This window comes from Xenopus tropicalis, chromosome 3 (genome assembly GCF_000004195.4).
Source record: "Xenopus tropicalis strain Nigerian chromosome 3, UCB_Xtro_10.0, whole genome shotgun sequence".
NCBI classification, from domain to species: Eukaryota; Metazoa; Chordata; class Amphibia; order Anura; family Pipidae; genus Xenopus; species Xenopus tropicalis.
This window is the reverse complement of record NC_030679.2, coordinates 140,058,901-140,202,011: the sequence shown is the minus strand read 5'-3', so window position 1 is coordinate 140,202,011 and position 143,111 is coordinate 140,058,901. Positions and strand designations below refer to the sequence as shown.

The following is a 143,111-nucleotide window of genomic DNA, read 5'->3' as shown; positions in this document are numbered from 1 at the left end:
AATGATGACTGTGTGGGTGGGGTTGATATACCTGTGAGTATTACCCTGTAATTAACAAGAATGGTATGTTCTATTCCTTCAGCCCTATGAATTCCTCTCTGGCTGTCGGCAGTTCTGTTTTTCCCAAACACCAGTCGGCTGGTGGCGCCCAATACTGCGTTGGTCCTAGGACTGTGAGCGACTACTGATCCTCACCCAAATACCTGTTGGGGGCAAATAGGCAGCTTTGGTTTGGAGGTACTGGTGTGGAGCATTGCGTCCAACACAATCACAGTGCAGGCTATCTGGGCACCTACACATAAAGTATGGGTCTGTCTAGCCACAAAGCAAGCTCCTTCATACTGATTGGCCCCAGGAGCACACTGCTGCTCTGACTTACAGTCTAGTAAAGTCCAGCTAGGTAGACCATCATTCTAATTCGGCCCAACTAGGTAGCCCATCAGTCTAGAAAGGCCCAGCTAGGTAGACCATCAGTCTAGTATGGCTCAACTAGGTAGATCATCAGTCTAGTATGGCTCAACTAGGTAGATCACCAGTCTAGTAAGGCCCAACTAGGTAGACCATCATTCTAATTCGGCCCAACTAGGTAGCCCATCAGTCTAGAAAGGCCCAGCTAGCTAGAACATCAGTGTAGTAAGGCCCAACTAGGTAGACCATCAGCCTAGTAAGGCCCAACTAGGTAGACCATCAGTCTAGTATGGCTCAACTAGGTAGATCATCAGTCTAGTATGGCTCAACTAGGTAGATCATCAGTCTAGTAAGGCCCAACTAGGTAGATCATCAGTCTAGTATGGCCCAACTAGGTAGATCATCAGTCTAGTAAGGCCCAACTAGGTAGATCATCAGTCTAGTAAGGCCCAACTAGGTAGATCATCAGTCTAGTATGGCCCAACTAGGTAGATCATCAGTCTAGTAAGGCCCAACTAGGTAGAACATCAGTCTAGTATGGCTCAACTAGGTAGACCATCAGTCTAGTAAGGCCCAACTAGGTAGAACATCAGTCTAGTATGGCTCAACTAGGTAGACCATCAGTCTAGTAAGGCCCAACTAGGTAGAACATCAGTCTAGTATGGCTCAACTAGGTAGACCATCAGTCTAGTAAGGCCCAACTAGGTAGACCATCAGTCTAGTATGGCCCAACTAGGTAGAACATCAGTCTAGTAAGGCCCAACTAGGTAGAACATCAGTCTAGTATGGCCCAACTAGGTAGATCATCAGTCTAGTAAGGCCCAACTAGGTAGAACATCAGTCTAGTAAGGCCCAACTAGGTAGAACATCAGTCTAGTATGGCATGGCTCAACTAGGTAGACCATCAGTCTAGTAAGGCCCAACTAGGTAGAACATCAGTCTAGTAAGGCCCAACTAGGTAGAACATCAGTCTAGTATGGCATGGCTCAACTAGGTAGACCATCAGTCTAGTAAGGCCCAACTAGGTAGAACATCAGTCTAGTAAGGCCCAACTAGGTAGATCATCAGTCTAGTAAGGCCCAACTAGGTAGAACATCAGTCTAGTATGGACCAACTAGGTAGATCATCAGTCTAGTAAGGCCCAACTAGGTAGAACATCAGTCTAGTATGGACCAACTAGGTAGATCATCAGTCTAGTAAGGCCCAACTAGGTAGAACATCAGTCTAGTAAGGCCCAACTAGGTAGAACATCAGTCTAGTAAGGCCCAACTAGGTAGAACATCAGTCTAGTAAGGCCCAACTAGGTAGATCATCAGTCTAGTATGGACCAACTAGGTAGATCATCAGTCTAGTAAGGCCCAACTAGGTAGAACATCAGTCTAGTATGGCCCAACTAGGTAGATCATCAGTCTAGTAAGGCCCAACTAGGTAGAACATCAGTCTAGTAAGGCCCAACTAGGTAGATCATCAGTCTAGTAAGGCCCAACTAGGTAGAACATCAGTCTAGTAAGGCCCAACTAGGTAGATCATCAGTCTAGTATGGCCCAACTAGGTAGATTGGTAACTTGGCCATAGGAGAGTTACATTGTAGGGTGAAAGTGGATACAGGGACCTTATAGCAAATACATTACTCTATAATTGTGGAAGGTCACTGTTACCCCTTGTAGGAAACATCACAGAGAAAACAAGGCCTGCAGCCTCACAATGTAGCCCTATTGGAACAGCTTCTTGCTCACACCGGTAGCTCGGCGCCACCTTTTCCATCCACTGAATCGAGGGCCACGTTGTTCAATACTTTCATACAGAGGGGTCAGGGCTTAGCCAAGGGCAGCGCACAGGGCAAGGCTACCTCACACTACAATGGAGACAGTTTCAGCCTATGCTGTCCTACCGAGGTGCCAATGCAACACTGCGATGGCTTCTGGCTCAGACGAGTGTTGGTTTGTTTGCGTTACAAAGTACGAGCAGATCCCTTCAATAAATAACCTCCAGTGTGTTCAAGCTAGCGTTTCCCTCTCAGCACAATCAGTATGTACAAATGATTATGTATATACACCCCCTCCATCTCGCCAACATGGCGCCCATGTCCTGACAATATCACATTAGCACCTAAACGACAAACAGTTCTGCGAGGAGGCAGAGAGGTCACAGTGTGTGTGGCACGGGCGGCACTTTAGCCAGGAGCACAGCAGTCCCGCTGAAGGATTTTGGCAGCCGAACAGACAACGGGGTCACTGATGCCAAATGCCTCGGAGAAGCCGTATGAGCTCATCGCATTGCTACCTGTCTCTCATCCAGAAAGCGATGACACAACAGCGAATGGGATACGACAACACTAGGTCGTCGGTGCTGTAATGCTTGGCATGGAAAGTGTTCATGTGACCTGTCAAAATGGCATCCCTAGTGCCGCAGTATTAGGCATAGCTGCCAGCGCCTGGGTCGTTGCTCCATCTGCACAACGGCTTCATTCGTGGCCCCCGCGGGCCACTACCTGCTCCGAGAAAATTCTTTTTAAATGTGCCACCTCTGCGGAAAGTGAAGCAAGCTGGGATCGGAGCTCGGAGCTGTCAGAGGCGGCCGGGGGTACTCCATCTTGGCTGTGGGGCATCCATCGCCCGCGAGGGCAGGGTGGGGGCTGCTGTGGGAACCCTGTAGGTGTCTCAGGAGCAAAGCCACCCGTTTCCCTTGGCACTTGCATTATGCTATGTGTCCCCTCCTCACCGGGGACACCTCCCTTAAACCTCAGCTTATGTGGGAGGCTCTTATAACAATCCCCGAGGGTCTCCAGTCTCCCACGAGGGTTCTCCACAGTTTCTGCATTAATGGTACCGTAATACGTCAGAGCCGAGTGAGGCATTGGGGCAGGTTCATGCTCTGGAACTCGGTCTTCGAAGAAAACAGGGCTGCCCACACTTGGGGTAGAGAAACCAGAGTCTTCCGAATGGGGTAGAGGAGGCGGTGGGGGTGGGTTGGCCGGTGGAGGCTCGTGAAGGCCACACTGGGTTGAGTAGCCTCCTCGGGTTTCTTCACAAGGGTCACGTACCAGGCCAAAGCGGAAACGTAGGGCAAGGAGCTCGGCACGGAGTCGGGCATTCTCTTCAAGAAGGGCAATAACACGGCCCTCGAGGGCAAGATCCCCCGCCCGGCGCTTCTCTCTTGAGCGCTTTGCGGCCTCGTTGTTCTTGCGTCTCTTGTCCCAGTAGCAGTCGTCTTTCTTCTCATCTGGGGTGAATTCCCGCCGCCGCCGGATATTGCAGGGAGAAGAACACGAAGTAGGAGAGGAGTGAGAGTTCCGACAGCCAAGCAGGGAACGAGCAAGCAGCAAGCCCGAGCCTGAAATGAGAGATGTCGAGGGGGAAATCTCGTCGGCCCCCTGAGTCTGCGGAGGTGGAGCATAAGCCTCCAGTGTGGGAGGAGCCTGAGGAGGCGCAGGTGGATCCACGGGGGTCGGGCAAGGAACAGGGCCGTTCATTGCCGGTTGGGGGGAGAGGGCAGGAGGGGAGAGATCACCTAGGTGAGCCAGGGTGGTGCAGGGGTGCAAGTCAAAGGGCAGATGCCTGTGGAAAACAAATCTTGGAATTAGGAAGCACAAGGATGTAAGAGATCAGCAAGGGTTAAACAATCCAGACACAGAGACAGAATGTCACAATAATGTCACCTCAGTACCACACACCGCAAACTCCCAGTCTGAGGAACAGAGCACTCAGAGTCAGGGGAACATTGATATAAATGGATTCAATTCAGGCAGACTGACCCCCCCCACTGCTACTATAGGCACCATCTCTCCCTACTATACCTGCTATCCCACAGCCCCAGTCCCTTCCCAGAGGCTATTATCCCCCCACTGTTACTATAGGCACCATCTCTCCCTACTATACCTGCTATCCCACAGCCCCAGTCCCTTCCCAGAGGCTATTATCCCCCCACTGCTATTATAGGCACCATCTCTCCCTACTATACCTGCTATCCCACAGCCCCAGTCCCTTCCCAGAGGCTATTATCCCCCCACTGCTACTATAGGCACCATCTCTCCCTACTATACCTGCTATCCCACAGCCCCAGTCCCTTCCCAGAGGCTATTATCCCCCCACTGCTACTATAGGCACCATCTCTCCCTACTATACCTGCTATCCCACAGCCCCAGTCCCTTCCCAGAGGCTATTATCCCCCCACTGCTACTATAGGCACCATCTCTCCCTACTATACCTGCTATCCCACAGCCCCAGTCCCTTCCCAGAGGCTATTATCCCACTGCTACTATAGGCACCATCTCTCCCTACTATACCTGCTATCCCACAGCCCCAGTCCCTTCCCAGAGGCTATTATCCCACTGCTACTATAGGCACCATCTCTCCCTACTATACCTGCTATCCCACAGCCCCAGTCCCTTCCCAGAGGCTATTATCCCCCCACTGCTACTATAGGCACCATCTCTCCCTACTATACCTGCTATCCCACAGCCCCAGTCCCTTCCCAGAGGCTATTATCCCACTGCTACTATAGGCACCATCTCTCCCTACTATACCTGCTATCGCACAGCCAATAAAGCAGCACACAAAGGCACAAACACAGACTGTACACAAGCGCTGGGCTATAATTGTGCAATCTTTCTTGGAAAGCGAGGGCAGGAAAGCAGAAATACTATGAAAGGATCCAGACGGGAGTGTCGCACAAACAAACAGTCACATGGTTACGGTGTTAAAGCCCTTGTACAAGCGCACTCGCTCCGAAATTGCTGGCGGGTAATGAATTCATTTGGAGCCAACAATCTGTGTGAGTGCTGCAGTTGGGCACTAACGCACTAATACTGGGAGTTGACACAATTACACCCTAATTAAAGTAATACAGCGCCATTACTCTGTGGGAATGAACAGATAATAATTACTCTGAGTTTGTGTCGCTCATAGGGAATAACACTAATACGCTACTAATGGGTTACACACTCAGGGTCCGACGGGCTCACTGGGTTGTTCACCTTTTAGTTAACTTTTAGTATGATGTAGAGAGTAATATTCTGAGACAATTTGCAATTGGTCTTCATTTCATATTATTTGTAGTTTTTTAGTTATTTCACTTTCAGTTCAGGAGCTCTCCAGTTTGGAGTTTCAGCAGCTACTTGGTTGCTAGGGCGCAAGTTACCTTAGCAACCAGGGAGTAGTTTGGATGAGAGGCTGGTATATGAGTAGGAGAGGGGCTGAATAGAAAAGAAAGTTACACAAAGTAACAGTAGGGTGGGGCTGGAGTGGTGGGCGCTTTAGTTGATTGGATGTTCCGCTGGCCCCGCCCCCCACACACACTGGGAGTAATAGAGTGTAAGTGTTCCACGTGCTACTGGGGCACTAACGCACTATTACTGGGAGTGTATTGATTGGCTCCCCCAGACCCCGGGCAGTGAGTGGGGGCTCATAGGGTCAGACACAGAGCTTCCCTCTTACTAAATATTACCCAACCAAAGTGAAAGGCAGCCTGACACCAATAGGGGTGGGGGGACTGTATTACTGACGGACACACAAACAGCTACACATCCTGCCATATTCCCAGCGCTGGGTGCCAAACATATACTGGCACTCGTCTTATAGGCTTCCCTGTCTGGGACTCAGTGTTCTGCCAGCTTTATAGTAACGGCACACACACAGCTGCTGCGCCCCCCCCGACCCCCCCCGGCCCCTCTGTGTAGCCACTTCCACCGAGCATCCTCATTGGCTGCGGCCGCTAACTTGTCCCCCCCCAGTGCCCCCTGTAATGAATCAGTTTAGTGCATACCCACAATGCCACACATACCCACAATGCCACACATACCCACAATGCAACACATACCCACAATGCCACACGTACCCACAATGCCACACGTACCCACAATGCCACACGTGCCCACAATGCCACACATACCCACAATGCCACACATACTCACAATGCCACACGTGCCCACAATGCCACATGTGCCCACAATGCCACACGTACCCACAATGCAACACGTGCCCACAATGCCACACGTGCCCACAATGCCACACATACCCACAATGCCACACATACTCACAATGCCACACGTACCCACAATGCCACACGTACTAGCTGGGGGCACTGGAACTGCTCCCCCAGTGGGTGTAAATATATTGGGTGGTTTCTGGCCGCCTCCCACTCAAACAGAAATACAAATATGCTGAAAAGGAAAGGTCTGTGCTCTCTGTGACGTCAGGCTTAAAAAATCTACAGCCCCTTATACTGAATATACTGTAATACAAGGTTATATTATCTGCAAACATATACAAATTCATCATTCTTTCTCTGATTTGCTTCCATTCACTGTATTGTATCTGTGTCCCTCTGTATATTAGAGTGTAAGCTCTGCAGGGCAGGATTCCCTTCTCCCAATGGTTCCCTCTCCCTGTATTGTATCTGTGTCCCTCTGTATATTAGAGTGTAAGCTCTGCAGGGCAGGATTCCCTTCTCCCAATGGTTCCCTCTCCCTGTTTGTATCTGTGTCCCTCTGTATATTAGAGTGTAAGCTCTGCAGGCAGGATTCCCTTCTCCCAATGGTTCCCTCTCCCTGTATTGTATCTGTGTCCCTCTGTATATTAGAGTGTAAGCTCTGCAGGGCAGGATTCCCTTCTCCCAATGGTTCCCTCTCCCTGTATTGTATCTGTGTCCCCTCTGTATATTAGAGTGTAAGTTCTGCAGGGCAGGATTCCCTTTCTCCCAATGGTTCCCTCTCCCTGTATTGTATCTGTGTCCCTCTGTATATTAGAGTGTAAGCTCTTGCAGGGCAGGGATTCCCTTCTCCCAATGGTTCCCTCTCCCTGTATTGTATCTGTGTCCCTCTGTATATTAGAGTGTAAGCTCTGCAGGGCAGGATTGCCCTTCTCCCAATGGTTCCCTCTCTCTGTATTGTATCTGTGTCCCTCTGTATATTAGAGTGTAAGCTCTGCAGGGCAGGATTCCCTTCTCCCAATGGTTCCCTGTATTGTATCTGTGCCCCACTGTATATTAGAGTGTAAGCTCTGCAGGGCAGGATTCCCTTCTCCCAATGGTTCCCTCTCCCTGTATTGTATCTGTGTCCCTCTGTATATTAGAGTGTAAGCTCTGCAGGGCAGGATTCCCTTCTCCCAATGGTTCCCTCTCCCTGTATTGTATCTGTGTCCCTCTGTATATTAGAGTGTAAGCTCTGCAGGGCAGGATTCCCTTCTCCCAATGGTTCCCTCTCCCTGTATTGTATCTGTGCCCCTCTGTATATTAGAGTGTAAGCTCTGCAGGGCAGGATTCTCTTCTCCCAATGGTTCCCTCTCCCTGTATTGTATCTGTGTCCCTTCTGCATATTAGAGTGTAAGCTCTGCAGGGCAGGATTTCTCTTCTCCCAATGGTTCCCTCTCCCTGTATTGTATCTGTGTCCCTCTGTAATATTAGAGTGTAAGCTCTGCAGGGCAGGATTCCCTTCTCCCCAATGGTTCCCTCTCCCTGTATTGTATCTGTGCCCCTCTGTATATTAGAGTGTAAGCTCTGCAGGGCAGGATTCCCTTCTCCCAATGGTTCCCTCTCCCTGTATTGTATCTGTGTCCCTCTGTATATTAGAGTGTAAGCTCTGCAGGGCAGGATTCCCCTCTCCCAATGGTTCCCTCTCCCTGTATTGTATCTGTGTCCCTCTGTATATTAGAGTGTAAGCTCTGCAGGGCAGGATTCCCTTCTCCCAATGGTTCCCTCTCCCTGTATTGTATCTGTGCCCCTCTGTATATTAGAGTGCAAGCTCAGCAGGCTAGGGGGGCAGTAGGAGGGGCAGTTACATGCAGGTTATACTGTACCTGAATGGGCAGCAGAACTTCCTCGTGCTTCTCACTTGTTCCCAAGCTGATCCCTGTTGCTAAGTGTCTCTTTGTCCCTCTCCCTGCCTGTTTCTCCTGTGCTGAACTCTCCCCAGCTCCTGTCTCGCTGCCGGTCCCCTCTCTCTATCACTATGTATATACACAGCGTGTGTGTCTCTCCCAACCCTACAGAGTTCAAATGAGGCTGAGCATTCACCTTACTTAACCCTAGTGCGTCCTGTGAAAATGTGCCAGTCTTTCCCCTCCTCTCACTCACTCTGTCCCCTTCCCTTACTCACAGCTCCCCGAGCCTCCCGCTCCCCTCCCTCGGCTCCTAAAGGCACTCGCTACTGATATGTACTGACTGCACAGCCCATCCGCGTGTGCCTCTGCCTCTACATGGGTAGCCTAGCCTGGTATTAGCAACCATACATACTCAGCACCATTATACAGAGCAGCCTATAGATACTCAGTCTCATTATACAGAGCAGCCTATAGATACTCAGTCCCATTATACAGAGCAGCCCATAGATACTCAGCCCCATTATACAGAGCGGGGAGATCATTATCGGCCTATAGATACTCAGTCCCCGGTTAACAGAGGCGGGGGATCAGTTATCGGCCTAAGTAGATATACAGCCGCCATACTACAGAGCGGGAGATCATATCCGTCCTTATAGATACTCAGCCCCATTATACAGGTAGCGGGATCGATCATTATCGCCCTATTAGATATACTACACCCGTATAGACAAGAGAGGGGAGATCATTATCGGCCTATAGATACTCCAGCCCCATTATACAGGAGCGGGGAGAAGTCATTTATGCACCTATAGATTACTCATTCCCTCATTATACATAGCGGGGGAGATCATTATTCGGCCTTAGATACTGCAGCCCCATTATCATAGAGCGGGAGATCAATTAATCTGGCCTAGTAGATACTCAGCCCATTCCACAAAGGCGGCGGAGATCATTAATCAGCTCTATAGATCACTCACCCGTTATTCAGACGGTGGAGAGTTCATTATCGCCTATAGGATACCAGTCCCGCATTAATCATAGAGCGGGGAGATCTTATCGGCCTATACGATTACTTCAAGTTCCCATTTATACAGAGCGGTGGGGAGAAATTCAAAAAATTAAAAAATCGGGCCCCCCTAAATAATATGTTAGAACTCACCTCAATATTAGCAGTAGCGGTCGGAATCATTATCGGCCCTATTAGGTATTACTCAGCCCCATTAACAATGAGCTGGGAATCATTATCGCCCTATAGATAACTGGCAGTCCATTATAGCAAGCGGGAGATCATTATCGCCTATATAGATATCTCAGCCCCATATAGCAGAGCGGGGAGGATCATTATCTGCCTACTAAGATAGCTCCGCCCCCATTATACAGAGCGGTGAGGAATCATTAATCGGCTCTATAGATTACTCAGTCCATTATATCGAGCGTGGAGATCATTAGCGGTCCTAATAGATACTCGAGGCCCAATTATAACAGAGCGGGAATCATTATTGGCGCCTACTAGTATACTCCGCCCATATACACGAGAAAGGGAGATCATTATCGGCCTAGTAGATACTCAGCCCCATTATATTCAGGAGCGGGGAAGATCATTATCGCCTATATGATAGCCTGCAGCCACCATTATACAGAGCGGGTAGATCATTTATCGGTGCCTATAAGGATACTCCAGCGCCTTAGTACAGAGCGGGGAGATTCATTTATTCAGGGTGAGGGTAGCAAGGTATTTATGTAAGGGAGAGAAGGTGCCATATAGGTAGCAGTGGGATATAAGTCCTCTGGCAAGGGACTGGTGGCCTGTGGATAGCAGGTATAATTAGGGAGGAAGATTTGTGCCTAGTATTAGTCAGTGGGGGGATAGTATAGCTCCTGGGAACGGGGACTGGGCTGTGGGGATATGCAGGGTATAGTATGGAAGGAGATGGTGCCTATTTGTAGCAGTAGGATAAATAGCCCTGGGGAAGGGGCTGTGCTGTGGGATAGCAGTATAATAGGAAGATTGTGCTATAGTAGCTAGTGGGGATAAATACCTCTGGGAAGGGACTGGGTGTGGGATATGCAGGTATAGTAGGGAGATGTGCCCTATAGGTAGCAGTAGGAAAATAGCTCTACTGGCGACGCGGGCTGTGGCTGTGTGGGTAGCTAGTATAATAGGGAGGAGATTTGTGCCTTATACGTAAGCAGTGGGGGGATCATTAGCCTCTTGGTAAGTCGGACTGAGGCTGCTGGTAATAGCAGGTGAATATGTAGGGAGTAGATGGTGCCTATAGTAGCAGTGGGGGGATAATAGCCTCTGGGAAAGGGACTGGGGCTGTGGGATAGCAGGTTATAGTAGGAGATGATTGTGCCTATAGGTAGCAAGTGGGGGATAATAGCCTCTGGAAGGGACTGTGGCTTGTTGGAGTAGCGTATAGTAAGGGAGAGATGGTGCCTAATAGTAAGTGCAGTGGGGGGATAATGAGCCTGTGGGAAGGGACTGGGGCTGTGGGGATAGCAGGTATATGTAGGAGAGATGGGCTAGTAGTAGCTCAGTGGGGGATAAAGCGCTTCCTGGGAAGGACTTGGGGCTGTGGGAAGTAGCCAGGTATAGTAGCGGAGAGATGTGCCTATAGTATATGTGGGGGATAATATCGCCTCTGGGAAGGGACTGGGGCTGTTGATAGCATTGGAAGTAGCGGAGAAGATGGTGCCTATATTAGCAGGTGGGATGAATAGACTCTGGGAAGGACTGGGCGGCTGTGGGATAGTCAGGGTATAGTAGTGGAGAGATGGCGCCTTATAGTAGCATGGGGGGATAATAGCCTCCTGGGAGAGGGCTGGGCTGTGGGATAGGCAGGTAATAGTAGTGGAGAGATGGTGCCTATAGTAGCAGGTGGGGGATAATACCTCTGGTAAGGAGCCGGCACTGTGGATATCGCAGGTATATGTTAGGGAGAGATGGTGTATAGTAGTGCAGTGGGGGAACATCGATAGCGCTTGGAAATGGGACTGTGCCTGTGGGATATGGCAGTATAAGTTAGGAGAAGATGTCCTATAGTAGAGTGGGGGGAGTAAAGCCTCTGGGAAGGACTGGGGCTGTGGGTTAGCAGTATAGTATGAGAATATGGTCCTATAGTAGCAGTGGGATAATAGCCTTCTGGTATATATGTGGGCTGTGGGATAGGCAGGTTATAGGTAGGGAGATTATGGTGGCCATACGTAGTCAGTGGGATAATAGCTCTGGGAAGGGACTGTGCTGTGGGAAGGGCAGGGTATAATAGTAGGAGAGTGTGCTATATCATGCATCGGGGGGATGATATGAGCTCTGGGTAAGGGACTGGCTGTGGGATAGCAGTGATATATGAAGGAGATGGGTGCCTATATAGCAGTGGCGGGATAAAGCCTTCTGGAGAGGACTTTGGGCTGTGGTATAGCAGGTTATAGTAGGGTATGAATGGTGCGTCATATAGGCAGTGTGGGATAGGATAGCCTCTGGGAAGGGACTGGGCTGTGGATTAAGCAGTATTATTCGTAGGGAGAGAATGGCGCTATAGTAGCATGGGTGGGATATTAGTCAGCCTCTGGGAAGGGACGGGCTGTGGGATAGCAGGTATAGTAGGAGGATGTGCCCTCATAGAGCAGTGGGGGCTAATAGCTCTCTGGAAGGACTGGGGCTGTGGGATAGGCAGGGTAATAGTAGGGAGAGAGGTGCCTATGTAGCAAGTGGATAATAGTCCTCTGGTAAGGGACTGGGCTGTGGGATAGGCAGTGTATATGTAGGGCGAGAGATGGCTCGCCTAGTTAGAGCAGTGGGGGATAATAGCTCTGGGAAGGGACTGGGGCCTGTGGGATTAAGCAGGTATAGTAGGGAGAGATGGTGCCTATAGTCAGCGAGAGGGGGGATAATAGCCTGCTTGGGAAGACTGGGGCTGTGGGAATATGTGCAGTGTAAGGAGGTGAGAGATGGGCCTATACTAGCATGGGCGGCATAATACCTCTGTGAAGGGACTGTGGCTGTGGAATAGCAGGTGATATGTGGGGAGAGATGGTGCCTATAGTAGACCCATGGGGGAATAATAGCGCCTTGTGAGGGACTGGGGCTTGTGGGATAAGCAAGGTATAGGTAGTTGAGAGATTGGTGCCTATAGTAGATGGATAAACCTCTGGGAATGGACTGGGGCTGTGGATGGAGGCAAGGTATAGTAGGAGACATGGTGCTATACGTAGACATTGGGGGTATACTAAGCCTCTGGGAAGGGACGGGCTGTGGGATACGTCCAGGTAATGGTAGGGACGAGATTTGCCTATAGTAGCAGTGGGGATAGAGAGCCTCTGGAAGGACTGGCTGTTGGATAGCAGGCTTATAGTAAGGGAGAGATGGTGCCTAAAGTAAGCAGTGGGGGGATAATAGCCTTCTGAAGGACTAGGGGGGCTGGTGGGATAGTGCAGGTAAGTGTAGGATGAGATGTGGCGCTCTATAGTAGCAGTGGGCGGGGATAAATAGCCTTCTGGGAAGGACTGGGGCTGTGGTAAGCAAGGTATAGTAGGGTAAGATGGTTGCCTATTAGTAAGCAGTGGGGGGATAACTGAGCCTTGGAAGGGACGGCTGTGATAGCTAGGTATAGGTAGGTGATGAAGATGTGTCCTATCGTAGTAGACATGGATAATAGCGTCTGGAAGGGACTGCGGTGTGGATAGCAGGTTAAAGTAAGGGAGAGTGGGCGCTATAGTAGCAGTGGGGGACTAATAGCCTCTGGTCAAGGGGACTGGGGGCTGTGGACTAGCGTATAAATGAGGTGAAGAGATGGTGGCCTAATAGTAGCAGTGGGGGGGAATAATAGCCTCTGGAAGGACTGGGGCCTGTGGAAGCGCAGTATATGTAGGTGAAGATGGTCTCTATAATAGCAGTCGGGGGGAATAATAGCCTTGAAGGGCCTGTCGGCGGTGGGATCAGCAGGTTAGTAAGGGGAGAGATGGCTGCTCTATTAGTAGCAGTGGGGGATAAATAGCCCTCTGGAAGGGGATCTGGGCTGTGGCTGTCAGGTATATGTAGGTGAGAAGGATGTGCCTAATGTTAGCAGTGGGGGATTAATAAGCCTCTGGAAGGGACCTGGGGCTGTGGGATAGCAGTATAGTAGGGAGAGATGGTGCCTATAGTAGCAGTGGGGGGGATAATAGCCTCTGGAAGGGACTGGGGCTGTGGATAGCAGGTATAGTAGGGAGAGATGGTGCCTATAGTAGCAGTGGGGGGGGATAATAGCCTCTGGGAAGGGACTGGGGCTGTGGATAGCAGGTATAGTAGGGAGAGACTGGGATGGGGCCTATAGTAGCAGTGGGATAATAGCCTCTGGGAAGGGACTGGGGCTGTGGGATAGCAGGTATAGTAGGGAGAAGATTGGTGCTATAGTAGCAGTGGGGATAATAGCCTCTGGGAAGGGACTGGGGCTGTGGGATAGCAGGTATAGTAGGGAGGAGATGGTGCCTATATAGCAGTGTGGGGGATAATAGCCTCTGGAAGGGACTGGGGCTGTGGGATAGCAGGTATAGTAGGGGGAGATGGTGCCTATAGTAGCAGTGGGGGATAATAGCCTCTGGGAAGGGACTGGGGCTGTGGGATAGCAGTATAGTAGGGAGAGATGGTGCCTATAGTAGCAGTGGGGGGATAATAGCCTCTGGGAAGGGACTGGGGCTGTGGGATAGCAGGTATAGTGAGGGAGAGATGTGCCTATAGTAGCAGTGGGGATAATAGCATCTGGGAAGGGACTGGGGCTGTGGGATAGCAGGTATAGTAGGGAGAGATGGTGCCTATAGTAGCAGTGGGGGATAATAGCCTCTGGGAAGGGACTGGGGCTGTGGGATAGCAGGTATAGTAGGGAGAGATGGTGCCTAATAGTAGCAGTGGGGATAATAGCCTCTGGGAAGGGACTGGGGCTGTGGGATAGCAGGTATAGTAGGGAGAGATGGTGCCTAATAGTAGCAGTGGGGGGATAATAGCCTCTGGAAGGGACTGGGGCTTGTGGGATAGCAGTATAGTAGGGAGAGATGGTGCCTATAGTAGCAGTGGGGGGATAATAGCCTCTGGGAAGGGACTGGGGCTGTGGGATAGCAGGTATAGTAGGGAGAGGATTGTGCCTATAGTAGCAGTGGGGATAATAGCCTCTGGGAAGGGACTGGGGCTGTGGATAGCAGGTATAGTAGGGAGAGATGGTGCCTATAGTAGCAGTGGGGATAATAGCTCTGGGAAGGGACTGGGGCTGTGGGATAGCAGGTATAGTAGGGAGAGATGGTGCCTATAAGTAAGCAGTGGGGATAATAGCCTCTGGGAAGGGACTGGGGCTGTGGATAGCAGGTATAGTAGGGAGAGATGGTGCCTATAGTAGCAGTGGGGATAATAGCCTCTGGGAAGGGGACTGGGGCTGTGGGATAGCAGGTATAGTAGGGAGAGATGGGGTGCCTATAGTAGCAGTGGGGATAATAGCCTCTTGGGAAGGGACTGGGGGCTGTGGGATAGCAGGTATAGTAGGGAGAGATGGTGCCTATAGTAGCAGTGGGGGGATAATAGCCTCTGGGAAGGGGACTGGGGCTGTGGGATAGCAGGTATAGTAGGGAGAGATGGTGCCTATAGTAGCAGTGGGGGGGGGGGATAATAGCCTCTGGGAAGGGACTGGGGCTGTGGGATAGCAGGTATAGTAGGGAGAGATGGTGCCTATAGTAGCAGTGGGGGGATAATAGCCTCTGGGAAGGGACAGAGGGATGTATAGAGGAATGTATAGTCGGTAGGAGGTTACACAATGTTACATCACACAGACTGTGCCACAACGATACTGTACGTTACAGGGCTACACAGAGGAAGTTGCTTGTGGTTTTCCTGCTGAGTAAAGTGGGGCTACTCCATTGAGGGGTTATTGGGAGGAAAAACAAACAGATATCCTAACAAGGCGCTTACACTGTGTAACACTATGCAGCCACTAGGGGTGCTGTATCAGTAAAGGCAAATGCAATGAGAAGACTCATTAGGAATATGTTCTATAGAATACAGAGAATGTGTAGCTACAGGGCACCACAGGGCTATGAGGTAGTACATCACTGCCTGCTGGGAGTACATTCCAACACTTTCTCTCACTGTTGCATAAGTAAAATGTAACCATCCGCAGGGATGTCTCGCCAAGAGAATGATATCTTTCCTCTAAGTAGGGCAACTGCTTGCACTCGACTGAATCACATCATAAAACTTTATGTAACGAGTGATGTCACTGCTGACCTAGATTGTCATGTGACCTTTTCACTATGCTTTCTCTAGGAGTAAAGGAACTAAACGCTTGTAAAGGGGAAATAAAGCTTGATTGTTGCATTTTATATAGTGCATTATATACAGTTGCACAGCAGCCCTGTAACAGTATTGATCCAGCCCTATAAGACTTCCCCCAGCAGCCCCCCATCTTGGATTTAGTTCGGCCATTTTCAGTGTGCCAGGGGCACCGCACGCGCTCCGTGGGCTCTGAGCTGCTGCTGATCTAATGTAATGGGAACCTGGAGTTATCCCTGTATCATCAATAAGTATATCATATAGTAAGTAATGTGTACATTAGTATAATACCCAAGTTTCCGTGAATCACATGACAAAGATTACATCACTAAGCACTGATTATAACTGATGACATCACTCAGCACTCAGCACCCCCGTGACTGGCCTTTGGGTCGGCTTACTGTATAGTTACACCACTGGGGAGCAGTTACTATGCAGCACTGGTTTATTACACAGTTGTGTAGATTACTATATCACTTTATGTATTATATAAATCTGCTATTATATGGTGTTATCTAAGGTGCCACCCAGCCGGAATCTTACTGGCCTAACTGGTAGAATAGCGCCTAAGGCCGGGGCTGGTATTACAAATTTACCAGCAATTTATTTGCCTGTAATTTTGTAACAAGCTCTTGTTCTGCCCCTAATCCACCCCATTTGTAGCTGTAATATTGGTGTGTAGGCGCCATCTCAGTGCCTTGTGCCTGAGTCTGAGCTTTCAGCCAGCGCTACACATTAGAACTGCTTTCAGCTAACCTATTGTTTCTCCTACTCCCATGTAACTGGAGGAGTCCCAAGCCGGACTTGGATTTCTTACTATTGAGTGCTATTCTGATACCTACTGGGAGCTGCTATCTTGCTCCCTTCCCATTGTTCTGGCTCCTAACTGTGAAGCTGTTGCTTAGCAAAAGGTTATGTAAGTTATCCTACTAACCCAGTTAGTACTGTCTGGGCGTGTTATTAGTATTATTATTATTATTATGAGTTCTGTCGGCTACAGTGGGACACTGTGTAACCTGTGCTGGGTATAATAGGACACTGTGTGACACACGTTGCCTTGGATGTTCCCTACTGGTGTGGGTGTCGCAATAGGAAATTTGCTACTTATTGTGCAGGACATGAGTCCCTGGGTAATTACACGGCTGGGATTGTTATGGGACACTGTGTGATAATGTAGCACCATAGGCCTGCTGTGTATTAGCACAGGTTGGTTATTACATTACTATTGAGTGCTATTCTGATACCTACTGGGAGCTGCTATCTTGCTCCCTTCCCATTGTTCTGCTGATCGGCTGCTGGGGGAGGGGGGGATATCACTCCAACTTGCAGCGCAGCAGTAAAGTGTGCCTGAGTCTGAGCTTTCAGCCAGCGCTACACATTAGAACTGCTTTCAGCTAACCTATTGTTTCTCCTACTCCCATGTAACTGGAGGAGTCCCAAGCCGGACTTGGATTTCTTACTATTGAGTGCTATTCTGATACCTACTGGGAGCTGCTATCTTGCTCCCTTCCCATTGTTCTGCTGATCGGCTGCTGGGGTGGGGGGGTGGGGTGGGTGGGATATCACTCCAACTTGCAGCGCAGCAGTAAAGTGTGCCTGAGTCTGAGCTTTCAGAAGGAGCCAGCGCTACACATTAAAACTGCTTTCAGCTAACCTATTGTTTCTCCTACTCCCATGTAACTGGAGGAGTCCCAAGCCGGACTTGGATTTCTTACTATTGAGTGCTATTCTGATACCTACTGGGAGCTGCTATCTTGCTCCCTTCCCATTGTTCTGGCTCCTAACTGTGAAGCTGTTGCTTAGCAAAAGGTTATGTAAGTTATCCTACTAACCCAGTTAGTACTGTCTGGGCGTGTTATTAGTATTATTATTATTATTATGAGTTCTGTCGGCTACAGTGGGACACTGTGTAACCTGTGCTGGGTATAATAGGACACTGTGTGACATACGTTGCCTTGGATGTTCCCTACTGGTGTGGGTGTCGCAATAGGAAATTTGCTACTTATTGTGCGGGACATGAGTCCCTGGGTAATTACACGGCTGGGATTGTTATGGGACACTGTGTGATAATGTAGCACCATAGGCCTGCTGTGTATTAGCACAGGTTGGTTATTACATTACTATTGAGTGCTATTCTGATACCTACTGGGAGCTGCTATCTTCCTCCCTTCCCATTGTTCTGCTGATCGGCTGCTGGGGGTGAGGGGGGGATATCACTCCAACTTGCAGCGCAGCAGTAAAGTGTGCCTGAGTCTGAGCTTTCAGCCAGCGCTACACATTAGAACTGCTTTCAGCTAACCTATTGTTTCTCCTACTCCCATGTAACTGGAGGAGTCCCAAGCCGGACTTGGATTTCTTACTGTTGAGTGCTATTCTGATACCTACTGGGAGCTGCTATCTTGCTCCCTTCCCATTGTTCTGCTGATCAGCTGCTGGGAGGGGGGGGATATCACTCCAACTTGCAGCGCAGCAGTAAAGTGTGCCTGAGTCTGAGCTTTCAGCCAGCGCTACACATTAGAACTGCTTTCAGCTAACCTATTGTTTCTCCTACTCCCATGTAACTGGAGGAGTCCCAAGCCGGACTTGGATTTCTTACTATTGAGTGCTATTCTGATACCTACTGGGAGCTGCTATCTTGCTCCCTTCCCATTGTTCTGCTGATCGGCTGCTGGGGTGGGGGGGTGGGGTGGGTGGGATATCACTCCAACTTGCAGCGCAGCAGTAAAGTGTGCCTGAGTCTGAGCTTTCAGAAGGAGCCAGCGCTACACATTAAAACTGCTTTCAGCTAACCTATTGTTTCTCCTACTCCCATGTAACTGGAGGAGTCCCAAGCCGGACTTGGATTTCTTACTATTGAGTGCTATTCTGATACCTACTGGGAGCTGCTATCTTGCTCCCTTCCCATTGTTCTGGCTCCTAACTGTGAAGCTGTTGCTTAGCAAAAGGTTATGTAAGTTACCCTACTAACCCAGTTAGTACTATCTGGGCGTGTTATTATTATTATTATTATTATTATGAGTTCTGTCGGCTACAGTGGGACACTGTGTAACCTGTGCTGGGTATAATAGGACACTGTGTGACATACGTTGCCTTGGATGTTCCCTACTGGTGTGGGTGTCGCAATAGGAAATTTGCTACTTATTGTGCAGGACATGAGTCCCTGGGTAATTACACGGCTGGGATTGTTATGGGACACTGTGTGATAATGTAGCACCATAGGCCTGCTGTGTATTAGCACAGGTTGGTTATTACATTACCAGTTAATATATACGGAATGGTTATCTGAGTATGTGTACCCAGAGGCCCAAACAGCCCCCCCATAGGCCCAATAAATAGTGAGTGTCTATGGCACCTTACAGCAGCCCCTCTGGCATTTGCCAGAACCCACAGATTGCCAGTCTGGGCCTGATTTTCAGTACACAGAGGCCCAAACAGCCCCCCATAGGCCCAATAAATAGTGAGTGACTATGGCACCTTACAGCAGCCCCTCTGGCATTTGCCTGAACCCACAGATTGCCAGTCCGGGCCTGATTTTCAGTACACAGAGGCCCAAACAGCCCCCATAGGCCCAATAAATAGTGAGTGTCTATGGCACCTTACAGCAGCCCCTCTGGCATTTGCCTGAACCCACAGATTGCCAGTCCGGGCCTGATTTTCAGTACACAGAGGCCCAAACAGCCCCCATAGGCCCAATAAATAGTGAGTGTCTATGGGCACCTTACAGCCCCTCTGGCATTTGCCTGAACCCACAGATTGCCAGTCCGGGCCTGATTTTCAGTACACAGAGGCCCCAAACAGCCCCCCCCATAGGCCCAAATAAATAGTGAGTGACTATGGCACCTTTACAGCAGCCCCTGTGGCATTTGCCTGAACCCACAGATTGCCAGTCCGGGCCTGATTTTCAGTACCCAGAGGCCCAAAACAGCCCCCATAGGCCCAATAAATAGTGAGTGTCTATGGCACCTTACAGCAGCCCCTGTGGCATTTGCCTGAACCCACAGATTGCCAGTCCGGGCCTGATTTTCAGTACCCAGAGGCCCAAACAGCCCCCATAGGCCCAATAAATAGTGAGTGTCTATGGCACCTTACAGCAGCCCCTCTGGCATTTGCCTGAACCCACAGATTGCCAGTCCGGGCCTGATTTTCAGTACCCAGAGGCCCAAACAGCCCCCATAGGCCCAATAAATAGTGAGTGTCTATGGCACCTTACAGCAGCCCCTCTGGCATTTGCCTGAACCCACAGATTGCCAGTCCGGGCCTGGTTATTACACGTGAGGGTTATTGCCCTATGTCCTATCCTGCCCCATATAACATTACATTACTGCCCATGTCACTAATAACGCCGCTGGTGACATTCATCCCTCGGGAAATGGTGCCAAAGTGGCTTTTTATTTCTAATCAGGAAATGCTGGAGAATATTCCTGGAGGAAGGAAGGGGGTGTGAGCGTATCCGTATGTGCTTATTGCTAATGAGCCCCGCTGATTGGCTTCTGCCTGCTATTGAAGGGCCCCACAGTAGCCAACCCTGGGGGCATTTTTCCGGTCGCGCACGTACAATCAGTTTGGCTGAGATTCATGCAGAGCAAGGATACACTTCTGCCAGATAATAAGTACCTGCTGTGTCACTACTTTCTCAGTGTGACCCTGGGCAGTACTATATGGTAACGTGACCAGCGCCCAACAGCGAGCAAACACCCCGAAGGCTGATGTTGGGCCCCGGATAGGACAGTAGGGCGAAACGATAGCGATGGAGCGGCACAGATACGGTGCAGATAACAAACAGCCATAGTCTGGGAAAGAATAAAAATGACTCGTGTCATCAGAGCGTAAGGCGCTCTCTCCCACTCCCCGCGCATTACATAACAGTTACGCCACTCCCAGCAATTCAGCCAAGTTGGCAGCCGGAAAAGAAAGCGACTGAGAGAGAGAGAGAACGGATCCTGCATGCTTATCCCCGTGCCAAGGGCAGATATCGAACATGGAGTTAGGAACAGCACAGCCGGGATCCAGCGGGAGCAGCCAACGGGGCTACTCAGCACTTACTAACCGGGTTACTATATTAGTAAGGGGGTAAATAGGCAATAATATGCTCTCACTGGGGTACTGCAATAAGGCACTCAGGGGCGGGGTTACTGGAATAAGGAGTTACAGGGACAATAAGGCACTCAGGGGCAGGGTTACTGGAATAAGGAGTTACAGGGACAATAAGGCACTCAGGGGCGGGGTTACTGGAATAAGGCGTTACAGGGACAATAAGGCACTCAGGGGTGGGGTTACTGGAATAAGGAGTTACAGGGACAATAAGGCACTCAGGGGCGGGGTTACTGGAATAAGGAGTTACAGGGACAATAAGGCACTCAGGGGCGGGGTTACTGGAATAAGGAGTTACAGGGACAATAAGGCACTCAGGGGCGGGGTTACTGGAATAAGGAGTTACAGGGACAATAAGGCACTCAGGGGCGGGGTTACTGAATAAGGAGTTACGGGGACAATAAGGCGCTCAGGGGCGGGGTTACTGGAATAAGGAGTTACAGGGACAATAAGGCACTCAGGGGCGGGGTTACTGGAATAAGGAGTTACGGGGACAATAAGGCACTCAGGGGCGGGGTTACTGGAATAAGGAGTTACGGGGGCAATAAGGCACTCAGGGGCGGGGTTACTGGAATAAGGAGTTACGGGGGCAATAAGGCACTCAGGGCGGGGTTACTGGAATAAGGAGTTACGGGGCAATAAGGCACTCAGGGGCGGGGTTACTGGAATAAGGAGTTACGGGGACAATAAGGCACTCAGGGGCGGGGTTACTGGAATAAGGAGTTACGGGACAATAAGGCGCTCAGGGGCGGGGTTACTGGAATAAGGAGTTACAGGGGACAATAAGGCACTCAGGGGCGGGGTTACTGGAATAAGGAGTTACAGGGACAATAAGGCACTCAGGGGCGGGGTTACTGGAATAAGGAGTTACGGGGGCAATAAGGCACTCAGGGGCGGGGTTACTGGAATAAGGAGTTACGGGGGCAATAAGGCACTCAGGGGCGGGGTTACTGGAATAAGGAGTTACGGGGGCAATAAGGCACTCAGGGGCGGGGTTACTGGAATAAGGAGTTACGGGGGCAATAAGGCACTAAGGTCTGGGTTACAGTATAAAGGTTGTACAGGGACACAAGACAGTCAGGAACTAGGTTACTAATACAGTTACAGGGTCAATGGTGTGAGAGGGGATTTAAGGTCTGCTACATCCTTGTTCACCCCTCCCTCTCTTATGGATCATTCCAGGGGAGTAAACAGACTTGTGTAACAAGGAGGAGAACAGAATGTACTTTGACAAAGCTATTAATAGATTTCTCAGCGACAGGATTGGTGCTGGTGTGAGAGCAGGAGAGTGTAGAAAGGGAGGGAGAGGAGGATGAGAGAGAGCGTATAGAGACAGCACAGGGACTCAGAGAGGAAAGAAAAACTGGTGTATGTTTTAGGCTATAATTCTAACTAACATCATTCAGAAGCAGTAGATTGCCATGTAAGCGGAAATATAGGGTTGGGCTATATGGAGCAATAGGAGGAGTTATAGGGAGGGGTTATATTGAGCAATAGGAGGAGTTATAGGGAGGGGTTATATGGAGCAATAGGAGGAGTTATAGGGAGGGGTTATATTGAGCAATAGGAGGAGTTATAGAGAGGGGTTATATTGAGCAATAGGAGGAGTTATAGGGAGGGGTTATATGGAGCAATAGGAGGAGTTATAGGGAGGGGTTATATGGAGCAATAGGAGGAGTTATAGGGAGGGTTATATGGAGCAATAGGAGGAGTTATAGGGAGGGGTTATATGGAGCAATAGGAGGAGTTATAGGGAGGGGTATATGAAGCAATAGGAGGAGTTATAGGGAGGGGTTATATGGAGCAATAGGAGGAGTTATAGGGAGGGGTATATGGAGCAAAAGGTGGAGTTATAGGGAGGGGTTATATGGAGCAATAGGAGGAGTTATAGGGAGGGGTTATATGGAGCAATAGGAGGAGTTATAGGGAGGGGTATATGGAGCAATAGGAGCAGTTATAGGGAGGGGTTATATGGAGCAATAGGAGGAGTTATAGGGAGGGGCTATAAGGAGAAATAGGAGGAGTTATAGGGAGGGGTTATATGGAGCAATAGGAGGAGTTATAGGGAGGGGTTATATTGAGCAATAGGAGGAGTTATGGGGAGGGGATATATATAGTAATGGAGTTACATTATATGTAATAGTTATAGGGAGAGTAAACATTGGCCAATAGGATTATGGGAAGAGTTTATTTGGGGCAATAGAAAAAGATGATGCATTGTAGGGGGTAATGCGATTTCCCCAGGTCCCCCGGCATGTTTAACCCTGCCCTGGCCATGTGTGCTTATACAATAGGAGGCAGTTACCCGGAGGAGGGAGAGTACAGGGGAAAGCTGCTCCTTACCCAGACCCCTATACCCGAGCCCCTGCATTCATTGCTCCAACTCCCCTAATGGCCGCGCCACTGGATAGACCATGGGACAATGGGGTTTGAGCCCAACAGCCCTGCTGAACTGTGCGTTACAGTCAGACAATGGGGAGCAGTGTAACGCTGCGCCTCCCACACTCACTATCCTGTTCTTTTCCCCAATGAACTTTCGTTTTTTTTTTTCTTCTCCTGAACTGCTTCACCCCCAGTCGGCACCTTCCCCCCTTCTTTTTCATTAAACGTACACAACTGGCCATAATGTGCTGCTTTTCTTAGAAAAAAAACACATAGTGCCGGCTGCAGGGAGTGGGAAGGGGGCATTTAAGGACAGAGGCAACGCGCGGTGACAGCGATCCCTCTTACATTGCTATGAAATTCTGCTGCCAAAACTACTGAACATTTCCCTCGGCCCCTCCCCGACACCAGAATTAACTTTCTACTGTACTGCTCTGTATTACACAATGCCAATCCCTTTGCGCCCCCATACGCCCCGGGGTGCTGTGCTGAAACATGGCTGCCTGGCGTATACATAGCACTTAGTACTGACATCCTACATTGGGAAGGGACTATATAATTGGGGATCAATCATGTGTGGGGGGGGGGTAGAACGGAACTACCACTGGGGGGGGTCCCTTATGTATTTGAGACCCACTAAATGTCGACTAAAGTGCTAGCCAGGGGGTCGGTGACCTCAGTCGCCTTATTATATCTGACAGGGATCGGGTATCTGTATCTTTATATAGAGAGACATTGCATAAGGGGATTGTGGGTACGCTCTCGCTTACAGTACATCTATTTTGAGTCGAAAAAATGACAGTGGGGAGGGATTTGGATTACGCACTTGTCTTCATCGTACTCTACGATTCATTGACCTGAAACCGTGGGAGGGGCAAGGAGGGAGGCGGGCACGGTTCGGCGAGGGGGTATATAGCATGGCAGTAAAGGAGATATGACTGTACCATGCTGTATGGGGGGGTAAGCGCCTTAATGGGCATGTACCACTTCTGTTTTTGGGGGGGGGGAAGTCTTGGCGGCCCCACGAGTCAAGGGTGCACGCCGTTACAATGGTAACCCTTACAACATGAACACGGGAAATAAACGGGCGCTGGTGGAATCTATTAGAACATGTGGCTGTTCTATTTCCCAGCTGGAATTCCACAAAAGCATTCCGGCCATGGCTCATTCCTGTAGTGCCCATAAATACTTGGTATGGGATCCATCCACGCCGGAAGCGCGCGAGAGAGAACCGCGTTTCTTATAAAAACAATTCGCCTCAATATCCGCCAAGGTCATGTTGTAATATTTTGTTGAACATTCTTGGAACGTTGGTCTGTGTGTATTGTCTCCCGAACTTGCCTTAAAGGGCCCCGTGCAGTCGGCGATTCCCAGTCACGCTGCTTGCTGTACAGTCAAAGGGTTAAAAGCAATGGGTTGATGTACATGCTGTACAGTCAAAGGGTTAAAAGCAATGGGTTGATGTACATGCTGTACAGTCAAAGGGTTAAAAGCAATGGGTTAATGTACATGCTGTGGGGAGTGCAAGAGAAATGGTTAAAGCTATGTGTACAGCGCTGCGGAATATGTTGGCGCTTTATAAATAAATGTTAATAATAATAATAATGTGTGTTAGTGCCATAAGCTGTGCAGTGTGTGCTTTTGTGCGTCTTACGGTGGGAGTGGAAAGGGTTAAGCGCAGTTGGTGTGTATGCACAGCAAGGGGAGCAGTGAAGTGGTCGGAATCAGCGCGGCTGCCAATGAGTTGTAAGGGTTAAAAGCGGAAGTACCTGTATCTGCTGTGAGGTGGTCAGTGAAAGGGTTAAAAGCAGTTAAGCACATATCTGGGCTGTGTTGCACCTCTTAAAAAGGGTTAAAAGCAGCGACTACATATAGGGGCTTTCTTGCTCTCGCTGAAGGGTCAAAACAGTGTGTGTGGAATTGTGGTGAGCAGTGAAAGAGTTAAAGAGTGTCCATTTGCCTTGTGGCACTGAGCAGTGAAAGGGTGCCTGCCCGTGCCAAGTTAAAGCTGTGGGTCCGGGGTGTGCAAGTGAAACTACTCCCCCCACAGGCAGATCTGTGCAGCTCTCACTGCAGCCATGTTGTACATAGTGTGAGGGGAGGGACACACCGAAGGGTTAAAAGCAATGATGGTACACGTGGTGTAAAGTGCTACGAAATGGGTTAAAGGCAGGGACTACATGTATAAGGGTTGAAGGCGACAGTTTCACAGGGTTTAATGCCTTTCAGACAGGTAAAGGGTTAAACGCAGGGAGTGTGCGTATAAGTACTAACAGTTTCAGCCAAAGGCTTAAAGATAGTGGGGGGGGGGGGGGCTTTTAAAGCTTTATGGTGTGCAGTCAAAGGGTTAAAAGCAGAGAATACCCATTGGCACTGAAAAATTTTAACTTTGGCCACCCTGGAACCACTGCGCCATGTCCAGGAAGAGGTTCGGTAGCGTGTGTAATGCCCCGGGCAGCACTGAAAGTGTTAAATGTAGTGTGTTGTGCAGTGTGTACAGAAAGGGTTAAACACTGCTTATCTAAAGGTACCTACATGACATATAAGGCTTTTGTCTGCACTGCAGGACTAACTGTCAACTAGTGCCCCTCTGGCTAGGAGCGTATGGCGCGGCCGGGCATCTCTAACCTACACACATACGCACACACTCTATGGCCGACTCAGGGAGGGAACAGCGAATAGATGAGAGGGCAATGCAACAAAAAGAAAGAAAAGAAAAAATGTGCACAAAGGCGGCCAAGTAGAGCAGGATAGGAATGAATCTGCCACTTCCTTATCCTTGTGTCCTCAGACGCCCGTCTGGACAAGGGCCCAGTGCCTGTTAATATAAAACTGACAGTCTGCACGTAGCTGTCTGCAATTACACAAATACATATGGTCAGCGAGCCATCAGAGTATTACTTCCATTTAATCCCAGCACAGCAACTCACCTTAAAGCTACACCCTAACAGCTGATATTCTGGGTATCAATGATATTACTGAGCCCCCGCCCCTGAGGAGCTGCACGGGGTATAACTGTAATAGAAAGGGGCCGTATAAATGCGCAGATATTACTGGGATCCCTCCCCAGAGGGGCGGCGCCGCGTATAACTGTAATAGAAAGGGGCCGTATAAATGCGCAGATATTACTGGGATCCCTCACCAGAGGGGCGGCGCCGTGTATAACTGTAATAGAAAGGGGCCGTATAAATGTGCAGATATTACTGGGATCCCTCCCCAGAGGGGCGGCGCCGCGTATAACTGTAATAGAAAGGGGCCGTATAAATGCGCAGATATTACTGGGATCCCTCCCCAGAGGGGCGGCGCCTGTATAACTGTAATAGAAAGGGGCCGTATAAATGTGCAGATATTACTGGGATCCCTCCCCAGAGGGGCGGCGCCTGTATAACTGTAATAGAAAGGGGCCGTATAAATGCGCAGATATTACTGGGATCCCTCCCCAGAGGGGCGGCGCCGCGTATAACTGTAATAGAAAGGGGCCGTATAAATGCGCAGATATTACTGGGATCCCTCCCCAGAGGGGCGGCGCCTGTATAACTGTAATAGAAAGGGGTCGTATAAATGCGCAGATATTACTGGGATCCCTCCCCAGAGGGGCGGCGCCTGTATAACTGTAATAGAAAGGGGCCGTATAAATGCGCAGATATTACTGGGATCCCTCCCCAGAGGGGCGGCGCCGCGTATAACTGTAATAGAAAGGGGTCGTATAAATTTGCAGATATTACTGGGATCCCTCCCCAGAGGGGCGGCGCCTGTATAACTGTAATAGAAAGGGGCCGTATAAATGCGCAGATATTACTGGGATCCCTCCCCAGAGGGGCGGCGCCTGTATAACTGTAATAGAAAGGGGCCGTATAAATGCGCAGATATTACTGGGATCCCTCCCCAGAGGGGCGGCGCCTGTATAACTGTAATAGAAAGGGGCCGTATAAATGCGCAGATATTACTGGGATCCCTCCCCAGAGGGGCGGCGCCTGTATAACTGTAATAGAAAGGGGCCGTATAAATGTGCAGATATTACTGGGATCCCTCCCCAGAGGGGCGGCGCCGCGTATAACTGTAATAGAAAGGGGCCGTATAAATGCGCAGATATTACTGGGATCCCTCCCCAGAGGGGCGGCGCCTGTATAACTGTAATAGAAAGGGGCCGTATAAATGCGCAGATATTACTGGGATCCCTCCCCAGAGGGGCGGCGCCGCGTATAACTGTAATAGAAAGGGGTCGTATAAATTTGCAGATATTACTGGGATCCCTCCCCAGAGGGGCGGCGCCTGTATAACTGTAATAGAAAGGGGCCGTATAAATGCGCAGATATTACTGGGATCCCTCCCCAGAGGGGCGGCGCCTGTATAACTGTAATAGAAAGGGGCCGTATAAATGCGCAGATATTACTGGGATCCCTCCCCAGAGGGGCGCCGCGTATAACTGTAATAGAAAGGGGCCGTATAAATGCGCAGATATTACTGGGATCCCTCCCCAGAGGGGCGCCGCGTATAACTGTAATAGAAAGGGGCCGTATAAATGCGCAGATATTACTGGGATCCCTCCCCAGAGGGGCGGCGCCGGGTATAACTGTAATAGAAAGGGGCCGTATAAATGCGCAGATATTACTGGGATCCCTCCCCAGAGGGGGGCGCCGCGTATAACTGTAATAGAAAGGGGCCGTATAAATGCGCAGATATTACTGGGATCCCTCCCCAGAGGGGCGGCGCCGCGTATAACTGTAATAGAAAGGGGCCGTATAAATGCGCAGATATTACTGGGATCCCTCCCCAGAGGGGCGGCGCCGTGTATAACTGTAATAGAAAGGGGCCGTATAAATGCGCAGATATTACTGAGACCCCGCCCCTGAGGAGCTGCACCGGGTATAACTGTAATAGAAAGGGGCCGTATAAATGCGCAGATATTACTGGGATCCCTCCCCAGAGGGGCGGCGCCGTGTATAACTGTAATAGAAAGGGGCCGTATAAATGCGCAGATATTACTGGGATCCCTCCCCAGAGGGGCGCCGCCGTGTATAACTGTAATAGAAAGGGGCCGTATAAATGCGCAGATATTACTGGGATCCCTCCCCAGAGGGTGGCGCCGCGTATAACTGTAATAGAAAGGGGCCGTATAAATGCGCAGATATTACTGGGATCCCTCCCCAGAGGGGCGGCGCCTGTATAACTGTAATAGAAAGGGGCCGTATAAATGCGCAGATATTACCGGGATCCCTCCCCAGAGGGGTGGCGCCGCGTATAACTGTAATAGAAAGGGGCCGTATAAATGCGCAGATACTACTGGGATCCCTCCCCAGAGGGGCGGCGCCGTGTATAACTGTAATAGAAAGGGGCCGTATAAATGCGCAGATATTACTGGGATCCCTCCCCAGAGGGGCGGCGCCTGTATAACTGTAATAGAAAGGGGCCGTATAAATGCGCAGATATTACTGGGATCCCTCCCCAGAGGGGCGGCGCCTGTATAACTGTAATAGAAAGGGGCCGTATAAATGCGCAGATATTACTGAGACCCCGCCCCTGAGGAGCTGCACCGGGTATAACTGTAATAGAAAGGGCCCGTATAAATGCGCAGATATTACTGGGATCCCTCCCCAGAGGGGCGGCGCCGCGTATAACTGTAATAGAAAGGGGTCGTATAAATGCGCAGATATTACTGGGATCCCTCCCCAGAGGGGGGCGCCGCGTATAACTGTAATAGAAAGGGGCCGTATAAATGCGCAGATATTACTGGGATCCCTCCCCAGAGGGGGGCGCCGCGTATAACTGTAATAGAAAGGGGCCGTATAAATGCGCAGATATTACTGGGATCCCTCCCCAGAGGGGCGGCACCTGTATAACTGTAATAGAAAGGGGCCGTATAAATGCGCAGATATTACTGGGATCCCTCCCCAGAGGGGCGGCGCCGCGTATAACTGTAATAGAAAGGGGCCGTATAAATGCGCAGATATTACTGGGATCCCTCCCCAGAGGGGCGGCGCCTGTATAACTGAAATAGAAAGGGGCCGTATAAATGCGCAGATATTACTGGGATCCCTCCCCAGAGGGGCGGCGCCTGTATAACTGTAATAGAAAGGGGCCGTATAAATGCGCAGATATTACTGGGATCCCTCCCCAGAGGGGCGGCGCCTGTATAACTGTAATAGAAAGGGGCCGTATAAATGCGCAGATATTACTGAGACCCCGCCCCTGAGGAGCTGCACCGGGTATAACTGTAATAGAAAGGGCCCGTATAAATGCGCAGATATTACTGGGATCCCTCCCCAGAGGGGCGGCGCCGCGTATAACTGTAATAGAAAGGGGTCGTATAAATGCGCAGATATTACTGGGATCCCTCCCCAGAGGGGGGCGCCGCGTATAACTGTAATAGAAAGGGGCCGTATAAATGCGCAGATATTACTGGGATCCCTCCCCAGAGGGGGGCGCCGCGTATAACTGTAATAGAAAGGGGCCGTATAAATGCGCAGATATTACTGGGATCCCTCCCCAGAGGGGCGGCGCCGCGTATAACTGTAATAGAAAGGGGCCGTATAAATGCGCAGATATTACTGGGATCCCTCCCCAGAGGGGGGCGCCTGTATAACTGTAATAGAAAGGGGCCGTATAAATGCGCAGATATTACTGGGATCCCTCCCCAGAGGGGGGCGCCGCGTATAACTGTAATAGAAAGGGGCCGTATAAATGCGCAGATATTACTGGGATCCCTCCCCAGAGGGGGGCGCCGCGTATAACTGTAATAGAAAGGGGCCGTATAAATGCGCAGATATTACTGGGATCCCTCCCCAGAGGGGGGCGCCGCGTATAACTGTAATAGAAAGGGGCCGTATAAATGCGCAGATATTACTGGGATCCCTCCCCAGAGGGGCGGCGCCGCGTATAACTGTAATAGAAAGGGGCCGTATAAATGCGCAGATATTACTGGGATCCCTCCCCAGAGGGGCGGCGCCTGTATAACTGTAATAGAAAGGGGCCGTATAAATGCGCAGATATTACTGGGATCCCTCCCCAGAGGGGCGGCGCCGCGTATAACTGTAATAGAAAGGGGCCGTATAAATGCGCAGATATTACTGGGATCCCTCCCCAGAGTGGCGGCGCCGCGTATAACTGTAATAGAAAGGGGCCGTATAAATGCGCAGATATTACTGGGATCCCTCCCCAGAGGGGCGGCGCCTGTATAACTGTAATAGAAAGGGGCCGTATAAATGCGCAGATATTACTGGGATCCCTCCCCAGAGGGGCGGCGCCGCGTATAACTGTAATAGAAAGGGGCCGTATAAATGCGCAGATATTACCGGGATCCCTCCCCAGAGGGGCGGCGCCTGTATAACTGTAATAGAAAGGGGCCGTATAAATGCGCAGATATTACTGGGATCCCTCCCCAGAGGGGCGGCGCCGCGTATAACTGTAATAGAAAGGGGTCGTATAAATGCGCAGATATTACTGGGATCCCTCCCCAGAGGGGCGGCGCCGCGTATAACTGTAATAGAAAGGGGCCGTATAAATGCGCAGATATTACTGGGATCCCTCCCCAGAGGGGCGGCGCCGCGTATAACTGTAATAGAAAGGGCCGTATAAATGCGCAGATATTACTGGGATCCCTCCCCAGAGGGGCGCCGTGTATAACTGTAATAGAAAGGGGCCGTATAAATGCGCAGATATTACTGGGATCCCTCCCCAGAGGGGGGCGCCGCGTATAACTGTAATAGAAAGGGGCCGTATAAATGCGCAGATATTACTGGGATCCCTCCCCAGAGGGGCGGCGCCTGTATAACTGTAATAGAAAGGGGCCGTATAAATGTGCAGATATTACCGGGATCCCTCCCCAGAGGGGTGGCGCCGCGTATAACTGTAATAGAAAGGGGCCGTATAAATGCGCAGATACTACTGGGATCCCTCCCCAGAGGGGCGGCGCCGTGTATAACTGTAATAGAAAGGGGCCGTATAAATGCGCAGATATTACTGGGATCCCTCCCCAGAGGGGCGGCGCCTGTATAACTGAAATAGAAAGGGGCCGTATAAATGCGCAGATATTACTGGGATCCCTCCCCAGAGGGGCGGCGCCTGTATAACTGTAATAGAAAGGGGCCGTATAAATGCGCAGATATTACTGGGATCCCTCCCCAGAGGGGCGGCGCAGCGTATAACTGTAATAGAAAGGGGCCGTATAAATGCGCAGATATTACTGGGATCCCTCCCCAGAGGGGCGGCGCCGCGTATAACTGTAATAGAAAGGGGCCGTATAAATGCGCAGATATTACTGGGATCCCTCCCCAGAGGGGCGGCGCCGCGTATAACTGTAATAGAAAGGGGCCGTATAAATGCGCAGATATTACTGAGACCCCGCCCCTGAGGAGCTGCACCGGGTATAACTGTAATAGAAAGGGGCCATATAAATGCGCAGATATTACTGGGATCCCTCCCCAGAGGGGCGGCGCCGTGTATAACTGTAATAGAAAGGGGCCGTATAAATGCGCAGATATTACTGGGATCCCTCCCCAGAGGGGGGCGCCGCGTATAACTGTAATAGAAAGGGGCCGTATAAATGCGCAGATATTACTGGGATCCCTCCCCAGAGGGGGGCGCCGCGTATAACTGTAATAGAAAGGGGCCGTATAAATGCGCAGATATTACTGGGATCCCTCCCCAGAGGGGCGGCACCTGTATAACTGTAATAGAAAGGGGCCGTATAAATGCGCAGATATTACTGGGATCCCTCCCCAGAGGGGCGGCGCCGCGTATAACTGTAATAGAAAGGGGCCGTATAAATGCGCAGATATTACTGGGATCCCTCCCCAGAGGGGGCGCCTGTATAACTGTAATAGAAAGGGGCCGTATAAATGCGCAGATATTACTGGGATCCCTCCCCAGAGGGGGCGCCGCGTATAACTGTAATAGAAAGGGGCCGTATAAATGCGCAGATATTACTGGGATCCCTCCCCAGAGGGGGGCGCCGCGTATAACTGTAATAGAAAGGGGCCGTATAAATGCGCAGATATTACTGGGATCCCTCCCCAGAGGGGGGCGCCTGTATAACTGTAATAGAAAGGGGCCGTATAAATGCGCAGATATTACTGGGATCCTCCCCAGAGGGGCGGCGCCGCGTATAACTGTAATAGAAAGGGGCCGTATAAATGCGCAGATATTACTGGGATCCCTCCCCAGAGGGGCGGCGCCTGTATAACTGTAATAGAAAGGGGGCGTATAAATGCGCAGATATTACTGGGATCCCTCCCCAGAGTGGCGGCGCCGCGTATAACTGTAATAGAAAGGGGCCGTATAAATGCGCAGATATTACTGGGATCCCTCCCCAGAGGGGCGGCGCCTGTATAACTGTAATAGAAAGGGGCCGTATAAATGCGCAGATATTACTGGGATCCCTCCCCAGAGGGGCGCCGCGTATAACTGTAATAGAAAGGGGCCGTATAAATGCGCAGATATTACTGGGATCCCTCCCCAGAGGGGCGGCGCCGCGTATAACTGTAATAGAAAGGGGCCGTATAAATGCGCAGATATTACCGGGATCCCTCCCCAGAGGGCGGCGCCTGTATAACTGTAATAGAAAGGGGCCGTATAAATGCGCAGATATTACTGGGATCCCTCCCCAGAGGGGCGGCGCCGCGTATAACTGTAATAGAAAGGGGTCGTATAAATGCGCAGATATTACTGGGATCCCTCCCCAGAGGGGCGGCGCCGCGTATAACTGTAATAGAAAGGGGCCGTATAAATGCGCAGATATTACTGGGATCCCTCCCCAGAGGGGCGGCGCCGCGTATAACTGTAATAGAAAGGGCCCGTATAAATGCGCAGATATTACTGGGATCCCTCCCCAGAGGGGGGCGCCGCGTATAACTGTAATAGAAAGGGGCCGTATAAATGCGCAGATATTACTGGGATCCCTCCCCAGAGGGGCGGCGCTGCGTATAACTGTAATAGAAAGGGGCCGTATAAATGCGCAGATATTACTGGAATCCCTCCCCAGAGGGGCGGCGCCGTGTGTAACTGTAATAGAAAGGGGCCGTATAAATGCGCAGATATTACTGGGATCCCTCCCCAGAGGGGCGGCGCCGCGTATAACTGTAATAGAAAGGGGCCGTATAAATGCGCAGATATTACTGGGATCCCTCCCCAGAGGGGGGCGCCGCGTATAACTGTAATAGAAAGGGGCCGTATAAATGTGCAGATATTACTGGGATCCCTCCCCAGAGGGGCGGCGCCGCGTATAACTGTAATAGAAAGGGGCCGTATAAATGCGCAGATATTACTGGGATCCCTCCCCAGAGGGGTGGCGCCTGTATAACTGTAATAGAAAGGGGCCGTATAAATGCGCAGATATTACTGGGATCCCTCCCCAGAGGGGCGGCGCCGTGTATAACTGTAATAGAAAGGGGCCGTATAAATGCGCAGATATTACTGGGATCCCTCCCCAGAGGGGCGCCGCCGCCTATAACTGTAATAGAAAGGGGCCGTATAAATGCGCAGATATTACTGGGATCCCTCCCCAGAGGGGGGCGCCGCGTATAACTGTAATAGAAAGGGGCCGTATAAATGCGCAGATATTACTGGGATCCCTCCCCAGAGGGGCAGCGCCGTGTATAACTGTAATAGAAAGGGGCCGTATAAATGCGCAGATATTACTGGGATCCCTCCCCAGAGGGGCGGCGCCGCGTATAACTGTAATAGAAAGGGGCCGTATAAATGCGCAGATATTACTGAGACCCCGCCCCTGAGGAGCTGCACCGGGTATAACTGTAATAGAAAGGGGCCGTATAAATGCGCAGATATTACTGGGATCCCTCCCCAGAGGGGCGGCGCCTGTATAACTGTAATAGAAAGGGGCCGTATAAATGCGCAGATATTACTGGGATCCCTCCCCAGAGGGGGGCGCCGCGTATAACTGTAATAGAAAGGGGCCGTATAAATGCGCAGATATTACTGGGATCCCTCCCCAGAGGGGGGCGCCGCGTATAACTGTAATAGAAAGGGGCCGTATAAATGCGCAGATATTACTGGGATCCCTCCCCAGAGGGGGCGCCGCGTATAACTGTAATAGAAAGGGGCCGTATAAATGCGCAGATATTACTGGGATCCCTCCCCAGAGGGGCGGCGCCGCGTATAACTGTAATAGAAAGGGGCCGTATAAATGCGCAGATATTACTGGGATCCCTCCCCAGAGGGGCGGCGCCGTGTATAACTGTAATAGAAAGGGGCCGTATAAATGCGCAGATATTACTGGGATCCCTCCCCAGAGGGGCGGCGCCGCGTATAACTGTAATAGAAAGGGGCCGTATAAATGCGCAGATATTACTGGGATCCCTCCCCAGAGGGGCGGCGCCGCGTATAACTGTAATAGAAAGGGGCCGTATAAATGCGCAGATATTACTGGGATCCCTCCCCAGAGGGGCGGCGCCGTGTATAACTGTAATAGAAAGGGGCCGTATAAATGCGCAGATATTACTGGGATCCCTCCCCAGAGGGGCGGCGCCTGTATAACTGTAATAGAAAGGGGCCGTATAAATGCGCAGATATTACTGGGATCCCTCCCCAGATGGGCGGCGCCGCGTGTAACTGTAATAGAAAGGGGCCGTATAAATGCGCAGATATTACCGGGATCCCTCCCCAGAGGGGCGGCGCCGCGTATAACTGTAATAGAAAGGGGCCGTATAAATGCGCAGATATTACTGGGATCCCTCCCCAGAGGGGCGGCGCCGCGTGTAACTGTAATAGAAAGGGGCCGTATAAATGTGCAGATATTACTGGGATCCCTCCCCAGAGGGGGGCGCCTGTATAACTGTAATAGAAAGGGGCCGTATAAATGCGCAGATATTACTGGGATCCCTCCCCAGAGGGGGGCGCCTGTATAACTGTAATAGAAAGGGGCCGTATAAATGCGCAGATATTACTGGGATCCCTCCCCAGAGGGGCGGCGCCGCGTGTAACTGTAATAGAAAGGGGCCGTATAAATGTGCAGATATTACTGGGATCCCTCCCCAGAGGGGGGCGCCTGTATAACTGTAATAGAAAGGGGCCGTATAAATGCGCAGATATTACTGGGATCCCTCCCCAGAGGGGCGGCGCCGCGTATAACTGTAATAGAAAGGGGCCGTATAAATGCGCAGATATTACTGGGATCCCTCCCCAGAGGGGCGGCGCCGCGTGTAACTGTAATAGAAAGGGGCCGTATAAATGCGCAGATATTACCGGGATCCCTCCCCAGAGGGGCGGCGCCGCGTATAACTGTAATAGAAAGGGGCCGTATAAATGCGCAGATATTACTGGGATCCCTCCCCAGAGGGGCGGCGCCTGTATAACTGTAATAGAAAGGGGCCGTATAAATGCGCAGATATTACCGGGATCCCTCCCCAGAGGGGCGGCGCCGCGTATAACTGTAATAGAAAGGGGCCGTATAAATGCGCAGATATTACCGGGATCCCTCCCCAGAGGGGCGGCGCCGCGTATAACTGTAATAGAAAGGGGCCGTATAAATGCGCAGATATTACTGGGATCCCTCCCCAGTGCAACAAGTTGCAGAAACAGGGCACAAACTATTGCATTAAATAACATAGAAAGCAAATGTACCAAACAGAAATGCTGTCAGATACGATGTGGAGATTTCGCCCTCTTGTGATGATTAATTGGCACTGCAGGACTTTGTCAAGCTTGAGGAACAAACCTGAATAACTGCCCTAACATATAATAATTGTAAATAATACCTAGTAATAATGCCTTGTATGGAACTCAGGAGCTCAAGTGGTGACATTTACTACACGGGGCATTTGCTGCAGTTAAGTGATGGGAGCGAGGCTAACCGAACAGTCCTTAGGTATACTGTATATAGAGAGACCCCAATAATAAAACACTACCTGTACTTGATCCCAAATAAGATATAATTACCCCTTATTGGGGCAGAACAGCCCTATTGGGTTTATTTAACGGTTAAATGATTCCCTTTACTCTGTAATAATAAAACAGTACCTGTACTTGATCCCAACTAAGATATAATTACCCCTTATTGGGGCAGAACAGCCCTATTGGGTTTATTTAATGGTTAAATGATTCCCTTTTCTCTGTAATAATAAAACAGTACCTGTACTTGATCCCAACTAAGATATAATTACCCCTTATTGGGGGCAGAACAGCCCTATTGGGTTTATTTAATGGTTAAATGATTCCCTTTTCTCTGTAATAATAAAACAGTACCTGTACTTGATCCCAACTAAGATATAATTACCCCTTATTGGGGGCAGAACAGCCCTATTGGGTTTATTTAATGGTTAAATGATTCCCTTTTCTCTGTAATAATAAAACAGTACCTGTACTTGATCCCAACTAAGATATAAATACCCCTTATTGGGGGGAGAACAGCCCTATTGGGTTTATTTAATATGTCAATGACATTTCTGCAGACTTAAGGTATGGAGATCAAAATTATGGAAAGATCCCTTGAATGGAAAACCCCAGGTCCCGAGCATTCTGGATAACAGGTCCCATACCTGTAACACACAGTTCAATGATTCAGATTCAATAGCAGGGATACAAAATGAGCGAGGGCATCAGGCCATTATTGTTGCATCTCATAATACTCTCATGTCAACAAATGAAAAACATATCAAAGTGACCCAAAGCATGTTTATTACAAAAACCCCAGGATTAATAATATATAAAATACAATCCTGTGCCAAAATATGTAATTTCTATAGGCTTCGGCCATCCTGACAGTTCATTAAATCACAGACCCATATACAGGGGCCTGCCCAACTGATATCTGGGTGATCATTGGCCACATACCTATGAGGTAATTTAATAAAAACTCCATTGGCCGAACACCAGGTCGGCTGCTTAGTTGCCTGATATGATTTGATTGTTTGTCTTGTGGCCAAGCAGCAAGGATGACCAAAATGTCTATGGCCTGTTACTAGCACTGACTTGTCTAATAAGAAATGACTATAGATTATATATCTATCAGAGCTGCTACACAAAGCAACAAAAAAGGGCATGTTCCCCTTTGAGTTAACTTTGTATGATGTAGAGAGTAATATTGCAGTTGGTCTTCATTTTTTATTATTTGTCGTTTTTTAGTGATTTCAATTTTTGTTCAGCAGCTCTCCAGTTTGGTGTTTCAGCAGCTATCTGGTTGCTAGGGTCCAAATTACCTTAGTAACCAGGGAGTGGTTGGAATGAGAGACTGCTATATGAATAGGAGAGGGACTGAATAGAAAAATAAGTTATAAAAAGTAACAATAACAATAAAACCGTAGCCTCAAATTCTCCCCGTGCCTAAGCAGCTCTATGTTATACGGCACAGAGGAGAGATTTAATGCTTATTTACTCTGAGTATTTCTCTGTGCAAGGCCCTATACATACCCACAGTGAGAAGCACTCACACCCTACTATAACTAACAGGCCCGGTGCAGTTGTTGTAGGAAGACACAAGGCTTCTAAAGGACTTCCAGACATTAGGGTCATTCACACAAACTGTGCCCCCCCCGCGCCGCTCCTCCTTTACGTCCCGGTTCATGTCCCCTACGCAGGCCCAGCCGGCGCCGTCAGTTACGCACCACTTGGAGTGGTCATTGTGGGTAGAGAAGCTGTATGCACAGGAAATGTCGATTTCCATGATGTTATAGGTGTGAAATGGCAGCGAGCAATTGGATGGCAGGACTCCCCGAGAATTCTGCCAAAACTGGACAAAAAGGTGGGACTTTAGCACCTGGGACACCCACCCGGAGTACAGATCTAGGGGAAGAATAGAGATCGTTATTATAGTAACCCCGCCCCCGAGTGCCTTATTTTCCCCTGTAACTCCTTATTCCAGTAACCCCGCCCCTGAGTGCCTTATTGTCCCTGTAACTCCTTATTCCAGTAACCCCGCCCCTGAGTGCCTTATTGTCCCTGTAACTTCTTATTCCAGTAACCCCTCCCCTGAGTGCCTTATTGTCCCTGTAACTCCTTATTCCAGTAACCCCGCCCCTGAGTGCCTTATTGTCCCTGTAACTCCTTATTCCAGTAACCCCGCCCCATAGCACCTTATTGTCCCTGTAACTCCTTATTCCAGTAACCCCGCCCCTGAGTGCCTTATTGTCCCTGTAACTCCTTATTCCAGTAACCCTGCCCCTGAGTGCCTTATTGTCCCTGTAACTCCTTATTCCAGTAACCCCGCCCCTGAGTGCCTTATTGTCCCTGTAACTCCTTATTCCAGTAACCCTGCCCCTGAGTGCCTTATTGTCCCTGTAACTCCTTATTCCAGTAACCCCGCCCCTGAGTGCCTTATTGTCCCTGTAACTCCTTATTCCGGTAACCCCGCCCCTGAGTGCCTTATTGTCCCTGTAACTCCTTATTCCAGTAACCCCGCCCCTGAGTGCCTTATTGTCCCTGTAACTCCTTATTCCAGTAACCCCGCCCCTGAGTGCCTTATTGTCCCTGTAACTCCTTATTCCAGTAACCCCGCCCCTGAGTGCCTTATTGTCCCTGTAACTCCTTATTCCAGTAACCCCGCCCCTGAGTGCCTTATTGTCCCTGTAACTCCTTATTCCAGTAACCCCGCCCCTGAGTGCCTTATTGTCCCTGTAACTCCTTATTCTAGTAACCCCGCCCCTGAGTGCCTTATTGTCCCTGTAACTCCTTATTCCAGTAACCCCGCCCCCGAGTGCCTTATTGTCCCTGTAACTCAAATAACTTGGACCGTGAGTTCCTATAGCATGTTATTGCCCCCCATGACCCCCCCTTGGGTTTTCTGTACTTCCAGGGTTGGACTGGGGGGTGCAGGGCCCTGCAGGTGCCCCCGCCAACCGCGTCTCCTAACCCCACCCCCGCACGGGCCCCCACCAGGCATCCTCCCCATAGCGTGCGTAAATTTAACGTGTCAGGGGAGGAACGGTCGGGCAGGGGGAACGCTGCAAGGGTCGGATCTGGGCTGCTGGGGCCCACCGGGATTTTTCCTGGTGTCCCGGCGGCCCAGCCCGACCCTGTGTAATTAGGTTTCTCCCACACAGGTTAATGATCGTGATGGCACTGCCCATAGTGTGTGAATGTAATAAGGACATTATATTATAAGCTCCATTGGGGCAGGGGCTGATGCGGATGATGAATTTCTGGGGCCGGGTAGAATGTGTCCCGCTATATAAGCCAAGACGACTGTATGACATAATGCAGGTAGAAGAGTTCCCTTACCATCACTAAAGTGCGCATGTTTGGAAAAACTGGTGAATTGTTTGCCACCGACTGAGGTAAGTACCACCTGGCGGTTCCATGGTGGTTGGGTCACTGCCCCTTTCTCAGCTGCAGTCTTGAGTTCAGGAAAGTCCACAGAGAAGTCTTCGGGGATGGAGGAATCATACGGGAGGATGGTGTTATAGAGCAGCTGTTGGCCTGAGGATGGGATTGGGGGACAGCATTATCGATGCGCCCTGACAGTCCAGTATTCCCATCATGCCCCATCCCTCCTCCTTACCAATGTCTCCGAACTGTTTATACGGGTAGGTGACACAGAGAAAGGACTGGCCATTTCGATGGGCACTGAGAGGCCAGTCATATGACTGGTCAGCAGGTGGAGGGAAGCGGGGAGTGCTGTGTACCAACCAGAATCCTTGTTTCTTATCAAGGAGGAGCATGCCTACAGGGAAACCAATAGGTTAAATATCCAGTCCATGCAATGTAAAATAATGTGTGTATAAGGTCCTCAGTGTCTTTAACCTGATGTATTTGTGTAAAGGGGAAATAACTGGCAGTTTCATGCCATAAGACTCCATTGTTCCCTGACTGGTCCAGGAAAACTACACCCCCAGAATGAATACTTGACCAACAGATAGTTTATATTATGTTAAAGAATTTCCCCAAACTGGAATATATATATCAGTAAATATTGCCCTTTTACAGCCTTTCCCTTGAGCCGCCATTTAGTGATGGGCTGTGTGCTCCCTCAGAGATCAGCTGACAGGAAGTGATGCAGCTCTAACTGTAACAGGAAGTAGTGTGGGAGCAAAAGGCAGAACTCTGCCCATTCATTGGCTGATGGGGCCTAGCATGTATGTGTGCCTTGGCTTGTTTGTGTGCACTGTGAATCCTATGATCCCAGGGGGCGGCCCTTAGTACTTAAAATGGCAGTTTCCTATTTAGGTTTACCCAATGGCACATACTGCTATAAAGTATATTTATATGAAAATGGTTTATTTAGATGAAGCAGGGTTTTACATATGAGCTGTTTATATATTTTATATATGTTTATATATTTTATATATGTTTATATATTTTTATAAAGACCTACACTGTTTAGGGGTATAGTTTTCCTTTAAAATATATATGGGACAAGGCGTCAGGGAGAAGCATGGCCTGCCAGTGGGGATGGCATTGACCTTAAAGTAGTCCTCAGAGCTCACAGTCTTTACAGAAGGATTGGATGGAAACTTGACCTTAGCAACAAGGTAGCAGTTTACAGTCCAAGACTGACTGTTCAGATTTTAAAATACCCCAAAAAAAGACCAACTGCAAGTTGTCAGACTATCATTGCCTACATAACACTAAAACTTTGTACCTGATCTCTCTGTTTAGGGTGTTGCATATCAGATGCAGAGCGCGATGACCCCATACGTACCTTTGGTGTGGCCTCTATCGCTGCCGGACGAGGAGATATTGGCGGGCTCATCATTATACAGTATGTAAGCTACGTCCTATAAAAGAAACAGAGGGTGAGGCTGCAGCATCTGGTAAAGCTGTAAGGCATATGGCATTCTCTCTATGAGGAGTCCCTCTAGTGGCAAACAAGCAGAATGCACCATCTCGTTACACAAACTGTTTTTAATGGGTCTCAAGCTGTCAATAAGTTCAGTGTAAAAATGAAACTCGGTAAAATATACAGACTGCACAAAAGCAAAAATATTTGTAATATAGTTAATTAGGCAAAAATGTAATCTATAAAGGCTGAAGTGGGCACATGTCTAACATAATGGCCAGAACACTACTAGAAATATTGTTTATTTTGCGCAGTCTGTCTGTTTTACCCAGTTTCATTTTTACACTGAACTGCCCCTTTAAAGGGGCAGGTCAGTGTATTTTTGGTTACAGAAAGCCCTATTCCTAGCAACTTTGCAATTGGTTTTCATTATTTATTTTGTTAAAGTGTTATAGAATTATTTGCCATTCTCTTCTCTCTCCGTTTCCAGCTTTCAAATTGGGGTCACTGACCCCGGCAGCCAAAAACTATCGCTGTGTGAGGCTACAATTTTATTACTTATCTTTAACATGCAGGCCCCCTACTATTTATATTCCCAGCTTTTGTTCAAACCACTGCCTGGTTGCTAGGGTAAATAAGACCCCAGCAACCGGTTATCTACTAAAATATCAAATGGTGAGTTGCTGAACAGAAAGTTAAATGACTGAAAAACCATTACAGATTAAAAAATTAAGACCAGCTGCATATTGTCTTAGAATATCAATGTCTATATCATATTAAAAGTTAATTTAAAGAAGAACTACCCCTTGTGATTTGGACAGTATTGACTATTAATGGTTCACCTTCATCCCAAAGGCTTTGTACAGCTGGCTGACAGTCTGGCCCACTGCGGAGTCTGTACTGTTCATCAGTGTGGCCCCTGGCACCCAGCCGCCGCTGCTACTGTCTTGGTACACGTACGTCATGCCTGCTTCTTCTCCTTTGTTTCTCAGTTGCGGCAGCTTGTACACAATAAACCTGTACACAATGAACAGATTAAAAGAATATTCCTTATAATTATATATATATATATATATATATATATATCCAAAAAAGACCAGCAACACCGAGTTATATTCCAAAAACAATCAATTGTGTATTAAAAACGCATTGAAGATATTTGATGCTATTTTGATCATCCACTATCCTAAGTGATGTTTCTTGGTCTTTATGTAGGGACTTCCTTAAATGTTTTTAAGTGTGACTGCTTTTAACTTTATAAAGATTGTAAGAAATGTTTTTTATTAGTATTGGACAATTTTTGTCCGTTTATTTGTTCACATTTCCTAAATCTCACTATGAAAATGAAATAACTTTTTACAACACGCTAGTTTTTATCACATTATAACTTTGGGTGGGTAACTTATTTTCCCTATTAATATGTAATAGCTAATGTATATGAGTATTAAAGTTAATGGTGATATTTATAAATTCAATTTTTAGTCATGACATGTGACTTTGTCATGTGTCTTGATAGATTGACTCATATGTGTTTTAAAATTATATTTCACTATGAGCTTTGCCATGTGGCTTATCGTATTGATATATATGGGATATGTCCTAGTTTATGCACTATCATGAGTTTAGATGAGTATTGAAGTTAATGGTGATATTTATAAATTCAATTTTTAGTCATGACATGTGACTTTGTCATGTGTCTTGATAGATTGACTTATATGTGTTTTAAAATTATATTTCACTATGAGCTTTGCCATGTGGCTTACTACATTGATATATATGGGATATGTCCTAGTTTATGTATTAATATGTTTAGATGTTTGATAATAATTTTATTTTTGATCATATGGGGATTTTTTAAGTGCCTGATATTGATTAAACTTTTCACATGTTATTGAATGGGTTAATGTTGTATAAACATTGATTGGATACTGCGGGTTTTTTAACCTGACACTTCACTTCCTGTCTATCATCCTGATGACGATCCTGTGGTGATCGAAACGCGTAGATGGTATGCTGAAATAAATCACTGACCTGATTGATGCTGTAGCTGTGAGTGCTTTCTACTGTTGAGTTTGATGCATTATTTTTGTCAGCACTTATATATATATATATATATACACTATGCATGTTAATTACATTTGGGTGCTGCCATGACGCCTGAAGGTTACAGAACCGTGCCAAAGGCAGGTTGTATGTGCCACTGTGGTTCTAAGTGGGTGCCACAGGGTTCTGTATTGGGCCCACTTGGGGAGGGTATTGTAAGTTAATGTACATAATCACATACATTATTGGGTTCCTCCCCACTTAGGAGCAGGGACACCAGAGAAAACTTACCAATCCACTTGTTTCCCATGGTCTCCATAGCAAGAGGTAGCCGCAAAGCTACCGAGAGGTAGGATTAGGTGCATCAGCAACCTCAGGAGCATTTTGGCTCAGGCCTAGGAGAGAAAATGCAATAAATTATTCAATGTATATAAAAAATGCAGACCAACGGAAAAGTTGCTTAAAATAGGTCCATCTTAAACATATTACCTGGATTTGTTTCAGTCATGTCTGGAGAGCAAAACTGCCCAGCACTTATCAGCCCATTATAAAGGGGAAGTACTCCTCCCCAGAATCCCTTCTCTTTTCCTTTTAAGGTCAATATCTTACTCGCATCATTGCTACGGCCAAGTTTATTACCACAAATACCCCCAGGTCCTTCTACATCAAGGATTTGCCCAGTGCAGTCCCATTAAGGGTACAAGTGGCTGCATATTTGTACATTCCAGGTGCATGACCTTACATTTATCCACATTAAATCTCATCTGCCAGATTGCCAGTTTAATAGTAAAGCGGAGTAAATTGGACTATGCACATAGAGTATAGGAGGGAGTAAAGAGTAGGACTATGCACAAGGTATAACGGGGTTAGTAGGACTATGCACATAGAGTAATGGGGGAGAAGAGGATTACGCACAGAGTACCAGGGGGTGGGAAGGCTAGGCATATTTAGTAAAGGGGAGCAAATTGGACTATGCACAGTAACAGGGAGTCAGCAGCACAATGCACAAAGAGTAAAGGAGGGAGAGTAGCACTAAGTACAAAGTTTAACAGAGGGCGAGTAGGATTCTGCAAAGTGTAACGGGGGTAAGTAGTAATAGTGACTATGCACATAGAGTAATAAAGGGGAGAGTAGGACTATGCATACAGAGTATTGGAGGGAAGAGTAGGACTATGCACATATAGTAATATAGGAGAGAGAGCCGCACACACAGGGACTTAGCAATAAAGTGAAAAAATGTATGTCCCTGAGGAAGAGTACAGTCAGTACTCGAAACGTTGGATTTTTTTGAATACATTTTTTCACTTTATTGCTAAGTCCCTGTGTGTGCGGCTCTCTGTCCATATATTCCCTCACTTTAGCCAGCACTCAGGGCGTTTGTACCCTTATAGGGTGTGCTCCACTCTTCCTTGTGTAATATAGGAGAGAGTAGGACTATGCACACAGAGTAATAAAGGGGAGAGTAGGACTATGCACACAGAGTAATAAAGGGGAGAGTAGGACTATGCACACAGAGTAATAAAGGGGAGAGTAGGACTATGCACACAGAGTAATAAAGGGGAGAGTAGGACTATGCACACAGAGTAATAAAGGGGAGAGTAGGACTATGTACAATATAACAGAGAGTAGGGTAGGACATAGAGTAATAGAGGGGAAAGCAGGACTATGCACAATATAACAGAGGGTACGGTGGGACTATGCATATAGAGTATTGGAGGGGAGAGTAGGACTATGTCCATAGAGTACTGGAGGGGAGGGGAGAGTAGGACTATGCACAGAGTGTATATGGAGAAGAAACAGTGAAGAGTAATGGATGGAAGAGCCCTGCAATACTTAATACTGATAATACAGAAATTCCACTCCCCTCCCCTCAAAAAAATATGTCCAATACAGCACAATATACTTACCCGTGCTGCTATAGAGCGATGCAGAAGGCAGAGGGGTGTGGGTGCCCTCCTCACACAAACACATCCATATGATAAATAAAATCAGAGTTCTCACTGTAGATGAGACCCAGTCACTTCCGCTTTTCTCTCACATGACTCTCTTGCTTTCACTTCTCTGCAAGACAGAGGTATTTATGCCTTTAAGGGCCTGCCCACAAATATTTTTCTTTTCATAACAAAAGCAACTTTCCAGTAAGTTCTAATGACAGTGTACTATAATAGCAAATAAAACTGCTAATGAAAGCATTATAATATTATCTGTCTCTCTCTCTATTCTCTGCTCTGCCGATTCCGACTCTCCGACCAATGTAGCAGGACCAGCTGATTTACAGATCAGCTAGTATTATGCTTAAAGTATTTTTAAACGTGCAGTTTGCAAAAATGCCCCCCCCATTAATGACCACAGCCAGTATGGTTACTACCTGGCTGGTATCAAACTGTCCTGGCCAGTAAAAATGGTCCCTGCTACCAATGTTAATGGGGAAAAAAAATATATAGGAAGGCTGGCATTGGGGAGCGATGTTGGGTTTGGGGATCGAAGGTGGAGAAACGTCCAGGATCCCCAATCTATTGCTCCATTCCCAAGCACTGTTTGAAGTTGTATCGTAACGAGGGGGGGGGGGGCAAATAAAAGGGTACAGTTGTCACCTGGCCGATATTTGACCAGCCTAGCTGGGAAATCACCACTATTACAAATGTACCTGTAAATTTGTAACGCCCTATAAATCCCTCCCTTCCCTGGCCCCCTCCTAAGGTTGCCACATTTGCCGTAGCTATTCCCGGGGAGTGGGGTGGGATGCGACATCACATGGGCCGGGCTATGATGTCGCTGGGGCAGGGCGATCGCCACATCAATCTTAAAGAGTCCTGCCCGGGTTTTCTAAATGTGGGAAACCAGGCAGGTGGTTTTGACCCGGACAGCCCTTTTTTAAAACCGGACAGGTGGCAACCCTACCCTCTCCACTGTCAGTTGTCCTTTAATAACACAGGCCACCCACTGCTCCGCCCAGGGTCGGACTGGGGGGTGCAAGGCCCACCGGGACAACTGCCCCAGGCGCCCTGCAGTTGCCCCCACCGGCCGTGTCCACCACACCCCTAACCCCACACAGGGGGCCCCTGCTGAGCCTCCCTTACCCCCCCCCCAAAGTGCCCCCACCTGATGTCCTCCCCTGAGCATGCATAAGTTTAATGTGTCAGGGGAGGAATGGTCGGCAAGGTCGGGTCCAGGCTGCGGTGTCCCAGCGACCCAGTCCGACCCTGGCTCCGCCTATAACCCTGCCTGTTTCCTAGCCCCACCCACCTTCTCCTGCCCATTTCTTTGCCCCCTTACATCAAAGCCCCGCCTCAAAATGCTGTAACGACCCGCCCCCCACCCAAAAGCCGCTATTACCGCCAGAAAAAGGTGGCAACCATAGAAAGGGGGCAACTTTGGAATGGGAGAGCACTATTCCATTTCTTTAATATCTGGAAAATGTTAGTATCATTTCAACCCCAGCAACAAATAGCTTTAGCTGTCATTGCTTATTAATACAGAGGATAAAAATGATAGGTATTTTTTTTCCAGGAAAGGCAGCAAGGCTAATTCCCAAGCAGGCAGCAGGATGGAAGGAGAGTAGGAAGGGGCCTGAATAAACACATAAGCAATAACAATAGTGTTAACAATTAAACTGATGCCTTACTTGACCTTTAACAACAAAAGCGCCCATTTAACAGGCCTACTGGGAGTTTAGTCAGTAAGGGGGAATGCAGGTAAAACACTGATAAATGACTGACCCTTCCACACAACACAGTTAGAGTTCAACTGGGCGCGCATGCGCAGCTGCCCTCTTCCCTCAGCAACCCCTCATCACCCGGAAGACCCCCGTTCTGACGATTCAACGCGCGCTGGTTGGACAGCACCACACATGCGCAATGCGATGCCAAATACGCGCATGCGTACATTACCTCTTCAATAAAGCGGGGAGAAAAACGCACCGTCTGTTTATGTGTATTCCCGCTCCTACAATACAGATGCCCCCCTCGTATTCCATTCGCGTGTATTCTGCGCAAATTGTGCTGCGTCAGGGCGGGTCTGCGCATGCGCTGTGTGCCTCTGTCGTGTTTGCTGAGAGCAAGGTTGCCGGGTTAGCGGGGTTTCCGCCAAATTGGGCTGCTAATTTAAAGCCCAGGCGGGTTTCCAAAGTATAAACCCGCCAAGGTGCAAATTTGGACTAGATTTTGGAGCTTTGGCGGGTTTGTAGTTTTGAAACTGGCCCAAGTTTTTTTCCTCTGACATGCCTATCCCAGTGCATGCTGGGTAATGTAGTTTGTATCTTACTATTAGCCTACAGCTAAGATTAATATAAAACTACAATACCCAGCATGCAATTATAGATAGAAGTTTCCTTTTCTATTCTTCCGTATTGAACTTGAAGCAGCAAAACTACAATAACCTGCATGGGCTGGGCACAGAGGGCAGGGAAACAGCCATCCCAGTAACTGGAGAGGGGGCACAGGGCATGGGTAGTGATTATACGCTTTAAAAAGGCAGGTTTTTTAGACATTTGTTTTCATTGCGCATTTTGGGCTACTTTCAAAGTGGCTTTGGCCAGTTTTGGGCTGGTTTTATCATACCCCCCAACTGTCCCGCTTTCTATAGCTCGTCCCGCATTTTCGTAATAGATTACGGAAATGCGGGACATTCATAGAAGGATCCGTGACAGCGGGATGAGCGCTCTGACTCCTTGCGCTGCTCCTCTCAAGTGGCTCCTTCGCCGGCGGTCCCTGGTCCTTTTATAAGGTTGCGCCCGTGCGTAATGACGTCACACGTACACACGGGCGCAACCTTATAAAAGGTCCTGGGACCGCCGAAGAAGGAGCCACAGGAGAGAAGCAGCGCAAGGAGTCGGAACGCGTATGGGGGCTCTGTGTATGGGGGGGGCCTCTGTGTATGGGGGGGGCCTCTGTGTTTGGGGGGGCTCTGTGTATGGGGGGCTCTGTGTATGGGGGCCTCTGTGTATGGGGGGGCACTGTGCATGGGGGGCCTCTGTGTATGGGGGGCACTGTGTATAAAGGGTACTGTGTTTGGGGGGTACTGTATATGGGGGGCTCTGTGTATGAAGGGCACTGTGTATGGGGGGGCTCTGTGTATGGGGGGGGGGCTACTGTGGGCTTCCTTAGGTAGTACAGTATGAGGGCATAGCACATTTGCATCTGATCCTGCCATTTCATCTATATAAAAGGAGTATTTTTAGAAAAAAATGGGGTGTGTTAATTGGGGCATGGTCACAAAAGTGGGCGTGGCCAAAAATCTTTTTGTCCCTCTTTTTATTTTTCAAATGTTGGGAGGTATGGTTTTATAACTGACTTTGGCTGGTTTGGAAAAATAAATCTGGCAACCCTGGCGGAGAGCAATTTTCGCGCGTTGTGGGGATGAAGTTTGGGCGTCTCCTGTCATGAAGGAGATAATAATCCGCCCCTAGGCCTTTTCAGGACTTGTTTCATGTTATCATTTAGTGAGAAGAGGAATTCAGACCTTGAAAAAAACAAAGAAAAGTTCAATTGTATTGTTATCTCCCAAAGACATCAGGTTGCTTACAGGAACACTGTCATGGGAAAACATGTTTTTTTTCCAAAACCCATCAGTTAATAGAGCATCTCTAGCAGAATCCTGTATTGTAATCTGTTTCTCAAAAACACAAAAAGATTTTTTTCATGTGACCTGTTCTCTGATAAACTTCAGTCACGCTTTACTGCTGCGCTGCAAGTTGGAGTGATATCCCCCGCTCACCCCCAGCACTCAATAGTAAGAAATCCAAGTCCGGCTTGGGACTCCTCCAGTTACATGGGAGTAGGAGAAACAATAGGTTAGCTGAAAGCAGTTCTAATGTGTAGCGCTGGCTGAAAGCTCAGACTCAGGCACACTTTACTGCTGCGCTGCAAGTTGGAGTGATATCCCCCACCCCTCACCCCCAGCAGCCGATCAGCAGAACAATGGGAAGGGAGCAAGATAGCAGCTCCCAGTAGGTATCAGAATAGCACTCAATAGTAAGAAATCCAAGTCCGGCTTGGGACTCCTCCAGTTACATGGGAGTAGGAGAAACAATAGGTTAGCTGAAAGCAGTTCTAATGTGTAGCGCTGGCTGAAAGCTCAGACTCAGGCACACTTTACTGCTGCGCTGCAAGTTGGAGTGATATCCCCCACCCCTCACCCCCAGCAGCCGATCAGCAGAACAATGGGAAGGGAGCAAGATAGCAGCTCCCAGTAGGTATCAGAATAGCACTCAATAGTAAGAAATCCAAGTCCGGCTTGGGACTCCTCCAGTTACATGGGAGTAGGAGAAACAATAGGTTAGCTGAAAGCAGTTCTAATGTGTAGCGCTGGCTGAAAGCTCAGACTCAGGCACACTTTACTGCTGCGCTGCAAGTTGGAGTGATATCCCCCCTCCCCACCCCCAGCAGCCGATCAGCAGAACAATGGGAAGGGAGCAAGATAGCAGCTCCCAGTAGGTATCAGAATAGCACTCAATAGTAAGAAATCCAAGTCCGGCTTGGGACTCCTCCAGTTACATGGGAGTAGGAGAAACGATAGGTTAGCTGAAAGCAGTTCTAATGTGTAGCGCTGGCTCCTTCTGAAAGCTCAGACTCAGGCACACTTTACTGCTGCGCTGCAAGTTGGAGTGATATCCCCCCCCTCCCCCCCAGCAGCCGATCAGCAGAACAATGGGAAGGGAGCAAGATAGCAGCTCCCAGTAGGTATCAGAATAGCACTCAATAGTAAGAAATCCAAGTCCGGCTTGGGACTCCTCCAGTTACATGGGAGTAGGAGAAACAGTAGGTTACCTGAAAGCAGTTCTAATTTGTAGTGAAATAAAAAGTATACCATAAAAATCAAGACAGTATCCCTTTAATGTCTATGATTTCAATTTCATGTGCCCACTGACATGAGAATCACTTGCCAGTTACCTTTAATTCTTACTAATGATTGTTAATAATAATTGCTCATCACATCAGACCCTGCCCCAGCGGAGCTTACAGTCTAAAGCTAGCTTGGCTTTCTGGCTGAACAGACCTGGCTTATTTCTAAACACTGGGAAAATTTGCCACCGGGCAGTAACCTATGGCAACTTATCAAATGTTGGCTTTCGTTGGTCAACCTGTGGCTGGCTGAAAACAATCAATGGTTGCTATGGGTTACTGCATATTTGCCCAGTGTTTACAAACAAACTGCCAACAAACCTCTTGTTTTATTGCTGCCTTTTCTTCTGATTAATCGTACAAAGAGCACAAACAGTGGGGACGGCAGGAAGAGGAAGTGAGGAGGAGCTGTGGTTTCACTTCCTTATCTTCTTGGCCATAAACTGGCCAACATGGCACCTCAGTACATTACATGGGTTTGGGTCACATACACATACTGAGACTCCTATGATATTGTCTGTGAGTGTATAGCCACCTTCCATTACATCCACACCCACACACACTGATCAGTTTTATTAGGGGCCCATTACCCTGGATGGTTATGGTTTGGTATGTGGAAGGAACCCCACATAGACAAGCGGAGAACCTACAGACTCCTTGCAGATTGTGCCTGTGTGGGAATGTATCAGATTGTCGTTAGGTTTGGGGTGAACAAGGGCAGATCTAGAGAAGCTTGGGTTGGACCACTGGAAAATCTATATTAACAAATACATTGCCAGTCATTTTTTTGACAGGGGTTTGTGGAAATATAGTTGGTAGGGATGCACCAAATCCCCTTGTAAAAGATTTGGGCAAATACCAAACAGAATCCGAATCCTAATTTTGCATATGCAAATTAGTGACTTCTAATATCCTTATCATTTACAGTAGGGGGTACATTATCCCTTATAATACATGAGTGATACTCAGAGTTCCCTGTATAACTCAGCTTGCAGCCTTGTGCCTTTATATGGGCACAGAACCCCTCAGTGACTGCTAATATCCTTATCATTTACAGTAGGGGGTACATTATCCCTTATAATACATGAGTGATACTCAGAGTTCCCTGTATAACTCAGCCTGCAGCCTTGTGCCTTTATATGGGGGGCACAGAACCCCTCAGTGACTGCTAATATCCTTATCATTTACAGTAGGGGGTACATTATCCCTTATAATACATGAGTGATACTCAGAGTTCCCTGTATAACTCAGCCTGCAGCCTTGTGCCTTTATATGGGCACAGAACCCCTCAGTGACTGCTAATATCCTTATCATTTACAGTAGGGGGTACATTATCCCTTATAATACATGAGTGATACTCAGAGTTCCCTGTATAACTCAGCCTGCAGCCTTGTGCCTTTATATGGGGGGCACAGAACCCCTCAGTGACTGCTAATATCCTTATCATTTACAGTAGGGGGTACATTATCCCTTATAATACATGAGTGATACTCAGAGTTCCCTGTATAACTCAGCCTGCAGCCTTGTGCCTTTATATGGGGGGCACAGAACCCCTCAGTGACTGCTAATATCCTTATCATTTACAGTAGGGGGTACATTATCCCTTATAATACATGAGTGATACTCAGAGTTCCCTGTATAACTCAGCCTGCAGCCTTGTGCCTTTATATGGGCACAGAGCCCCTCAGTGACTGCTAATATCCTTATCATTTACAGTAGGGGGTACATTATCCCTTATAATACATGAGTGATACTCAGAGTTCCCTGTATAACTCAGCCTGCAGCCTTGTGCCTTTATATGGGCACAGAACCCCTCAGTGACTGCTAATATCCTTATCATTTACAGTAGGGGGTACATTATCCCTTATAATACATGAGTGATACTCAGAGTTCCCTGTATAACTCAGCCTGTAGCCTTGTGCCTTTATATGGGCACAGAACCCCTCAGTGACTGCTAATATCCTTATCATTTACAGTAGGGGGTACATTATCCCTTATAATACATGAGTGATACTCAGAGTTCCCTGTATAACTCAGCCTGCAGCCTTGTGCCTTTATATGGGCACAGAACCCCTCAGTGACTGCTAATATCCTTATCATTTACAGTAGGGGGTACATTATCCCTTATAATACATGAGAGATACTCAGAGTTCCCTGTATAACTCACTTCAAATCACTGGGGGTGCCAATATTTTAGCCAACCTCCCTGTGCCCCTAATTATTTACCTACTATCCTGGGTCGGTTGTCCCTCTTGTTTAAAAAGAGCATGGGCCCAAGGTCCTTACCTGCAGAGTGAGCCCTGTGTGAGGGGACACCTGAGAGCCTGGGGCAAGATGGCACCCCACACATGTGCTCACCTTTCTAAGACTGTCCTTTCTTAGGGAACCCCTGTGGGGCTCTGCTGGGATTTAATCCAGGAACCTTTGGGCATTTGGCTGCATGCTTTACCACTGGGCCAGGTGAGCAGCTAGCAGGATTGCCTATTACCTATCACCTGGCCTTTCATCATATTCCTAGCAGAAGCCTTATTGGTGGGTTGGGGTCAGCCAATCAGGGCTCACCCTGCCCTATATAAGGCCAGCTCTGAGGTTAAGCTTGCCACATTTTTTCTTTCATAATACCAGCCTTTGGGTTGGGGGGTGGCCATGATGTTATTTGGGGTGGAGCTATAATGTCAGGGGTGGGAAAATGATGAATGTTACTGGTAAATGGGCAGACTGGGCTGGGAGATGGGTGGGGCAGAGGTGGGCCTGCCATAAAGGCTAATCAGCAGAGATGGTGAGGAAAGGTGGGGGTGGGATTTATAGGGTATTACAAATTTACTGGCAAGTACATTGGCAATAAATTTGTAATACTGGTGCCAGGCAAAGCAGGTGCTTTACCGGCTACGCCGGTTTGAAGGGATGCTATCGTGATTTTTATGGGGTTCTTTTTATTTCTAAATGACACTGTTACACAGCAAATAATTCCCTCTGCCATTTACACTTTAATTCTTGAACCAACAAATGTATTTGTAGCTGTAATATTGGTGTGTAGGCGCCATCTCAGTGCCTTGTGCCTGAGTCTGAGCTTTCAGCCAGCGCTACACATTAGAACTGCTTTCAGCTAACCTATTGTTTCTCCTACTCCCATGTAACTGGAGGAGTCCCAAGCCGGACTTGGATTTCTTACTATTGAGTGCTATTCTGATACCTACTGGGAGCTGCTATCTTGCTCCCTTCCCATTGTTCTGCTGATCGGCTGCTGGGGGTGAGAGGGGGGGATATCACTCCAACTTGCAGCGCAGCAGTAAAGTGTGCCTGAGTCTGAGCTTTCAGCCAGCGCTACACATTAGAACTGCTTTCAGCTAACCTATTGTTTCTCCTACTCCCATGTAACTGGAAGAGTCCCAAGCCGGACTTGGATTTCTTACTATTGAGTGCTATTCTGATACCTACTGGGATATCTCTGCCCCATGGGAGCAACAAAGTGTTTTGCCTGGCTTCATCCTTCAGCACAGAATAGGTTAACTACCAATGGAGGACAGGTATTGGATCGGTTATCTATAATACTAGAGACTTGTAACGGCAGAAAGCCCCAATCAGTTGTTTTTGGTTTAACCCCTTGCCTGCTGAGTACCTTTAGGGTGAAGACACACTGAGCTACTAGCAGCAGCTACTTTTTCATGGCATCTAAACGCCAGAAAATCCCCTGCCATAGACAGTACTGAGAATTGCCTCTGCTAAAACACACGTGACAGTTATCAGTAAATGATCTGTTTTAGTAGCCACAACAAGTAGCTGCAACTAGTAGCTCCATGTGTCTTCACCCTTACATTTTCTATGCCATGTGTTACCAGGTCAGAGAGCAACCAGGAAACATAAAATCTGTAAATATTTCCACGCACGTTAATTCATGGGTCAGGACAGCGGTGGGACTTTATCAACACGCTATTTATTTTACACCAGATTTTCTACTGGTTTGGTGTAAAATATAATTTACGCTGTTATAGATAGTAGGCCCCTCAGTGGCTGTGGCGTTTGGGCGGGACGGTGCCTGGGGAGTGAGATAAACAAGGAACAGAGATATGGGGCGAGTGAAGCAAGAGAAGAACCGGCGCCTTTTTTTCTGTCATTATCTGCCAACAGCCCCTCCCTGTACTACTGGCCCCGCTCAGTCCCTTCCCCGCCACTACCGGCCTATACAATGCAACTGGATTCTAACACTATCTGCAAATTGGGGTTTTTCTGCAGCTCGTGTTGGGCTTATACGTTGTAACTTGGTTGCTAGGGTCGCACTTACCCTAGCAACTAGGTATTGCACTGCAGATGAGCTTACCCTATGGAAGCCTGTTGATTTTATTTTGAAATAATCACCTTCCACTCCAGTGCCTGACTGTGCTGCCATATTGGTTGTGTTCTACAGAGGGGTGGGCTCAGCTATACCACAATATATTGGGGTTTGAGGGGTTTCACAGAATGTGATAAATCTTTTTTTGGCTTCAGAAAGGCCTGAATCTGGATAAGGTCGGGCGTCCCTGCCAGTAGGTTTGCCACCTTTGGTCCTGTAATATCGACTTGGGGGCACTGGGTGGGTGGTGATGTCACTTGGGGCTGCAGCAATGACATCACAGATATATAGGGTATTTTGTTTGTAATACTGGCCTTAGCCCTAGCTGGTGATTTACTGGCCCCGGTGGCAACTCTACCTCCCAGAGTACCTGGGGATATCTAAGTGGGCACCAGTCAAGGCCAGTTTTTCTTATTTTCATTTCCAATTTATATACAATTTTCCTGCATTGAAAAATCCTTTCTGCCTCCCTCCAGAAACCTCGGTTGCTAGGTTCATTAGCTCCGGCAACAAGAAACCAGACTGCTTTTTTTTTGTTTAATTTTTTGTAAATTTTTACAACTCTCTTCAAGCTGTCCTCCATGCTGGTTGCTAGGGTTAGTAAGCATAGCAACCAGGGGGGAATCAGCAGTGTTGGCTCACAGTTGTACTGGGTAGTGAAGGAGACCGAATTCAGGGAATAAGGGAACCAACTATAATTAATTTTAACATGGTGCCATTTTCACATAGATTGCCTTATGTCATGCAGCGGCTCAGGGAAGGAGGGGGTACAAGGCATAACAGGAGGGGGGACTTCGGGTTTATGGGGGGTGCGGCTGACTCTTATGACAACTTGAATAAAGCTGGAGATACACTATGTGCTGGACTGAATCCTGATCCGTTGGGCCCTCGATCAGATCATAATGGGGCCCATTGTACCCTATCTGGAGATGTCTCCATCAGCCCAGTGTGCTTCTCACTTGATGGGAGTTTCCTACCTCAGTAGATATCTGCTCAATGTTTGACCAGGTATCTTTTGGGCAGGCCCCATAGCTGTGCCAGTAAGCAGCTGCCTTGGTATTGACCCTTATATTGCTGGACTACTACTACTCACAGCTCTGCCCTGCACTCACTCACTGCCTGTACTGAATCCTACTCACAGCTCTACCCTGCACTCACTCACTGCCTGTACTGACTCCTACTCACAGCTCTGCCCTGCACTCACTCACTGCCTGTACTGAATCCTACTCACAGCTCTACCCTGCACTCACTCACTGCCTGTACTGACTCCTACTCACAGCTCTGCCCTGCACTCACTCACTGCCTGTACTGACTCCTACTCACAGCTCTGCCCTGCACTCACTCACTGCCTGTACTGACTCCTACTCACAGCTCTGCCCTGCACTCACTCACTGCCTGTACTGACTCCTACTCACAGCTCTGCCCTGCACTCACTCACTGCCTGTACTGACTTCTACTCACAGCTCTGCACTCACTCACTCACTCACTGCCTGTACTGACTCCTACTCACAGCTCTGCCCTGCACTCACTCACTGCCTGTACTGACTTCTACTCACAGCTCTGCACTCACTCACTCACTCACTGCCTGTACTGACTCCTACTCACAGCTCTGCCCTGCACTCACTCACTGCCTGTACTGACTCCTACTCACAGCTCTGCCCTGCACTCACTCACTGCCTGTACTGACTCCTACTCACAGCTCTGCCCTGCACTCACTCACTGCCTGTACTGACTCCTACTCACAGCTCTGCCCTGCACTCACTCACTGCCTGTACTGACTCCTACTCACAGCTCTGCCCTGCACTCACTCACTGCCTGTACTGACTCCTACTCACAGCTCTGCCCTGCACTCACTCACTGCCTGTACTGACTTCTACTCACAGCTCTGCACTCACTCACTCACTCACTGCCTGTACTGACTCCTACTCACAGCTCTGCCCTGCACTCACTCACTGCCTGTACTGACTCCTACTCACAGCTCTGCACTCACTCACTGCCTGTACTGACTCCTACTCACAGCTCTGCGCTCACTCACTGCCTGTACTGACTCCTACTCACAGCCCTGCGCTCACTCACTGCCTGTACTGACTCCTACTCACAGCTCTGCACTCACTCACTGCCTGTACTGACTCCTACTCACAGCTCTGCGCTCACTCACTGCCTGTACTGACTCCTACTCACAGCTCTGCGCTCACTCACTGCCTGTACTGACTCCTACTCACAGCTCTACCCTGCACTCACTCACTGCCTGTACTGACTCCTACTCACAGCTCTACCCTGCACTCACTCACTGCCTGTACTGACTCCTACTCACAGCTCTGCCCTGCACTCACTCACTGCCTGTACTGACGCCTACTCACAGCTCTGCACTCACTCACTCACTGCCTGTACTGACTCCTACTCACAGCTCTACCCTGCACTCACTCACTGCCTGTACTGACTCCTACTCACAGCTCTGCCCTGCACTCACTCACTGCCTGTACTGACTCCTACTCACAGCTCTACCCTGCACTCACTCACTGCCTGTACTGACTCCTACTCACAGCTCTGCCCTGCACTCACTCACTGCCTGTACTGACTCCTACTCACAGCTCTGCCCTGCACTCACTCACTGCCTGTACTGACTCCTACTCACAGCTCTACCCTGCACTCACTCACTGCCTGTACTGACTTCTACTCACAGCTCTGCACTCACTCACTCACTCACTGCCTGTACTGACTCCTACTCACAGCTCTGCCCTGCACTCACTCACTGCCTGTAATGACTCCTACTCACAACTCTGCCCTGCACTCACTCACTGCCTGTAATGACTCCTACTCACAGCTTTGCCCTGCACTCACTCACTGCCTGTACTGACTCCTACTCACAGCTCTGCACTCACTCACTCACTGCCTGTACTGACTCCTACTCACAGCTCTGCGCTCACTCACTGCCTGTACTGACTCCTACTCACAGCCCTGCGCTCACTCACTGCCTGTACTGACTCCTACTCACAGCTCTGCACTCACTCACTGCCTGTACTGACTCCTACTCACAGCTCTGCGCTCACTCACTGCCTGTACTGACTCCTACTCACAGCTCTGCGCTCACTCACTGCCTGTACTGACTCCTACTCACAGCTCTGCACTCACTCACTGCCTGTACTGACTCCTACTCACAGCTCTACCCTGCACTCACTCACTGCCTGTACTGACTCCTACTCACAGCTCTACCCTGCACTCACTCACTGCCTGTACTGACTCCTACTCACAGCTCTGCCCTGCACTCACTCACTGCCTGTACTGACGCCTACTCACAGCTCTGCACTCACTCACTCACTGCCTGTACTGACTCCTACTCACAGCTCTACCCTGCACTCACTCACTGCCTGTACTGACTCCTACTCACAGCTCTGCCCTGCACTCACTCACTGCCTGTACTGACTCCTACTCACAGCTCTGCCCTGCACTCACTCACTGCCTGTACTGACTCCTACTCACAGCTCTGCCCTGCACTCACTCACTGCCTGTACTGACTTCTACTCACAGCTCTGCCCTGCACTCACTCACTGCCTGTACTGACTCCTACTCACAGCTCTGCCCTGCACTCACTCACTGCCTGTAATGACTCCTACTCACAGCTTTGCCCTGCACTCACTCACTGCCTGTACTGACTCCTACTCACAGCTCTACCCTGCACTCACTCACTGCCTGTACTGACTCCTACTCACAGCTCTGCACTCACTCACTCACTGCCTGTACTGACTCCTACACACAGCTCTGCCCTGCACTCACTCACTGCCTGTACTGACTCCTACTCACAGCTCTACCCTGCACTCACTCACTGCCTGTACTGACTCCTACTCACAGCTCTACCCTGCACTCACTCACTGCCTGTACTGACTCCTACTCACAGCTCTACCCTGCACTCACTCACTGCCTGTACTGACTCCTACTCACAGCTCTACCCTGCACTCACTCACTGCCTGTACTGACTCCTACTCACAGCTCTGCCCTGCACTCACTCACTGCCTGTACTGACTCCTACTCACAGCTCTACCCTGCACTCACTCACTGCCTGTACTGACTCCTACTCACAGCTCTGCCCTGCACTCACTCACTGCCTGTACTGACTCCTACTCACAGCTCTGCCCTGCACTCACTCACTGCCTGTACTGACTCCTACTCACAGCTCTACCCTGCACTCACTCACTGCCTGTACTGACTCCTACTCACAGCTCTGCCCTGCACTCACTCACTGCCTGTACTGACTTCTACTCACAGCTCTGCCCTGCACTCACTCACTGCCTGTACTGACTTCTACTCACAGCTCTGCCCTGCACTCACTCACTGCCTGTACTGACTCCTACTCACAGCTCTGCCCTGCACTCACTCACTGCCTGTACTGACTTCTACTCACAGCTCTGCCCTGCACTCACTCACTGCCTGTACTGACTCCTACTCACAGCTCTGCCCTGCACTCACTCACTGCCTGTACTGACTCCTACTCACAGCTCTGCCCTGCACTCACTCACTGCCTGTACTGACTCCTACTCACAGCTCTGCCCTGCACTCACTCACTGCCTGTACTGACTCCTACTCACAGCTCTACCCTGCACTCACTCACTGCCTGTACTGACTCCTACTCACAGCTCTGCCCTGCACTCACTCACTGCCTGTACTGACTCCTACTCACAGCTCTACCCTGCACTCACTCACTGCTACCCCCGGGAGTCGCTTATCTCACTTTCTGTTCAGAGACTGTGCTGCAATTCTCAGGGGTGCGAGGGTGGAGGCTATGGGAGATACAGGGAGGGGCAGAAAGGCACATGGAGACACAAGCAGATACAGAGCTAGAGTAGAGCTAGAGTACAGAAAGCAATGAGAAGGGAAAGACCCCGTTAGACTGCAGCGTTCCTGGGAAGATCCCTGCTATGGGTGCCCCATCTCACCCTTTATTCAGGACCCTACAGTGGAGGACACTGCCCTTTCTTTTGGCCTTTTGGGCACTTCTATCCACAGGGACCGCTGAAGACTCAATAATCACCCCTGAATTCCTCCGACACAGTAAGTGCATTCTGCACCCCAGTCCCACTGGGAACGTCTTTAATGGGTTAATGGTCAGTCCCACTGGGGAGCAAAGTGACCAAATGGGATGTGTGTAATGGGTTAAAGGGTCAGTCCCACTGGGGAGCAAAGTGACCGAATGGGATGTGTGTAATGGGTTAAAGGGTCAGTCCCATTGGGGAGCAAAGTGACCGAATGGCAGGGATGTGTTTAATGGGTTAATGGGTCAGTCCCACTGGGGAGCAAAGTGACCGAATGACAGGGATGTGTTTAATGAGTTAAAGGGTCAGTCCCACTGGGGAGCAAAGTGACCGAATGGGATGTGTGTAATGGGTTAAAGGGTCAGTCCCACTGGGGAGCAAAGTGACCAAATGGGATGTGTGTAATGGGTTAAAGGGTCAGTCCCACTGGGGAGCAAAGTGACCGAATGGCAGGGATGTGTTTAATGGGTTAATGGGTCAGTCCCACTGGGGAGCAAAGTGACCGAATGACAGGGATGTGTTTAATGGGTTAAAGGGACAGTCCCACTGGGGAGCAAAGTGACCGAATGGCAGGGATGTGTTTAATGGGTTAAAGGGTCAGTCCCACTGGGGAGCAAAGTGACCGAATGGGATGTGTTTAATGGGTTAAAGGGTCAGTCCCACTGGGGAGCAAAGTGACCGAATGACAGGGATGTGTTTAATGGGTTAAAGGGTCAGTCCCACTGGGGAGCAAAGTGACCGAATTGGATGTGTTTAATGGGTTAAAGGGTCAGTCCCACTGGGGAGCAAAGTGACCGAACGGCAGGGATGTGTTTAATGGGTTAAAGGGTCAGTCCCACTGGGGAGCAAAGTTACCGAATGGCAGGGATGTGTTTAATGGGTTAAAGGGACAGTCCCACTGGGGAGCAAAGTGACCGAATGGGATGTGTTTAATGGGTTAAAGGGTCAGTCCCACTGGGGAGCAAAGTGACCGAATGGGATGTGTTTAATGGGTTAAAGGGTCAGTCCCACTGGGGAGCAAAGTGACCGAATGGCAGGGATGTGTTTAATGGGTTAAAGGGTCAGTCCCACTGGGGAGCAAAGTGACCGAATGGGATGTGTTTAATGGGTTAAAGGGTCAGTCCCACTGGGGAGCAAAGTGACCGAATGGCAGGGATGTGTTTAATGGGTTAAAGGGTCAGTCCCACTGGGGAGCAAAGTGACCGAACGGCAGGGATGTGTTTAATGGGTTAAAGGGTCAGTCCCACTGGGGAGCAAAGTGACCGAATGGCAGGGATGTGTTTAATGGGTTAAAGGGTCAGTCCCACTGGGGAGCAAAGTGACCGAACGGCAGGGATGTGTTTAATGGGTTAAAGGGTCAGTCCCACTGGGGAGCAAAGTTACCGAATGGCAGGGATGTGTTTAATGGGTTAAAGGGACAGTCCCACTGGGGAGCAAAGTGACCGAATGGGATGTGTTTAATGGGTTAAAGGGTCAGTCCCACTGGGGAGCAAAGTAACCAAATGACAGGGATGTGTTTAATGGGTTAAAGGGACAGTCCCACTGGGGAGCAAAGTAACCAAATGACAGGGATGTGTTTAATGGGTTAAAGGGACAGTCCCACTGGGGAGCAAAGTGACCGAATGACAGGGATGTGTTTAATGGGTTAAAGGGACAGTCCCACTGGGGAGCAAAGTAACCAAATGACAGGGATGTGTTTAATGGGTTAAAGGGACAGTCCCACTGGGGAGCAAAGTGACCGAATGGCAGGGATGTGTTTAATGGGTTAATGGGTCAGTCCCACTGGGGAGCAAAGTGACCGAATGGCAGGGATGTGTTTAATGGGTTAAAGGGACAGTCCCACTGGGGAGCAAAGTAACCAAATGACAGGGATGTGTTTAATGGGTTAAAGGGACAGTCCCACTGGGGAGCAAAGTGACCGAATGGCAGGGATGTGTTTAATGGGTTAAAGGGACAGTCCCACTGGGGAGCAAAGTGACCGAATGGCAGGGATGTGTTTAATGGGTTAATGGGTCAGTCCCACTGGGGAGCAAAGTGACCGAATGGCAGGGATGTGTTTAATGGGTTAAAGGGACAGTCCCACTGGGGAGCAAAGTGACCGAATGGCAGGGATGTGTTTAATGGGTTAAAGGGACAGTCCCACTGGGGAGCAAAGTGACCGAATGGCAGGGATGTGTTTAATGGGTTAATGGGTCAGTCCCACTGGGGAGCAAAGTGACCGAATGGCAGGGATGTGTTTAATGGGTTAATGGGTCAGTCCCACTGGGGAGCAAAGTGACCGAATGACAGGGATGTGTTTAATGGGTTAAAGGGTCAGTCCCACTGGGGAGCAAAGTGACCGAATGGGATGTGTGTAATGGGTTAAAGGGTCAGTCCCACTGGGGAGCAAAGTGACCAAATGGGATGTGTTTAATGGGTTAAAGGGTCAGTCCCACTGGGGAGCAAAGTGACCGAATGGGATGTGTGTAATGGGTTAAAGGGTCAGTCCCACTGGGGAGCAAAGTGACCGAATGGCAGGGATGTGTTTAATGGGTTAATGGGTCAGTCCCACTGGGGAGCAAAGTGACCGAATGACAGGGATGTGTTTAATGGGTTAAAGGGTCAGTCCCACTGGGGAGCAAAGTGACCGAATGACAGGGATGTGTTTAATGGGTTAAAGGGTCAGTCCCACTGGGGAGCAAAGTGACCGAATGACAGGGATGTGTTTAATGGGTTAAAGGGTCAGTCCCACTGGGGAGCAAAGTGACCGAATGACAGGGATGTGTTTAATGGGTTAATGGGACAGTCCCACTGGGGAGCAAAGTGACCGAATAGCAGGGATGTGTTTAATGGGTTAATGGGACAGTCCCACTGGGGAGCAAAGTGACCGAATGGCAGGGATGTGTTTAATGGGTTAAAGGGTCAGTCCCACTGGGGAGCAAAGTGACCGAATGGGATGTGTTTAATGGGTTAAAGGGTCAGTCCCACTGGGGAGCAAAGTGACCGAATGACAGGGATGTGTTTAATGGGTTAAAGGGTCAGTCCCACTGGGGAGCAAAGTGACCGAATGACAGGGATGTGTTTAATGGGTTAAAGGGTCAGTCCCACTGGGGAGCAAAGTGACCGAATTGGATGTGTTTAATGGGTTAAAGGGTCAGTCCCACTGGGGAGCAAAGTGACCGAACGGCAGGGATGTGTTTAATGGGTTAAAGGGTCAGTCCCACTGGGGAGCAAAGTGACCGAATGGGATGTGTTTAATGGGTTAAAGGGTCAGTCCCACTGGGGAGCAAAGTGACCGAATGGGATGTGTTTAATGGGTTAAAGGGTCAGTCCCACTGGGGAGCAAAGTGACCGAATGGCAGGGATGTGTTTAATGGGTTAAAGGGTCAGTCCCACTGGGGAGCAAAGTGACCGAACGGCAGGGATGTGTTTAATGGGTTAAAGGGTCAGTCCCACTGGGGAGCAAAGTTACCGAATGGCAGGGATGTGTTTAATGGGTTAAAGGGTCAGTCCCACTGGGGAGCAAAGTGACCGAATGGGATGTGTTTAATGGGTTAAAGGGTCAGTCCCACTGGGAAGCAAAGTAACCAAATGACAGGGATGTGTTTAATGGGTTAAAGGGACAGTCCCACTGGGGAGCAAAGTAACCAAATGACAGGGATGTGTTTAATGGGTTAAAGGGACAGTCCCACTGGGGAGCAAAGTGACCGAATGGCAGGGATGTGTTTAATGGGTTAAAGGGACAGTCCCACTGGGGAGCAAAGTGACCGAATGGCAGGGATGTGTTTAATGGGTTAAAGGGTCAGTCCCACTGGGGAGCAAAGTGACCGAATGACAGGGATGTGTTTAATGGGTTAAAGGGACAGTCCCACTGGGGAGCAAAGTGACCGAATGGCAGGGATGTGTTTAATGGGTTAAAGGGTCAGTCCCACTGGGGAGCAAAGTGACCGAATGACAGGGATGTGTTTAATGGGTTAAAGGGTCAGTCCCACTGGGGAGCAAAGTGACCGAATGACAGGGATGTGTTTAATGGGTTAAAGGGACAGTCCCACTGGGGAGCAAAGTAACCAAATGACAGGGATGTGTTTAATGGGTTAAAGGGACAGTCCCACTGGGGAGCAAAGTAACCAAATGACAGGGATGTGTTTAATGGGTTAAAGGGACAGTCCCACTGGGGAGCAAAGTGACCGAATGGCAGGGATGTGTTTAATGGGTTAAAGGGACAGTCCCACTGGGGAGCAAAGTGACCGAATGACAGGGATGTGTTTAATGGGTTAAAGGGTCAGTCCCACTGGGGAGCAAAGTGACCGAATGGGATGTGTTTAATGGGTTAAAGGGTCAGTCCCACTGGGGAGCAAAGTGACCAAATGGGATGTGTTTAATGGGTTAAAGGGACAGTCCCACTGGGGAGCAAAGTGACCAAATGGGATGTGTTTAATGGGTTAAAGGGTCAGTCCCACTGGGGAGCAAAGTGACCAAATGGGATGTGTTTAATGGGTTAAAGGGTCAGTCCCACTGGGGAGCAAAGTGACCAAATGGGATGTGTTTAATGGGTTAAAGGGTCAGTCCCACTGGGGAGCAAAGTGACCGAATGGGATGTGTTTAATGGGTTAAAGGGTCAGTCCCACTGGGGAGCAAAGTGACCGAATGGGATGTGTTTAATGGGTTAAAGGGTCAGTCCCACTGGGGAGCAAAGTGACCGAATGGGATGTGTTTAATGGGTTAAAGGGTCAGTCCCACTGGGGAGCAAAGTGACCAAATGGGATGTGTTTAATGGGTTAAAGGGTCAGTCCCACTGGGGAGCAAAGTGACCAAATGGGATGTGTTTAATGGGTTAAAGGGACAGTCCCACTGGGGAGCAAAGTGACCAAATGGGATGTGTTTAATGGGTTAAAGGGACAGTCCCACTGGGGAGCAAAGTGACCGAATGGCAGGGATGTGTTTAATGGGTTAAAGGGACAGTCCCACTGGGGAGCAAAGTGACCGAATGACAGGGATGTGTTTAATGGGTTAAAGGGACAGTCCCACTGGGGAGCAAAGTGACCGAATTGGATATGTTTAATGGGTTAAAGGGTCAGTCCCACTGGGGAGCAAAGTGACCGAATGACAAGGATGTGTTTAATGGGTTAAAGGGTCAGTCCCACTGGGGAGCAAAGTGACCGAATGGGATGTGTTTAATGGGTTAAAGGGTCAGTCCCACTGGGGAGCAAAGTGACCGAATGACAAGGATGTGTTTAATGGGTTAAAGGGTCAGTCCCACTGGGGAGCAAAGTGACCGAATTGGATGTGTTTAATGGGTTAAAGGGACAGTCCCACTGGGGAGCAAAGTGACCGAATGGCAGGGATGTGTTTAATGGGTTAAAGGGACAGTCCCACTGGGGAGCAAAGTGACCGAATGGGATGTGTTTAATGGGTTAAAGGGTCAGTCCCACTGGGGAGCAAAGTGACCGAATGACAGGGATGTGTTTAATGGGTTAAAGGGACAGTCCCACTGGGGAGCAAAGTGACCAAATGGCAGGGATGTGTTTAATGGGTTAAAGGGACAGTCCCACTGGGGAGCAAAGTGACCGAATTGGATGTGTTTAATGGGTTAAAGGGTCAGTCCCACTGGGGAGCAAAGTGACCGAATGACAGGGATGTGTTTAATGGGTTAAAGGGTCAGTCCCACTGGGGAGCAAAGTGACCGAATTGGATGTGTTTAATGGGTTAAAGGGACAGTCCCACTGGGGAGCAAAGTGACCGAATTGGATGTGTTTAATGGGTTAAAGGGTCAGTCCCACTGGGGAGCAAAGTGACCGAATGGCAGGGATGTGTTTAATGGGTTAAAGGGTCAGTCCCACTGGGGAGCAAAGTGACCGAATGGGATGTGTTTAATGGGTTAAAGGGTCAGTCCCACTGGGGAGCAAAGTGACCGAATGGCAGGGATGTGTTTAATGGGTTAAAGGGACAGTCCCACTGGGGAGCAAAGTGACCGAATGACAGGGATGTGTTTAATGGGTTAAAGGGACAGTCCCACTGGGGAGCAAAGTGACCGAATGACAGGGATGTGTTTAATGGGTTAAAGGGACAGTCCCACTGGGGAGCAAAGTGACCGAATGGCAGGGATGTGTTTAATGGGTTAAAGGGACAGTCCCACTGGGGAGCAAAGTGACCGAATGGGATGTGTTTAATGTGTTAAAGGGACAGTCCCACTGGGGAGCAAAGTGACCGAATTGGATGTGTTTAATGGGTTAAAGGGTCAGTCCCACTGGGGAGCAAAGTGACCGAATTGGATGTGTTTAATGGGTTAAAGGGTCAGTGCAAACAAGGGCACAAGTGCTTAATAAGAGTAACATGTATCTCTATCCAAGATCATTATTTTCATATACTGGTTTGGTGTTTGCAAAAAACAAACAAACAAAAATTTTTTTTAAAAATGAATATACATACATACTTACATATATGAAGACATGTTGGGCCACCCTGCCCAGGAAGCAGGTCATGTGACACTCTATGTCATAATAACATGTTTGTGTCACTGCCGCTCTTATCTACAGCTCCAGACACTCAGAGCGAGGGGAGGCAGGGTAACCAGCATTGTTTGGGAACGTTATGTACATGTCTCATAGCTGTAATAGGAAAGTAAATAAAATATTATTCTGAATTATGGCATAGACAGCCCTATGGCCCAGAAGCAGTTCCCTAGCACCTATACTGTAATACGGTTTTAAAGGGACAATAAGGCACTCAGGGGCGGGGTTACTGGAATAAGGAGTTACAGGGATAATAAGGCACTCAGGGGCGGGGTTACTGGAATAAGGAGTTACAGGGGCAATAAGGCACTCAGGGGCGGGGTTACTGGAATAAGGAGTTACAGGGGCAATAAGGCACTCAGGGGCGGGGTTACTGGAATAAGGAGTTACAGGGACAATAAGGCACTCAGGGGCGGGGTTACTGGAATAAGGAGTTACAGGGACAATAAGGCACTCAGGGGCGGGGTTACTGGAATAAGGAGTTACAGGTGCAATAAGGCACTCAGGGGCGGGGTTACAGGAATAAGGAGTTACAGGGACAATAAGGCACTCAGGGGCGGGGTTACTGGAATAAGGAGTTACAGGGACAATAAGGCACTCAGGGGTGGGGTTACTGGAATAAGGAGTTACAGGGGCAATAAGGCACTCAGGGGCGGGGTTACTGGAATAAGGAGTTACAGGTGCAATAAGGCACTCAGGGGCGGGGTTACTGGAATAAGGAGTTACAGGGACAATAAGGCACTCAGGGGCGGGGTTACTGGAATAACTAGTTACAGGGGCAATAAGGCACTCACACTTCCTGTATGGGCACCATTGCCGGGGATTAACAGGCCTTTGTTAGGGGACATATTTCTGTATAAAACCTAGAAAAAAAGGTGCAAAAGCCTCATTAACATTTTTACAAACAAGTGTAATTTACCCCATCTTTTTTACCTCACATCTGCATTATTATATATTGTATAAATCTCAATTTAAACGAAAAGTAAAGTTTCCCGGGCAAATGTTTAGTTTTAGCAGCAGTGCCCCCTCTTTAATCACTTTAGTAAGACTTATCTATGCCCCATAGCGTTTCCATAACTGCAGAGCTGCTCGGCACATTTAGCTGTGTCACTTCTGATCCCAGCAGCCATCTTGGTTTTCAGCAAACAGCACCCACACTGGGATATTGTTGTACTGTCCAAGATTGGACTGGCCCAAATAGGCACTGGGGAAAAAAACCCTGGTGGGCCCTGATCCTGTTGCATCAAAATATGAATGTACATTGATATTTAACCACTTTTATTTCTCACTGGGGTGAACCTACTGTTTTTGGCCTTGGAATCTGAAGTACAGGATGTTGATTTCTGTGGCGGAGCTTTGAGTTTTTGTCAAAAATCTCCATAAAACTATACGTATTTGGTACAGGCACATTCATGAAACATGCCAAATTCTAAATCAGTTGTATTTCCACATATACTGCATATCCCTATATTATGGAAATAGCAATTAGTTTATTTTTGTTGGTATTCAGACCATTGAACCTTGTTACAAAAGTGAAATTACACAAACATTTAGAAAATATTAGAAAGCCCAGATTGTCCTGAAAAAATGATGTATAGTTTCTATAGCAACTAAACCACCCCCTTCAGAAAATGCCCCTAAAATGAAATGACCAGCGAATGTAATGAAAAATCCTGCTGGCAAAATCACTATTACATGTAGATGTGGGCTTGATAGCACAATATCACCACTGCTGTGCATTCCCCCCTTAGATTCACTGGGGGCTGCATATATTGCATTTACTCAGAAAATGTATTTATTTTGTTTCCATGCAGTATCTGAGAAAATTCCTGAGGAATATCAGAATCCACATTGCTTCACAACGGACTTGAATGATTTTATCTGTTTCTGGGAGGGAGAAAAAACAAAAAATGCATCTTTTTCCTATTCTGAAGAGTGAGTACCACCTAACATAGTGACACAGACAGGAGGGAGCTATGGGACACGGAGTCTGTCCCTCCCACTGCAGGGTGATACAGGGACACAGATAGGAGGGGGCTATGGGACACGGAGTCTGCCCCTCCCACTGCAGGGTGATACAGTGACACAGACAGGAGGGGGCTATGGGACAAAGAGTCTGCCCCTCCCACTGCAGGGTGATACAGTGACACAGACAAGAGGGAGCTATGGGACATGGAGTCTGTCCCTCCCACTGCAGGGTGATACAGTGACACAGAGAGGAGGGGGCTATGGGACATGGAGTCTGTCCCTCCCACTGCAGGGTGATACAGTGACACAGACAGGAGGGGGCTATGGGACATGGAGTCTGTCCCTCCCACTGCAGGGTGATACAGTGACACAGGAGGGAGCTATGGGACACGGAGTCTGTCCCTCCCACTGCAGGGTGATACAGTGACACAGACAGGAGGGAGCTATGGGACATGGAGTCTGTCCCTCCCACTGCAGGGTGATACAGTGACACAGACAGGAGGGAGCTATGGGACACGGAGTCTGTCCCTCCCACTGCAGGGTGATACAGTGACACAGACAGGAGGGGGCTATGGGACAAAGAGTCTGCCCCTCCCACTGCAGGGTGATACAGTGACACAGACAGGAGGGAGCTATGGGACATGGAGTCTGTCCCTCCCACTGCAGGGTGATACAGTGACACAGACAGGAGGGAGCTATGGGACATGGAGTCTGTCCCTCCCACTGCAGGGTGATACAGTGACACAGACAGGAGGGAGCTATGGGACATGGAGTCTGTCCCTCCCACTGCAGGGTGATACAGTGACACAGACAGGAGGGAGCTATGGGACACGGAGTCTGTCCCTCCCACTGCAGGGTGATACAGTGACACAGACAGGAGGGAGCTATGGGACACGGAGTCTGTCCCTCCCACTGCAGGGTGATACAGTGACACAGGCAGGAGGGGGCTATGGGACATGGAGTCTGTCCCTCCCACTGCAGGGTGATACAGTGACACAGACAGGAGGGGGCTATGGGACATGGAGTCTGCCCCTCCCACTGCAGGGTGATACAGTGACACAGACAGGAGGGGGCTATGGGACATGGAGTCTGCCCCTCCCACTGCAGGGTGATACAGTGACACAGACAGGAGAGAGCTATGGGACACGGAGTCTGCCCCTCCCACTGCAGGGTGATACAGTGACACAGACAAGAGGGAGCTATGGGACACGGAGTCTGTCCCTCCCACTGCAGGGTGATACAGTGACACAGACAGGAGGGGGCTATGGGACACGGAGTCTGTCCCTCCCACTGCAGGGTGATACAGTGACACAGACAGGAGGGGGCTATGGGACATGGAGTCTGTCCCTCCCACTGCAGGGTGATACAGTGACACAGACAGGAGGGGGCTATGGGACATGGAGTCTGCCCCTCCCACTGCAGGGTGATACAGTGACACAGACAGGAGGGAGCTATGGGACATGGAGTCTGTCCCTCCCACTGCAGGGTGATACAGTGACAAAGACAGGAGGGGGCTATGGGACATGGAGTCTGCCCCTCCCACTGCAGGGTGATACAGTGACACAGACAGGAGAGAGCTATGGGACATGGAGTCTGTCCCTCCCACTGCAGGGTGATACAGTGACACAGACAGGAAGGGGCTATGGGACACGGAGTCTGCCCCTCCCACTGCAGGGTGATACAGTGACACAGACAGGAGGGGGCTATGGGACACGGAGTCTGTCCCTCCCACTGCAGGGTGATACAGTGACACAGACAGGAGGGGGCTATGGGACATGGAGTCTGCCCCTCCCACTGCAGGGTGATACAGTGACACAGACAGGAGGGGGCTATGGGACACGGAGTCTGTCCCTCCCACTGCAGGGTGATACAGTGACACAGACAGGAGGGGGCTATGGGACACGGAGTCTGCCCCTCCCACTGCAGGGTGATACAGTGACACAGACAGGAGGGGGCTATGGGACACGGAGTCTGTCCCTCCCACTGCAGGGTGATACAGTGACACAGACAGGAGGGGGCTATGGGACATGGGGTCTGCCCCTCCCACTGCAGGGTGATACAGTGACACAGACAGGAGGGAGCTATGGGACACGGAGTCTGCCCCTCCCACTGCAGGGTGATACAGTGACACAGACAGGAGGGGGCTATGGGACATGGAGTCTGCCCCTCCCACGGCAGGGTGATACAGTGACACAGACAGGAGGGGGCTATGGAACATGGAGTCTGGCTGTCCCACTGCAAAAGCACAGTGGCCAATAGCAATCAGTCACCTTATTGGTCCCTACTGGAAGCTGTGCCTGTTAGCACCTTATGGCTGACATTACATTCTCTGTATGACTAATACAGTCTGTTGATCAGAGTGAGCGCCATTAGTACGAGGCTTATGGGTAACCAGGGGTGAGGGTCGTGCCATTACATTTTGCCCATATTCCCTTATGCCGCTCTCCTGTTTCCCACTCAGTGACCAAACCAAGACGTGCCGGCTCAGGACAGAGGAGGCATCTAATAACACCTGGTGGTACATCTGTGAGTTTCCAGTCACTGAAGTTGTCCTGTTCGCTGGCATCACCATCTCTGTGTACCCATGCCCCGGGTGCCAGGCTGCCAGGGAGATCTATATTAATGAACTCGGTAAGAAGCCCCTTTACCTTCTGATGTTATTCTCCCTTCTCTATCCCAGCGGAACATTATACCCAGAGGGATAGATCTGCAATTCCCCCACAGATTTATCTCAGGCCCATCAACCTTGCAGCTTACGGGTGATGTTGCACAACTCCCAGTATCCTTTGGAAGTTGGAGGATGCTGGGAATTGCACAACATTGTTGTTCATCTAAAGCAGGGGTGGGGAAACTACGGCCCGCGGGCCACGTCCGGCACGTTCGGCTTTTTAATCCGGGCCGCCGACTCCGCAAGTCTCATCACGCAAGACTTGTACCAACGAGCAGTGACGGCGTAACACTGGCCTGGCCCATATATCAAACTCTTGGCCCGTCTGTTGGACCCTGAGCCAAAAAGTTTGCCCACCCCTGATCTAAAGTATCCATCTGCAGGCACTGGGTTTTTCTTGGCCTCATTTAGGTGGTTTGCAGGTTCTCCAGCCATCCAGACCAATATCTAACAAACCCTCAACTAGATATCAATCAGGGTCAGTTAAATGCCTTCGGCAGCTTATATGGCCATATGGTCCCTTCCGATGGCCTGCTAGACCAGTATTTGGCAGGTCTGGGAGTCCTGTTAGGAAAAAACGCATTGGCATGTTGAAGCAGTATCTTTTCTGCTGGTTGGCCATAGGCACTCATTACGATCTGATTGTAGGTTTTATCTGAATCCTGGACCAAATTCTGGATTCAATGTAACCCCATAAGCCGGGGGGGCTGAGCAATTGTATCATCCTGATTTGGCCCACCTGTTGGTGGTCAAATCAGTCGCTAAATAAGCCAGTCTTAAAGCATATGCCTGGATTTGGTCATGAGTGGCCACCTGACTTAAGGTCCCCATACACGGGCCGATTCTAGCTGCAGGTATGGGTCCCTTAGACTGATTCGGCAGCTAATCTGCCCGTGTATGGGCACTACCGACGGGCCTGACCGGCCGATATTTGGCCTGAAATCAGCCAGATATTTATCGGGCAGGTTAAAAAATTTAGTCGGATCGGGGACCGCATCGGCTCTGCACATGTGGGATATCTGCCCCATTTACAGAAGTTTTTTAATACGCCCACATAACGCCCCATTATGTTCAGCCCTGTTACTCTCAACTGCCTTGTTTGTCCCAGTCCTGGGCTATAAGTATGGGATCCTTCAAAAAATATGGAGGGTAAAATAATGGTAAACTGTGGTAAGATTAAACATTGAGTTTAGGGATCCGTCTCAATTGAATGCATTTCATTTTCTTTTTGTTTCCAAAGTGTTGCTCAATCCCCCCTTAAACGTGACGGTGAAGGAGAAGCAGGATCCGCGGGGACTTCTGATTTCATGGAAACCCCCACACTTCCAAAAGAATCATGATATAAACAATGAGATAAAATACCAGGTCAACTACTCAACCCCAAATGGTGAAGTGCAGACGGTAAGGCTGAATTCGGTGGAAATGGATCTGCCCGGTGCAAGCTTGTGTCATACAAACATTGGGTGTGGCCTCTCTTGATTGGACAATCTATGGCTAAATACTGATCTTATCAAATGAAGAACCTCATTGCAGGGATGTAGTCCTTCATCAATAGTTCAATCATTGGCTCAAGGGACTCTCCACTTGGGTGGCCAAATTGGGTGAAGATCTGCTAGTTTGTCGAGATTAATTCATTACCAAAAATAATGAGCAGATCTTCCTATGTACGTCCAGCATTGCATATCCTCTCCGTACATTCACTCGCACTCTTGTTGCTGCAGGTGGAGGTGGAAGCAGGAAGGACTGAGATTATCCTCACTGATTTCGCCCAAGTTGCATATACCGTCACAGTAAGATGCAAAGCTGATGGTGCATCATATAAAGGCTACTGGAGTGATTGGACTGCACCTATTACCATAGAAACCTTTATTGGTGAGTGGGCGAGCTGCTTAAATCCTTCCGGCACACATAAGGGCCGATTGTAGCTGCCGATATTGAGCCCTTAGACCAATTCGGCAGATTATCGGCCCGTGTAGGGGCACAAACTCCCAGCCTGCCCGACTGACATCTGGCCTGAAATCGGCCAGATATCGATCAGGCAGGTTAAAAAATGTAGTCGGATTGTGGACCGCATTGGCTCGTTGAAGGTGGTCCCCGAACCAACTGGGCCTATTCCATTCGATCGAATTAGCCTAAAATCACCCAATATCACCCACCAGTAGGTGGTGATATTGGGAGAAAATCCGCTCGCTTGGCTAACCTCGCCGAGCAAGCGGATCTTCACGTGTATGGCCACCTATAGTGTGGTTTATTACTGGATGTAGTATCAAAGGTGTGACTAGTGTATGATTGGTCCAGAGCACGAGTGCTATATAAATTGTGTCCTGATGGGGGCGTAGTATATACTATAAGCACCTTTATAAGGGCAGACAACAGTAAGGCCGGTGACAAGATGACTGAGCCTCGTTGTTTAAGACACAATAAAGGGGATACATTAAGGTGCACTGTAGGACTGAAAAGAAGGTGGGGGTTCTACCCGTGGACTCATTCGCTTCCTCTCTTACAGATCTCCGCCTTCTCTTGTTGTTGAGTATAACTTTTTTTGTGGCCCTGGTTGCTGGAGTCGGAGTTTATGTGTTCATGAGACACGGCAGGTAAGGCCGACGTGCAAGGATGCATCTTTTCTCAGTGCTCATTTTCTTCTTGGGAACCTCATTTCACTTGTCTCTTTACAGGTTCCTGAAACACAAGGTGTGGCCGCAAGTCCCCACCCCAGAGAATCATTTCCAGGGGCTCTTCACAACGCACAAAGGAAATTTCAAGGTATTGTTACGTCTCTACACTATAATCGCTGCACAGACAACTGCACTAGGGGCAAAAAATGTGTAAAACATACCAATGTATAAAACTTCCATTTATAAATTCAACTTTTTGTTTTTCTTTGTCCAGTTATGGCTTGGCCAGGCTGACACCTACCTATTGTGGATCTCCAGACATGTCTTTCAAGAAGATCCCTCATCTACACTGGAGGTCCTTTCTGAGCTTCCATCTGCCGCACTTCCACGCTCTTTCAACCCAAATCCACTGAAGGACAGTTACGTGGTTTTGGATGAGAATCGCATGCCTCGTTCTCTGGAGTGGTTTCAGGCTCAGAGGCATAAAGCTGGCTTAGTCGGTGCTGAAAACTTGGACTCCAGGTTGCACAAAAGTCCAAGTAAAGATGTGGTATTGGAGGAGACCAGGGAGGAGCAGATTACAGTAAAGGCAGACGACAGAGTGCAGAATTTAAAAGGAGACAGAAGTCATGGTGAACTGTTTAGAGAAGATGAGTATGTGGAAGCTCCAATGGTGGAGCGTGAACGGCACAGAGTGTCTAGGGAAAACTCAGTGAGCTCCGATGGGAAGCAGAGTTCTCCCTCGAGTTTTGAGTACACTGAACTACAGACTTGTGAGGGTCTCCTCTCGCCCAAACCAAGGCCCATCCCTCCTCGCATTCCACTTAAGTACACCTACCTTGATATGTCTAATTCCGGAGAAAGCAGCCCGCCGCCATCTCCGAACTTTTATCAGAACAGCCCGATCACAAACTTCTTGGCCCCTATATACTCACAATGCTGAAGGCAGGTTTCACAATGCTGAAGTCCGTGAGAAAATACATGGTGGAACAGAGGATTACTACATAGGCAGGAGGTTAATGATTGGAGGAAAATATAAAAAAAATGGCATTAATATCAATGGAACTAAGGATAAATTTACATGTTTCTTCATTTTCATCCTTTGTTGATATAGTAGCTCCAGTTGAGTTACTCAAGACTTTGAACAAGAAGCCTTTATACGTATTAACAAATAAGACTTGCTAAATGATGAGAGGGTCTGGCTTTGGATCTTACATTTGGGCAGGGGTTGTTGGAAAGTTTTTATGTTATGTTGGCTTTAGTGAATCCAGGGTGTATCATTCATCACTGAAGATGACAGCCAACCTGAAGATCTTCTGTTGAAGACCAAGTCCTAATCTTGCTATGGTAGCCAAGTAGGTGGCCTACACCAGAGAATCATGCAATGTACATATCTGTATATAAATGCTGTTGTTCTGGGACAAACAACGTGATTTCAAAATGTATTTCATCATTATAATAGTCTCCTCTTCCTTTTTAAAAGGTGTTAGGGGCAGGGGGAAACTATAGATCTTTTCTTAACCCCAGAGTTTTTCCTAAAGAATTTTTAGTGTTCTGTATATAATTTCATTTTGTCTTTTTTCCCCACTCATTTGGTTCTATAACATTTTTGTACTATATGTTGTTGTATACATTTTGTAATAAAAATACTATTTTCTTATTTTTCTACAGTGACCAGTGGTAGGGTTTAGATTTATTGTTCCATGGGTGAGATTTAAATGGATTGCACCTAAGCTACGACCACCAAAATATAACCAGGGTCGGACTGGGCTGGTGGGCCCCTGAGGCCCAGACGGTGTTCCTCTCCTGACGTGTTAAACTTGGCGCGCTCAGGGGATGACGTTGGGCAGGGGCCCCTGCAGAGAGTTAGGGAGGCTCAGCGGGGGTCTCTGTGGGGGGTTAGGGGGTGCAGCAGGGGTCTCTGTGGGGGGTTAGGGGGTGCAGCGGGGGCCCCTAAGGGGTGCGGGGGACAAGGCCGGCGGGGGCACCTGCAGGGCCCCTGGGTCGGCAGCCCCTGCACCCCCAGTCCGACCCTGAATATAGCCTCAGGACAACCAATAAAATGCTTGCTTTTATCACTATTTTGTCAAGTGACTTATCAGAGCTGATTAGTGTGCTTGTAAAGGTGTCCCCCTATGGGGGGGGCGCCTTTACAGTTTACACAATGGGGCTGATCTATTACCTTTAAGGGCTCTGGCACACGGGGAGATTAGTCGCCTGCGACAAATCTCCCTGTTCGCGGGCGACTTATTTCCCCAAGTTGCCATCCGTTGCCATCCCACCGGCGAAAATGTAAGTTGCCGGTGGGATGGCACACGCGGCGGCGCGATTTCGGCAAATCGCCGAAAATGCCTCGCGTTGAATAGTGAAACCAACCCAAACTTAATACTACAAATATCTCCTGTGAAAATAATTGGGTGTCCATGAAGTATTATAGTACTAACCACTGCAATATCCAGTCAGCTTAAATACCAATATCACTGCACAGTAGTCAAGTTGTTAAATTTTTTTATTTTTTGACAATATTTACATTAAACAATGTTTTCTGAAAAGTTGCAAAAGCATCAACACTATACATGAAACATGAAAGAATTTATCATCTACACCAGGTGTGGCCAAAATGTTGATCGCGGTCCACCAGTCGATCCCCTGTGGATTTCTGGTGGACCGCGTCGAAGCCGGGAAATGCGGAAGTGCGGCGGTTCCGCGTGTTTATTGGGTATGTGTATGTACGCGGGGAGGAGTCAAAAGTCGATCGCCGCGGAAAAAAGTCTTGGCACCCCTGATCTACACACATTTTAGTATGAGGTGGTAAGTTTTCACATTCGATCCCGTCACGAAAATGAAGCTTTCGGAAGTGATATTTTCAGAGTACCATCCTTTGCTGTGTGCAGGACACAAGGTGGGAAATGGGAAGGGAAGCTTATGTGAAAGGTGCCCTCTTCCTGCTCAGTTGTCACCTCGCCATAGATATGGCACTGGGCTGGAAAATATCGCTCCACGGCCAGGAATGCTCCATCTCCACCCATCTCCAGAGGTTGTGCTGCAGATATCAGGAGGCCGCACTTAAAGTGTGCAGCAGAGTCTAGCAAAAGGCCTGAAATAAGAGCCCCATCAGCAGAGCCACAGGTCGGAGCGAGGTAGCGTTCCAGTCCATCCACCACAATTAGAGAAGGAGCTGGGAAGGAGAGGTGCATGGACGAGACAAGGTGCAGAAGCTCCCTGAGAGAAGAAGGATACAGAAACCGGATTCGCTAAAAAGAAAAAAAATTACTAAGATCAAAAACTGCTACAGAACAATAGCTGAAAAAAATAACTACAAGTACGACATGCCAACCAAAGCTATGCAAATCCATCTGGATACACTCATGAGCAGGGATCCCCAACCAGTGGCTCAGGGGCAACATGTTGCTCCCCAACCCCTTGGATGTTGCTCTCAGTGCCCCCAAACCAGGGAGTTATGTTTGAATTCCTGACTTGGGGGCAAGTTTTTGTTGAATAAAAACAAGATTTGCTACCAAATAAAGCCCCTGTAAGCTGATAGGGTGCATAGAGGCCCCTAATAGCCAATCACAGCCCTTATTTGGCTCCTCCATGAACTGTTATGGTGCTTGTGTTGCTCCCCAAGTCTTTTTACATATGACCCATGCCTCAGGAGTAAGAAAGGTTGGGGATCCCTGCCCTAAACTAACATTCTTCCCTGGCACTTTGCTCTATTATCTGTCCCCTCATAATATGTCCTTCCCCTAAAGGTCCCCATACACGGGCAGATTGTAGCTGCAGATATGGGTCCCTTGGACCGACTCGACAGCTTATCGGCCCGTGTAGGGGCATAAACGAGCGGGCTGGCCGACCGATATCTGGCCTGAAATTGGCCAGATATTGATCGGCCAGGTTAGAAAATCCCGTCGGATTGGGGACCGCATCGGCTCGTTGATGTGGTCCCCGAACCGACTGCCCCATTGCCGCGTGCAGAATTCCATAGTTTGGCCCCAGGGCCAAACGATCGAATTCACCTACATGCCTCCCCGATATCGCCACCCGTAGGTGGGGATATCGGGTGCAGATCCGCTCGCTTGGCGACATCGCCAAGCGAGCGGATCTGCCCAGGGTCGGACTGGGCCGCCGGGACACCGGGAAAAATCCCGGTGGGCCCCAGCGGCCCAGTCCGACCTTTGCCGGCGCTCCCCCTACTGACTGTTCCTCCCCGACGCGTTCAATTTATACACGCTCGGGGAGGACGTCAGGCGGGGGCCCTGCGGGGGGGGGTTAGGGGGGCCCCTGGGGGGGGGGTTAGGGGACGCGGCTGGGGCACCTGCAGGATCTGCCCGTGTATGGCCAGCTTAAGGCTCTATAAATCACTCATCCCATTTGCCCCAACCCCGCGGAGTCAGAACCCACCTCACAGCTGTTCCCAGTCCCCCCATAATATGGCCCAATACAAACTACTGCCCTGCACTCATGGCCCCCCAGCCCTTCCCTGGTAGCCACACCCTGTCTCTCTGCCCCGCCCCCCAGCCCTTCCCTGGTAGCCACACCCTGTCTCTCTGCCCCCCCATATAAACCTCCTTCCCTATAGAATCACCTTGAGTAGGAGCGGCTCTCTGGCTTCCCTCCCACCCCCGGGCAGCCGCTGCAGGGACTCCCGGGATATAAATATTACCGGCCCCGCACCCTCCTCCGCGGCCACAAGGGCGGCGCTAAACAGGAGCCCGCTCTTCCCACAGCCGGGGGGGCCGACAAGCAGCACGGAAGAAACCGTTGAGCTAACATGGCCGGGCAGAACACTGGTACCGGGATCCCCCTGGTTATGGAACTCCTTACACCCCAACAACTCGCTCAGCACCCTGCTCAGAGTTTGTGCCATGCAAAATGGTTTAGCCCATGCAGCCAGCTCTGTAGCGCTGATTGGCTGAAAGTCCGGAAGTGAAGACACTTGCATTATGCGTGTCAAGCCTCGGTTTACAGTAAGCGAAAAGAGAGAAGTTCTATTGGTTGTGTTGGTCTGTGGGTGTAATGAAGGGTTTACCTCAGTGTCTTGTCAAGTACTGAGATGGTTTCTGCTGAGGTACATTCGGTATAGAGGATTTTTGCTTTTGTGGAAAATCTTATGCAGTCTCCCTTGTTTTGTTGTCATTCTGCCCTATTAGTTATTCACATAGCTGCATAACAGTTGTAAAGGTTAGTAGCCTCTCAAGTTTAACCTACTGCCCAGGAATATCTGGTGTAACTACGAGTTTATCCAAAGGGGGATAAAATCCCCAGGCTGGGCCCCCTTAGCCCATAACAAGGTTACAGATATATAGAAACATTGGGGTAACAGTCACCCTGCTATAGTTCCAGGGGTACCCAGGGTACAAATAAGCACTCACCCCAAATCCCCCCCTAACTGGCCTTCAGGCTGGGCCCCCTTAGCCCATAACAAGGTTACAGATATATAGAAACATTGGGGTAACAGTCACCCTGCTATAGTTCCAGGGGTACCCAGGGCACAAATAAGCACTCACCCCAAATCCCCCCTAACTGGCCTTCAGGCTGGGCCCCCTTAGCCCATAACAAGGTTACAGATATATAGAAACATTGGGGTAACAGTCACCCTGCTATAGTTCCAGGGGTACCCAGGGCACAAATAAGCACTCACCCCAAATCCCCCCTAACTGGCCTTCAGGCTGGGCCCCCTTAGCCCATAACAAGGTTACAGATATATAGAAACATTGGGGTAACAGTCACCCTGCTATAGTTCCAGGGGTACCCAGGGCACAAATAAGCACTCACCCCAAATCTCCCCCTAACTGGCCTTCAGGCTGGGCCCCCTTAGCCCATAACAAGGTTACAGATATATAGAAACATTGGGGTAACAGTCACCCTGCTATAGTTCCAGGGGTACCCAGGGCACAAATAAGCACTCACCCCAAATCCCCCCCTAACTGGCCTTCAGGCTGGGCCCCCTTAGCCCATAACAAGGTTACAGATATATAGAAACATTGGGGTAACAGTCACCCTGCTATAGTTCCAGGGGTACCCAGGGCACAAATAAGCACTCACCCCAAATCCCCCCCTAACTGGCCTTCAGGCTGGGCCCCCTTAGCCCATAACAAGGTTACAGATATATAGAAACATTGGGGTAACAGTCACCCCGCTATAGTTCCAGGGGTACCCAGGCACAAATAAGCACTCACCCCAAATCCCCCCTAACTGGCCTTCAAGCTGGGCCCCCTTAGCCCATAACAAGGTTACAGATATATAGAAACATTGGGGTAACAGTCACCCTGCTATAGTTCCAGGGGTACCCAGGGCACAAATAAGCACTCACCCCAAATCCCCCCCTAACTGGCCTTCAGGCTGGGCCCCCTTAGCCCATAACAAGGTTACAGATATATAGAAACAGTGGGGTAACAGTCACCCTGCTATAGTTCCAGGGGTACCCAGGGCACAAATAAGCACTCACCCCAAATCTCCCCCTAACTGGCCTTCAGGCTGGGCCCCCTTAGCCCATAACAAGGTTACAGATATATAGAAACAGTGGGGTAACAGTCACCCTGCTATAGTTCCAGGGGTACCCAGGGCACAAATAAGCACTCACCCCAAATCTCCCCCTAACTGGCCTTCAGGCTGGGCCCCCTTAGCCCATAACAAGGTTACAGATATATAGAAACATTGGGGTAACAGTTACCCTGCTATAGTTCCAGGGGTACCCAGGGCACAAATAAGCCCTTACCCCAAATCCCCCCCTAACTGGCCTTCAGGCTGGGCCCCCTTAGCCCATAACAAGGTTACAGATATATAGAAACATTGGGGTAACTGTCACCCTGCTATAGTTCCAGGGGTACCCAGGGCACAAATAAGCACTCACCCCAAATCCCCCCCTAACTGGCCTTCAGGCTGGGCCCCCTTAGCCCATAACAAGGTTACAGATATATAGAAACAGTGGGGTAACAGTCACCCTGCTATAGTTCCAGGGGTACCCAGGGCACAAATAAGCACTCACCCCAAATCTCCCCCTAACTGGCCTTCAGGCTGGGCCCCCTTAGCCCATAACAAGGTTACAGATATATAGAAACATTGGGGTAACAGTCACCCTGCTATAGTTCCAGGGGTACCCAGGGCACAAATAAGCCCTTACCCCAAATCCCCCCCTAACTGGCCTTCAGGCTGGGCCCCCTTAGCCCATAACAAGGTTACAGATATATAGAAACATTGGGGTAACTGTCACCCTGCTATAGTTCCAGGGGTACCCAGGGCACAAATAAGCACTCACCCCAAATCCCCCCCTAACTGGCCTTCAGGCTGGGCCCCCTTAGCCCATAACAAGGTTACAGATATATAGAAACATTGGGGTAACAGTCACCCTGCTATAGTTCCAGGGGTACCCAGGGTACAAATAAGCACTCACCCCAAATCCCCCCCTAACTGGCCTTCAGGCTGGGCCCCCTTAGCCCATAACAAGGTTACAGATATATAGAAACATTGGGGTAACAGTCACCCTGCTATAGTTCCAGGGGTACCCAGGGCACAAATAAGCACTCACCCCAAATCCCCCCCTAACTGGCCTTCAGGCTGGGCCCCCTTAGCCCATAACAAGGTTACAGATATATAGAAACATTGGGGTAACAGTCACCCTGCTATAGTTCCAGGGGTACCCAGGGCACAAATAAGCACTCACCCCAAATCCCCCCCTAACTGGCCTTCAGGCTGGGCCCCCTTAGCCCATAACAAGGTTACAGGTATATAGAAACATTGGGGTAACAGTCACCCCGCTATAGTTCCAGGGGTACCCAGGCACAAATAAGCACTCACCCCAAATCCCCCCCTTACTGGCCTTCAGGCTGGGCCCCCTTAGCCCATAACAAGGTTACAGATATATAGAAACATTGGGGTAACAGTCACCCCGCTATAGTTCCAGGGGTACCCAGGCACAAATAAGCACTCACCCCAAATCCCCCCTAACTGGCCTTCAAGCTGGGCCCCCTTAGCCCATAACAAGGTTACAGATATATAGAAACATTGGGGTAACAGTCACCCCGCTATAGTTCCAGGGGTACCCAGGGCACAAATAAGCACTCACCCCAAATCCTCCCCTAACTGGCCTTCAGGCTGGGCCCCCTTAGCCCATAACAAGGTTACAGATATATAGAAACATTGGGGTAACAGTCACCCTGCTATAGTTCCAGGGGTACCCAGGGCACAAATAAGCCCTTACCCCAAATCCCCCCTAACTGGCCTTCAGGCTGGGCCCCCTTAGCCCATAACAAGGTTACAGATATATAGAAACATTGGGGTAACAGTCACCCTGCTATAGTTCCAGGGGTACCCAGGGCACAAATAAGCACTCACCCCAAATTCCCCCCTAACTGGCCTTCAGGCTGGGCCCCCTTAGCCCATAACAAGGTTACAGATATATAGAAACATTGGGGTAACAGTCACCCTGCTATAGTTCCAGGGGTACCCAGGGCACAAATAAGCACTCACCCCAAATCCCCCCCCTAACTGGCCTTCAGGCTGGGCCCCCTTAGCCCATAACAAGGTTACAGATATATAGAAACATTGGGGTAACAGTCACCCTGCTATAGTTCCAGGGGTACCCAGGGCACAAATAAGCACTCACCCCAAATCCCCCCCTAACTGGCCTTCAGGCTGGGCCCCCTTAGCCCATAACAAGGTTACAGATATATAGAAACATTGGGGTAACAGTCACCCTGCTATAGTTCCAGGGGTACCCAGGGCACAAATAAGCACTCACCCCAAATCCCCCCCTAACTGGCCTTCAGGCTGGGCCCCCTTAGCCCATAACAAGGTTACAGATATATAGAAACATTGGGGTAACAGTCACCCTGCTATAGTTCCAGGGGTACCCAGGGCACAAATAAGCACTCACCCCAAATCCCCCCCTAACTGGCCTTCAGGCTGGGCCCCCTTAGCCCATAACAAGGTTACAGATATATAGAAACATTGGGGTAACAGTCACCCTGCTATAGTTCCAGGGGTACCCAGGGCACAAATAAGCACTCACCCCAAATCCCCCCCTAACTGGCCTTCAGGCTGGGCCCCCTTAGCCCATAACAAGGTTACAGATATATAGAAACATTGGGGTAACAGTCACCCTGCTATAGTTCCAGGGGTACCCAGGGCACAAATAAGCACTCACCGCAAATCCCCCCCTAACTGGCCTTCAGGCTGGGCCCCCTTAGCCCATAACAAGGTTACAGATATATAGAAACATTGGGGTAACAGTCACCCCGCTATAGTTCCAGGGGTACCCAGGGCACAAATAAGCACTCACCCCAAATCCCCCCCTAACTGGCCTTCAGGCTGGGCCCCCTTAGCCCATAACAAGGTTACAGATATATAGAAACATTGGGGTAACAGTCACCCTGCTATAGTTCCAGGGGTACCCAGGGCACAAATAAGCCCTTACCCCAAATCCCCCCCTAACTGGCCTTCAGGCTGGGCCCCCTTAGCCCATAACAAGGTTACAGATATATAGAAACATTGGGGTAACAGTCACCCTGCTATAGTTCCAGGGGTACCCAGGGCACAAATAAGCACTCACCCCAAATTCCCCCCTAACTGGCCTTCAGGCTGGGCCCCCTTAGCCCATAACAAGGTTACAGATATATAGAAACATTGGGGTAACAGTCACCCTGCTATAGTTCCAGGGGTACCCAGGGCACAAATAAGCACTCACCCCAAATCCCCCCCCTAACTGGCCTTCAGGCTGGGCCCCCTTAGCCCATAACAAGGTTACAGATATATAGAAACATTGGGGTAACAGTCACCCTGCTATAGTTCCAGGGGTACCCAGGGCACAAATAAGCACTCACCCCAAATCCCCCCTAACTGGCCTTCAGGCTGGGCCCCCTTAGCCCATAACAAGGTTACAGATATATAGAAACATTGGGGTAACAGTCACCCTGCTATAGTTCCAGGGGTACCCAGGGCACAAATAAGCACTCACCCCAAATCCCCCCCTAACTGGCCTTCAGGCTGGGCCCCCTTAGCCCATAACAAGGTTACAGATATATAGAAACATTGGGGTAACAGTCACCCTGCTATAGTTCCAGGGGTACCCAGGGCACAAATAAGCACTCACCGCAAATCCCCCCCTAACTGGCCTTCAGGCTGGGCCCCCTTAGCCCATAACAAGGTTACAGATATATAGAAACATTGGGGTAACAGTCACCCCGCTATAGTTCCAGGGGTACCCAGGGCACAAATAAGCACTCACCCCAAATCCCCCCCTAACTGGCCTTCAGGCTGGGCCCCCTTAGCCCATAACAAGGTTACAGATATATAGAAACATTGGGGTAACAGTCACCCTGCTATAGTTCCAGGGGTACCCAGGGCACAAATAAGCACTCACCCCAAATCCCCCCTAACTGGCCTTCAGGCTGGGCCCCCTTAGCCCATAACAAGGTTACAGATATATAGAAACATTGGGGTAACAGTCACCCTGCTATAGTTCCAGGGGTACCCAGGGCACAAATAAGCACTCACCCCAAATCCCCCCTAACTGGCCTTCAGGCTGGGCCCCCTTAGCCCATAACAAGGTTACAGATATATAGAAACATTGGGGTAACAGTCACCCTGCTATAGTTCCAGGGGTACCCAGGGCACAAATAAGCACTCACCCCAAATCCCCCCCTAACTGGCCTTCAGGCTGGGCCCCCTTAGCCCATAACAAGGTTACAGATATATAGAAACATTGGGGTAACAGTCACCCCGCTATAGTTCCAGGGGTACCCAGGGCACAAATAAGCACTCACCCCAAATCCCCCCCTAACTGGCCTTCAGGCTGGGCCCCCTTAGCCCATAACAAGGTTACAGATATATAGAAACATTGGGGTAACAGTCACCCCGCTATAGTTCCAGGGGTACCCAGGGCACAAATAAGCACTCACCCCAAATCCCCCCCTAACTGGCCTTCAGGCTGGGCCCCCTTAGCCCATAACAAGGTTACAGATATATAGAAACATTGGGGTAACAGTCACCCCGCTATAGTTCCAGGGGTACCCAGGGCACAAATAAGCACTCACCCCAAATCCCCCCCTAACTGGCCTTCAGGCTGGGCCCCCTTAGCCCATAACAAGGTTACAGATATATAGAAACATTGGGGTAACAGTCACCCTGCTATAATTCCAGGGGTACCCAGGGCACAAATAAGCACTCACCCCAAATCCCCCCTTAACTGGCCTTCAGGCTGGGCCCCCTTAGCCCATAACAAGGTTACAGATATATAGAAACATTGGGGTAACCGTGATTAATAAAGGTTGCATTTACAGAAGGATGTTCGTAAGTACCAATAAGCTGCAGGAATACTACAGATGTTGGTAGGCGAGACAAACATATAAATACAGTGTCACCAAGTGGTGTTTTTGAAAGTAAACAAAACAAATGTTTTTTAAAATGTCTTTATTTACAAGGCGTCACTCCATATAGAGAAGAAGGTAAATAAGACAGTGTATTGATGATCAAGAAGTGAAAATAACAGTGCAGTCAGTAAAAGAAACAAATACAGCATCAAGAAACAAAAGCCCTGCCCAAAGAGCTTACAGTCTAATTAGTGGCCACCGTCTTTATACACCTAAAGCATAAGCAGCACTCTGACAGGTAATATTTATTTATTTATTAAAACAAACAGAATTTGAGGAAAACAATAGTTAAAATGAAATGTAAACCCTCATAACCAATCAAAGGGCTCTTCTGAGCATTTCTGCAACTTATATTCATTTGTATTTCTAGTTATCGAGATATCAGCAGTTTTTCAACTTAATATAATGAATTTGAAATAACACCACTAGGATTCGGTTCAGTATTCGGCCAAATCCTGGCAACCTCGCCAAACAAACCGATCTGACAGTGTAGAAAATGGAGTGAGCGAACAGAAAAGAGTCACCTTACATTTCTTTGGTCAGTAGCAAATGGTGTAGACATGTGGTATCTCAGATATTGTATTGTACTGTACCCATTTGACTAAAATGACCAGCAGGCTGCACCGTTGTTTCAAATTCATTATATTACCAATTACACAACTGCTTATATCTTGAAAATGAGAAAATAATTAATGTAAGTTGTAAGTCCTTAGAAGAGCTCTCTGAGGAATATGACAGTCATTTGAGGGTTTACATTCCCTTTATATCAAGTTATAAAAGTAATATGCAAATAATATATTTTATGTTTCAAATGAATGGGTGCCTGGCCAGTTTTATGTTATCGAATTGCAATTTAGGGCTGTGACAGACGGGGAGGTAAGTCGCCGCACGACAAATCTCCCCGATATGCCATCTCACCAGCTAAAAATCGCCGAAGTTTCCTCTCAAGGCAACTTTGGCAATTTTGGCGCCGCATATGCCATCCCACCGATGATTTCCATTCTAGCCAGTGGGATTCCATATCGGGGAGATTATCACGTGGTGAATAATCTCCCAGTCTGTCACAGCCCTTAAGGGCTCTGGCACACGGGGAGATTAGTCGCCCACGACAAATCTCCCTGTTCGTGGGCGACTAATCTCCCCGAATTGCCATCCCACCAGCGAAAATGTAAGTCGCCGGTGGGATGGCACACGTGCCGCCGCGTGTGCCATGCCACCGCTGACTTACATTTTCGCTGGTGGGATGGCAACTTGGGGGCAACTCGGGGAGATTAGTCGCCCGCGACAAATCTCCCTGTTCGCGGGCGACTAATCTCCCCGAGTTGCCATCAGTTGCCATCCCCGTGAGCCCTAAGGGTTCCAAATTCCAAAAAAGGCCTTCTGTAGGTAAAGGATGCAGATTTCCTGCTCTGTAATCAGAAGTTTGTTTATACAGAGATAATGTCTTTTGTATATAGGAACGCTACTCTTTTACCAGTTAAGGTGGCCATACACGCACCGATAATATCGTACGAAACCTTTTGTACGAAACCGTTTTGTACGATATTTGGTGCGTGTATGGTATGTCGGCGAGTCGACCGATATCGCAGGAAGCTGCTGATATCGGCCGACTCGCCGATTGGACCAGTTTGAAAATTTTGATCGGGCGCCATAGACGCCTGACCAAAATCTCCCTTCAGCGCTGAATCGGCAGAAGGAGGTAGAAATCCTATTGTTTGTACCTCCTTACCTGCCGATTCAGCCCTGAATGGTGTGTGGCAGGTCTGACGATGCCAGCTTTACTGTCTAGGGCAGGGGTGGCCACACTTTCTTTGTTCCCAATCGACTGAGGACCAGGGAATGCTGAAGTGCGGTGTGAATGCGTACGTATGCACACAGCACTTCCACATCCGCAGCTTCATCGCGGTTCACCAGAAATCCACGGGGGATCGACTGGTGGACCGCGATCGACGTATTGGCCACCCCTGGTCTAGGGGCAATGACAAGTGCAAGTAAATTGCATTACTTGCTACAATTCAACTTAATTGTGGGAAAATGCAAAAGAAGGCATTAATATAATTTACCTGCAGCAAATCAAATCAATGATTAGCCTTTTTTTTTTATAGCCAGTTGCAGGTAGAACAATTTGATTTGTTGCCATGGGTTACTGCTGACAGAAAAATTTGCCCATTGTTGACCCCCCAATGTCTTGAAGAAAGAAAGAGAAATTTTGGCTTCCTGGTTACAGAACTGAAGATGTTTGAGAATCTGAATGTCTTTGTCTTTGCCAGGGCTCCATTCTGGCTACAGGTACTGTTGCTGGTAGAAAATAGCTCAACACAATTGGTTGATATGAATGGATTTCCTGCGTAAGAAGGCGTTAAGTTCTTTGCTCGTGTCTGGACTCAAGCGCACTGTGATATCAAAAGAGGGTTTGGGACAGAGCGTCGCAGCCAGGCAGCAATATGACAGCACGGAATGCACAATACAGACATGGGGTATGTGATGGAGGTCCTTCTCCGGGAGGTACGTCAGTGAAAGCACTGAGGGGATGAGGGGGTCAGTGCCATTTAATAATCCACATCCTCCGTTAGCTTTGGATCAGGAATCTTCACACTTGGCTGGTCATACAGTTGGAGGGTATGAGGACATCTGGCGTGACTGGGACAAGGCAAGGAGGAGGGTCAGGTAACATTTGCGGACGAAACCCCATAACTCTGCTGGGGAAGGAGAAAGGGTTTAGAAGCAGGGACTGTAAATCTAATAAAGCATATGGGGTTGGCATCACGAATTGGCCCCTCTTTTAACTAAATGGATCATGGCTGATATTTTCATTAGAACGAAAGCAACTCTAAATGCCCTTTTACATTGTGTGTGAATCCAAGCGGTCCTTAGGGTAGCCACAAATGGTTGGAAGAAACGGCTGCCCCCTAGGGATGGTTGGTTCCCCCAAGGCACTGATGGAATAGCTGGTTCACCCACTTAAACTTAAATGGCAACCACTTGTATGTTTCAGACTGACAGACACATCAGTGGCAGGCAGTGGGAAAAGTGGCAGCTATGTCTCCACCGGCAGAGCAAAAGTCTGGTGAGCCTTATGAGGGTAAGTTGTCTTCTACCTACCTTAACCCCTTATCCTCTCCCAAACATCCCTGATAACATGCACCTCTGAGTTACTCCTCCGAGCCCCCCTTACCTTTACCACACTTAACTTTTCACGTGTTGATGAAGGTGCCACAGATGGCACTGGATGTCTGGGTACATCCTGCACAGGGACCTCTGTTTCCTCAGGCTTAGAACTCGAGCTTCCAAAATTATTCAGTACACAAGTTACCTGTTAATGGAAATTAAGAGGCAGTATGGCTATTGGCCTTCCTTACCTCAGGACCTCCACTTTAGCATCATTGCAAGCTCCACCCACTTACTAATCATGTATGTATTACATAGTATTAGTCAATTAGTGAATGCCAAAGCTGCATGGATTAATTCTGTAGGTCGCTACCACTTTAAGAGAAACTGCCCACCTACATAGCTCCTTATACAGAAGTGTTTAGGCAGGGGCAATTAATTGCCTTGGACCCTGCACATAGTGCACAACACCACTTCAAGCAATATACATCTATTAAAAAGTATGCAGCCTTTTCATTGTAATAATGTGGTTTGGAACAGTTCCCTAAGCCCCGCCCCCTGTTCCCCTGTGGATCTGGCTGACTACTGTGAAATAAAATGCAATAGTAGTTGCCTGTCCTCAGCCTGCATCCTCCCAATCCCACAATCCCCTGCACATGTGATGTCAGTAAAAAAAATCATGTCACAGTGCAATGCATTGTGGGTTATGTAGTTCCTGCATGCTGTCTGTAATCTGTTCAGAAGTTGATACAATTTGCAACATCAATGTTTTAGTCCCTCCTCCCCTGCCAGGATTTCAAATGATGCAGAAAGAGAAGAACTGTTTTGCAGCTGGATTTCAGCATATAAAAATGGTATTATTAATACTTTTTGAAAGAAAAGATTACATCTTTTATCTCTATCAAATTTTGGTTCGGAAGCCAGAGTTCCCCTTTAACAATAGCTTTAGGGCCACAGGTTGGAAAATCCCACTAAACTGAAAGAAATGGGTCTCACAAAAGGCTCTAGCTGTCAGTATCATTCCCTGAAACATACACAATTCGCCAATTTCTCTAAACCACCCCAACACACACCATCTTTTTTGCATTGCTCTCACCAGAAAGACTGCAATGGCCGAACCAACGACTGTCCCTGCCAGCACATCCCTCCAGTGGTTGCGATACTCAGCCACACGCAGCAGAGACAGGAGCCAGGAAGGGGACAAAATGGCAAAGCATAGGGACGGTTTCACCAGCCGGGACCCTTTTATTCTCAGCACCAGGGTGACGTACATCTAGAATAGAAACCAGTTCTAGTAAGTCAGATGTTTTGCACTGCCACAACCTTTTCTGTAATGTGTTATATGCAGTTTGCCCACTGCAAGTGACCTGGTAGCCTTCATTCTCTGCACCCTGCTATGGAACAGATCCGTTACCCCAGGGGCGGGCCAAGCCTCTGCACCCATCGGGGTGCGATGCGATGGGTCATTGCCCCCGCCACTAATGACAAGCGGTGGGGGCAATGACAAAGGAGGAGGACTAGGGGTAGGCAGGAGAGGCTCCTGCCTGGCGCCTCCTAATCGTTGCACCCTAGGCAGCTGTCTCTTCTGCCTACCCCTAGTTCCGGCCCTGCGTCACCCATTGTCAGTTCTGTGGCATAGTGTGGTTTTGGCCACTAAAGGTGGCTATACACGTACCAATTATGATCTTTCCTGCGACAGGAAAGATTGTTCGTTCCATCCATTGACATTCAGGGCTGAATCGTCAGATATTGGGGTAGAAACAATAGGGATTCTATCCCTATCTAACAATTCAGCCCTAAACGCAGATTTTGCTCTAGCTTTTGTGATGTCGGTCATCTTAGCTATCCGCCATACATGAACCCAATATCGTATGAAATGAGGTTTTGTCGAAAATATTGCTGCATGTATGGCCAGCTTAAGAGCCACTATTTCTATTAGGGCAACATTAGACCTGGTGTACTGTCCACTTTTCTCCGACTGCTCTATGTAGCTGCATTGACAGGAACAGCTTTGGCCTCGGTGCAGCAACACGGAGCATAGCGGAGATCGGGCAAAAAAACAAAAAAGCAGGCATCTTTGGGTTAATCCCTTTTCCGCACAGCCGCTTAGGCCGAAGCTGTGCCTGTCAGTGCAGCTACATGGAGCTGCGGATGTAGCGTCAGTTCTGACTTTGCCATTAAAGGCCAAGATAAGTCATGTTCAAAGGGGGGGTGCTGATCTGTTAGATAACTTCCAATGAATATAATCTCTAAACTGGGACAACAACCACTATTCCTTTTCGCTAAAAAACACACCGGCCTGGGGTATGTTCTATGGGAACGCCAGCCTTCTTTCACTCATTGCTCAATAGTTCCTTGCGTCCTAGACCGTCGAAACGGAATCATGGAACGCAGCATAGTTCACAAGTGCAGCCCAAAGGATTACTGGGAAGCTGTTGAAAGATGGCGGCATAAGAGCTCCCATAGAAATCTGGAAAGAGATTCATTCTAGGACCAGATTTTCACTATTATTAATATTATCACTCCTAATACTGTGTCTTTTTAATATCTTGCCCCCACCCATAGAGAGTTTTTTGGACAAACATGGATATAGCTCTGAAAGTTAGCATTGGGTGAGATCTCCAGTAACCAGGGATCTCTGGGCTGCCCCTCACCGTGGTATATACGGCAGCATATGCTCCCAGAGCTGCGGGCTTGGATGGAAAGGCTTTGCGCGCCTCGGCGATCAGATCAGGGTCTCCGGTGCAGGCCCGTGGGGATGATACATACTGAATGTGGGACATGCAGCCCAGGGCCGTGTAGTTAGGGCGACACACAGATAGGAAATGTGGAGTCTGGTTCCCTGTAACTGTCTGAACTGCCCCGGCGAAAATGACTGTGCAGAACAGGCCGAAGGAGAAGAGACCTAGAAGAGACACACAGAGAAAGAGTGATGCAGATGCTACCTTTCTGTTCTTTCATTTTCCACTGATATTGCCCCTTTCCCTTTTGCTAGCAACTGCTTTCCACTAGGGATACACTGAACCCAGTTTTTTGAGTTTGGCCAAACCCCCCAATCCATCCCAAGGGATTCGACCGAATCTGAATTCTTATTAGCATATGCTGATTCGGATTTGGTTCGGCCAGGACTCTGGATTCGGGGGAATGCAAACCCTGCGGAAAAAGGCCGAGTCCTGGCCGAATACCAAACCGAATCCTGGATTCCGTGCATCCCTACTTTCCACTGTAGCTTTCCATTACCTTTCCCTTGTGTTTGCACATAATTTATCTGATAGGTGTCTTATCTTCCAGCGTCACAGCCATAACACCTGCACTTACCTAGGATCCGCACAATACGGCGCAGTAAAGGATTGAAAAAGCAGCAGTCCCCGCAGGCAATGACCCTCTCTCTGCTCTTCCAGCGCGGATCAATTAGCACGGAGGTAACCTCGCCAACAAGGATCTACAACGAGAAGTTTTTATTTGCCCTTTGTCTCATTACAGAGCTACTTTTTTTTTTGAAGCCAAAGTGCATATGAGCATACACACAAAAAGTGCATAGGGTGCAGTGACTTAGCCTTAAACTAAGGATAAGTCCAAAATCTCTGGGGTCATCTCTCCAAAAGTCTTCAGACCTCTGCTCAAAGGCTAGGGTGAATCAATTTATCCCCTACCTCCCCGGCGAAAAGGCTGCAGAAAGCAAGGATGGGTGGGTCCTTTTATCCTTCCCCAAGGCTTATAAGGGGACGGAAAAAGCAATGGTCCTTCGAAGAGCTCTCAACGACTTGTGTGTGCACCCATAGTGGGGCCAGGTTTCAGGGGGAAAAGGAGCCTAAAGGTGACCATACACGTAGCGATTTTCGATCATTCCCACCCTCCACAGACGTCTGTCAGATATGGAGGTAGAAACAATAGGAATTCTACTCCTTCTGCCGATTCAGCCCTGAACGTAGATTTTGTTCGGGCGCCATTAAGGGCTCTGGCACACAAGGAGATTTGTCGCCTGCGTTTTTTCCCTCTGACAAATCTCCTCGTGTGCCAGAGCCCTAAGGAGCTACTGCCATTAAGGAGCTACTGCTGTACTGATATCACATATATAACACCTGTAACAGGGTAAGCCTTTTGAAATGAAACATAACAAAAGTGGTATAAAGGTGATACCTTTATTGGCTAACTAAGATACCTAAGATAACTAAGATGTCCTAGTTAGCCAATAAAGGTATCACCTTTATACCACTTTTGGTATTTTTTATTTCAAAAGGGTTACCCTGTTACAGGTGTTATATATGTGATATCAGTACAACAGTAGCTCCTTAATGGAGTCCCCTGGCACAGATCTGGGGGGGGGGCGATGTGTGGCCATTAAGCCGGCCATACATGCATACATGCACAGATGATATTGTACGAAACCTCGCTTCGTATGATATTCATTGTGTGTATGGCGGCTCAACGAGGTGACCTATATCGCACAAGGCTGCGGATATCGGTCGACTTGTCGATCGGGTGGGCTAAAAGAGTTTGAATGGCGCCCAAGCAAAATCTACGTTCAGGGCTGAATCGGCAGAAGGAGGTAGAATTCCTAATTTTTCTACTTCCATATCTGACGAACGTCTGTGGAGGGTGGGAATGATCAAAAATCGCTAAGGCTCCTTTTCCCCCTGAAACCTGGCCCCACCATGGACCATGTGCACAAGTTGTTGAGCGCTCTTTGGAGGACCATTGGTTTTCCCGTCCCCTTATAAGCCTTGGGGAAGGATAAAGTGACCCACCAATCCTTTGCCTTCTGCAGCCTTTTTGCCGGGGAGGTAAGGGATAAATTGATTCACCCTAGCCTCTGAGCAGAGGTCCGAAGACTTCAGAATTTGTTTTGCGCCTTTTGGATTGGTGACCCCAGAGATTTTGGACTTATCCTTAGGTTAAGGCTAAGTCACTGCACCCTACGCACTTTTTGTGTGTATGCTCATGCTATATTTTTTGCACATGGGTGATGAAGCACTTGGGCTTCAAAAAAAAAAAGCATTTTGAACATGCTACATCAACTTTTCCTACATATATAACACCTCTTATTCCATTCATATCCCTGCATTTATGGCTATTGCACTCCACATTACCCTCCCCATCCATTCCCTGGGCTCACAGCTGCATCCTGCCCCAAAGCCTTTCCTGCTGTTCCTATGCACACGTTGCCCCAAAGCCATTCCTGCTATTCCTATGCACACGTTGCACACACAGCTGCTCCTTCGCACTGCGGTTGTGCCACTGCCCCATCCATTACTCCTTCCTATTCCTTTACTGACCCAGTTCAGCTGCAGACACTGTGAATGTTACTGTGTGGCTACCGAGGGGGGGATGGAGACTGCACTGTCAGTTCCAATGTGAATCACCCGGCTGTGTCATTTTGTATTATTGCTATTGTGACACTGCTGCTGGGGAAGGGGCAGCCGCAGAATGCAGGGAGGCAAGGTGCTCTGCGGAACAGTCTTAGAAGTCCGACCCTGCATTCTCCTTTTGTATTGGACAGAAGTCAGGATGCATTAGAGACACTGACACATTTTAAATCCATAACCAGCACTGTTAAAGGGGAAAGAAAATATAATTTTAAGCACATTTCCAATATGAATTCATTAAAAAATGTCCAGTGGCTTTTAAAGTTATGTGTAAATGTAGTTAGTCTTGAGAGCAGGATCTGTCTGTCCCATTCCTTCTTGAAACTGTGTAGCAGAAGTCAGTTCCCCCCAAGACCTGTTAAGCAGTGCTCTTCTGCTACACTTTTTCAGGAGTCACAACCAGTTGTTAAGGTTGCTACCTCTTCTGGAAAAATACATCCTTTCTATGTTTTTTATGTTTTTTTCCCCTATTAATAACTTTGGCATCAACATTTTTACCAGGCGGGATGATAAAATACTGGCCAAGTGGCAACCCTACCAGTTTGCCTTCATTTTCCACATCTTTTCAGCTTTCAAATTGGGGGTCACTAACCCCAGCAGCTAAAAATGTATTGCTCTGTTAGCTTACAGTTATTACAGGTATGGGATCCCTTATGAGGAAACCTGTTATCCAGAAAGTTCCGAATTATGTAAAGGGCACCTCCCATAGACTCCATTATAAGCAAATACTTCTAATTTTTAAAAATGATTTCCTTTTTCTCTGTAATAATAAAACAGTACCTGTACTTGATCCCAACTAAGATATAATTACCCCTTATTGGGGCAGAACAGCCCTATTGGGTTTATTTCATGGTTAAATGATTCCCTTTTCTCTGTAATAATAAAACAGTACCTGTACTTGATCCCAACTAAGATATAATTACCCCTTATTGGGGGCAGAACAGCCCTATTGGGTTTATTTCATGGTTAAATGATTCCCTTTTCTCTGTAATAATAAAACAGTACCTGTACTTGATCCCAACTAAGATATAATTACCCCTTGTTAGAGGCAAAACAAGCCTATTTGGTTTATTCAATATGTAAATGATTTTTAGCAGAGATCCAAGGATTTAGGAGACCCAAATTACAGAAAGACCCCTTATCTGGAATACCCTGGGTCCCAAACATTCTGGATAACAGGTCCCATACCTGTATTATTTTTGTTACTTTTTATTTCTTATCTTTCTGTTTAGACCCCCTCTCTCATTCAAACCACTGCCTGGTTGCCAAGGTGAAAAAGTCCCTAGCAACCAGATAGCTGCTGAAATTTAAAAACTGGTGTGCTGCACAACAAAAAACGAAATAACTTAAAAACGACAAATAATAAAAATGAAAAATGAAAAGCCCTGTGACAGGTGAGTGTTGTTGCTACATACCCTGAGCCCAGCTTTCCTATGTGAGTCCCAGATAGAACAGTGTTATTACCGTGAGGATGGGTAGAATGGCTATAAGCGGGTACAGCAGGCGCGGTGGTGCCCGGCTTGTGCTCTCTGGTCCAGGGTACGGTTTGGATAAGGTGCTGTCGTAGCAGAAGAATCCTTGATTGTGGACAGGGAAGGTGTCCGTGTACTCGAAGTGGTACGAGAGGATGACAGTTCCAGCCATCAGGACAAGCTGAAAATAGAGCATCTTATGAGAGGTGCCAGAGAGGAGCCCAGAGCAGCCTGTGAGAGATACAGAGCTACTGGGTAAAGGAAAGCATGCAAGACTGCAGGGCTGGGAATAAGAGTTTAGAAGGTTTCTGGTAGTTGACCCAGCCGGGTTAAAGCACTAAAGAGGTAGAGTAGACAGGCACAGGGGGACAGGTTGTGAGGCTGGGAAGGAGGTGAAAGACTGAGAAGGCTCTTGGAATAAAGGGTCTGGTTGCAGAAGAAAGAGTTATGTTGGGATGACAGAAAGGATAAATGGAAAGCCAGAAAAGGCTGAAGTTGAAGAGTTAAAGAATACTGAGAGAGCACAGAGAGTGTGAGAGCAGAATGTGTACAGAGCGTGAAAAATGGGGAATAAGCGAGAGGTCCCTGGAGCTAACATTGCTCCCTCCTCGTTATGTCACGGGATCCACGCTCCCTCCTCATAATGGCACAGGTTCCCCACTCCCTCCTCGTTAGGTCATCCTAGGGATCCTCATTCCCTCCTCTTCCTCATCACACAGGTCCCAGGCTCCCTTCTTATTAGGCCATGGGGATCCTCATTCCCTCCTCTTCCTCATCACACAGGTCCCAGACGCCTTTCTTATTAGGCCATGGGGATCCTCATTCCCTCCTCTTCCTCATCACACAGGTCCCAGACGCCTTTCTTATTAGGTCATGGGGATCCTCATTCCCTCCTCTTCCTCATCACACAGGTCCCAGGCTCCCTTCTTATTAGGTCATGGGGATCCTCATTCCCTCCTCTTCCTCATCACACAGGTCCCAGACGCCTTTCTTATTAGTTCATGGGGATCCTCATTCCCTCCTCTTCCTCATCACACAGGTCCCAGACGCCTTTCTTATTAGGTCATGGGGATCCTCATCACACAGGTCCCAGGCTCCCTTCTTATTAGGTCATGGGGATCCTCATTCCCTCCTCTTCCTCATCACACAGGTCCCAGGCTCCCTTCTTATTAGGTCATGGGGATCCTCATTCCCTCCTCTTCCTCATCACACAGGTCCCAGACGCCTTTCTTATTAGGTCATGGGGATCCTCATTCCCTCCTCTTCCTCATCACACAGGTCCCAGACCCCTTTCTTATTAGTTCATGGGGATCCTCATTCCCTCCTCTTCCTCATCACACAGGTCCCAGACCCCTTTCTTATTAGTTCATGGGGATCCTCATTCCCTCCTCTTCCTCATCACACAGGTCCCAGACGCCTTTCTTATTAGGTCATGGGGATCCTCATTCCCTCCTCTTCCTCATCACACAGGTCCCAGGCTCCCTTCTTATTAGGTCATGGGGATCCTCATTCCCTCCTCTTCCTCATCACACAGGTCCCAGGCTCCCTTCTTATTAGGTCATGGGGATCCTCATTCCCTCCTCTTCCTCATCACACAGGTCCCAGACGCCTTTCTTATTAGTTCATGGGGATCCTCATTCCCTCCTCTTCCTCATCACACAGGTCCCAGACGCCTTTCTTATTAGGTCATGGGGATCCTCATTCCCTCCTCTTCCTCATCACACAGGTCCCAGGCTCCCTTCTTATTAGGTCATGGGGATCCTCATTCCCTCCTCTTCCTCATCACACAGGTCCCAGACGCCTTTCTTATTAGGTCATGGGGATCCTCATTCCCTCCTCTTCCTCATCACACAGGTCCCAGACCCCTTTCTTATTAGTTCATGGGGATCCTCATTCCCTCCTCTTCCTCATCACACAGGTCCCAGACCCCTTTCTTATTAGTTCATGGGGATCCTCATTCCCTCCTCTTCCTCATCACACAGGTCCCAGACGCCTTTCTTATTACGTCATGGGGATCCTCATTCCCTCCTCTTCCTCATCACACAGGTCCCAGGCTCCCTTCTTATTAGGTCATGGGGATCCTCATTCCCTCCTCTTCCTCATCACACAGGTCCCAGACCCCCTTCTTATTAGGTCATGGGGATCCTCATTCCCTCCTCTCCCTCATCACACAGGTCCCAGACTCCCTTCTTATTAGGACTGTGGCACCACATTCTCTCCTTGTCACAGGTGCCAAACCTCCTTTATCTTATGCCATGGAATGCTCCCTGCCTCCAGTTTAGAATTAACCTTAAATAAGCTATAGTGCATTACCATTCTCAGACAATTTGCAGTTAGTCTTTTTTCCCTATTATTTGTAGTACTTGTAGCTTTGCTTTTTTGTCTTATCCAAACTGCTACCTTGTTGCTAGGGTAAATGCTTCCCTAGCAACAGGGTTAGACTGTGCTGGTGGGACCCCGGGAAAAAACCTAGTGGGCCCCATCCCTCATAGGCCCCGCAGACCCAGACCTGATCCCTGCCTGGCTTCCCCCATTGCTTGCCGCTGCTTTCCCCCAATCAGGGCAAAGTGTGTATAAAGTGCACATATAGGGGGCAAAGGGACTGCCGGTGGGTGAGCGGCGGGCAGCAGGGGCCCCAGAGAGGGTGTTGGGGCCCCTGGACACCCCAGTCTGACCCTACCTAGCAACTACATACTGTAAGTTGTAAAAGTTGGACTTTTGCAGAATAAAAAGTTAAATAACTCAACAATCACTAAAAGCTTTTAATGGAGATAATTTATAAACTGCCTTAGACTATTACTATATATACAATATGCGGATCTACCCCAGTGGCCCTACATAGTAATGTGGAGTCTTCCCATTTGCAGGTAGGCTAACCATCTTGTACCTGTATAATGCTGCTCAAACATAGGCCTCTCAAATATTAGAAGTGTATTTATCAGTGGGTGAAAGTTAGAACTCACCGTTTGATAAATACACTTCCCAAAATCCCATAGAAATGAATAGAACGTGGGTGAGTTTTTGTGTATTAAGCTCTAAACTCACATTTTAATAAATCTGCCCCTTAGGTTACATGCAATGCTCACTTTGCAGCCTCTGACTTATTAAGGTATCTATAGCTCATTGCTTTTAGATTGGGTCCACTGTGTTAGGCTCTCTGTTGGGCCTTATAAGTCCGAGTCTAACACTGCAACAGGCCCGGCAACTGTTGGGGCCCTGAGGGAAAGGGATGCCCTGTAAGGTTCTGTGCCCCTTGCTCCCTCTCTTTTGACAATGCCTGTGCTTGCTGGGTTGCGCACAGTGTCGGAAGTACTGGGGGGGCCCACACCCCCTTTGGGGCCCTTCAGACACTCATGCCTATGCAAATCCACAGTGAAAACTGGGGGTGCAGGCTGAGCAGACGGGGGGGAGCTGTGAGAAGCATTGGCCAGCCGGTGGGGAGGCACTGAAAGGTCCCTTCAGACCCTGTGGCCTCACCACACTGGAGGGTGGGCTGTCATACGGAGGGGACGGGGCTATTACCCTGAGAGGGGGCAGAGCTTCTAAACTGTCTGGAAAACCGGAGTGACCTGCAGGGTGAAGGAGGTAATGGATTGGATAAAGTGGAAGTGGTGGGGGGGGATAGTGGCGGAGTGGGGGCAGAATTGGGTAGGGCCGGAGGCAGAACATTAGGTACTACAAATTTACCGGCAAGTACGTTGCTGGTAAATTTGATATACTGGACCTGTAATACCAGCCAGGAGGCAACCCTAGGAGAAAGGTACATGTATAAGTGAATGGAACTGGGAAATGGGTCAGTACCTCCACAAACAGGAAGCAGGGGATGATAGAGGTGCTGCTCTTGACCTCCGTCTCGTGAGCGGCCATGTGTGAGGTGTAGCCTGTGCGAACGTAACCTGCGCCAAACACAAACATATGCATTGTCATATTCTTCTCATTGCACTCCTTACAGAATGCCAAGGAACCAAAATGGCAACTATTGCCTATATCTGTACATGCAATGCGACAATTTTCTTTGCAGGGAACATGCTTTACCTTTAGACTTTATAATCACTTCTATTACTGTAATGAGAACAAGGTACTTACAATCTGGGTTACTGTAATAAGGAGTTACAGGGACAATAAGGCACTCAGGGGCGGGGTTACTGGAATAAGGAGTTACAGGGACAATAAGGCACTCAGGGGCGGGGTTACTGGAATAAGGAGTTACAGGGACAATAAGGCACTCAGGGGCGGGGTTACTGGAATAAGGAGTTACAGGGACAATAAGGCACTCAGGGGCGGGGTTACCGGAATAAGGAGTTACAGGGGCAATAAGGCACTCAGGGGCGGGGTTACCGGAATAAGGGGTTACAGGGGCAATAAGACACTCAGGGGCGGGGTTACCGGAATAAGGAGTTACAGGAACAATAAGGCACTCAGGGGCGGGGTTACTGGAATAAGGAGTTACAGGGACAATAAGGCACTCAGGGGCGGGGTTACTGGAATAAGGAGTTACAGGGACAATAAGGTGCTCAGGGGCGGGGTTACTGGAATAAGGAGTTACAGGGGCAATAAGGCACTCAGGGGCGGGGTTACCGGAATAAGGAGTTACAGGAACAATAAGGCACTCAGGGGCGGGGTTACTGGAATAAGGAGTTACAGGGGCAATAAGGCACTCAGGGGCGGGGTTACTGGAATAAGGAGTTACAGGGACAATAAGGCACTCAGGGGCGGGGTTACCGGAATAAGGAGTTACAGGGACAATAAGGCGCTCAGGGGCGGGGTTATTGGAATAAGGAGTTACAGGGACAATAAGGCACTCAGGGGCGGGGTTACCGGAATAAGGAGTTACAGGGACAATAAGGCGCTCAGGGGCGGGGTTATTGGAATAAGGAGTTACAGGGACAATAAGGCACTCAGGGGCGGGGTTACTGGAATAAGGAGTTACAGGGACAATAAGGCACTCAGGGGCGGGGTTACTGGAATAAGGAGTTACAGGGACAAGTGTTAGAGTGGCAATAAGGCGCTTAGGGGTGGGGTTACAGAATAAGTGTTAGAGTGGCAATAAGGCACTCAGGGGCGGGGTTACTATAACAAGGTGTGCAATAAGGCTTAGTGTAATGATGTGGAAGAATATGGTACCAAAGGCTGGGTTACTATAGTTACACATTATGAAGATAGTAAGGCTCATGGTTTCCTTAGTAAGATGTAACATAGTAGACACACATGAACAAGTGAAGTTTGGTGATAATGCAATATTATAATGAATGATAGCAATCCAATTGCAATTAGGGCCTTCCCCCCACCCCCCAACCTTCCACAGACCTGTGGGCATCGTCCAAATATGCCCCCTCCCTTCAACGCTCCGGGGAATCAACAATGAGGGAGGAGAGGCAGCTGGCAGATATGTCGGTGCCCTCCCCGCTCACAGCCTGCAAGGAAAGGCAGCACGAGAAAAGGAGAAAGGGAGAAGGAGAACGTGGGTGGGGGGTGAGGATAGGGCACAGGAGAAAGGGTGATGGAGGAAAAGGAAATGCCGGAGGGTAGGCTGGGGCTGATGCTGGGAGGGGGAACCAAATGTATAATTGGAGGGAGTGATAAAAAATATGGGGGGGGTTAGATCTTGGAAAATAAGGATGGGGAGGGGGTAACAAGAAGGAAGATCGGAACAGAGAAAGAGATAAAGAATGGAGAGATGGAGGGAGAGAAAAGGAGGAGGGGGAGGCAGCTGTGGGAATCTCATTAGTAGGCTGACGGCATATGTTCCAGTCACAACTCCCACCTCTACCTGAGCGCTGTTATATAAGCAGCTTCCTAATGGGGGGGTCTGGCAGCATTTGGTACTGGCAGGAACTGGCACCTCCAATCACTGCTCAGTAACCTCAGCATACTGCAGCCCTTTGGCTGGTGTTAAACTCCATTTCCCATAAGCCTCAGCAGCCACTGACAATCAAATCAGAACATGCTCACCCCAAACTCCAGTGGCAAAATCTCTTACTTACCCCAAACTCCAGTGGCAAAATCTCTTACTTACCCCAAACTCCAGTGGCAAAATCTCTTACTTACCCCAAACTCCAGTGGCAAAATCTCTTACTTACCCCAAACTCCAGTGGCAAAATCTCTTACTTACCCCGAACACATGCCTTCTCTCTAACGTCTCATTCCTTTCATAGATTCTCTACCCTTGGCAGATTCCACCCATGTTTTGCCATCCAGGTCATAAATAATCCCAATATTATCCTTTTATTTAACACATTTGTAAACGTAATTTCTTTTGAAAGCAGTATCTGCCTGGCTGTTGATATTATTTCTGTTCCTGATCTGACTGCTGAAACAATGTAGCAGAAGCCAGCTGATTAACAGACCTTATGGGGGACTGACTTACGCTATGGGCTTCAGCTGTCAGAACCAGAGAACAGAAAGCGACGAACAGACACTGCTTTCAATTGCAATTACATTTACCTATAACTATAAAACCAGTAAAAATAAGGGAATGAATGTTTATTGGAAAGTAGCTTAGAATTTATCATTATGAGAAAAAACAGTTCCCCTTTAATCAGGAAAATAACTGACGCCAATGCCACTTTTATTGGCAGCGAATATATTGACCTGGAGAAGCCCATTTCTGTTGGAAAGGTTTCAAACTCCAGATCTGAATCTGGAATGGTAACCTGTAGCAACCACCCAACAGTTGGCTTGGATCCTTCAGTCGCAGTACAACTAATGAACACAAAACCCTAATTGGTTGCTATGGTGCTATGTGTCCCTCTGTATATTAGAGTGTAAGCTCTGCGGGGCAGGATTCCCTTCTCCCAATGGTTCCCTCTCCCTGTATTGTATCTGTGCCCCTCTGTATATTAGAGTGTAAGCTCTGCAGGGCAGGATTCCCTTCTCCCAATGGTTCCCTCTCCCTGTATTGTATCTGTGCCCCTCTGTATATTAGAGTGTAAGCTCTGCAGGGCAGGATTCCCTTCTCCCAATGGTTCCCTCTCCCTGTATTGTATCTGTGTCCCTCTGTATATTAGAGTGTAAGCTCTGCAGGGCAGGATTCCCTTCTCCCAATGGTTCCCTCTCCCTGTATTGTATCTGTGCCCCTCTGTATATTAGAGTGTAAGCTCTGCAGGGCAGGATTCCCTTCCCCCAATGGTTCCCTCCCCCTGTATTGTATCTGTGTCCCTCTGTATATTAGAGTGTAAGCTCTGCAGGGCAGGATTCCCTTCTCCCAATGGTTCCCTCCCCCTGTATTGTATCTGTGTCCCTCTGTATATTAGAGTGTAAGCTCTGCAGGGCAGGATTCCCTTCTCTCAATGGTTCCCTCTCCCTGTATTGTATCTGTGTCCCTCTGTATATTAGAGTGTAAGCTCTGCAGGGCAGGATTCCCTTCTCCCAATGGTTTCCCTCTCTGAATTTACCCCTAACCCCTGTAGATGGTAAGCTCTTGCGAACAGGGCCCTCTGATCCTATTGGTACTCTGTATACCTTTATTTGTTAAACTTTTAAGATCCCTATTTGTTGAAATGTATTGTGAAGCTCTGTGTAATTCGCTAGCGCTATATAAATAAATGATGATGATAACCCCAGACAACACCTTACACCCAACATTTAACAGGAGAAATGAATAAAACAAAATAAGGGCTACGAATAGGTTTTCAAATGACTGACTTTTTATTAAGCACCATTCTGATAAGCACCCAGCTACAGGTAGGGGTCATGCGTGGAACCAGTCGCCCCTAAGGCTGATAAATACCACACGTTTAGCCGTAATGAGTTTGACCTGTACAGGCTCCTGTAGAACAGGAATGCGCTCGGTTACCATAGTAACAGCCGTTTCAATCCGCAGGCTGAAAGTTATTAGACGTTATCGATTGGTCTAACGCCGAGCCACGCCTCCTACAAAGACGCACGCATTGATTGGCCGGCTGACAGAATGTTACTGGATGTACCCGGAAGAAGATGCCAGGACTGAGAGAGTTCGCACAGGGCTCGGATATCTAGCGGCAGGTACTTCTGTCTGTGTGTAATTATCGCTCTACGCTTCGCTTGGATGCGGGGAATGCGAATAGCAGCTTGTAAGCCACCCTGCCCTAGTGATTATGCCGAGTCTTGTGCGTAGTAATGTTATGGAGCGCAGATTCCACCTAGTTATATGCGCATCTGATTGGTTTAGGGTCTCGGTGTATAGAGTTATACTGGTCTGAAATGCTGTAGTGCAAGGAGCCTGGGGTCAGAGACTTTCTATATGCGTCTCTAGGTCTGGGCTTGGAACATAGATGCTAAATAGCGCCAGTGCAGTTGCTCATAGCAACCAGTCAACAGTTAGTTCAGTCTGCTAACCTGTGTGAATTGTATGCTGCACTTTAGCTTCTCCCTTAAAGGAACAGTAACACCAAAAAATGAAAGTGTATAAAAGTAACTAAAATATAATGTACTGCTGCCCTGCACTGGTAAAAGTTGTGTGTTTTACTTCAGAAAGTCTACTATAATTAGTGCTGGGCGGTATACCGGTATATACCGAACACCGGTTTTTTTAAAAAAGATGATAAAAAATTTTAACTTACCGGCATACCGGTGTGGGCGCCTCCTGGCAATTTTTCTTACTATTTCCGGGTTGTGCGCGCTGACGTCACGCGCGCAACCCGGAAATAGTAAGAAAAATTGCCAGGAGGCTCTGTGAGCTGTCGGGGGTGCCTGCGGCTGCCTGGCCCGTAAGGTTTATTTATGTGAAGGGGATGGGGGGGTGTTTGGGGTTGGATGGGGGGGTGTTTGGGGTTGGGGGGGGGGGTGTTTGGGGTGGTCACCTAATCATGCATGGGGAAAAAAAAATACCGTCAAATACCGTGATACCGATATAATAAAAAAAATACCGTGATATAAATTTTTGGTCATACCGCCCAGCACTAACTATAATTTATATAAATAAGCTGCTATGTAGCCATGGAGGCAGCCATTCAAAGGAGAAAAGGCACAGGTACATAGCAGATAACAGATAAAACACTATTGTATTCTATAGAACTTATCTGTTATCTGCTATGTAACCTGTGCCTTTTCTCCTTTTTTCCAGCTTGAATGGCTGCCCCCAGGGCTACACAGCAGCTTATTATATAAATTATAGTAGTGTTACTGTAGCAAACACACCAGTTTTACCAGTGCAGGGCAACAGTGCATTATATTTTTATTACTTTAAAGCTCTTTCATTTTTTGGTGTTACTGTTCCTTTAAGCTGGCCATACACGTGGCGATCTGACGATGTTTCTGGCCGCACGAAACATCGTCAGATCCGCCACACACAGTCAGGGCTGAAACAGCAGATAAGGAGGTAGAAACAATAGGATTTCTACCTCCTTCTGCCCATTCAGCCCTGACGGCAGATTTTGCTCAGGCGCCTTCTATGGCGCCCGATCAAAATTTTCTAACCGGTCCGATCGCCGAGTCGACCGATATCAGCAGCCTCCTGCGATATTGGTCGACTCGCCGACATGCCATACACGCACCGAATATCGTACGAAACGAGGTTTCATACGATAGTATCGGTGCGTGTATGGCCAGCTTTAGGCTGATGCCACACATGGCGTTTTTCCGCTGCGTATTTTCTCCGCCTAAGAACGCCGCACAAGCCACACAGCCCCTGACTATGGCGTTTTTCAGCCTAGTACTGGTGACATAGCAAATCCCGTTTCCATGGTGCTAGTGCGAAATAGTAAAAAGCGCCGCGTATTTCCGCTAGGTCTGGCAGCTGCCCTTGTGTATACATAGGAATAGCTTGCTGTGCAAATAACGGCTTATTTCGGCAAACGCTTGAAAAATCCGTGGTAAGGCGTTTTCTAGCGTATTTATGCATTGTGTGGTTTCCTTCGAGTCTTTTCAAGTTATTTCTATGGACGATGATTTCGTGCGTTTTTCAGCCGCCGAGAGAATTAGAAAATACGCAGCGTAAAAACGCCACGTGTGGCATCAGCCTTAGTCATTCAGCTCCTTCAGCTGAATGCGTTTTGCACCTGCGATAGTTAAACTTCTCTGCCTGCTGGAAAGGGGTTATTTTATATGATACTCTGTTTCTGTGCCAGAGGTGAAGATGAGATAGATGTCATTAAATGAAACAGACTGCTAGGTATAGAATGTATGGAGTCTCCAGGTAAGGTGCCTTTAGCGAAGCAGATTTGGATATGCACTGACTGAATGCCTGCTTATGGGCAGTTATTATTATTATTAACATTTATTTATAAAGCGCCAACATATCCCGCAGCGCTGTACAATAAGTGGGTTCCATACATTGGACATACAGAGTAACATATAAAGCAATCAATAACCGATACAAGAGAGAAGAGAGCCCTGCCCAAAAGAGCTTACAATCTACAAGGAGAAAGGGTTTAGGTGTGGGAATGGGCAAGATCAGAGTTAAGCAATGTGAGAGGTGTGGCACAGGGTATTGCTTTTAGCAGCACACTGAGGTTATGTTAAACTAGTTAGGGTAAACTTCTCTAAATAAATGCTGGGGTGGCGTAAATCACTTGCTAGTATGAAGCCCAATAGGGAAAGGAACATCGCAGTGCATATGTAGTCCCTGCATGCTGTCTGTAAGCTGCGGAGAAGTTGTTACAATTTGTAACATCAGTGTTTTAGTCCCTCCTCCCCTGCCAGGATTTCAATTGATGCAGAAAAAATAAACTGTTTTGCAGCTGGATTTCAGCATATAAAATGGTATTTATTCCTACTGTTTGAAGGAACAGATTACAGGGATAGGGATATTAAGGGTTTCTGTGTTGTGTGGGGCTCTTGGATTTTGGTTTGTTAACAACACCAAGAGGGCCGTTTGCTAACGCATTTGCCGATTCTAATTTTCTAGTACTAAAAAAAAATTTGGAGTTTCAAAATTAGTTCATTCGAATTTTTGAAAAAAAAAAAAAAAAATGAGAAATGTAAGAGTTTTATTAAATGTGCCCCTGAGTGTATGTGTGCTATCCAACGCTGCCAGCCCCCTGTCACTGTGTGTCCCTGGTATGTATTGTCCCTTATCAGCTGGCCCTATGCCTGCACTGCACAGTGACTCAGCACAATATGACTGACTGCTTCTTAAAGGAGCATGCTCATTTCCCTGCCACTTTGCCTTTGTGCCTGACTATAACTCCTAGTATTTAGTACAGGTATGGGATCCCTTATCCGGAAACCCGTTATCCAGAAAGCTCCAAATTACAGAAAGCCTGTCTCTCATAGACTCCATTTTAATCAAATAATTTAGAATTTTAAAATTGATTTCCTTTTTCTCTGTAATAATAAAGCAGTACCTTGTAATTGATCCCAACTAAGATATAATTACCCCTTATTGGGGGCAGAACAGCCCTATTGGGTTTATTTCATGGTTAAATGATTCCCTTTTCTCTGTAATAATAAAACAGTACCTGTACTTGATCCCAACTAAGATATAATTACCCCTTATTGGGGCAGAACAGTCTGATTGGGTTTATTTAATGGTTAAATGATTCCTTTTTCTCTGTAATAATAAAGCAGTACCTTGTAATTGATCCCAACTAAGATATAATTACCCCTTATTGGGGGCAGAACAGCCCTATTGGGGTTATTTAATGGTTAAATGATTCCCTTTTCTCTGTAATAATAAAACAGTACCTGTACTTGATCCCAACTAAGATATAATTACCCTTATTGGGGCAGAACAGCCCTATTGGGTTTATTTAATGGTTAAATGATTCCCTTTTCTCTGTAATAATAAAACAGTACCTGTACTAGATCCCAACTAAGATATAATTACCCCTTATTGGGGGCAGAACAGCCCTATTGGGTTTATTTAATGGTTAAATGATTCCCTTTTCTCTGTAATAATAAAACAGTACCTGTACTTGATCCCAACTAAGATATAATTACCCCTTATTGGGGCAGAACAGCCCTATTGGGTTTATTTCATGGTTAAATGATTCCCTTTTCTCTGTAATAATAAAACAGTACCTGTACTTGATCCCAACTAAGATATAATTACCCCTTATTGGGGCAGAACAGCCCTATTGGGTTTATTTCATGGTTAAATGATTCCCTTTTCTCTGTAATAATAAAACAGTACCTGTACTTGATCCCAACTAAGATATAATTACCCCTTATTGGGGGGAAGAACAATCTTATTGGGTTTATTTAATGTTTTATTGATTTTGTAGTAGACTTAAGGTATGGAGATCCAGGTCCCAAGCATTCTGGATAATGGGTCCTATACCTTATTTCATTGTGTTCACTTCAGTCTTGAGAATGTTAAACTCCTTTGTGTATGCTTCATGGTGCTTCATTTTCCTTTTCTCCTTTTAAATGTGCAGTAGAAACAGCCATAGAAGAAATAATATTTATATTATTTTCCTGTGCAGCAGGATGGTGGCCGAGGGAGACCCTGGAAACCTGGTGAGGACCATACACCTTCTGGTGCTGTCGGCTTCCTGGGGAATGCAGTGCTGGACGACGTTTGTAGCAGGTGACTGCCTTCATTAAAATGATCTGTGCCTTCTATACAGAGCCAATATATTATATAGCAGATACCATAAACACACCTGTCAGTTACACCAGGAAGTAGTTAAACTGCAGGTATGCTATAAAATGTCAGTGGAAACTCACACAAATATATTGAGGAAATAAACTCCAGGATGATATTGCCCAGGTCAGAATTGAACCCTGGCAGCAATATTAAACACTCTGTGGTCCCTAATGTAACCTCTAATTTACTTACTGCCACCACAAGGGGGGGGATTCACAAAAGTGGAGATAGCCCCTTTTTTGGAGTAAAAGTGGTGGAAAAACTGGTGGAAAACACTTTCACCAGATTCACAAACAGAAATCCGCCTAAATTCCGACTCAACCGCCACTTTTCTGTTTTTGGTGAAAGAAAGACAGTTTACAGACACTTTTGTGAATTTGTCGTTTAAATGACATTTATACAACGTTTTAACAACATTTTTCCCCGACATTTTCAAAATGGAGTAAAGCTCAGTGTAACTCTGTCAGACAAATTCTAAGCTCTGCTGTTTTGTTTCCCCCAGTCTCCATTTCACACCTAAGGTAGGGGCCCCATTGGGGGATCAGTAACATATTAATGGGGATTAGCAGCCTATTGTTAGGGGACAAGTCTCTGTCTCACCCTAGAACAATAGGTGCAAAAAGCCTCATTAACATTTTATAAACAAGTAAAACACGGATTAAAAAATTTTTTAATTTATATCTTATATATAAAATGTTTTTACCTCACATTTGCATGGTTATGCTAGTTTTAGCTCAATCAATGAGGCATTAATAACATTTTGTGTGAATATATTGTAAACATTTTTATTAAAAGGAAAAGTAAAGCCTCCCAGGCAAATTTTTAGTTTTAGCTGCAGTGCCCCCTCTTTAATCACTTCACTGGCATTTGCCCCAACTTATCTGTGCCCCCATAGCATGTCCAGAACTACAGAGCTGCCTGACAGCATTGGTCCCCACCTGTTCCCAGTAGCCATCTTGGTGGCACATACACACTGGCACCCACACTGGGATATTGGGGTACAGGGTTGGACTGACCCCAACAGGCACTGGATAAAAACCCGCTGGGCCCTAGTCCTGTTGGAGCTCTATTCACCGGGCATGTTGGCGTGTGGGCCGGATTGCTGCTGCCCAGTAATGAGTAGGGGCTAGAGAAGAAGGTTTTTAGACAATTAAATCTTGTTACAGAAGTGGAATTACACAGAAATATAGAAAACATTATAAAGCCCAGATTGTCCTGAACAAATGATGTATAGTTTCCCCGGGCAAAGTAAAATTACCCCTCAGGAAATGCCCCCAAAGTGAAATGGCAAATGGCATATGAAATGCAAAATCCTGCTGGTAAAATCCTTACCCCAAGGCTCCTGTAGCTGTGGGACAGGGTTTGGTGGCACCGACAGATTTACTAACAGCTAAAGGCAAATTCATAAAAAAAAAAGGCGGGAAAACGACAAAATCTGTAAACTGTCTGTTTAAAAGACAAATTCACAAAAGTGGAGATGTTTGTGAATTAGGTGGAAAATCCGACAAATCGATCTCCACTTTTATTTTGTCGGAATATACCACTTTTGTGAATTCCCCCCAAGGTGTTTGCTGACAAAGCAGGGCTCATTCACAAACTGCACTTTGCCCTCATTTCCTTATGAATTGCTGCAGATCCCTGCGCTTTGGAGCACCGAGACCTTTGGCCACCCCCATGTATACATTGCTGTCTGAATTTGGGAGCACTGAATTCATGAGGCTGGGAGGGGGATGGCATGTAGGCATCCATCTCCTGCCCCCCTAACTGGTACATCATTTAAAGGAGAAGGAAAGCCTTTAAAAGATTTGCCACATTAGTGCCACCTCGGACGCTATATTTATTCTGCAGAAAGCTTTACTATGCCTGGGTAAAGAGCCCTAGAAGCTCCCTCTGATAGCAGCTGCCATTTTAGCTTGCTCTTGGTAGCTTCCTGCTGCAGTTATAGCCGTGGGGAGCTCAGATCACACATTCCTAAGGAACGGGGGAATGAGTTCTTATGCATTAAATTGGGAGGGGAGAGCAGGAGAAGGCAGGGAGAGAGGAGCAGACTAAAGCCCCAAACCTGACAGAGCCCTAAAAGAGAGGAAGTCTGATACCAAAGAACGTATTCACAAAAAAGGAGACAAGAAATCCTGTGTTTCTTTTGATAGAGGACTGAATGCTTATGGCTGTATTTACATAGACCTTTCTGATAACACTTACTTAGTTTTTACCTTTCCTTCTTTAAGTGTGCAGGTTAGGGAGCAGTAGTGGATGCAGGCTGCAATAGGGTTTTTAACTTATTACTTGCCCTAAGGCTGGTGTTAGGACAGGACTGGCCTGCGACTGACACTGCACTCTGCGAGAGAGTCAGAAGACTCACAGGTCTGGACTGGGATTCAAAAGCCCAAACAGCCCCCCATAGGCCCAATAAATAGTGAGTGTCTATGGCACCTTACAGCAGCCCCTCTGGCATTTGCCTGACACCACAGATTGCCAGTCTGGGCCTGATTTTCAGTACACAGAGGCCCAAACAGCCCCCCCATAGGCCCAATAAATAGTGAGTGACTATGGCACCTTACAGCAGCCCCTCTGGCATTTGCCTGACACCACAGATTGCCAGTCCGGGCCTGATTTTCAGTACACAGAGGCCCAAACAGCCCCCCCCATAGGCCCAATAAATAGTGAGTGTCTATGGCACCTTACAGCAGCCCCTCTGGCATTTGCCTGAACCCACAGATTGCCAGTCTGGGCCTGATTTTCAGTACACACAGGCCCAAACAGCCCCCCATAGGCCCAATAAATAGTGAGTGTCTATGGAACCTTACAGCAGCCCCTCTGGCATTTGCCTGAACCCACAGATTGCCAGTCCGGGCCAGGAGACCACCATACTTATTTGCACACTAGCAGACATAGTAGAATGGCAGGGATACAGCGGACAGAGAGACACGCCCATGCAGTTGGTGAGAGTGGCAACATTAGTTTGTTGTTCGGTTCACACACATTTGTGGTATGTTAGGAATCCCCATTAACATCTTTTGTTTTTCGTCTCCCTGTAGGGTTCGTGCTGATTAGGGGCGTGCCTCGGCATACATTTGGCCTGGTCCAGAGTAAGCTGTTCCCCTTTTACAACCATATTGTCCTGTGCTGCTCTTTCATCAGCCTGGCTATATACGCAGCATACCACCCCCGGGAGTTGCTGTCACCCAGCGAGAGTGTTCAGGTGATTGACACCTTACTTGTATTGCTCACTATAGGGGTCCCCTCTCTGTTACCCTCTTTTTGTGTCCATCTCTTCAATACATGGGCCCATAACCCAGAGCTCGATGGATCGAAACCATCCTCTGCTAGCTTTTTTATAGATTGTAAGCTCTACGGGGCAGGGACCTCCATCCTCTTGTGTCTTTGACTCTTAACTTATTGCAACTGTATCTTGTATTTATTGTTATACTTTGTTTTTTAACCCCCTGTAATGTATTAATGTATTCTACTGTACAGTGCTGCGTACATAAGTAGCGCTTTATAAATAAAGATATACATACATAGATACATACATACATACAAGATATGTGCTGGGGGTCATGACTGTACAAGGCACTGTGATTGGCTGTTGTTCAGTGCATACTAAGTAGGCCACTGGTAGCATATAACTATATACTATAAATATATATATATATACATACTGATGCCGATCCCCTGTGGATCGAAACAATAATGGTTCTATAACTAGAACCATTATAAAGATATAAAAATGGAGCAGTGGGAAGTAGAAAAGTGCATTTCTAACCATTTTATTATATATTTTATATACATTATATGCTTATTTTGTCCCTTATTGTACCTGCTCATACATCTCATTCTGTCTCCTCCCTAAACACCATGCCCTCTCTCTTGGCAGATCACCCTTTTCTTCGTATGCCTCCTTGCTGCCGCCCTGCACGCCCGCTGGTTTTCCCCAGTGACCACCAAGACCATGTTTAAGATGCACATCATCGAGCGGGAGCACAGCCTGGGGCAGGGAGTGGGATTGTCGGCCAATAGGGAAGCCTACCAGCGCCTGCAGGAGAAGGATCCCAAGTACAAAGCCTTACGCCAGCGCTTCATGCGATACCATGGCATCTCCTCCCTGTGCAACCTCCTGTGCCTCCTCTGCAATGGGGCCAACCTGGTGTACATGGCGCTGCTGATGCCCACGCTGTAGCACGGCTCGCTTCTACTCGCCCCAGGACCAGTGCCAAATGCCAGTGGAAGCACCGTGGCACCCACATTTATTTTTATATTGCTGAGCCAGAGGAATCAAATGCCCGACTAAGAATTGATTGAGGACAATCCCCTGCTACTGCCTGATAATAGTCACATATCGTGTTGATCTTTTTATAATTAAATGAACATTTATACTGATCAAATGGAAACCACTTTCATCTGCTTGGTACAGTATGCCCACAGGTTAATGTTTTGTTATTTACTGTTTATTATTATGAAATATAAAGTTTGGTCATTTCCCTATGGGTCCAAACTGTAAATTATATCCTTATAAACTGTGCTTCGGAGTTTAGTGACGTAACTTGTCACATGACTCACTAAAACTTATATATAATATATTATAATAAATAAAGTACCCCCTGTTGTAAAATATGAGGATATTAGAAGTCACCTCGGAGTTCCGTGACCTGTATAAAGGCACTCGGCTTTCACTCTTGTGCTTTCATATGGTCATGGAACTCCTCTGAGACTTATAAAATCCCTATATTTTACAATACATATACATAATGGCCACCACTGTCTCATACTCTGGCAATATAAGTAAGGTAAAGTGATAGGAGGAAGCCCTCCTGTCACTTTACCAAGAAGGGCCTTTTCCAACAAGGTGGCACTCACCTAAAGCCTAAGGCAAAATCCTGCTTTTACACGTGAAAGGCACAAGGCTGCAGGCTGAGTATCACTCATGTATTATAAGGGATAATGTACCCCCTACTGTAAATGATAAGGATATTAGCAGTCACTGAGGGGTTCTGTGCCCATATAAAGGCACAAGGCTGCAGGCTGAGTTATACAGGGAACTCTGAGTATCACTCATGTATTATAAGGGATAATGTACCCCCTACTGTAAATGATAAGGATATTAGCAGCCACTGAGGGGCTCTGTGCCCATATAAAGGCACAAGGCTGCAGGCTGAGTTATACAGGGAACTCTGAGTATCACTCATGTATTATAAGGGATAATGTACCCCCTACTGTAAATGATAAGGATATTAGCAGTCACTGAGGGGTTCTGTGCCCATATAAAGGCACAAGGCTGCAGGCTGAGTTATACAGGGAACTCTGAGTATCACTCATGTATTATAAGGGATAATGTACCCCCTACTGTAAATGATAAGGATATTAGCAGTCACTGAGGGGTTCTGTGCCCATATAAAGGCACAAGGCTGCAGGCTGAGTTATACAGGGAACTCTGAGTATCACTCATGTATTATAAGGGATAATGTACCCCCTACTGTAAATGATAAGGATATTAGCAGTCACTGAGGGGTTCTGTGCCCCCCATATAAAGGCACAAGGCTGCAGGCTGAGTTATACAGGGAACTCTGAGTATCACTCATGTATTATAAGGGATAATGTACCCCCTACTGTAAATGATAAGGATATTAGCAGTCACTGAGGGGTTCTGTGCCCCCATATAAAGGCACAAGGCTGCAGGCTGAGTTATACAGGGAACTCTGAGTATCACTCATGTATTATAAGGGATAATGTACCCCCTACTGTAAATGATAAGGATATTAGCAGTCACTGAGGGGTTCTGTGCCCATATAAAGGCACAAGGCTGCAGGCTGAGTTATACAGGGAACTCTGAGTATCACTCATGTATTATAAGGGATAATGTACCCCCTACTGTAAATGATAAGGATATTAGCAGTCACTGAGGGGTTCTGTGCCCATATAAAGGCACAAGGCTGCAGGCTGAGTTATACAGGGAACTCTGAGTATCACTCATGTATTATAAGGGACACCCCCTACTGTAAATGATAAGGATATTAGAATTGAGTTCTGTGACCATACAAAGGGGCAGGAGCAGAGAGGATGAAAGCTGACTTGCACGCCTTGTAGTATCTATTGCACATGGATAGTATTTTTAGTCTCTCACCCTTAAAGTGGACCATCACATGCTGTAAATCAGCAGAGAAATCGGCCATGCTGGATATGTTGGAGATTTATTGATACACTGGCCAATGTGCAATGGAACCACAGCCCCAGTGTACGCTGCTTACACGCGCCTTGCCAAATAATGTTTCCCTACAGTGTTGTACCCCAGATTAGACAAAATCAGATTAAAACAGGGTAAATAACCCCACAAATAAAATGCTTCCTAATGAAGGAAATTGAAATACTCAGAGCACCCTGGCTGGTACAGTACCTGGAGAATTAGGCAGAACGCAAAGAATGTTGGAGCTGCTGGGAATGGGAATCAGCAACAGGAAAGCACAACACATCTGCCTTTATATTTTTCATACAAAATAGGGCTTTTCTGTGATTGGCAGATGTACGGTCACCTGATCCTACAATGATCAAGCACTGCTATTCTTTATAGCCCTCTGCCATAAGTAAACTGCTTCCAACCTGTGACCAGCAGGGGGAGTGCTAATTCTATTATCCCTTTCTGTAATCATATACCCACTGTAACTGTCCAACAAAGCCCCGCCCCTTGGCTTTCAGCCCACCCCCAGGAAGAATGGCAAGGAAATTAGTTATGAGTTAGAGCTTGGGCCGGAGTGTTTGCACTCGTGTAGCAGAATAGAGTTTTAACATAATTAGAGCTTTATTCCACATACACCATATTCATAATGTCCCTTTAAGGCGACTGCTGAACTGCTGTTTGGGCCTCTGGGTACTTGAGATGCCAGGGTCTATTTGAGACCTGGGGTGCAGCTACAGGCATCCCACATAGGGTAGAACTGAACCTTAGGACAGGGCTGACCAGCAGGACATAGGGCTACACACACCCTAATTTGGAAACAAGATGGCAGTTGGAGGCTCTCAGGCTATATCCAATAGGAGCACAGAAAGGCCTGTTCCTGGCATTTAGGGGTACAGGAATGTATGGTGGGACCCAGAGGGGACTATTTCCCATGGGGTAACCCAGGGCACCACACAGCGGGGCAAACACAGAACAGCTTTTGCCTCCAAAAGGTACAAAAAAGTATTACAATCAGGGCAGTTTTTGGCAGCCGAGGGGGCACTTTCCCAAGAGAACATAGTTATAAAGTTGGGCTGAAAAAGACCAGAGTCCATCAAGTTCAACCCCTCCAAACAAACCCCACATACAGGTATATACACACACTCATACCGACCTATCTATATATACCCGTATATACCAATGTCTATACCAACTTATGGCTTGGAGCCCAAACTGCACTGCATGGGGGGGCATTAGCAGGGACCTATAAGGGGGCAAAATGATGTTCTCTCCCTGGAGTTAATGTACAGTGGGGGCACACAGACGGCAGGTTCTTGCACCCAAGAGGTACAGCAGGGCAGTTTCTGTATCCCAGTGGCACAGAAGGGTGGTTATGGCACCTAAGGGTACCATAGGGGCACAAAGGGTATTTTCTGTCTTCCAGGGCTACAGCTGGGGCACAGAGACAGCAGATTTTGGCACCCAAGGCTATAGTTGGCGAACCAATGGGTGAGTGCCTTGCACCCATAGGTGTAGGGAGGGCTTGGCACCCAAGTATATAGCATTGGTGCAAAGAGTCATTTTCAGACTTTCAGGCACCTACTGGTATACAATACTGGATCCCATTGTCAGCCAGTTTCTGTATCCCAATGGCACAGAAGGGTGGTTATGGCACCTAAGGGTACAATAAGGGCACAAAGGGTATTTTCTGTCTTCCAGGGTTACAGCTGGGGCACAGAGACAGCAGATTTTGGCACCCAAGGCTATAGCAGGGGAACCAATGGGTGAGTGCCTTGCACCCATAGGTGTAGGGAGGGTTTGGCACCCAAGAATATAGCATTGGTGCAAAAGGTCAGTTTCGGGGGGGGGGGGGGGCATTAGCAGGGACCTATAAGGGGGCAAAATGATGTTCTCTCCCTGGAGTTAATGTACAGTGGGGGCACACAGACGGCAGGTTCTTGCACCCAAGAGGTACAGCAGGGCAGTTTCTGTATCCCAGTGGCACAGAAGGGTGGTTATGGCACCTAAGGGTACCATAGGGGCGCAAAGGGTATTTTCTGTCTTCCAGGGCTACAGCTGGGGCACAGAGACAGCAGATTTTGGCACCCAAGGCTATAGCAGGGGAACACATGGGTGAGTGCCTTGCACCCATAGGTGTAGGGAGGGCTTGGCACACAAGTATATAGCATTGGTGCAAAGGGTCAGTTTCAGACTTTCAGGCACCTACTGGTATACAATCCTGGATCCCACTGTATTTGCTCATTAGGGGCACAGAGGGAGCAGTTACTTTGCGCTTAGTCGCAGCGCTAGGGTAGTACATTGCGCAGAAGTGGAGAGGGAGAGTGAAACCTGAGCCGCACAGAGATAAGCAGCGCTGGGAGTGAGAGGGAGGCAGGCCGGGGACAGGAAGGCGCAGCCCTGCAGGGAGAGAGACGGCCGGGGGAGGGAGGGAGAGAGACTGCAGGAGGGCAGGAAGGAGACACACCTCACTCCGGGCAGGGAGAGACACCTGCAAACACACAGATCCGGGACAGGCACCCAAGCCAGAGACTGCACCCACCCAGCCTCCCCTGCTGCACCCCCACACACCAAGGTAAGCAACTCCCTGCCAGGGTGCCCTTCCTTAGGGATTGTGCCCTGCTGTAATAGTGCCAGCACCCAGGGACACGTCTCCTTACTGTGGGTGTGTATAGGTGCTGCCATACGCTTTCTACCTTCCTGCCCCTGACTGTGTATATACTATATACTTACTGTCCTGCCAGCCTAATGCCAGCCCTAGCCAGCAATCATTTGCCCCTGTGTATATACTATATACTTACTGTCCTGCCACCCTAATGCCAGCCCTAGCCAGCAATCACTTGCCCCTGTGTATATACTATATACTTACTGTCCTGCCACCCTAATGCCAGCCCTAGCCAGCAATCACTTGCCCCTGTCTGTGTATATACTATATACTTACTGTTCTGCCAGACTAATGCCAGCCCTAGCCAGCAATCTCTTGCCCCTGTCTGTGTATATACTATATACTTACTGTCCTGCCAGCCTAATGCCAGCCCTAGCCAGCAATCACTTGCCCCTGTCTGTGTATATACTATATACTTACTGTCCTGCCAGCCTAATGCCAGCCCTAGCCAGCAATCACTTGCCCCTGTCTGTGTATATACTATATACTTACTGTCCTGCCAGCCTAATGCCAGCCCTAGCCAGCAATCACTTGCCCCTGTCTGTGTATATACTATATACTTACTGTCCTGCCAGACTAATGCCAGCCCTAGCCAGCAATCACTTGCCCCTGTCTGTGTATATACTATATACTTACTGTCCTGCCACCCTAATGCCAGCCCTAGCCAGCAATCACTTGCCCCTGTCTGTGTATATACTATATACTTACTGTCCTGCCAGCCTAATGCCAGCCCTAGCCAGCAATCACTTGCCCCTGTCTGTGTATATACTATATACTTACTGTCCTGCCACCCTAATGCCAGCCCTAGCCAGCAATCACTTGCCCCTGTCTGTGTATATACTATATACTTACTGTTCTGCTACCCTAATGCCAGCCCTAGCCAGCAATCACTTGCCCCTGTCTGTGTATATACTATATACTTACTGTCCTGCCAGCCTAATGCCAGCCCTAGCCAGCAATCACTTGCCCCTGTCTGTGTATATACTATATACTTACTGTTCTGCCAGACTAATGCCAGCCCTAGCCAGCAATCTCTTGCCCCTGTCTGTGTATATACTATATACTTACTGTCCTGCCACCCTAATGCCAGCCCTAGCCAGCAATCACTTGCCCCTGTCTGTGTATATACTATATACTTACTGTCCTGCCAGCCTAATGCCAGCCCTAGCCAGCAATCACTTGCCCCTGTCTGTGTATATACTATATACTTACTGTCACCCTAATGGGGGGTGCATACACCATGCCAGCCCTAGCCAGCAATCACTTGCCCCAGTGCTGATCTATTGCCTAGAAATACTCACCTGCCTTGTTCCAGCTGTTGTTGAACTACACCATAGAATCATGGGAGATGTAGTCCAACAGCAGCTAGAGCAGCTCACCCCTGCAGTAACATATGGATTTTAGGAGCGCATACAGAGCCATATCAAGTCTGTAATTCATTGTAAATGCACACTGCATGGCTGCACAGAAATCAGCACAGTCTGCAGTCTGAGTCTTATTTTAACCGCTTATCAGCCATGGAGGCTGCATGTTTAATAGGCCTGGTTTTAAAGTGGTGAGGTGGCGTAATTGTGATAATCTGGTCGGCAGAGATGCCCCAGCTCTAATAGATCATTAATCAGAATGTTTATTCTCTATATAATATTCCTTTTGCCCTAGACAGTAAGCCTATCGTAGATCCATTATGTGCATGGGCTCATTTTCTCCATTCTGATGTATATTATATATATAAAAATATATATAATTGTTTTTTCTGTTCTGATGTAATTATTGAACGTATAATATGATGTAATTATTGAACGTATAATATATATATATATATTTTGAGAAAGGTCCCGTTGGGGACAGAAACATTACGTTGGCTGTTCATGCGTTTTTAATACACAGTTGATCTTTTTGGAATATAACTCGGTGTTGCTGGTCTTTTTTTGGACATATATATATATATATACCATACAGATCTATCTTTATAGTCTATGTGATCTCTGCTATACTGCACCCAGGCCCATTGGCTCCAGAATTATATTATAGTGCCTGTATTACCATGTATTTTATATATATATATATATATATATACACACATAACTACTTGATGTAATAATGTATTAAAGGCTAGAGGTGTGATAGGAAAAAGATCCTGAATGCTCCGGCACCAGTGTGGATGGGTGACCGGTACTCTTCCAGATTCAGAGCGGTTTTGAAAATAAACTAAGTACTAAAGAGGTTATACTTGGCCTTTAATGACTATGGCACTTAGACCATTGTGTTTAACTGCCACACTTGACCTTTGAATGTTTCACATAACAAAGAATGGAAGATCCTGTTCTGGTGGTGCCGCTCAGTAAAGTCCGTCTCTAAAGACCCCTAACAAATATTTTTAAATGGCTTGTTTGGGGTCATGTTGAATGTTTTTGACTTTACTATGGGGAACAGTCACAGGCCGACCGGACAGATCCCGGCAGGTAAATGTTAAGCTGGCCATACACGGGCAGACGATGTCGCCAAGCGAGCGGATCTTCACCCGTTATCCCCACCTACGGGTGGCGATATCGGGGAGGCATGTAGGCAAATTCGATCGTTTGGCCCTGGGGCCAAACAATCGAATTCTGCCCGCGGCAATGGGGCAGTCGGCTCGGGGACGCATCAACAAGCCGATGCGGTCCCCGATCCGACGGGATTTTCTAACCTGGCCGATCGATATCTGGCCAATTTCAGGCCAGATATCGGTTGGCCAGGCCCCTCGGTTCTGCCCATAAACGGGCCGATAAGCTGCCGAATCGGTCTAAGGGCCCAATATCAGCAGCTAGAATCGGCCCGTGTATGGGGGCCTTTAGGGACAGGGCACTGCACTATATAACAAGGAGGCCTATGGCACTTTTTGGGCGTTTTCCCTACAGCCATTTTCTGGTATTTTTAGTTTTGGCGATTTTGGGTGTATTTTGTCATGTTTATTATGTTTTAAAAACACAGCAGGCAGAATGCCCATATTGCGACGTGTACCTTAGGCCTTTGTGTTGTGCTTCTATAATACAGGGTAATTAGTTTATTTGAAGAGAGACGAGTCATTGTTCCCTATGTGGCTTTACTTGTCTGCCTGCCCCCATAGAAAACAATGAGGCACATTTCTATAAGGAAATAGGTAACTGCCCAATCTGCCCGTATGGCACAGAGCCTGGCATGGTGACAATGAGTAATGTATAGAGGGTCCATTGCCATAAACTAGGGGGGCATGGTGAGGTAGGTGGCACCAGTATTGCTTAGAAGTTTGTTTATAGAGTTCGGCAGAATCTGGCGCCTAGGGCTGGACATACACGGCGAGATCCGCTTGTTATAAAGTTGCACAGTGAGTCAATATTTGCCGGATTAGTTACCCCTGTACTGGGGCAGATTGAGTTTATTCACCCATTTGGCCCCGTCAGTCAGTGATTGGATCATAACAATGGCGTATGGAGTCATGTGACGTAGAACAGTGAACTAATCCCCCATTACAGTTTAGTAATATCGTAGTTTAGGTGGGATTGTGGGTACCCAGAATGCCCCATGGTTTGTATTGCCTTTATCAGATTGTAAGTAAACATAGCAGGAACGCTGCCGTCTGTGAGGAATGTTGGCAGCTGTAAGGCCGCAGCCTGTACTCATAGCGCCATGATATCTAAGGGGTTTGACCTATAAATGTGTTTGCCCCTGACAGGAAAACTGCAGAACATGTGGTACTATTTCCTACTAAACAACACCCCCACCCACCCCAAGATGGGGCATACATTTGTCTGAGAACATGTTTGGCAGCCATTTTCTCACATATTTTCCACACAAAACAAAGCATATTACAGGTAGGGGACCCATTATCCAGAATGCTCGGGACCTGGGGTTTTCCAGATAAGGGATCTTTCCGTAATTTGGGTCTCCTACCTTAAGTTTACTAAAAAAAAATTATTTAAACAGTAATTAAACCCAATATGATTGTTCTGCCCCAATAAGGGGTAATTATATCTTAGTTGGGATCAAGTACAGGTACTGTTTTATTATTACAGAGAAAAGGGAATCATTTAACCATTAAATAAACCCAATAGGGCTGTTCTGCCCCCAATAAGGGGTAATTATATCTTAGTTGGGATCAAGTACAAGTACTGTTTTATTATTACAGAGAAAAGGGAATCATTTAACCATGAAATAAACCCAATAGGGCTGTTCTGCCCCAATAAGGGGTAATTATATCTTAGTTGGGATCAAGTACAGGTACTGTTTTATTATTACAGAGAAAAGGGAATCATTTAACCATTAAATAAACCCAATAGGGCTGTTCTGCCCCCAATAAGGGGTAATTATATCTTAGTTGGGATCAAGTACAGGTACTGTTTTATTATTACAGAGAAAAGGGAATCATTTAACCATTAAATAAACCCAATAGGGCTGTTCTGCCCCAATAAGGGGTAATTATATCTTAGTTGGGATCAAGTACAGGTACTGTTTTATTATTACAGAGAAAAGGGAATCATTTAACCATTAAATAAACCCAATAGGGCCGTTCTGCCCCAATAAGGGGTAATTATATCTTAGTTGGGATCAAGTACAGGTACTGTTTTATTATTACAGAGAAAAGGGAATCATTTAACCATTAAATAAACCCAATAGGACTGTTCCACCCCAATAAGGGGTAATTATATCTTAGTTGGGATCAAGTACAGGTACTGTTTTATTATTACAGAGAAAAGGGAATCATTTAACCATTAAATAAACCCAATAGGACTGTTCTGCCCCCAATAAGGGGTAATTATATCTTAGTTGGGATCAAGTACAGGTACTGTTTTATTATTACAGAGAAAAGGGAATCATTTAACCATGAAATAAACCCAATAGGGCTGTTCTGCCCCCAATAAGGGGTAATTATATCTTAGTTGGGATCAAGTACAGGTACTGTTTTATTATTACAGAGAAAAGGGAATCATTTAACCATGAAATAAACCCAATAGGACTGTTCTGCCCCCAATAAGGGGTAATTATATCTTAGTTGGGATCAAGTACAGGTACTGTTTTATTATTACAGAGAAAAGGGAATCATTTAACCATGAAATAAACCCAATAGGGCTGTTCTGCCCCCAATAAGGGGTAATTATATCTTAGTTGGGATCAAGTACAGGTACTGTTTTATTATTACAGAGAAAAGGGAATCATTTAACCATGAAATAAACCCAATAGGGCTGTTCTGCCCCCAATAAGGGGTAATTATATCTTAGTTGGGATCAAGTACAGGTACTGTTTTATTATTACAGAGAAAAGGGAATCATTTAACCATGAAATAAACCCAATAGGGCTGTTCTGCCCCAATAAGGGGTAATTATATCTTAGTTGGGATCAAGTACAGGTACTGTTTTATTATTACAGAGAAAAGGGAATCATTTAACCATTAAATAAACCCAATAGGGCTGTTCTGCCCCCAATAAGGGGTAATTATATCTTAGTTGGGATCAAGTACAGGTACTGTTTTATTATTACAGAGAAAAGGGAATCATTTAACCATGAAATAAACCCAATAGGGCTGTTCTGCCCCAATAAGGGGTAATTATATCTTAGTTGGGATCAAGTACAGGTACTGTTTTATTATTACAGAGAAAAGGGAATCATTTAACCATTAAATAAACCCAATAGGGCTGTTCTGCCCCAATAAGGGGTAATTATATCTTAGTTGGGATCAAGTACAGGTACTGTTTTATTATTACAGAGAAAAGGGAATCATTTAACCATTAAATAAACCCAATAGGGCTGTTCTACCCCAATAAGGGGTAATTATATCTTAGTTGGGATCAAGTACAGGTACTGTTTTATTATTACAGAGAAAAGGGAATCATTTAACCATGAAATAAACCCAATAGGGCTGTTCTACCCCAATAAGGGGTAATTATATCTTAGTTGGGATCAAGTACAGGTACTGTTTTATTATTACAGAGAAAAGGGAATCATTTAACCATTAAATAAACCCAATAGGGCTGTTCTGCCCCCAATAAGGGGTAATTATATCTTAGTTGGGATCAAGTACAGGTACTGTTTTATTATTACAGAGAAAAGGGAATCATTTTTAAAAATGTGAATTATTTGATTAAAATGGAGTCTATGGGAGATGGCCTTTCCGTAATTCTGAACTTTCTGGATAATGGGTTTCCGGATAAGGGATGTGATACCTGTAATGACATGCCATGCATTGCCTAGGATTCTGTTGATGATAAACAGAATTATCTGGTTGTAGAATTTTCGGAAAACATGAAAATTGTCCGTGAACGGCTCTCATGAGGTGCCACATTTGCACACTCAGGTGACTCATTCACAAGCTTGGGGGGGGGGGGGTGGGAATGTGTCTGTAGGATAATCTTTATGTTGCCGTCATAGTGCAAAGAGATCCGGAATCCCATAATGCACTGGTATCTATCCAAAAGAACTGAAGCATGTAGCCCCGCCTCCTGCAGAATAAACAATGGCCACGAGGCAAAAAAAACGCACACCCCAACATATTATTTCAAGGCTCATATAGAAATAAGTGTTTTCTTTTGTCTAAAACAATGGTGTAAAGTTTGCTATAGAAAAAGTTAGTGGCTTGCTTTGTCTTGTTTTATGACAGGAATTCTAGGCTTACTCCTGGGTTCAGAGCCACTGTCCCAAAAGACAAAGCAGCAGCCATTACCCGTTATATATATATATATAAATATATTTACTGCACTGCTGCCTGGTGATGCCCATGGCAACAGTGAATGGGCAAGATATGAAGGCTTAGCACAGGTAGAATAAACCGATTCAATGTACTTTTTGAACTATACAAATACAGGTATAGGACCTGTTATCCAGAATGCTCAGGACCCAGGGCTTTCCAGATAAGGGGTCTTTCCGTAATTTGTATCTCCATACCTTAAGTCTACTAAAAAATAATTTAAACATCATTTAAACCCAATAGGATCGTTTAGCCTCCAATGAGGATTAATTATATCTTAGTTGGGATCAAGTACAGGTACTGTTTTATTATTACAGAGAAAAGGGAATCATTTAACCATTAAATAAACCCAATAGGGCTGTTCTGCCCCCAATAAGGGGTAATTATATCTTAGTTGGGATCAAGTACAGGTACTGTTTTATTATTACAGAGAAAAGGGAATCATTTAACCATTAAATAAACCCAATAGGGCTGTTCTGCCCCAATAAGGGGTAATTATATCTTAGTTGGGATCAAGTACAGGTACTGTTTTATTATTACAGAGAAAAGGGAATCATTTAACCATTAAATAAACCCAATAGGACTGTTCTGCCCCCAATAAGGGGTAATTATATCTTAGTTGGGATCAAGTACAGGTACTGTTTTATTATTACAGAGAAAAGGGAATCATTTAACCATTAAATAAACCCAATAGGACTGTTCTGCCCCCAATAAGGGGTAATTATATCTTAGTTGGGATCAAGTACAGGTACTGTTTTATTATTACAGAGAAAAGGGAATCATTTAACCATGAAATAAACCCAATAGGGCTGTTCTGCCCCCAATAAGGGGTAATTATATCTTAGTTGGGATCAAGTACAAGGTTCTGTTTTATTATTACAGAGAAAAGGGAATCATTTAACCATTAAATAAACCCAATAGGGCTGTTCTGCCCCCAATAAGGGGTAATTATATCTTAGTTGGGATCAAGTACAAGGTTCTGTTTTATTATTACAGAGAAAAGGGAATCATTTAACCATTAAATAAACCCAATAGGGCTGTTCTGCCCCCAATAAGGGGTAATTATATCTTAGTTGGGATCAAGTACAGGTACTGTTTTATTATTACAGAGAAAAGGGAATCATTTAACCATTAAATAAACCCAATAGGGCTGTTCTGCCCCCAATAAGGGGTAATTATATCTTAGTTGGGATCAAGTACAGGTACTGTTTTATTATTACAGAGAAAAGGGAATCATTTAACCATTAAATAAACCCAATAGGGCTGTTCTGCCCCCAATAAGGGGTAATTATATCTTAGTTGGGATCAAGTACAGGTACTGTTTTATTATTACAGAGAAAAAGGAAATCATTTTTAAAAATTAGAATTATTTGCTTATAATGGAGTCTATGGGAGATGGCCTTTCCATAATTTGGAACTTTCTGAATAATGGGTTTCCGGATAAGGAATCCTGTACCTGTATATGAAATGAAATCTACTTTTAAGGGATATCCTATCCAAAAAGCTCTGGTCAGGTGACAGGAAGTGAGGAGGGCAAGGGGTGTCAAGGGGTTTTCTTCCCCCTTAAGTGCTCTATACAGTGCAAGCTGTGACATTACAGAGAGGGTAGTACTGGCTTTTAGAAAAGGCTGGGAGTTGTGGTGCAGATTCACATTAAGAGCAGTATAAAACCCTTACACAATGAGGAATGGGTAGGGCGGCCATGACACTGAGCCAAGGATTTACACAGAGCATTGCCCAGGGAAAGCCTGCCCTTTGTTTCTATGTCTGTGTGGAACAATATAGCTGGGAAAGGCAGGCTGTAATGAGGCGACTCTGGGCACAGGCACCTTAACCATCAGCCTTGCAGGCACCCAGCTACTGACTCAGCTGCTTGTGGCAGCCATAGAATAGACCCAGCCAGACATAGTGCTGCCTATAAAACCCATCTCTGCTCATTTAGTGCTTAGAGGTGTTAGCTGTTTAACTACAGGCAGGAAGCTTTCATTCCTTGGGCCTCACACTGCTTGCCATAAATCCAGCCCTCGCCGTGTGTAGTGGCGCTTTATAAACAAATAACTGCATTGAGGAGAGTCACACGTGGCTCAGTCACAAGTTACACATACGTTACCCACGGAATGTCTCCTGTTTTAGTGCAGCACATTGGAAATTGGGGTGACAGTAGGGACAGCAGAACCAGAAGCTGCCAAGGGGCCCAGGAGTGTTGGGGTGATCTCACTGAGCCCAGTGCAGATCCAGGGGTAGAAAGAATAGCAGTGAATGTAAGGGAAGATGGCAAAACCCGATTAGTCTTGTCCAATCTGCAGACCTTTGGGGCAAAGCAAGTATGGGGCAAAGCAGTGACTACTTACTAGGCAACATGGAAATGCCAGAAAAAAATAGGGACAGTAGGGCAAGATGAAGACAGGAAAGCAAGATTGAGAGGTAGGACAAGATAATGACACTAGGGTTCAAAGTAGGGCGAGATAGATACTGAAAGGCAAGATGGCGACCATAGGGCAAGATGGAGACTTGTGATGCAATATGAACGGCATTGGTGTCAGAAGGACAATATGGAGGCAACAGATAAATATGGTGACAGTAGGGGAAGATATCCCTTTATATTATTGTGGCCCAACCTGCATCCCCCTCACTTGTTGTTGAAGTTTAACTCCCAGAACCCTCCAACGCAAAAAAGTGAGGGTGTAGTAAAACAAAGGCTGAAGGGTTTACAGGTTGGGCAGTCCTATAACTGGGGTTTGCAGTATTTACTTTGCCTGGAATTTACTTTGCCTGGACATCCCTGGTGTTAAAGACCCATAGGAGGATTCCCAACAATGCATTATTTTTTTATGTCACTGGGTGCAGTGCTGTTGTTATGCTCTTGTAGCAGTCGCCCACCTTAGAGATGGCCCTGCATTAACACTGAGGCTGCTGGGAGTTGTAGGTCAGTAGCAGATAATGCCGAATAAAAATCAGGGTACTGTGCAAAGATAAAGGGGTGTAACCTTAGCAACCAATCAGACATAAGGGTCAATACGACCATTACTAGCTCTATGTAATGAAATGCTTTATTCTTATTGTTTTAATTAAGTAAAGCTATGGATTTTGTTTCTTCTTTGTCTTTGGTCCTTTGGAACAATTGTGAGAATAGGAGAAGGTATGTAACAGGATTGTCCCTCTCAGTGTAAAGGTGGCCTACACATTCAGACCGTACCAATTGAGCCTAAGGTGGGCAATATCGGGCTTACTGGGCCAAACAATTGAACTTAAACAGCGGGTATATGGGCCGTCAGACAGAGACCCGCATCAACGAGCCAATGTGGTCCCTGATCCGATGGAAAATCAAACCTGCCCAATTGAAATCTGTCCAATTTTATGGTTAGATGTTGGCCGGGTAGGCCCGTACATGGGCAGATAAGCTGCCAATTTAATCTAAAGGACCCGAATTGGCAGCTGGCCATACACAGAAAGATCCACTTGTTTAGGGAGGTCTTCAAACGAGCAAATCTTTAACTGATTTGGCCACCACTTGTCCAATAATCATAATAGAGACCGTTGTGACCGAGACCACAGCCCCACACCCACATCTGCCAGTTCTGCCCACGCAAAATACCTTCTTTTGTGAGTCTCAAAAATGGGAGCTGCCCAGGACATGGGCTATTAGGCTGTAGACAAAGTATAGAAGGACAAGTTGGCAGCTAACCCATGTATGGCCAGCTTAACCCTCCATTTACTGAAATTCTCCTTATCTGTAAGATCGAGACACTAGCAGTGCTTAGGAATAGAGAGAAGCTCATCTTACTGAGCTCATCTGGGTTTAAATCAATGTAGCATCGGGTGGAGAAACCTGTCACTGCCATTGACATGAATGGTGGATTTAGGCTGGAAAACACGTATTTGAGCCAGTTAGAACTATCATTGCATTTTATGGCCCCGCGGGTAATTACACTGTTATCCTCTCAGTTTATGCAGAGATTATGCCCGCTAAAGCCTTTGTACGCCATTTATAGCCGGCAGTAAATTGACCTGGGAGCTGCCGTAATGTTGTAAACATGGGGGTTATCTCCTGCATTTATCTGGTTTTATCTTATACTGAGATACAACAGGAGCTAAACCCACGGCCAGGCTAATCCACCTTCCTAGTAGCGGATATATAAATGGGGCAGTAATAACTGACTAATTATGGGTAATCTCTATTCACTGGCCGCTGCTCATCTAATTCCCTTAAATATAATATAATCAAATGATGTTAATTATTGCAATGAAAATGATTTCCCTTGGGACAGCGTTAAACTGTGTCATAATTATATGTCTATATTATATATAGAGATATTCAACTTCTCTCAGTTCCCATACGGGGGCAGTGGGGGGCAATTTGTGTAAAAAAAAAAAATCAGTTTACAGATCAGTGGCGGTGGCCCATTCTTGTCCCCGATCTCCAGATTAGCCCTTTCCTGTTTCACTTATGGCCCCTCCCGTACTGGGCGGAGAGAATGGGCGATAACGGCTTTAACGTACTAATGAGATTACAGGGATACCATCTTCCTAAAACACTTATTTCTGGTTATTTATTGTGCACTTGTAATGTATTTAATAAATAACATAGAGCATAAAGATAGATTCCCCACTCACAGGACTTGAATAAAAGTGGTAATTTATGGTGACGTGGAACTATAATAACTATAATAAATAATATAAATGTGTTCAGTTGTTATAAAATTACATGTATTAGCTGCTGAACTGCCTTGGTGTTGTTTCTTTTGCCTCGCTAAGGCAAATGATTTCTAGAATTTCAGCCAGGACCAAGTATGGGGACTGGCAATCTGTGGGTTCAGGCAAATGCCAGAGGGGCTGCTGTAAGGTGCCATAGACAGTCACTATTTATTGGGCCTATGGGGGGCTGTTTGGGCCTCTGTGTACTGAAAATCAGGCCCGGACTGGCAATCTGTGGGTTCAGGCAAATGCCAGAGGGGCTGCTGTAAGGTGCCATAGACACTCACTATTTATTGGGCCTATGGGGGGCTGTTTGGGCCTCTGTGTACTGAAAATCAGGCCCGGACTGGCAATCTGTGGGTTCAGGCAAATGCCAGAGGGGCTGCTGTAAGGTGCCATAGGTACTCACTATTTATTGGGCCTATGGGGGGGCTGTTTGGGCCTCTGTGTACTGAAAATCAGGCCCGGACTGGCAATCTGTGGGTTCAGGCAAATGCCAGAGGGGCTGCTGTAAGGTGCCATAGACACTCACTATTTATTGGGCCTATGGGGGGCTGTTTGGGCCTCTGTGTACTGAAAATCAGGCCCAGACTGGCAATCTGTGGCTTCAGGCAAATGCCAGAGGGGCTGCTGTAAGGTGTCATAGGCACTCACTATTTATTGGGCCTATGGGGGGCTGTTTGGGCCTCTGTGTACTGAAAATCAGGCCCGGACTGGCAATCTGTGGGTTCAGGCAAATGCCAGAGGGGCTGCTGTAAGGTGCCATAGACACTCACTATTTATTGGGCCTATGGGGGGCTGTTTGGGCCTCTGTGTACTGAAAATCAGGCCCGGACTGGCAATCTGTGGGTTCAGGCAAATGCCAGAGGGGCTGCTGTAAGGTGCCATAGACACTCACTATTTATTGGGCCTATGGGGGGCTGTTTGGGCCTCTGTGTACTGAAAATCAGGCCCAGACTGGCAATCTGTGGCTTCAGGCAAATGCCAGAGGGGCTGCTGTAAGGTGCCATAGACACTCACTATTTATTGGGCCTATGGGGGGGCTGTTTGGGCCTCTGTGTACTGAAAATCAGGCCCGGACTGGCAATCTGTGGGTTCAGGCAAATGCCAGAGGGGCTGCTGTAAGGTGCCATAGACACTCACTATTTATTGGGCCTATGGGGGGCTGTTTGGGAGGAATCCCAGTCTAGGCCTGGCCAGCACTATAGCCAGCATTATACATGGTTGAAGACTTGAGTTGCTACCTGTTCGGACCTGAACAGTTTGGTTTTCTTGGGTCACAACTGTCTGTTTGGGTTTCAGCCTTTTGGATCCCGAACAATAATCTGTGGACCCCCCCAACAAGGCCCAAACATACCCCTAAATATCATGACCCCACCCCTATTTGTCACTGATGTTGTCATCCCCGCCCCTATTCTTCAAAGCTGGCCACCCTCTTTTAGACAAGTGAGATGTCCATGACACAAGCACCATGAGCCTATCACTGGAATCTGTTGAACGCTGTAGTGATGGCGGCTGCTGTAGGTAGCTCCTGTGTGTACCTGCCTGATGACTACTTTAGGCAACAAAGATGGCCCTGGACAAGCCAAACATACATTAGGTGGCCCTAAAAGCCTAAAAACAAAGAGCAAAAACATCCCTCTTAGCATCGCTGGTTACCATTGGCTGCTGCATGTTGGGATACAAGCAACAAATCCCTAACCCCCTACTTGTGGACCCACAAACCTGGCAGTGACTTGTTGGGGGTTTCAGCAGCAAAGGCTAAAAGAGTGGCCCTGTAATGAGATCCTTGATTTCAACTATATATAAAAAAATACTGGCCATTCAGTCTCTATGCACCCACCACTTATCTAACCTTTAAGTTGATGCCAGGTTTGTGTGTTGCCGTGCCAGTCTGTGACTGATATGTCTGTGCCCTGTTGGCATACAGACCAATGGAGCACAATGGAGGCTATCAGTTCTTATTGGAAGGCAGGGTGGGGTTACCTGTCACTCTTATTTTGAAATATCCTGCTTAAATTGTTATACTAATCTCTCCCACACCTTATCCAGCCAGGGATTCCCAGCAGGAAACAAAACCTGAATAATTAAAGGGCCAGTACACTCCCTTGTGCAAGGGACATTAGTGCAATGAATAGGGTGTGTGGCGAACATACTTTTTGCCTATTGTTGTAATTATTTTTTGTTATTTCTTGAGCTGAACACTGCAGGAAATTGAAGCTCCTCCATGTTTGGTCCTTGCGAGTTAAGGTGCCCATATACCTTCAGATCCGCTCGCTTGGCGATGTCGCCAATCGAGTGGATCTTCTCCCAAATGATCGAATTATCACGATAGGTATATCACGATAGGTCGGTTTGGGGGCCGCATCAACAAGTCGATGCGGTCCCTGATCCGGCTAGATTTTTTAACCTGCCCGATCGATATCTGCCTGATTTCAGGCCAGATATCGGTCGGGCAGGCTGGTTGTTAATGGCCCTACATGGGCCGATAAGCTGCTGAATCGGTCTAAGGGACCCATGTCGGCAGCTACAATCGGCCCGTGTATGGGGACCTTTAGATTGGATTACCAGTATACAACCCCCCTTCCTTTCCCCATTATGTAGGAGGAGCGTCTGTGCCCTGGGAATCCCATTATCTACCTGATAAGGACTAAACATGGAGGAGCTTCAGTTTCCCTGCTTAGCTCTAGAATGGCCTTCTGCCCTTGGTATGAATGGAATCTCTCACTGCTTGTGATAGGGGTTTCATTGGCCTGAAATTGCACATGTTTTTATGGTAAAAACCACTGTCCCAAATGTCGTCATACATAGTAACTTAGGTTGAAAAAAGACACACGTCCATCATGTTCAACCATAATGCCTATATATAACCTGCCTAACTACAAGTTGATCCAGAGGAAGGCAAAAAACCCCATCTGAAGCCTCTCTAATTTGCCACAGAGGGGAAAAAATTCCTTCCTGACTCCAAGATGGCAATCGGACCAGTCCCTGGATCAGAGGCTGGTCCCTGTATTCCCTTCACACAGTTTACATTCGTACAAAGCAATGTGGTTGACTGATTTATTGGGATCGTTCAACATTTCTCAAACTGCTGTCTCAGGTCTTTATTAAGGATAAGTAGATTAAATGTAATTGTGATTGCAGTTAATTACCTCGGATGCAATAGAGTGTAGGAGTTACAACACTCTATTGTTGCTAAATAATTGCACATTAAACTAACAATTATGGAATTAGGATGCAAAACATGCTTTGTGTGGCTTTTCCTCCTAAAACACGGCTACTCCCATGTCTGGCCTCTGGTTTGTACACACGTTGCTTCTGGGGAAGTCCAAGCAAGCGTTACGCCATGTTTTCCCTTATGGGGTGGCCACTAAGTGGCACTTTTCACTATTGTTTGTGGTTACCTCATTAGAGCAATCATGGCTGCTCTCACTGATTGTGTAGAGCAGGGACGCCCAACCTCTTTTACTTATGAGCCATACCGAGATGTACAGTAAAGTGTGAGCCGCACAAGCATGATAAGGAGTACGTTGGGGGTGCCAAATAAGGGCTTTGATTGGCTACTTACTTTGAGGCCACTGGGAGCAACATCAATGGGGTTGGTGAGCATTATGTTGCACATGAGCCATTGGTTGGGGATCACTGATGTAGAGTAAAGGTCCCCATACACGGGGCGATTCTAGCTGCCGATATCAGTGCCTTAGAACGATTCGACAGCTAATCAGCCGACGGGCCTGCCCGACCGATATCTGGCCTGAAATCGGGCAGATAACGGTCGGGCAGGTTAAAAAATCTAGTCGGATCGGGGACCACATCGGCTCATTGATGCGGTCCCCGGACAGGCTTTACCTATACCCGTCATTATAATTTGATTGTTTGGCCCCAAGGCCAAACGATCGAATTACCCTGGATTCTCCAGATATCGCCCACCCGTAGGTGGGGGATATCGGGAGAAGATCCGCTCGCTTGGCGACATCACCAAGCGAGCGGATCTGAAGGTGTATGGCCACCTTAATGGTCACACACAGGGATATCCCAGAACCAGTCTGGAACACTCTATGACATTATAAAAGGAATGTGACTTCATCACAGTCACCTGAAATACATGTTACAAGTCACCTGGAATGGTCCTGTGATTGGATTTAGATTTATGGACCATCATGTTGGGCTTTGGTTAACCTCTCTCTCTCTCTCAGATGGCATCAGCCAATGACACTCGCCAGCCCCAGAAAGATGCCGCTGACCAGAGTTTCGATTACATGTTCAAACTCCTGATCATCGGCAACAGCAGCGTGGGAAAGACCTCCTTCCTGTTTCGCTACGCAGACGACTCCTTTACCTCCGCCTTCGTCAGTACGGTGGGGATCGACTTCAAGGTCAAGACGGTGTACAGGAACGAGAAGAGGGTCAAGCTGCAAATCTGGGTGAGACAGCCTCACGTTCTCTGTGATTACAGATTAAAGGCGGCCATACACAGGCCGATTCTAGCTGCTGATATGGGTCCCTTAGACAGATTCAGCAGCTAATCGGCCCGTGTAGGGGCACTACCGACGGGCCTGCCCGACCGATATCTTGCCTGAAATCATCCAGATCTCGATCGGGCAGGTTAGAAAATCTAGTCGGATCGGGGACCGCAGCGGCTCATTGATGTGGTCCCCAGACCGACTTTTGCTATGCCCGTCATTATAATTCGATCGTTTGGCCCCAGGGCCAAAACGGATTGGGGACCACATCGGCTCGTTGATGCGGTCCCTGGACCGACTTTGCCTATACCCGTCGTTATAATTAGATCGAATTAGCCTGGATCCTCCCAATATCGCCCACCCATAGGTGGGGATATCGGGAGAAGATCCGCTCGCTTGGCGACATCACCAAGCGAGTGGATCTGCCCGTGTATAGGGACCTTTAAAGCGACGTGGTCGTCCATCTTGGGCCCAGTTATGACGCTTTATGAAGCTTAATGCAACCCCTTCTTAGCCTATTCCATCTTGTGTTATGTCAGCCTCGACCAGTTCATATGTCTAAAATATCCAAAGCTTCTCCCCCTTAAGAAAGTTGTCAGAATTAAAACCCTCCCCCCATTTAGCCCAGTAGTATGGCCGGTCTGACTGACCAAGATCTTGGTTTCCACCAATCTTGCTGGTTTGTGCACCGATACTTCCCTGTAAATCATTCAAATGGTGTCTGTTTAGTGGGTTGAATGGACAGTCATTGTCTAATGCATTCATATGATGTCTTACAGGACACAGCTGGCCAAGAGAGGTACCGCACAATCACAACAGCATATTACCGGGGTGCCATGGGCTTCCTGCTCATGTATGACATCTCCAACTTGGAGTCCTTCAATGCTGTGCAGGACTGGTAAGTAGGAAAAGCATCATTTTGTGAGCATGGTGGCAGAAACAGTAGGTAGATGTAGGCTTAGCAGCTGGTTGGTCAGTGGATGTGTTGTGTGTGAGGCAAGGAATGTTTCCGATTGGCCTGGGATCTTGGGAAGATGTACAAATCATCTAGGTATCTATGGGGCAGGTATAAAAATCCCATTGGGTGAGAAGACCATCAAGATCCATCTGCCCAATTTGGTTGTATGGGGATATAGGCTGTGTATGGAAAGCTTTCTTGATGAGTAGGGTTGTAATATCTGTTTTTTTTTCTCTTAGGGCCACCCAAATTAAGACTTATTCCTGGGACAACGCACAGGTTCTGTTAGTAGGCAACAAATGTGACCTGGAAGACGATCGGGTGATCCCTGCTGAGGATGGGCGGAAACTGGCAGAGGAACTAGGTAGGAATGTTTTGGAAGCATCGCCCCTGGGTTCTAGGGTTCTGCTGAGGAATGGTGCAGGCAAACAAAACATGTGTAGCAAGGAACTGAAGCTTTTCCAACTGCCCAACAATAGATAGACCACTACAGATGGGCTGAACCTCAATGGCATCAAGGGAAATGAGGTGTTACTGGTATTAGGGGTGACAATGACCAAACCTAATCCTGTCGTTAATGTATATTGAGCATTCATTTCCCATAATGTGAGCCATTTTGTCATGATCTTGACGATGGCACAGTAATATAGGGTATATATACGTCAGAGAGTGGTGGGACATATAAGGCCTTACATTACCAAGCTAACCCTTTCCTTCTTTATTCTCAGGATTTGAGTTTTTCGAAGCCAGCGCCAAAGACAACATCAACGTGAAGCAAGTATTTGAACGCCTGGTGGACATCATCTGCGAGAAGATGAACGAGAGCCTGGAGAACGGGCCTGTCCCGAGCGGCACTGCCCAGCTCAGCGAGTCTGCCCCCAAGGAACACAGCAACTGCTCCTGTTAAAACGCCAACGTCAAATAACCCACCCGATTCTAAGAGACTGCTCCCGTTAGATGGCCGCCAGTGAACTGCTGCTGACGGAGCCACCCGCGACCTCCGTAACCAATCAGGGGCAGGGTGACCGCTCTTGTAGGACTGACAGCTGAGCACAACTGCTCCTACCAAAGCCATCCATAGATATAGCAAGATTTCCTTTATGTAGGCCCTACCTATACTGGCACTAGGCTGCAGGGACACTGCCAAACACATTGAGAAATGAAGAGGAAGCGACAAGTCCAGTTTTATGGAGACCAAACCCCCATCCCCAATAAGCATTTAGGTGAGACCTTGGATGCCCCGGAAAGGAGAAACGTTACAGACTCCATCCAACAGGGACGATCTCTATGTGGGTAACCCTTTCTCTGCCACAACCCAGCTCTCTGCATGACACGGCAACACTCCTATACTGGCAGCGTTGGGGTTGGGGGGCCAGGGGAGTCTGTTCTATACACTAAGTGCCAAAGAGGAACCCACCGTGACCTTAAATTCTTCATTCGTAGATGTAACACGTTACAGACGCTCTGCATGTATTTCAGTCACTCCATGTGAAGGGGTTTTACAGAAATGACTGGGGTCGTTATCATCGTGGCAAGGGGCGAAGCGATGGGCCCCCCTGAATGTCATGCAGTTGTCTATAGTCCCTGTGTAACTTACTGTCCGGTCTAAAAAAACACTTGAAATGTTTACATTTTTTTAAATAAAAGGAATTTTCCTTTTATTATATCTACTCACTGTGTCTGTGTAGTCTGAACAGGGGAAAATAGGGGTCCCGATGGGAATTAGAAAAATGAATGAATGTGTAACTGAAAGCTGTACCCATTTGGTAACTTATAAGCAGTAACTCCGCCCCTGAGTGCCTTATTGTCCCTGTAACTCCTTATTCCAGTAACCCCGCCCCTGAGTGCCTTATTGTCCCTGTAACTCCTTATTCCAGTAACCCCGCCCCTGAGCGCCTTATTGTCCCTGTAACTCCTTATTCCAGTAACCCCGCCCCTGAGCGCCTTATTGTCCCTGTAACTCCTTATTCCAGTAACCCCGCCCCTGAGTGCCTTATTGTCCCTGTAACTCCTTATTCCAGTAACCCCGCCCCTGAGCGCCTTATTGCCCCTGTAACTCCTTATTCCAGTAACCCCGCCCCTGAGCGCCTTATTGCCCCTGTAACTCCTTATTCCAGTAACCCCGCCCCTGAGCGCCTTATTGTCCCTGTAACTCCTTATTCCAGTAACCCCGCCCCTGAGCGCCTTATTGTCCCTGTAACTCCTTATTCCAGTAACCCCGCCCCTGAGCGCCTTATTGTCCCTGTAACTCCTTATTCCAGTAACCCCGCCCCTGAGCGCCTTATTGCCCCTGTAACTCCTTATTCAAGTAACCCCGCCCCTGAGTGCCTTATTGCCCCTGTAACTCCTTATTCCAGTAACCCCGCCCCTGAGTGCCTTATTGTCCCTGTAACTCCTTATTCCAGTAACCCCGCCCCTGAGCGCCTTATTGCCCCTGTAACTCCTTATTCCAGTAACCCCGCCCCTGAGCGCCTTATTGTCCCTGTAACTCCTTATTCCAGTAACCCCGCCCCTGAGCGCCTTATTGTCCCTGTAACTCCTTATTCCAGTAACCCCGCCCCTGAGCGCCTTATTGTCCCTGTAACTCCTTATTCCAGTAACCCCGCCCCTGAGCGCCTTATTGCCCCTGTAACTCCTTATTCAAGTAACCCCGCCCCTGAGTGCCTTATTGCCCCTGTAACTCCTTATTCCAGTAACCCCGCCCCTGAGTGCCTTATTGTCCCTGTAACTCCTTATTCCAGTAACCCCGCCCCTGAGTGCCTTATTGTCCCTGTAACTCCTTATTCCAGTAACCCCGCCTCTGAGCGCCTTATTGTCCCTGTAACTCCTTATTCCAGTAACCCCGCCCCTGAGCGCCTTATTGTCCCTGTAACTCCTTATTCCAGTAACCCCGCCCCTGAGTGCCTTATTGTCCCTGTAACTCCTTATTCCAGTAACCCCGCCCCTGAGCGCCTTATTGTCCCTGTAACTCCTTATTCCAGTAACCCCGCCCCTGAGTGCCTTATTGCCCCTGTAACTCCTTATTCCAGTAACCCCGCCCCTGAGTGCCTTATTGTCCCTGTAACTCCTTATTCCAGTAACCCCGCCCCTGAGTGCCTTATTGCCCCTGTAACTCCTTATTCCAGTAACCCCGCCCCTGAGTGCCTTATTGCCCCTGTAACTCCTTATTCCAGTAACCCCGCCCCTGAGTGCCTTATTGTCCCTGTAACCAAAGGTTGAATGCAAATCATTTTTGTGTTCTTTTGCACTCACTTGTATATAACTGTATCTAGTTGCACAGTATACATTGGTCATGTCACCATAATCAGCCCGACAGAAAGTCCTACTTGGTCCCATGGAAGCTCACATCCCCTGGATGCTGAGTATTAATAGTGAATTAGTGGGCTAATAGCGCGGAGCTGCAGCTGGCAGTCGTATCAACGTTGGGCTTTCCTATTGGTGCCTGAGGTCGCACAAACCCTGAGCTGGCAGATGTAGCCTTGAGCCTCCGCAGCTGCACTTGTTGTGTATTCACAGGTCAGTGTCCCTGCTCTTTATGTCTCTCTCAGCCCCTACACACGTGTTGTTTGCAGACCTCTTGGCTTTACACTGTTTGTTTCATCTAAATAAACCATTCTCATAATAATATACTTTTTTACCAGTATGTGCCATTGGGTAATCCTAAATAGAAAACTGCCATTTTAAGTACTAAGGGCCGCCCCCTGGGATCATAGGATTCACAGTGCACACAAACAAGCCAAGGCACACATACATGCTAGGCCCCATCAGCCAATGAATGGACAGAGTTCTGCCTTTTGCTCCCACACTACTTCCTGTTACAGTTAGAGCTGCATCACTTCCTGTCAGCTGATCTCTGAGGGAGCACACAGCCCATCACAAAATGGCGGCTCAAGGGAAAGGATGTAAAAGGGCAATATTAACTGATATAAATATTCCAATTTGGTAGGATACATTAATAGGCCACTTAATATGATGTGATATCTGTTGGTTGAGTATTCGATCTCGGGGTTTAGTTTTCCTTTAAAACCACTGGCGCATACAGATGATGTCATTTGGGTGGCATGGAGAATCAATAGGGGACTGCTAGTAATCAGTAATTTTCATGGACTGGACATACATGCCCTTTATGGGCCACTTAACTGGTTCCACTACAATCAGGATCCTATTGGGCCGCCCTGGCTGCACAGCAGTTACTGGCGCTACCCCCCTGGCTGCACAGCAGTTACTGGCGCTACCCCCCTGGCTGCACAGCAGTTACTGGCGCTACCCCCCTGGCTGCACAGCAGTTACTGGCGCTACCCCCCTGGCTGCCACAGCAGTTACTGGCGCTACCCCCCTGGCTGCACAGCAGTTACTGGCGCTACCCCCCTGGCTGCACAGCAGTACTGGCGCTACCCCCCTGGCTGCACAGCAGTTACTGGCGCTACCCCCCTGCTGCACAGCAGTTACTGGGCGCTACCCCCCTGCTGCACAGCAGTTACTGGCGCTACCCCCTGCTGCACAGCAGTTACTGGCGCTACCCCCTGGCTGCACAGCAGTTACTGGCGCTACCCCCCTGGCTGCACAGCAGTTACTGGCGCTACCCCCCTGGCTGCACAGCAGTTACTTGCGCTACCCCCCTGGCTGCACAGCAGTTACTGGCGCTACCCCCCTGGCTGCACAGCAGTTACTGGCGCTACCCCCCTGGCTGCACAGCAGTTACTGGCGCTACCCCCCTGGCTGCACAGCAGTTACTGGCGCTACCCCCCTGGCTGCACAGCAGTTACTGGCGCTAACCCCCTGGCTGCACAGCAGTTACTGGCGCTACCCCCCTGGCTGCACAGCAGTTACTGGCGCTACCCCCCTGGCTGCACAGCAGTTACTGGCGCTACCCCCCTGGCTGCACAGCAGTTACTGGCGCTAACCCCCTGGCTGCACAGCAGTTACTGGCGCTACCCCCCTGGCTGCACAGCAGTTACTGGCGCTACCCCCCGGAGGCATTTCACTTCCTAACTACACACCTGTATATATTGGTTGGGGGTTACAGATAAATGGGCTGATTTACAAAGGAGCAGGCTAAGTGTGGCCTGTGTTGTGCTAGATTCAAAAGGGGCAGGTTGGTCTCCCCACCCCAACTTGCCTCTACCTTCTACCGTCTAAGGCTCAAGGTAGGTGCAACAGGTTGCGCAGCCCACATTCCACCAGGAAAAAAAAACAGATGGGCTCTGGCTCTCGTGTCCCCTGTAGCCTCTGCCTACCCAGGCTTGCACCCCCCCAGTAAATGCGGGCATTGGTGCTCCTCCCCTCTATCATGGCTGCAAGTGTGTACATAATGTGCGGGGGAGAGGGCTTAGTGTCAGTGTAGGACCTTGCGACTGGCCTCAGATGGCAGCCCCTGTGTACCCCTGGCACCCCAGTCCGACACTGTTCCCCTAACTCACACGTCATTGTGGGGTGCAAGGTAGGAGCAGCAGGACACAGGGCCCAGTCCTTAGGGCAGGGAGTAAGTACAGGGCCGCCCAGTTATTAAAGTGTCAGTGATAGGATCTGCTTGGTGGGACTAGGAATAACCCTGGGCTGCCTTTAGAAATTCAGAATCTCTGGTCCCTGAGGTCTTGGCTCTCACCCCATCAGCAGAACCTGCTGCCCCTGGGGGCAGAACCCCAGTGTTGGAATCATTTTTTTTTTTTGCCAGGTCCCCTTGTACTAGGGGTTATGGGAGATAGCTCTTAGTACTAGTTGATCCAGGGACTGGTCCGATTGCCATCTTGGAGTCAGGAAGGAATTTTTTCCCCTCTGCGGCAAATTAGAGAGGCTTCAGATGGGGTTTTTGCCTTCCTCTGGATCAACTAGCAGTTAGGCAGGTTATATATAGGCATTATGGTTGAACGTGATGGACACATGTCTTTTTTCAACCCAACTTACTATGTTACTATGTTACCCGCTCCCGCTGGTTACAGAGTAGTACTTCCCCCAAGAGAGTCACATCCCTCGTAGAAGATGGTAGGAATGACCGGTTTCAGGCAAATATTGAATGTTTTCTCTCCAACCCCCCCCCCCCCCTTGATAATTTCCTTCACGTCCCTCTGCCACGTCCCTTTGAGCAGTGACAATAGCAGCCCCGGCATTCCTTTTCCTTCCACCGCTTTTCTGGTTTTTCAGGAGTAACAGGTTTGGTGGCTCCTCTGTGGGAATTGCATGTTTCTCGCAGATTCTTACTACACGGAACCCTGGGGTTCAATGTTCCTGCAGCAAAGATGGGGTTAATAAAACAGAGGCAACTGCCCCCCCCAGGTCTCGCTCAAAATGGGGGCCCCACAGAGCAGCAGTTATAGTTAGGAATAGTGGGGGGGTAGTAGGTATACCACCATCCTACTCATAGGGGCAATGGGGTGATTGTAAGCCCTTTGTAGATTGTAAGCTCTTTTGGGCAGGGCCCTCTTCACCTCCTGTATCGGTTATTGATTGCTTTATATGTTACTCTGTATGTCCAATGTATGTAACCCACTTATTGTACAGCGCTGCGGGATATGTTGGCGCTTTATAAATAAATGTTAATAATAATAATACAAATAATTTTGGACTGCAAATCATACATAATACTTGAAATTTCCCATGTGACATTGAGTTCCTTTTTCTTTAATGCCAAGGAATTCCCTTGTGTTCCTCGCAGGTAAATACTATTCACATTCCGCCTGCCTTGATTGAGATCAGTTATTTACACTGTATATTTATATACAGGTCGTATAGAAAGAATGCAGATATACAATGGAGGAATAGAGGGTGGGGAACAGGTTTGGAACGACTGCAGGACATGCATTGCTGAAATACCTGTGGCCTGAGTGATCTCCGGTGAGGGGGCTGTTACATAGAAAGAAACCACGTTACCAAGGCTGCTGGGGGTGCTGGGAGTTGTATTTCATCAACAACTGGAATTACAGGTTGGACATTTCCGATTAAACTCCCTATTGCTAACCTTTTGCCCCAGCCTTGTGTGCTCTCTCAGTGATTTTATTTTTCATTATCCCTTACGTATTTTTATATGAAATCAGAGGCTTTTCCTTCCTTCTTTGCTGAAGACCCTAAGATACCCCCTTAGGGTGAAGACACACTGGGCTACTAGTAGCAGCTACTTTTTCATGGCTACTAAACTCCGGATAATACCTTGTCATAGGCAGTACTAAGAATTGCCTCTAGTAAAACACACATAGAGACAATTATCAGTAAATAATCAGCATTGTCTGTTTTAGTAGCCATGACAGGTAGCTGCTACTAGTAGCTCTGTGTGTCTTTACCCTTAGGGTAAGAACCCCCGGTACAGTTCAGTCGCCCTCCATAGATCTCTGCTATTGCTGGAAACTAACCGCTCCAAAATGGCTTCCCCCCGGCAACAATAGGAGCCACCAATGGAAAGCCCTTCACATCACTTTGTTTTTCAAGTTGCGCGAAGTTGCCTGCAGGAGGAAATATTGTGCGACTTTGGATTACCAAAGTCATGCAAAGGGCTTTCCACTGGTGACTCCTATTGTTGCCGGGGGAAGCCATTTTGGAGCGGTTAGTTGCCAGCGATAGCAGAGATATATTGCGGGCAACTGAACCACTCCGTGGGTTCTTACCCTAAGGGTGAAGACACATGGAGCTACTAGTAGCAGCTACTTGTCGTGATTTTATTTTCCTTATCCCTTACATAATTTCATATGAAATCAGAGGCAGAGATCTATTGCGGGCAACTGAACCACTCCGTGGGTTCTTACCCTAAAGGTGGCCATACACGGGTCCCTTAGACCAATTTGGCCGCTTATCAGCCCATGTAGGGGCACCTTTAGGGTAAGAACCCACAGAGCAGTTCAGTCGCCCCTGAAATCAGACAGATATCGATCGGGCAGGTTAAAAAATTTAGTCGGATCGGTGACCGCGTCGGCTCGTTGATGCGGCCCCTGAACTGACTGCGCCAATTACCACCGTGATAATTCGATCATTTCTCCCACCTGTAGGTGGGGATATCGGGAGAAGATCAGCTCGCTTAACGCGTATGGCCACCTTAAGGGTGAAGACACACGGAGCTACTAGTAGCAGCTACTTGTCGTGGCTACTAAAATAGACAATGCTGATCATTTACTGATAATTGTCTCTATGTGTGTTTTACCAGAGGCAATTCTTACTACTGCCTATGACAAGGTATTTTCTGGAGTTTAGTAGCCATGAAAAAGTAGCTGCTACTAGTAGCTCAGTGTGTCTTCACCCTAAGGGGGTATCTTACAGTAAGCCCCTCGTTTATCTCTGTCTCTGGCACCTACATTATCAACTGTTGCTAGCCTTTTGCCCCAGGCCAGAGCTGTTCTATAATAAACACTAGCTTCCCTAGGCCTATCTCACACACGTAGGGCGTGCTATACCCCTAGTCTCATTGGCTTTCACTGAGCAACTCTCCTTATCTTAGGGCACTATTCCCTTACTTATATGGGCTCCTTGGCACCACCACTGTCCGCCATAGAGTGAAGTCCAAAGTAACCAAATCCTGGGTTTCCCTCCACTTCATAGACTACAAAGTACCATTAGTTCCCCATAGCCAATAGGGATCCCCTCCCCTCCCATAGGGCATGGCTACACCATGTGATCATTGATAATACAGACAGGAGTAACCCTTTCTTATATTTATAAACCTGAATGATACAAATACATACAGAATCTACAGACTTATTAATTAAGATACATATAATTAGGTATAAACATCGATGAAACAAAAACATATTAACATGCAATTAGGCCTGATACATCTCCTCTTAAGCTGATTTTTTTATTTATAGTTGTTATTCTCCCCATCTGTCTGGATACTGTATAACCACAAGTCATCACCTCCTCTCTTTGTTGGCTGAGAACTCACGCTCTCTGGCAAAGCAAACAGTGATTCAGCCGCATGACTTGGGATTTCCATATTGATTGGACTCTCTGTAAATACGGGATGCCCCGGTGCCAGCTGGGATGCGTGAATATTAAACACCCAGATGGGTGGGCTGGGACTGGGATATGCAGTGGCTTCACCTAATGGGGTTCAACGCATCTCCCATGGTGGGTCCCACTGAGAAATAAAAGCACCATCGGACGTCTATGGCTATAACCAATAAACTGATCAGGTATCTAACTCAGTTCCACAAAACTATAACATGGGGCTTTCCAAACAGGTCTGGTCTGGGATTCTAAATAGCATTTCAAGTACACAGAGGCCCAAACAGCCCCCCATAGGCCCAATAAATAGTGAGTGTCTATGGCACCTTACAGCAGCCTCTCTGGCATTTGCCTGAACCCACAGATTGCCAGTCTGGACCTGAATCCAAACTGGCCTATTTTGACCAACTGGCCTATTTCGACCTCAGCAGCCATGTAGGGCACCTGGTGTAGCTTTATAAGAAGCCAAGTGGTTGTAGATGGAGATTCAGCTAACCTCAGTTGGGGCACCTTCATGCTTGCTTTCATGGAACCCACCCTAAGGAGGCAGCTGGCAAACATCCTTCTGAGGGATACAATCCCACCATGTTACTGGGCACCAAGACAAGACTAACTCTCTAACTGCCCAGCTGTCTTCTATAGAGTCCAGTATCCCCCAGGCTGCAGGCAGCCTTCTAACCAACTGCTTTGCCCTATGGGTGGGTGAGATTTTCTGATGACCATGGTAGGGGTGCCCGGAGCAGTCATAGAAACTATATGGAAACAGTTAAACTGTTATGGGGTTTACTAATAAAAGCTTCTAAGCACCAGGACCAGCAAACTGTAGCAATCAGTCAGCAGACAGCATTTAGTAGTCACCAGTGTGAAAGCAAACACATGATTGGTTGCCATGGGCTACAAGACCTTGTGACTATTAACCCTCTAGTATAACGGGATACTGATTCTTCAGGTTGTTATTTGGCTGAAGGGCCTGTTTGCTGCTTTCTATTTGTTGAGTGCAAGGGCAATGGAAAATGCAGTTATGCTGGGTATTTGGTAGCTTTGTGGATCGGAAACCAAACCCCTGCAATTGCCTTACTATTAACTTATTGGTATATTCCAGGGTCGGGGGACTGCCTCATTTTCAAATGACAATCACCTGACCTGTGAATACACCGTGAGGTTCCATGCTATTGGCATTGACGTGATGAGAGAATTATCAATAATATAGTGAATAAAGTGCCCCCTATTGTAACATATAGGGATATTATAAGTCCCGAGGAGTTCCTTATAATATATAGTGAATAAAGTACCCCCTATTGTAACATATAGGGATATTATAAGTCCCCGAGGAGTTCCTTATAATATATAGTGAATAAAGTACCCCCTATTGTAACATATAGGGATATTATAAGTCCCCGAGGAGTTCCTTATAATATAAAGTGAATAAAGTACCCCCTATTGTAACATATAGGGATATTATAAGTCCCCGAGGAGTTCCTTATAATATATAGTGAATAAAGTACCCCCTATTGTAACATATAGGGATATTATAAGTCCCCGAGGGGTTCCTTATAATATATAGTGAATAAAGTACCCCCTATTGTAACATATAGGGATATTATAAGCCCCCGAGGGGTTCCTTATAATATATAGTGAATAAAGTACCCCCTATTGTAACATATAGGGATATTATAAGCCCCCGAGGGGTTCCTTATAATATATAGTGAATAAAGTACCCCCTATTGTAACATATAGGGATATTATAAGCCCCCGAGGGGTTCCTTATAATATATAGTGAATAAAGTACCCCCTATTGTAACATATAGGGATATTATAAGCCCCCGAGGGGTTCCTTATAATATATAGTGAATAAAGTGCCCCCTATTGTAACATATAGGGATATTATAAGTCCCCGAGGGGTTCCTTATAATATAAAGTGAATAAAGTGCCCCCTATTGTAACATATAGGGATATTATAAGTCCCCGAGGAGTTCCTTATAATATATAGTGAATAAAGTACCCCCTATTGTAACATATAGGGATATTATAAGCCCCCGAGGAGTTCCTTATAATATATAGTGAATAAAGTGCCC

General features: G+C 47.8%; 7 protein-coding genes across 15 annotated transcripts in view; 3 read left to right on the top strand and 4 right to left on the bottom strand.

The window, feature by feature from the left end:
• Positions 1–8,407, bottom strand: part of thibz (thyroid hormone induced bZip protein) — a 9,274-nt gene extending 867 nt beyond the window's left edge. Inside the window, exons 1-2 of the mRNA XM_018092557.2 lie at positions 8,202–8,407; positions 1–3,965 (exon numbers count right to left, since the gene is read on the bottom strand). The exon at positions 1–3,965 is cut by the window's left edge and continues 867 nt beyond it. Coding sequence (XP_017948046.1) covers positions 2,873–3,880 — 1,008 coding nt within the window. The 5' untranslated portion in view covers positions 3,881–3,965; positions 8,202–8,407 and the 3' untranslated portion in view covers positions 1–2,872. The remainder of the gene's footprint in view (positions 3,966–8,201) is intronic.
• A 28,191-nt stretch (positions 8,408–36,598) lies between these two features.
• dnase2 (deoxyribonuclease II, lysosomal) lies at positions 36,599–46,722 on the bottom strand. Of its 4 annotated transcripts, none has more exons than XM_012953172.3 (8): positions 46,591–46,722; positions 44,608–44,761; positions 42,992–43,095; positions 41,500–41,674; positions 40,580–40,655; positions 39,440–39,601; positions 39,160–39,357; positions 36,599–37,725 (listed from the first exon to the last, which is right to left on the bottom strand). In XM_012953172.3, the coding sequence occupies exons 3-8, from the start codon at positions 43,081–43,083 to the stop codon at positions 37,370–37,372; spliced, it is 1,059 nt and encodes a 352-aa protein (XP_012808626.1). In that variant the 5' UTR covers positions 43,084–43,095; positions 44,608–44,761; positions 46,591–46,722; the 3' UTR covers positions 36,599–37,369.
• Positions 46,723–58,584: 11,862 nt separating this feature from the next.
• epor (erythropoietin receptor) lies at positions 58,585–74,315 on the top strand. Its single transcript, XM_002939109.5, has 8 exons — positions 58,585–58,918; positions 67,205–67,325; positions 69,820–69,989; positions 71,267–71,427; positions 71,748–71,898; positions 72,533–72,620; positions 72,702–72,789; positions 72,916–74,315. Exons 1-8 carry the CDS (start codon positions 58,786–58,788, stop codon positions 73,582–73,584), a joined length of 1,581 nt encoding a protein of 526 aa, XP_002939155.1. The 5' UTR covers positions 58,585–58,785; the 3' UTR covers positions 73,585–74,315.
• Positions 74,316–75,132: 817 nt separating this feature from the next.
• On the bottom strand, positions 75,133–77,598 carry swsap1 (SWIM-type zinc finger 7 associated protein 1). The gene is made up of 2 exons (XM_002939116.4): positions 77,227–77,598; positions 75,133–75,895 (listed from the first exon to the last, which is right to left on the bottom strand). Exons 1-2 carry the CDS (start codon positions 77,581–77,583, stop codon positions 75,476–75,478), a joined length of 777 nt encoding a protein of 258 aa, XP_002939162.1. The 5' UTR covers positions 77,584–77,598; the 3' UTR covers positions 75,133–75,475.
• Positions 77,599–85,730: 8,132 nt separating this feature from the next.
• On the bottom strand, positions 85,731–99,810 carry plppr2 (phospholipid phosphatase related 2). 3 transcript variants are annotated; one of them, XM_002939115.5, is made up of 8 exons: positions 99,264–99,810; positions 97,758–97,852; positions 93,949–94,137; positions 90,437–90,560; positions 89,773–90,023; positions 88,215–88,391; positions 87,186–87,323; positions 85,731–86,709 (listed from the first exon to the last, which is right to left on the bottom strand). In XM_002939115.5, the coding sequence occupies exons 1-8, from the start codon at positions 99,271–99,273 to the stop codon at positions 86,674–86,676; spliced, it is 1,020 nt and encodes a 339-aa protein (XP_002939161.2). In that variant the 5' UTR covers positions 99,274–99,810; the 3' UTR covers positions 85,731–86,673. The 3 variants fall into 3 exon arrangements, with proteins under 3 accessions (XP_002939161.2, XP_031755301.1, XP_004918960.1); XM_031899441.1 differs by having other exon boundaries at positions 87,202–87,323; positions 99,264–99,808; XM_004918903.4 differs by having other exon boundaries at positions 85,731–86,706; positions 87,202–87,323; positions 99,264–99,803.
• Positions 90,453–110,998, top strand: tmem205 (transmembrane protein 205). Of its 4 annotated transcripts, XM_012953169.3 has the most exons (5): positions 90,453–90,540; positions 101,779–101,939; positions 106,301–106,404; positions 109,503–109,666; positions 110,342–110,849. In XM_012953169.3, the coding sequence occupies exons 3-5, from the start codon at positions 106,305–106,307 to the stop codon at positions 110,642–110,644; spliced, it is 567 nt and encodes a 188-aa protein (XP_012808623.1). In that variant the 5' UTR covers positions 90,453–90,540; positions 101,779–101,939; positions 106,301–106,304; the 3' UTR covers positions 110,645–110,849.
• Positions 110,999–115,089: 4,091 nt separating this feature from the next.
• Positions 115,090–133,781, top strand: rab3d (RAB3D, member RAS oncogene family). The gene is made up of 5 exons (NM_001005621.1): positions 115,090–115,208; positions 130,887–131,114; positions 131,933–132,051; positions 132,351–132,475; positions 132,840–133,781. Exons 2-5 carry the CDS (start codon positions 130,887–130,889, stop codon positions 133,016–133,018), a joined length of 651 nt encoding a protein of 216 aa, NP_001005621.1. The 5' UTR covers positions 115,090–115,208; the 3' UTR covers positions 133,019–133,781.
• Positions 133,782–143,111: the final 9,330 nt, after the last annotated feature.

What these genes read in the sequence shown, in the direction of transcription:
- epor (XM_002939109.5), top strand. Translation starts at nt 58,786, where the DNA reads ATGGGTGCCCCATCTCACCCTTTATTCAGGACCCTACAGTGGAGGACA. An exon ending in TCTTTTTCCTATTCTGAAGA is followed by an intron (nt 67,326 to 69,819) that starts GTGAGTACCACC and finishes TTTCCCACTCAG; the next exon opens with TGACCAAACCAAGACGTGCC. An exon ending in TACCATAGAAACCTTTATTG is followed by an intron (nt 71,899 to 72,532) that starts GTGAGTGGGCGA and finishes CCTCTCTTACAG; the next exon opens with ATCTCCGCCTTCTCTTGTTG.
- dnase2 (XM_012953172.3), bottom strand. Translation starts at nt 43,083, where the DNA reads ATGCTCCTGAGGTTGCTGATGCACCTAATCCTACCTCTCGGTAGCTTT. An exon ending in CGATAGAGGCCACACCAAAG is followed by an intron (nt 39,602 to 40,579) that starts GTACGTATGGGG and finishes GTTTCCCTGTAG; the next exon opens with GCATGCTCCTCCTTGATAAG. An exon ending in ACATGCGCACTTTAGTGATG is followed by an intron (nt 37,726 to 39,159) that starts GTAAGGGAACTC and finishes TTCTTCCCCTAG; the next exon opens with ATCTGTACTCCGGGTGGGTG.
- swsap1 (XM_002939116.4), bottom strand. Translation starts at nt 77,583, where the DNA reads ATGCAAGTGTCTTCACTTCCGGACTTTCAGCCAATCAGCGCTACAGAG. An exon ending in GAGAGCCGCTCCTACTCAAG is followed by an intron (nt 75,896 to 77,226) that starts GTGATTCTATAG and finishes TTTTCTTTTTAG; the next exon opens with CGAATCCGGTTTCTGTATCC.
- rab3d (NM_001005621.1), top strand. Translation starts at nt 130,887, where the DNA reads ATGGCATCAGCCAATGACACTCGCCAGCCCCAGAAAGATGCCGCTGAC. An exon ending in GGGTCAAGCTGCAAATCTGG is followed by an intron (nt 131,115 to 131,932) that starts GTGAGACAGCCT and finishes GATGTCTTACAG; the next exon opens with GACACAGCTGGCCAAGAGAG. An exon ending in TTCAATGCTGTGCAGGACTG is followed by an intron (nt 132,052 to 132,350) that starts GTAAGTAGGAAA and finishes TTTTTCTCTTAG; the next exon opens with GGCCACCCAAATTAAGACTT.
- tmem205 (XM_012953171.3), top strand. Translation starts at nt 106,305, where the DNA reads ATGGTGGCCGAGGGAGACCCTGGAAACCTGGTGAGGACCATACACCTT. An exon ending in CTGGACGACGTTTGTAGCAG is followed by an intron (nt 106,405 to 109,502) that starts GTGACTGCCTTC and finishes GTCTCCCTGTAG; the next exon opens with GGTTCGTGCTGATTAGGGGC. An exon ending in CACCCAGCGAGAGTGTTCAG is followed by an intron (nt 109,667 to 110,341) that starts GTGATTGACACC and finishes CTCTCTTGGCAG; the next exon opens with ATCACCCTTTTCTTCGTATG.
- plppr2 (XM_031899441.1), bottom strand. An exon ending in CCATTCTACCCATCCTCACG is followed by an intron (nt 90,561 to 93,948) that starts GTAATAACACTG and finishes TTCTCGTTGTAG; the next exon opens with ATCCTTGTTGGCGAGGTTAC. An exon ending in CCTTCATCAACACGTGAAAA is followed by an intron (nt 86,710 to 87,201) that starts GTTAAGTGTGGT and finishes CTCCTTCCCCAG; the next exon opens with CAGAGTTATGGGGTTTCGTC.